This window comes from Triticum aestivum, chromosome 5B (assembly GCF_018294505.1).
Source record: "Triticum aestivum cultivar Chinese Spring chromosome 5B, IWGSC CS RefSeq v2.1, whole genome shotgun sequence".
Lineage (NCBI taxonomy): Eukaryota > Viridiplantae > Streptophyta > Magnoliopsida > Poales > Poaceae > Triticum > Triticum aestivum.
Genome location: NC_057807.1, coordinates 176,887,365 through 177,031,543, shown reverse-complemented (window position 1 = coordinate 177,031,543; position 144,179 = coordinate 176,887,365). Strand labels below are relative to the sequence as shown.

The following is a 144,179-nucleotide window of genomic DNA, read 5'->3' as shown; positions in this document are numbered from 1 at the left end:
CCTTCCAAGTTAGAGGTGCCCTTGTGATATATTGGCAAGAAGACAACCAACACCAATGTATTGATCGAGTTCGTGGAACCAGCCAATTGAACACTTCTATGATGTTTATGAGATAAGCAACAACCCTGATGTAGTTAATATATGAACATGTGTAAGAATGTGTAGGAAACAGAATGACCAACAGTCCAACACCAACATATTTGGGATCAAGTATTGACACTTTAGGCCAGTCACACCTATAAATCTTCTTGTCCGAATTATAAAGTACATGGACATAAAAGAAAAAAAATTCAAATAACAGTAATGAATTCGTCACTTTAACTATAAGCTCCACATTTTCAGATCAGTGACTTTCTTTGTCCATCAAACCTGCTTACAGGAGCAATAGAGTTGTAAGTTTCATGTCCAAAATGACATAAGTGGCAGCAGTGATACTAAGAATGTAAATAACAGAATCACACTGGAAGCTGACCTTTATTGAGCTATTGTGTCATAGCTCAAAAGCATTACATTCCACATCAAATGGTCACAGACATCATCCCTTGATAGTACTAAATTGTGAACACAAACTTCACATGGACATCGGATCATTCATTGTATCTGCTCGTATATTTATATGCAAACTCTAGGAATTCATCTACACCAGCTGAGTACTGGGTACTTTCTCTAGGAAATTGCAATAGAAATTTGGTGGATTCTAAATCCATTGCACACTGCATAAAAATAACAAATATTAATGCATATAAGTTTCATGTAATTTCGTCCAAAGCATGGAGGTTCAGACTTCAGAGATCAGGTGACCCGCGATGAGGTACCTTTCCGAGCTGAGCAGGGGATGGGGATGTAAAGGACCGGAGGATCAGCGACTAAGGCGAGCGCTGAGCGGACTGGGAGTGGGCTGCTCCGGCAGTCCGGTCAGCAGGGCGCGCTCTTGCGCGGTGGTGCGCCGTGCGCGCCTGCGCGGACAGCAACCGGTCGGGCGCCAAGCCGGGTAGGCAGAGGCAGGTCGCGGCCGTCAGCCGTCAGGCTGGTCAGGGTCTCGGGCGGTCTGCCAGTCACTCCGGGCGACCGGGCAGGGACGGCGAGGCAGGCGGCTCAGCTGGCTCCTGGCGGCGGGTCGAGTATTCGCGAGGCTAGAGAAAACGAACAAACTGGGTTGACTGAACGTGCGGGGCTGCGTTCGCTTTGGGACGACGATACTGGGCTTATTTTTTCTCTAAGCCCATCTCTTATTACCTACGTGTCTAAAAAAACCTATGTGGTAAACAGGCCGGGCCAAAATTCCAGGGTGGAGGGTGGCCCACTGTGCCTCCGTCACTGATCTGGATCGGAGAATGATCTGGATCGGAGAATAAAGGGAAGGGACTACGCGTGACTTGGTTTTTGCTCGAAGGAAAACGTTTGGAGACGGCCGGCGCACCGCGTTGCTCGCCTAGTTTTTCTCTCCACATGACTACGTGAGCATTTGGATCCACCCACCGCCTACCTCTTCATCTTATCTCTTCAGAACACACTACAGCCATTCGTTCCCCTCAAGTCTCTCTCCTCCCAATTCCAATCTCGTCAGCCATGGCACGACCATCCCTCCGGCGAGCAACTCCTTCCATGGTGCTCGTGCGGCTCCTACCTCTCCATGGCTGTGACGCTCGTCGCCTTGTCCGCCTCCACCGTTAGCTGGACACGCGCCCTCTCCATGGCCGTCGTAGCCAGGGTGTTTCGGTCGCCATGGCCAAGCTGCACCCACCCACGGCGACGGCGGCGGCGGCGAGTTTTTGCTGGAACCGAGGGGCTTTGCTGGAACCGGGTATTTTTTTTGCTGGATCCACCATTTTGTTTTGCTACAATCCCTTTGTTTTTTGCTACCATCCCCATTCGTTTTTTATGAACATCTTCGTTTTTTGCTGGAACTGGTGCCCCTGTCTGCTGCAACCAGCTGGTGGATGTGCTACAAGGTCGGTGCCTCGCCGGGGAAGCTACATCGAGCAGCAAGGAGTGTTGTATCCAACGCAGTTCGAACGTCGGGAGCTGCAATCGTGCACGCCGGAGCTGCAACCGGCTACTGGGGGAGCTGCAAGAGAGGGTGGCCATTTTTTGCTGAACCAATTTTTTGTTTTTGCTGGAACCGGTGTATTTTTTTGCTGGAACCAAGATAATTTTTTGCTTCATCGGATGCAGAGCTCTCAAATGCTCATGTCGTTTTTGTTGTCACCTAAGTTTGTTTTTGCTAGAAGCATTTTCTGATTTTGCTTCAACCGATCACCGAACTTCCATCCCGGGGTGAAGTTTTTTGCTGGAAGATTTTTGTTGCTTCCTGATTTTTTGCTGCTTGGCACTCGAACCCGGCGAGCTGGAGACGCAGAGATGATGCAGCCAGCCACCCTGACTGCTAGCACATGCATCATCAGAAGTTTGGATCCAGCAAATTATTTTGCTACCGCCATAATTTTTTACTGGAAACAACTTCAAATTTTGCTTCCACCATGTTCTGTTTTAGCTGGATCCAGCTTTTGTTTTTGCTTCCACCATGGCGGCGGCCGGCGGCAACGACTGCGGCCGGCAGCGACGACGACGACCAGCAGGGAGGGCGGCTACAGGCGAGCGCATCGGGGCGGTACTTTCTGGCTGGGCACATCGCTCATCCATGGCAGCATGCTGGAAGTTTTTTTTAAAGGAAGAAGACGCTTGGTGAAAGAAAAGGAAAGAATCGTACGGCTATGAGTTGTTCAATCGGACGCTGCTAGGACGCTGCTGGTACGACCGGCCCAAAGTTGGGCCGGCGCACTGGCGCCTAGTACTCACCTTGCTCGAACGGTCAGCACAGATTTTGGCGCCACGTTCCTTATGTGTACCAGCGTCTCTAGTTAATTTTAGTTTTTAATTATGTATATTTGCAGTCTTATAACAGATATAATTTACAACACCTACATGGCAACATATAAGATCTGTTGCAATCTATGTACGACACTATGGCCGTGAGCTGCAAGTGTACAACGGATATGCTGCAACGCTTATATGCGTATCTCTTGTGGATTTTGCAACTTATAGTCAAAACGTTGTAGAATATGTGTTGCTTTATAGGGGGTATCCTTGTAGTGGGCGGCCTTTTGTTTAAATAGTAACTTCATTGCGAGCCAATATTTTACACGGGTAGTTTGAGTTTTGAAGTCAAACGGACGTGCGGCACCACAATCTGGGTGCACTGGATAGCCTAGCCACGTGAACGGGTTTTCCTTCCCAGCATCCCGTGGCTCGCGTGCTCGTCCTTGTCACACCTCGCTTGCAGCTTCCTCATCAGCTAGTAACATATTTAAATTTAAACTAGCGCCTCCCAATTAAGCCCGAGGAGCCAGAAAAGCCTAGCGGGGCATTGGGAACTGTGCAATATGGCTCTGTATGTAAAGTGCTCTACTACTACTCTGTAGCTTGTGGCGTTGCACGCATGGACTTCACTCCATTATCGGCTCTACTATAAAAGAAATTTCTCTTGACGTTTTTTTGAAACGGAGGCAAAAGCTTTGCTTCATCTCATTCATAAAGAAGGAACTACTAACAAAGTTCGACGAGATCCATTACACCTCCACAAATGGAAGCGAAAAGCCTAGTCTCGCTGTATCAAATAACTCAAATATTCTGCCCCCGCAGTAACTGTCGCTGATAAACAGGCTGCTAGTGTGTGCGTGAGAGGAGCGGCTGAGTAGGCCAGCTACGTGAGAGGAGCGGCTGAATAGAGCACCGAGAGTACCCACTAGGCCACTATGCAGGTGTACTTTCCCTGCATTGATAGTACAGCGATGATTCTAGAGAATAGTAGTACCCTCCACTTCCAACTGTAGCTCCTTGGCCCTGTGATTTAAGAGTTCAAAACTGGTGCACTATACTAGACTAGACTAGAAGTATAGTACATCGCACTACTAGTTGAGAAAAAGTAGTGCTAGTACTGCTACAGTACGAGTACGTACTCCTTCGTCACATAATGTAAGACGTTTTTTGACACTAGTTGGCGTGTACAAAAAATAGCAAAAATAGACCCAAAATTTCTTAATCCACGCCAAAAACTACTACCTAGTGCCAAAAATTTATTACTGGTGCTATTATTTACAGTAAATGCAATCCCATAACATTCCATAATGTTAGTACTAGTAGTAAATAGTAGCCTCACCCCTTCGCTAAGGAACGATCTACAGTTGGAAGGGACGAGGCCCTGTGGTTACTACGCTCTTATCTCCTCCTCGCTAGTTCTCCCCCCGAAGAGAAAGCAGTTCGTCGCTGCTCCCATGGATTCGCCAGGCAGTTCTCCTCCTTGTCGGGGTTGGGAGACCTTGGATGACGATCCTCTGGGATAAGTCGCACGCCGCTCCGACGTCCTCACCACCACAAGACTCGGTGCTTCCTGCACCAACTTTTTCAAGACGGTGCTTAAACAGGCTTGGGAAAAGGCCATGCTTGTTGGTCTTCCATGTGTCCTCGAGGAGAAGGTTCTTCTATGGGACAATCCTTCGAACAGTCCACGGCTCCCTGGCCATGGTTGCACGTTGACTCCGCTAGAGTTGCCGACGTTGAGAGGTAGTCGGATTTTGTCCGATGAGTAGGTCAGCAATGGAGTTTGATCATGTAGTACTTAGTTATTCCATTTCCATCCTATAATTTCTCCGCTGCCCACTGTCTTATATATAGGTCTGGGTCGGTGCCAACGAAGATTGGCTTGCATACGTCCGGCCGGATACCACCATCATTTTGCACAACATCTATGGCAATGCAGCCGTTCCGGTAGACCCCTTCTCCACCATTGGGATCGTCTTTCCGGACTGGCTGGGCTTGAATACGTATGATGATGCCTACATGAGACTGAAGAAGATAGCAATTGCGGACCCGCCGACAAAGTGACGCGGCTACGATGATTACTATCTCATCGCGGTGTTCGACATAAGGATTGCCATCAATGCAAGAGGCAGTAACGGCAGAGGCTGGCACATGTTGGCGGCGGCAGATTTGTACCCCTACACGTTCGAAGACGCCGTGCGCCATCTAGGCCGCATCTTCGCGGTGACAAGCCAGGGGACTTGTTTCATCTGGTTGCCATCCTACGGTACGGGAGATTACTAACGGAATGGACAAACCATCATCTGCATCCCTAATGGTACTCCATTATTTTGCAGGGACCAGACATCCCCCGATCGAAATAAGATCCCCGATTCTGGATGTGCATTTGCATCCGCGATTCAGTCTAACCTGGAACCTTGTAGCTGACTTTGGCATATTGGGATCAACTATCTTAGCAGTCGTTACCCATGGTACCACTGATGTGCAACATGGTCACACAATCTACCACGATCGGACCGTCACCATCTACTCAGGTATTCCATTTTTTAACCCTCTCGCCTTCTCTTTGATTGTTATACTAGTAGTATACTTAGTAGTACTAGTAGGAGTACTTTTTACCTTGGAGGACGCGTATAGCTAGCTAGGCCCTTGAAGACTTGAACCCACTAGCTGCCACCATTTTTGTTTTTCCATGTCTTACTATCTCATCCATGTAGCCAAGAGTGGCTATATATAATAAGCCGGTTATTTTACTTCCTCTATACCGGAGTAGTACTATTTGCTGCATAATATTACTGACCTCCATATTTGAGCACAACATTATTATGCATGGACCTTGACTATGTACGTCACCATGTGTCCAGATCTGAGATGCTGCATGTACCAGATGAACGGCGCTGAGTTCGACCCCCGTGATGCTACGTGGGTGTCGAGGAACACTCTTGGAGAGTACTCGCTTTTCATCGGGGACAGCTACCCCATTGTGAAGCGGATGCCACCTTCCGTGCACGATACGGAAGGCCAACTATTCATGAAGCATGGTTGTGTCTTCAGTGCGCACCGCCAGATGAACGACATGCTGGGACACGCTATCCCTGATTTATGCCGCTTCAGCTTGGATGAGTCTCCATTGTGTGGAACCGGACTAGAAAGTTGCGACAATGATTCCCGTTGCCCACCACTATGGATCGTGCCATCCATGAAGAACACCTGGGACTGGAACCTGGAGGAGGACATGTAGCCCATCTATAACGTGTAAGTGGAGTACGGTAATTGTGAACGGTAGCGCTATGAATATATGTAGACTAGTCATGCACAAATTTATCGCATGAATTGGAGATGAACTTGTGTGGCATACTGGCATTTGTCCTTTAGAATTTATTACTAGTAAATGTGTTATGTGTACGTGCAACTTGTGTGGTTGTTGCACGAGCTCCAACATGCTCTTTGAGAAAAAAAGGTGGCACAGCTTTGGATATACGTGACGCGGCGGCATGATACAGTAGCATCGTTCGCTATAGTTGTAGTACACTCCTACTAGGATGACAACTCCTATAAAACCTTGCTCTTGGCTCTTTGCCTCTTCGGGAGGTTCAACAGTTCATACTCGTGTGAACCTTGCACTTGGCTCTTCGCCTCTTCAGATGGTCCAACAATGATGATACTACAGTACAATATGCTTCTGGCAATCTGACACCGATTGAACTGATGCACGTCCATTGCGAGGGCGAGGGCGGGAGAGAGGGAGAGGGAGAGGGAGAGGGAGAGGGAGAGGGCACTTTAGTCAAAACCCTCTCCTTGTCCTGTGAACCACCGCACGTGTGGGCAAGGGAGAGGCATAGTAAGCAAGCTTCTCGTCGTTCAGCAAGTTGACGGGACACATCAAAGCAGTATTAGTCCATACTGTGTCCTTTCCGATTAATATAGCTTAATTTGAAACGAGAAAAATACACTGGCGGTCAACGTATGTAACAATACGCTCTTTACGGTCACTATATATAGTTTTGCGGTGATTATACAATCACTAGCTCATCGTAGAGCACCATATTGCACCCTACTGACCGGCCACATAATCGACGTGGCACTTTGTTGACTGGTTAAATTCTCACCTAGTTTCTGGGTCCCACCTGTCAATTGGCAGAGCAAAGAAATCAGTTGAACAAAACTTTATGCAGGCGCGACAGGAGTCCAACCCTTGCATGCGAACCACCCTGGCTGTGTATGTGAGTGCATGCACGTGTACTCCCTCGGTCTTCTAACAAAGAGTGTACATAGGGTATAAAACAAAGAGTGTAGTACATGATGTACATCTACACTTCCAATGCATTTAGCCTTTAATCTAAATCGATATTGCTTGACTAATGCACCAACTTGTGCTGTAGGTATAGGCTACATGTCTATCCTTAACTACAACATGCAACGGCCTTCATTTAATCTTCTTCTCTCAATGGTCGCATGCACACATAAGTATGCTACTTTTGGGCATTAATTATGCCCTGGTCAATGTGTAAATCTCTAAATGTACAGTCTTTCACGGACGTAGGAGTTGGTTCAGCACTTGAGCGTGAGCATGTGTGTTGCGTCGTGTGCTGTGTGCCGCATGGGTGCGTGAGTGTTGCGTGCGTCCATGTGTATGTGTGAGTGTTGCCTGTTGCATGCATGCATGGGGCTTACTCCCTCCCATTGACATGTTCATATTTCAAGCTCCCTCTGTTCCCTCCATATGGTGATACTCCCTCTGTTCCCAAATACAGAGTATTTGTCTTTCTACAGATTTCAACAAGTGACTAGGTACGGAGCAAAATGAGTGAAGTGAGCGTAGAGGCATAGGGATACTGTAGAAAGGAAGTCTTCGCGATCCATTATTCCCCATCTCGGTCAGAGAGAACTATTCAACTAGTCTTTGCAGTGAAGTGACAATACACGCTGCAGCAGATGGGACACATAATTAATAAGCTGAACCAGCGTGTTGGTGTTACTAAATCAGCCTTACCTAGTACTGCCATCGTGTTTGCCAGTAGAGCAAGCTTCCGCAAATACGCCTACGCACCTCTGTCCTCCATTAACCGACATATGGGCCCTCTTATGGTAGACCCACATGTCATTAGTGTAACTATTTACACTCCGAAGGATGGAATATCCTGGTAGTAGTACTAGTAGAATTGAGATTTAATGCACTTTCTTCCCCGTCTTCCACTCTTCTTCCTCCTCTCTTCCCCATCGTCGGCCGCACACCATTTACCCCTGCTCACTGCTCGCCTGCCCGCGCCATCTTCCTTGGTAGCTCGCACGTACCATATCCCCCGCTCACTGCTCGGCCACACGAGGAGAAGCTTCTTCGCTCGCCCGCCCGAATCCACTTCCCCGCTGGCTCGCAGGCACCGAACACCCCAATGGCAGAACCGACTGACACACAGAGCCGCGATTGGAATTCCCTCCCCGATGTTCTCTTGGAGCAGATCTGTAATCGTATGGACCTACTCAGCACCGTCTGTCTGGCCGCATGCTCGGTATCTTTGTACAGTCTACTCGTCTGCAACCGGCCGGCTCCTTTCAAGACACCCTGCTTGTTGATGCCCGATCCTTGCAGGTGGCCCAGACACCGACTTGACGATCCTACGGAGGTTGCCGTGGTGCCCCTCGACATGCTACCACTACCTGTCCACCTGTCCTTCATGCGCGGCCACTACCGGGCGGGCATGAAGGCCAACTGGATTGTCCTCATCCACAAATCCGGTAGTCCGTGGCCTCTGGTGGATATCTACACCCAGGAGAGATCACCCTTCTACCGCCGCCATCGAGCCTCGCGGCCCGCCGGACACTCCTGCCTACTACGCACTAGACGCGTCAAGCTTTTGGCTCGACCTCTGTTTGCTGAAAGTTGTAATCTGCGAAGTGCCCACACCATCAGAAGACTACATGGATTACAAGCTCATTGCCTTGTTCGACATGGGATTAGTCTATCTGGAATCCGGTCGCCATACATGGTTATGGCTCATCATCAATCCTGTTGAGGCAACATTTCTGTCTGATGCTATACTGCACAATGGCATCGTTTACGCGGTCGACGCACAGATTGGCTGCCTATACTAGTGGAATCTATCATCGTGTAATTGTTCTATCTCATCTCATCTTTACCTTATGAATACGACTGCCTGTTCATTATTACAAATTTAGAATAGATAGTATGTCTATAACCACACCATTGCTACTCCCTCCGTCCCAAAATAAGTGTCTCAAATTTGTACTAGCTCTAGTACAAAGTTGTACTAAGCTTAAGACAGTTATTTTGGGACGGAGGGAGTATATGTTCCTCTCATTTCCTAGATTTTTATGACCACACATGTTATTGTTAGAGTTGATATGAGAACAAGTGGCATCTAATGATTTTTACAATACATATTATGAGCATAATATCATGATTGCTATATGTTACTCTCGTTTCCAAGATTTTTATAACAACGCATGTTATTGCTTAGAGTTGATAAGAGAACAGTAGTAGTAAGTGCTATGGTAGAATATGAGTAGGCTCTGTCATAGCTATTTTCCTCTTATTGTTACATGATGTTTGAACCATGACATATTGCTAGAATATGAAAGCCATTGGCTTATTTTTTTAACTTGGGGTATGATTATGACCACTGCATTGCAATTCTCTATCTATGATATGTGTCATTGTTATTGTAATCTTAATTCCACACATACTCTGAACATGATTGTTTATTTTTGTCCTTTTGGTCTCCAATTCGAATTGTTGCAGCAGACGCAAATACGCTGGCCTTCATGATTCCAGGAGCTGGAATCATACCAGCCGATGGGTGGTGGTTTATCGCTCGTTTAGCTGACGGCGGACATTTGATGCTCATTCGCACGTACCAAATTGACCAAACCATTACATCAAACCAGATGCAGTACAATGCGTGGGGCATTTGTGACATTGATGGCTATGGCTGCTTCGTGTTCAAGAAAGATCCCAGCTCCGTTGGGCCAGGCGTATTCAACTAGAGGCGGGTTTACAGCCTCGGCAACCAATCCTTGTTCCTTGGGCTCAATTATCCGATCATCCAACCAATCATCGATCATATCAACGGCGATGATTACCGTGCTATGCAACTTCCATTCACCAGGGGGGGCTGTGTTTACACATCATACCATGGGTTTCATGAATCACCATATCCAGAGATTCGTCGACACAGCTTGTTGCCAGATAATCTTCAGTGTGTGAAAGACATCAAGCTTCCATGCGATGGATGGATTTTGCAAACCCGACATTCAGCGATGTGGTTCATGCCAACAACAAATATGCACAACTTGATTCGTGCTGATATCTAGACTGAACCATGTATTTTGCTGCTGTAGCATGTGATAGAGGTGGGGTGTCCCGATCTTTCGATGAGATGATAACTATCAATTTGGTGGAGTCGACTTTGATGATCTGACTACAAACATGCACGACGTTGCGCTTTAGCAATCGCTAAACCAACTCCGAGAGGTTATTGACCACGCCGGAGCACAATCAACCTGACCACGAAGGTCTATTCCTGCAAGCAATCAAACAACAAGCAAGAATATGATAAAGCAATCTAAATATTGCGAATATGGATGAAGTATTGATGAAAGGTGGGGATCCGTAAACGGTCTTGGTCTGGTCGTTGGACACAAACAAAGTACACGAAGTTGCAATCGCTAACCTTTACTAAACAAATCCCAAGGGAAAAGCTACTAGATGGATCTACTTATATAGGAGCAAGCGGTGGCGGCCAAGGAGGTGGGAGGACGTCCCAAGGCAGCCTAAAACTAACCCTAGGTCGTACAAGGCCAATGGGCCCAAGTGGAGGTGACGTAACACCTTTGGACTTGTAGTTTGACTCGGATTTTGCTGCAGCATTAGATTGTTTCGTCCATCAACGCTCCGGACGAATTTGAAGGTGAATCCAATTGGGTTGGAAAGTGCCCGAAATCTATTTTACAACAAAAAAAGAATCAACCAATTTGGAGTCCGGATGAAAAAGTTATTGACGTTTTGGGTCAGGTATGTCTGTGTAGTCCGAATCTGAGTCCAGAACGTGAGAGATTTGGACTCTATCTTCTCTTGGGCCAAAAGTGACTTGAGAGAACTTTTTGAACAGAAAGTAAACATCTCTTTCTCCGTTAGCTTCATATGTGGATTGTACAAATGTCCCATACACCTGCAATTAGAAATGGCACAAAAGTTTGTGAAGTATTTTTGTCCTGGATGACATAAATAAATTAGTGCATAGTTTGCATTAGAAATCACCTCACAAATATACATGTATGCAATATTTTCGGTTGTATCCAAGGTAGTCATGTCCTTATCAGCACTACCCTCTTTTGTTGGATATTATGTACTGTTGTTAGTTTGAAGCACTCCTCTGGTTTGAAGGATAGATACCTTCCTGTGATCAAGTGCATCCTAACTCACCTGCATAGGATGTACTGATAATGATGATGGAGATGTTGTGTAGAAGCCACACACACACACACATACACACACACACACACACACACATATATATATATATATATATATATATATATCAATTAGGCTTCAAGTGCATACTTGTTAGTTAAACCTATGTATAAATTGTGACACGTCATTCAAAAGGGGCATGTGGACGCGTCGCAAGATACAGTCGGAGTGCGTCATGCATGCGATGTGGCACAAGACCGGCAATACCTTGCCGGTGATGGTCAACGGCCGTCAAACGGGCAGCAAAAAGGTTCTGGTGCTGCACACCAACAAGAACTTCGACCAGCAGAGGACCAACTGGGTGATGCACCAGTACCACCTTGGGGACCTGGAGCAAGAGAAGGAGCGGGAGCTGGTCCTCTGCAAGATTTTGTAACAGACGAACACTAGGGCCAGGAGTAAAAAGATTATAAGTTAGTTTGGTACTAGTAGTTGTACTACCTTGTCGTCCGCAAGTTGGTATTGTTGTTAACGATCTTTTGGTATGAACTTATATTTGCTTCCAACCATCATTCCGACGGTCGACGTGGATATAAAGCTAAATCATTTGTTTCGAAACGAATTTTCAGGCACCTTAGTTTTATTTGATGGGTAGCATAAGCACCTGCCGTTCGAATTTCCAGTTCTCCAATTTTTTCGAAACAAGTGCATGCACTTATTATAACAATGAAAAAACAATATCCCTGCTGCATCCCAGTTATCAGTCTATACTTGCAGAATTCTCTCGTTTATTGAGCATGTATATTGTTTTTTCAGGTCAAACAAGTTTCAACTGGGCTGTAGACTGCCCAGCCTTGGTTTTTTCTTTAACAGGCCCAGCCCATGACGACAATGGGGCACAAAGATCCAGCAAGTATCTACTGGCCTCTGGCCCGCCAGCGTTAGTTATATTTTGTCTTACAACATCCGCAGTCAGTTTTTTTACTGAATCAAACACACAACCCAGTTCTATTTTCCTCTTGAAACGCATGTCCTACATCCGTTTTCTAATCTCTACCTATAGTTTTACTAGTTCATATACACGTATCATTATATTGAAAACACATAAAGTTCCCTTTTCATATTTACATCCTTAATTTTGTTATTGTTTCCCACCCAGCGCTGATTTTTTTACCACTGGTTTTCCCTTAAACCAACTCAATTGTCCCACATCTTATTTGCTTACAAAAACAAAACGATGTTTTTGGCAAATCAATAAGTTTCTAAAAAAATTGTCATTTTGGGATTACAACAGTTCGGACTCCACCAAAATATGCAAAATAAGGTTGAACTTTTTGACTGTGGTCCTGCGCAGAAAATGGGCTGTAATAAATTACTTAAGAATTAGCAAATGGGCTGCAAATTATAAAAAAAATAGCAAATGGGCTTTATGTTGTCTGCCACAGATTTGGAGGCTGACTTGTAGGCCTACTAACTTCATGCGTACACAAGGTTTCTCAAAAAAGAAACTTAGTCAGTAATCGAGTCTACCAGCGTCAGACCGTTAGATGTCAATCTAACGGCAATCGTGCTTCTTCAGTCTCTGATCTTCCTGCCTAGCCGCCCAAACCAACGCCGTCGGAACCGCCTGCTCCCGCCTCCCGTGGCTGGTTGTGCTGCCGGGCAGGCCTCACGGCCCCATCATACTCGCATCCCTGGCCTGTCTATCCCTCTACTCACCCACACCTCCTGTTATTTTCCGGCGACGGCAGCCGAACAAGTCAACCCTCGTACTCTCCACCGTGTGGGCAGCCACTATCGTGTCTTCCCTGCCTCCATGTCATTCCCTTCGTAGGCCTCACCTTCGTCCACCGCCCTAGTGCTCTCGGCGCGGCGTGGTCAACTTGGTCAACGAAGGACATCCATCGGAAGTGGACTGTACATGGAGAGGATGACAGCTGGGTCCACGGCCGCACACAAGGAAATGCCTCCTTATTACGCACAAAATAATGATTCCTACACCTGACATCTGGGACCGCTCGAAGGGCCCCTGTATTTCACGAAAAAAAGTTCCCTCCGCTGACTAGTCGGACCCACCAACTATATCTTCGCATGCAAGGAAGTTCCTTCTTTTTGCGCACAAAATAATGAATACCCCCTGCCAGCTGGGACCCACCATAGTGGGAGGCTGACTTGTGGGCCTACTAAGTTGACGGGGACGGAGGGCTTTGTCAACTTAGTCAATGTATGAACGATTCTAGCTCTAGTGACCGTACAATGTCCATCCAACGGCCGTAGTGCTTCTTCAACCTCTGGTCTTCTTGCTCCAGCCGCCCAAAGCAGCGCCGGTCGTGCCATATGCTCCTGCCTCCTGTGGTCAGTGTGCTTCCGCGGAGGCCTCACCGCCCCCATACTACTCCCACCGCTAGCTAGGCCATCTCTCCACTCACCCACTCCCCCTGTTATTCTGCGGCGACGGCAGTCTCACACCGCAGCCGAACCAGTGAGCCCTCGTACTCCTCTCCGCGTGGGCATCCACTGCCGCGTCTTCCCGGCTCCATGTTGTCTCCTTCCTAGGCCTCACCGTCGTCCACCGTCGTGGTGCTCTCGGTGCGGCGTGGTCAATGTGGTCAATGAGCGACTTCCATTGGAAGAGTACTGTACGTGGAGAGGCTGACAGATGGGTCCACCGCAGCCGCAAGGAAGTGCCTCCTTATTACGTGCAAAATAATGATTCCTCCACCTCACAGCAGGGACCCACCGGACGGGCCACCGTATTTTGCGAAAAAATCATTTCTCCCCTGACTACTGGGACCCACCAGACGGGCCACCGTATTTCACAAAAAAAACGTTCCACCCGCTGTCAGCTCGGACCCACCGGAAGTGCCTCCTTATTATGCACAAAAAAATGAATACCCCCCCTGCTAGCTAGGACCCACCTTGGTGGGAGGCTGACTTGTGGGCCTACTAAGTTGACGGGGACGGAGGGCTTTGTCAACTTAGTCAATATGAACGATTCTAGCTCCAGTGAGCGTACGATGTCCATCCAACGGCCGTAGTGCTTCTTGAACCTCTGGTCTTCTTGCTCCAGCCGCCCAACGCAGCGCCGGTCGTGCCACATGCTCCTACCTCCCGTGGCCGGCTGTGATGCCGTAGAGGCCTCACCGCCCCCTACTACTCCCACCGCTGGCCAGGCCATCCCTCTACTCACCCACACCCCCTGTTATTTTGCGGTGACGGCGGCCTCACACCGCAGTCGAACGAGTGAACCCTCATACTCCTCTACGCGTGGGCATCCACTGCCGCGTCTTCCCCGGCTTCACGTCGTCCCCTTCCTAGGCCTCACCGTCGTCCACCGCCCTGGTGCTCTCAGCGGGGGTGGTCAACATGGTCATGGAATGGCTTCCATCGGACGTGGACTGTACGTGGAGAGGCTGACAGCTAGGTCCACAGCCGCAGCAAGGAAGTGCCTCCTTATTACGTGCAAAATAATTATTCCTCCACCTGACAGCGGGGACCCACCGGACGGGCCATCGTATTTCACGAAAAAAACGTTTCCCCTGACTGCTGGGACCCACGAGCTACATCTTCGCATGCAAGGAAGTGCGTCCGGGCAAAAAAAATGATTCACCCCTCTGACTGCTGGGACCCACCAGCTACATCTTCGCACGCAAGGAAGTGCATGACAGTCGGGATCCACCTGGTCGAAGCGTACGTAGCGTTGGCATTCTGGTCGCGAACATGTACGTACATATATACTGGTCGATGTAGAGGCGCGCACGTGTCGTAGTAGAGGCACGCACGTAGCATGTACAAGTACATACAGCGGCCAGGGTGCAAGAAAGAAAATATGGCCACGTACATACATACGAGCGGGGTCTCGACTGCCTACTCGCGCATACGTACGGCCAGGGCTCATGTACATGGCTGGGTCAAAACGGAGAAACAACGTCATCGTCATGTTCATGGGGAGCCAACCGGCTGGGTAGGAACGGAATGCATCGTCGTGTTCATTGGGTGGGCTTGGATGGAACAGGCGATGGAAACAAGGCCTGGTGTACCGCAGAATAGAGGAAACGGCCTTGTGTTCGACTGGCCATGTTCGAAACGGGATCCTGTTCATCAGAAGGGGTCTGCCGTACCTCAAAACGGAGGAAACGGACCTCCTACGGTCGAAACGGGGGTCCTGTTGATCGGGAGGGGTGTGGCGTATGGCAAAACGGACGAAACGGACTTGTGTTGGAGCGCTACGGTCGAAACAGGGGTCCTGTTCATCGGGAGGGGTGTGGCATACCGCAAAACGGGACTCCGCGGGATACTATTCATCTCCACCGTCGACCTCCTCCAGCCTCCACGGGCTACGTCGATCTCCTCCAGCCTCCACGGGCTCCTATTCATCCAGCCTCCACCACGCGCTACTCCACCGGCTATTGTTCAACCACCCCTCCACGGGCACTCTTCCACCATCTACTATTAATCCAGCCCTCCACGGGGTCGTCCTGTTCATCCAGCCCTCCACGGGGTCCTGTTCATCCAGCCCCAACCGGCTCGATCGATCGGGGTCCTGTTCATCCATAGGCAACGCCACGGGGTCCTGTTCATCCACCCCCCACCACTCACTGTCCATCCAAACCCCCCTGCAACGCTCACTGTTCATCCAGAGGAAGCATCGACCGGCTTCAGTTAGCAGCAGTAGCGAAGGAATTGCTTGATCGGGTTCAATTAACAGCCATCGATCCATTGCTCGGGTTCAGTAACGCGTACCTTGTAGTGCAATCGCTCGGTTTCAGTTAGAGCCCAACGCCTCGCTCGGGTTCAGTTAGAGCCAACGCCTCGCACACACGCGCGTCCGTGTACGAGAGAAACGTGCATCGCTAGGCCCCCGACCTCCCACCGTAACCGGGAACTCGCCGAAATTTCCTCGCCCTTGCTTCTACCATGGTTTTTTCCGTCATGGATGGCCCAAAGAATGTCATGCAGCTGTGTCTCGGCCTGCCCAGGATGAAAAGCCCATTTTCTGTCATGATTTTTTGTCATAGAAGTAGGAGCCCACCACATCTATGATGATAACGGGTTTTTCCACAGCTATCATCATAGAAGTGTCATATGTATGACAGGAAAAAAAATTCGTTCGGCCCAAAATGTCACGGATGTGTCTTTTTTTGTAGTGAGTATAGTGCACCAGTTTTGAACTCTTGAATCTCACGGCCAAGGAGCTACAGTTGGAAGTGGAGGATACTGTTGTTCCCTAGAACGATCGTTGTACTATCAATGCAGGGAATGTACACCTGCGTAGTGGCCTAGTGGGTACTCTCGGTGCTCTATTCAGCCGCTCCTCTCACGTAGTTGGCCTACTCAACCGCTCCTCTCACACACAAACTAGCAACCTGTTTATCAGCAACGGTTACTGCGGGGGCAGAACACTTGAGTTATTTGATATAGCGAGACTAGGCTTTTCGCTTCCATTTGTGGAGGTGTAATGGATCTCGTCGAACTTTGTTAGTAGTTCCTTCTTTATGAATGAGATGAAGCAAAGCTTTTGCCTTCATTTCAAAAAAACACGTCAAGAGGAATTTCTATTATAGTAGAGCCGGTAATGGAGTGAAGTCCATGCGTGCAACGCCACAAGCTACAGAGTAGTAGTAGAGCACTTTACGTACAGAGCCATATTGCACAGTTCCCAATGCCCCGCCAGGCTTTTCCGGATCCTCGGGCTTAATTGGGAGGCGCTAGTTTAAATATGCTACTAGCTGATGAGGAAGCTGCAAGCGAGGTGCGGCTAGGGCGAGCATGCGAGCCATGGGATGCTAGGAAGGAAAACCCGTTCACATGGCTAGGCTATCCAGTGCACCCAGATTGTGGTGCCGCACGTTCGTTTGACTTCAAAACTCAAACTACTCGTGTAAAATATTGGCTCGCAGCGAAGTTAGTATTTTAAAAAAAGGCCATCGTGCGTTCGGCCGGGGTCGAACCCACAAAACGAGGTATACACTCCTGCGACCACTAGTAGTACTCGTTGGAGTACAAAGCAACCTAGAATCGCCTTTTGTCGCTAGTAGTACATTGTTCCTTACAAGAAACCCCTAATAATGCAAGAAACCACTAATAATGCCAAGAAACTACTACCACTTGCATACGTGGTAGATTTAAGATAAGACTACCTTATCAACCATTGTACATGCTCTTACCAACAAGCCCTACCAAGAAACGACTACTCTACAAAGTGTCGTTATAGGCACGTTTCAACCCATGGCCCTGTTTGGATACATTTGTTGTCAATCTAACCCTGCCATCCAAACACCACTTTGGTTAGAGTTAGTTCAGGGTTATAATATAACTCTAACGTCTGACAGGGCCCATGTCGCCCATTAAGTCAACGCCTTCTATTCGACCGAGCGTTATGACTTGTGGGACCTACATGTCAGTCTGCAAAAAAATCCCCGAGTGACCTCCTACCTCCGGCCCGTCCACCTAGCCATCCTCGGCCATGGGGCGCAGCTACTGCTGCCAGCAGAAGGCGAGGTCAAAACCGCCGGCGGTGTGGAGCCCATCTTGCGGCGACCCGGATGCCAGCTCCGTCCGGCGCTCGCGACCGCTAGCTCGCCAAGATAGCTCTGTCCAGCTGCTTGTCCGCAAGGTTTTCTAGCTAGATTGGCATGGTGGCGCGGCGGCTTGCTCGCGCGCGCCGCGCTAAGGCCAGCCATCTGGCTCGAGCGAAGGCCAGCGCGGCGGCTTGCTCGCTCGTGAGTCACGCTCAGGCCAGCCTGCCAACCCGTGCGGAGGCCAACACGGTGTCCGGCCCGTCCGGCGAAGCGGCGACCAACTCGCTCATCACCGGCGCCACCGACGAACACGCATCAGTACTACTTGAAGTAATGTTCAGGAAAAATAATGATTTGAGGGGGAATAATAGGATAGAAGGTCAGATGTGGGTCCCTCGTGTCAACGGTCAAACAAAATGTGTTGGTTTAAGCTACCTCGTCAGCACGGACATGTGGGCCAACCCTGTCATAAATGGGTTTAAACGGACCTAATCGGTAGGAGTACTAGGTAGTAGTTTTTGGCGTGGATTAAGAAATTTTGGGTATGTTTTTGCTATTTTTTGTACAATAGATTCTTCCTAGGGCTGGTTGAAAGTGGTAGTTTTTTGTTAAATACTCTACATATTGTAAGTAGGAGTGAAAGTTAAGCTTTGGAAGCTAATAAGCAAGGCTAGTTACATAGTGCATATGTGTACATGATTGAAAGTAAATATCAACCATGAGTGACTAATATCTTGATGAAAACTCGAAACTATGGAATACTAGTAAAAAAATGCATGGTTGGAAATACTAGCAATGTTCATGTGCATTGCAACGAATCATAATTAGAATAATACTTATTCACAAACTTGATACAAAACACTCTAATTTTGATATACATATATCACTATAGATATATTATGTTTCAATTAGAATATATTCCTTGGGTTGTTTTGGTGAGGTCACGGAGGGATGTGGATGGTTTTAAAATACTAATTATGGGTTTTTCTGCAAATTGGTAGACAAGTGGGATGTTGGAGAGCAAAGGCAACAACTTACCTCATAGTTGTTTGATGTAGATCTAATGGTCAGAAACGACGTATGGCATACACACCATCATCACCAACTTAGTCTTCTGTAGGAGCACTAGCAAGATTCGTGCATTGCACGGAACATCAAGATGCATTTTTTTTATAAAACACTTGTTGTGATTGACCCATGCGCGAGTTATCCCATGTGTAAAAACTAATGATATCTCGAGAAATATGAGATAAGGTGAAGAGGAGTGGGGCGTGGTGGTGATTGGTGGTCGGACTGAGTGGAGGCATTGGGATTGACGACGCCGGTAGCGGCCACCAGGCCAGTTTGTTCCAAAGGCTTCCTTTCTTAATTGCTCAACAATGAGGTTGTTGGAGATAAGGATGAACGAGGGAAGGCCTTGTCTTCAATTGTGGAGAGGGTGCGGGTATCTTTTAGTTTAATTTCCATCCGCCAGATATAGATCAGACAGTCTATATTGCAAGATGGCACGTTTACCATCATCACCAACTCAGTTTTTTATAAGAGAAGAAATATAAGTATGGAGATACAAACGTATTATCGATACTTGTTTCCGTAAACTAGCATCTACATTCTATTCAACGCCTTAGCATGTGGGGCCTTAGCACAATGACTTCTCGACTGCGTAAAACAAAGGTTTTCCCGTCGCCGATAAGGAGGGGGTGACGGCGGCACGCTTTTTGGCTTGCTCTAGTCCTAGTAGTCATACTAGGTGGTCTAAGCACGTGTAGATTTATTCTTTTTCGTGTCTCGTGTTTGCGTTACTGCCATGACTGTTGATGAATATACGGTAAGTTATTCACGGGGAAACCCTTGTTGAGCGTGTTTGCGAGAGAGAGAGAGAGACAGTGTGTGTGTGATATGTCTAGAGACTGAGGCGATGATAACAGATTCTTTGTGTCTATGTATGTGGAGGATAGAGAGAGACATGTACATGGGGCTTTGTGTTGTGTAACGTGGAGACACATATACATAATTAGAGAGTGAGTGTGTGAGATACACATGCGGACACGGGGAGATATGAGGGTGTTTGCGTGTCTGTGTGTTTATGCACGCGTTTGTGTGTGAGAGGGAGTGTGTATGTGGAGTAGAGAGACCACTATTGATGTAAAGCTAGTATAAGGGAAGGGGGAATGGTGTGACATGTGTAGTAGCGGGATAGCATGGGTGCGGGCGGGGGGGGGGGGGCAGACTATTTGGAAGAGACATCGAATGTGTGTGGGGGAGAGGGGTCTGAGAGCGAGAGAGAGAGAGAGAGAGAGAGAGAGAGAGAGAGAGAGAGGAAGAGAGTGGGCGAGAGGGGTCGTATGTGTTGATGTTGTTCGAAATTGGCCTATGTACGGAGACGCAAGGGAAGCGAGCCATCGTGTGTGTGATAGGGACTTCATGATAGATCTAGAATAGATGGTGTAGAGAACAATGTGCAAGATCGAGAATGATGATATATTAGGGAGCTATGGAAAGAGTCACGACATATATGTATACAGGGAAGGAGCTGGGGCGGTTCCGCATGTGGGAGAGATAGAAAGAGGAGAGTGGTGCACAAGGAGACAAAGTGTGCTTGTTTGCAGTGGGGGTGGTGTGTGAGGTGAGTGTGCGAGAACCACATAACTAGGGAGATAGACGTTTGGGGGCGACCTTTTGTGTGTATGGGAAAGATACACTCTACATAGTGCATGTGCTTGTGAAAGACAGATGCCGGGAGACCTAGAGAGTGGGGAAAGAGATGTGTGCATGCCCGAGAGACAAAGTGATAGAGACTATATTGGGGTCAGGACTTTAGAAGTGAGAGGGGTGTTAATGTGCTCGTGTGTTGGTGTTTGGGGGAGAGAACGACTTCTCTGTGTGTGGGGGCGACAAGGGGGGGTGGCTTCAGATAAAGAGTGAGGTGTCTATATTTCAGGGACTTTAGCGTAATTGAGATATACATGGTCAATAGTGTGTGCACTCATGGTTGATCAATTTGTTTCACAGTTTGGACTATGAGATAACGATACTTTTGAACATGCATGATATACCTTGATGTACCAGAATAACAAAACTAAGATTGGAAATTTGGAATTCTACTCCATCATTAGCTTTTGTAATTCATTTAAATGGAGGTACATTTTTTAACCTGGGATTTCGTGATTTCAAATTCATATATCAAACCTAGAGATATACACATACGGGCATGTTCAAACTTTATAATCATCCACTTTATTCATACACATACACATTTTTGCTTTTGTCATCATATTTAGGATAAACACATTTGGAATTTCATTTGAATTGGACCATATGATGGTATTTGCTTATAGTAGCTCAATGATCCATATTTGAATTGAATGGACAATCTAAGTTTCGAGTTGGAGACATTGATTTTCAAAACATGCATTTTATTTTTGCGTGCAAAACAAACAAATTCTCGGCCATGATATCATAGTCGGCTGTACAAGAGCATAATGTAATTTCAGGCGCCAAAATCTTTCAAACTTCCCGCTCACATCAAAATATCTCGCGCCCGAAAGTTTAGTCCTGCGATATTCCTGTTTTACCCCTGCCACATGAACAGAAAAGGGCTGCTTTGGTTACTCCATTGTTTTCCCCTCTTTGTCCCCAACATTCTTCCCCATAGCCCCTCCCTTCCCCTCCCCGACCCCCCCACCCAACCACGGAAAGCCGTCGAGTCTAGTCCTCCACTGCAACGGTGGACCTCACACCCCGCCGGATCTACCTTCCGCACCTTGGAACCCCCAACTGCCAACTCACCACTTCACTGGAGCCGCTTCAGCGACTGGCTTGTCCACCGCTCCAGATCTCCTTGACCGCCATCATGGTCCACTGCACCGGATCTGCTTAACCGGCGCCCTTGTCCACCACAGTGTAGGCCCTTCACTGACTCCGTCGTCCGCCCCTTCGCCGGCCCTTCATACAATCAATCGTCCGCTGCAACAGATCCGCCTCACCGAAAGCACTGTACAATGCGCCCGCCGAAGCCTTCGTCCAATGCACCGGACCCGCTCCACGAATGCCATATTCAACTCCACCGGCCCTGCTTTACTGACGTCGTAGCCTCATCAGGTTATTTCGATTTGTACTCCTTCGGTTTTTATCTTTATCGTGCAACTGTTCACTTACCACAGATGAGCTTTCTTGTATGTCGACAAGCGCCGCAACTGTAGCACTACAGCCGCTTCAGTGATAGCGACAGCCGGCCCAAACTCAACCGCAACACGAGCACCATCGACGATCCTTTGCTATCAAGTATGACAACGATACCCATACGCCGCCGAGAGTCAGGTACTATTATCTAACGGTCGGCACCTACGTTCACTTTCTTAGCATAAGCACTGCACCTTTGAATTTGTTCAGGGCATCATTCAGTTTTTCATGAGACGCGTTATTCTGCTTGCATCTGTAGGGCCATACTTCTGGCAGTGAACATGTTACATGTGCTAAATTACATACCAGTGCACATATAGTTAATATGCTTTAGTTTTGTCCTAAGTATTACTGTACTTCCTAGATATCACTCCTACTATTTTACTTCTTGAATGCTATATTTATGATAAAGGTGTTGTTCTGATGCCACCTGTTGGTTCCATCAGACTACTTAATGTTTGCTATGCTTAATTACACATCAGCAAACTAGCATGTGGTTCTGCTGCTTTTTGTTAGTTTTACCCTACATTTTCTGATGCTAGCTATTACATCACTGCTCCGAGCCTCTGTTCATTACTTGTTTGTGTGTTCTTGATCTTCCCAAGTTGCATGACTAATTTAATGCTTCTATTAATTATGGAGCTGCCAACCCCATCAAGCAAAATATTTGTTCTTTTGGGGTTGGCACCTCGAACAAGCATAGGAATAGAGGGAAGCAGATATTGTCGTGTATGCACACACCCTTCTTTCATTAGTTTAGATGAACCATTGATGATCAATTCGGACCAGTGCACGCGCTTAAAATTAATTTTACCTAAATAGAGGGTGCAAAATAAACTACAACAACTAGATTTGCAACCACGGGATGCTGACGATATCTTCAAAAGAACATTGCGACAGCAGCGAGGCTTCGCAGCAACATATGGTAAGCCAGTGTGTTTTAGTACATGTGAAATGTAATGCGAGTGGGCTGCTTTCTTGGCTTGTGCCCTCTAGTTCAGTTTTCTGCTTTGCTGTATTGCTTGATTCGAATGCTTGTTTGTTGTTATGCTATACCTGAGTTGGCCAATATGTCAGTAGTGCCTTCTATACTATCGTAAAGAAATGCATGCCTAGTTCGTTTGAGTCCTTAACTTTTCCTCGCAACTTCATCACAAGACTGTCTTTGTAGTTTATATGAGGCCACACTGTTAAGTGCTTTCTCATATTATTTCAACTACTTAGATGCCTTGGCAACTTAAATATAGCGGTGCTACACTCCCTTTCAACTAGGGATGTCAACTGGGTCCCATTTAATCCCGATTAGAGTCCACTGGTGGTATGATAGTTAAAAAGATTTTTTGTTTTTTTGAGGAAAATGAACTAGGGAGCTAGCAAAAACTAACTAGATGGGACTGGCAGATGTCGTTTATTTGCCACTTACATCCCTAGTTTCATCTTACCATTTTAATTTCTTTTCGGCTAATGCTGCTTCGAACCATTTAAATATAGCTTGCCATGCTCGGTAATAATTCGTATGTCGTTTACCATGTAAGCTTACTGCCTGGATCATACGATAACTATCTCTTACTTATGTCCAGCGGAAACCTTTCAGGATGTCGTTCACACTATGACACAATGTACAACCCCAGAATATATTTGTGGAAGCAGTGCACCATCCATGTTACCAGATGGTATCAATTCAGAGGCAACACCGCCAGAGAGCAGTCTGAGCACAGATATTATAGTGCTTGAGGCTCTACTAGAGGGAAAAAGAGATGGTGTGGCTGCTAGAGTGAGGTAATCTTTATCTTGAGGTTGGAAATTATGGAATTAGCGGCACGCATTATGCAAGCAACCCAAGAATTGGAGGAAGTAAGAATGTTGCATTCAAAGACGGAGGAGGTCCTGCTGTTTCTGCCATCTGAAGCCCAGGGTAATCCCAGTTCTTCTTTAGATATCAGTTGAAATTGTCATTAGATTATTGTACCTGCATGTTGTGTCATGTCTCTGAATGGTTTATGTTGCAAGACCCCCTATGTTGTCCATGTGTTGTAAGGATCCGAATTTTTTAGGCGAGGTAATCCTCCGTACTTGTATGATTGATATAAGGTGAATTGTTTTTCGTGTGAGCATATTGTAATGGATGAAATAACGGTTTGACTCAAAGTGTATCGAACCTACTGAATTTGAAGATCATGACATTTCTAAATCATAATCATATATAAAGTGGAATAAATCTTTGTTGTGGTTTTGAAGAAATAAATAACAAAAGGTAGAATTATCTATGGATATTCGTAATTGATTACAAATTGGATTTGAATTTAGTTTGCTAGGGCCCAGGGCAAACCTGAATGCTAATTCTCCCAAGTTTTGAACAAAGCGGCTAAACACCCACTATAATTTGTGGGTTGCCCAAAGCAAGAGTTTGCGAGATGGAAATTATTGTCTACCCCTGACACTTGACATCCTTATCGACCGGGTTTACACTGCTGTCGATAGGGGTAGACTAGTAACTTCAATCAGACGTGACACGACGGCCTTTGAGCCCATTCAGACACGATGGGCACCAAACGTGGTCGGAAAAACACATTTGATTCAAGATCGTCCGAAAGACATGTGTCTCTTCTTCCATTTCCCCATTTGTCGGTGGGAAATGACACCTATGGGATCACTGGAATCCCTTCTATGGTTGCAGGGCGCGGGGATCATGAGGAGTGCAGGACTAGCAGACGACACAGAGGGATTTACCCAGGTTCGGGCCGCAAAGATGCATAAAACCCTACGATCCTGCTTTGGTGGATGTATTAGTGTTCTTGAACTCTCGAACTAGCTCTATGTGCTACGAGGTTCCAAAGAGCCGAATCCCCTATCTGTGTGCCATGGGCCTCCTTTTATAGGCGAAAGGGGCTGCCACAGTGGCACACAGAAGGTGGAAAGTGCTACAGTACTGCAAGTTTATCGCCAGTATTACAAGACGAGACGCATTTAATGCGAGGCTTAGGTGTCCCTTTGCTTTATCGGGAACGGGGGCGAGGCCCGTCCCGTCCGTCGCCGCTCCTCCTCGCTCCGACACGCGCCCCTGGCCAGCGGTGCATGTGGTGCCATGTAGGCAGGCAGGCAGCTGAGGTGGCGCGGTGGTGGAGCCTCCACGAAGGTTTGCATGTTGCCACGCAGGTGCCTGCCCAGCTGGTTGGGTCGGTAGCTACATGCGAATGGCGGCAGTGACTTGGTTTGTGCGGGCCTGGTGGTTGGCCTGCCGGTGTGCTTGGCGAGGGTCTTGTCGGGTGGCCCGGCAAGGGTCTTGGCGTGGCGCGCTGGCTCCCCGGCAAGGATCTTGCCAGGGGTCTTATGGGTTCCTTCGGTGAGGATAGTTTCCTTCCTATCCTCTTTTGATCTTGAGCATTTTATGTCTTCACAAAGATCTGCATGCCACCAAGGAGGTGCCTCCCAAGCCCTGTCCCAACGCTTTTGTCGAGCGCTGGTAGGCTCAAGGGTGGCTCACTTCTGTTGGCGTGGGCGAGCTGCCCTGGCAGGGGTCTTGTTGGGGCTGCTGAGGGTGCCCCGTCAAGAGTCCTTGCCGGGGGAACCTGCTACGCCTATCTGATCTTTGTGGCCTTGGTCCTTGTTGTTGCTTCGGTCGTCCATGTGGCTTCCGCTTCTCTCCGGCTCCCCTTTCCTGCCATGTTATGCGTGGCCGTGGCGGGAGGCTCTGACTTCCCGTGCACAAGTAAAGGGGTCAAAAGCAGAGCCCCTACTTTTATACACCGACAGGAGCCCCCGGGCCTGGGCCACACATAAGCGCAGCACGTTGTGGGGCCAGGCCCAGAACGGTGCGCGGGCAGTTGGGGCGGATTTCTACCGCGGCCACTGTTCCGTCCGCTGTGCTTCCCCACGACCCGCGTTGAACGCGCGACGTGGGGGTCATGCGCGCGCATGACGTGGGCGCGCTGGCGTCACCTTGCGGTGGACAGTAAAGAGGCAGCTTGCGTGTCTCTTCGAGACCGCAAGGCTGCCTCCCATTTACTGCCCTCGCTCGGGAACCGACGTTCCACGCATCCCACTGCGCCTGCCCCTTGCGCCACGTTCGCTGCATGCGTAATGCAGAGCGAATGGCAGGCGCGCGGGACGTTGCTAGTCGTGCGCGTGCGGGTCGATTCCCACAAGCCTTTAATGGAGCGGGGAGGGCGGGTCAATGGCCCCACTTGCTGTCACTTCAAGAAGCCGGGTTGGCCGAGAGGGGGCGGCCGGGCCTCGCCCCCGCCCCTTTATAAAGAGGGGAGCGGGAGGAACGGTGCCCCTCAGCCTCTCGCCATCTGCCTCTCCCCAATATTGCTTTCTTTCTTCTTCTGCCATGGCGAGGGGGCGTGGCGACGCATCATCGGTGGCGGCGAGGGTCTCGGCCAGACAGCGCATCGCCCCTCCCCAAGAGCTCGTAGCGGCTAAGCCGGACGCTAGAGGAAGGAGAAGGGGGCAAGGTCGAGGCCGTCGCGGTACCCGAGGGAGAGGAGGACGGGGCGGCAGATCCGCCTCGCCTCCTCCAGCAGCCCCTCCTCCGATGGAGGGCCTTGCAGGGGACAACCCCTACGAATTCTTTGTCAGGCTGCGTCATCCGCCGCGCCGTCGTCTTCTCCTTCCGAACCCATTTGCGCGGGAGATGGAGCTGGATCCGCCGCAGGCGCTGCGGCTGCACATGAGGGGTTGTGGGAACAGTGGCACATGGGTCAACGTCGAGTTCCCCGCCCCTCACGTCATGTATCTTCACCGAGGGTGGAAGACCTTCGCCCGCGTCTAGAGCTTGACGGACGGGCTCGCTCTCCATTTCAAACTAATGGAGGGTGGACTCCTCTCCGTCAAGATCTTCGGGCACTTCAGGACCCGCGTGAGGTGCTGCGTGGAGAGCTCCTCCGACAATGAAGATTCCTCCTCAAGCGAGAGTGCGAGGAAGACAACGGCAGCGACGGCAGCGACGACGAGGGCAGCGGGCGGCAGGATGACGGGTCCGACTAGGTGTCGGGTGCCGCTCCGAGCGGCACCGGCGACCCCATCATCCGTGTTGCCGGCTCCTTGAACTTCTTGGGGTCGTCTCCTTGGGCGGATGGCGTAGGGAGGCTGCGGAAGAGGAACAGGACGGGCGACAAGGCCGTCGAGTGTTGACGTCCTGCCGCCTCGTCTTCGAGCTCTGCCTCCGGCGCCGCCATCATCATCCAGCCCTTGTGTGACGCCCGGATAGTTAAGCTATAGTAATTCTCTGTTAATGGCCCCACGTCACTTCGATTACTGTTGCTAATCTCACGTTAGTTCGAAACTGATTCAACTTCAAACTCAAAATCAAGCAAACAATAATTTTTTTTCAAATATTAAAACGAAAATGTTCGGAATGAACCAAATATTGCATAGGTAATTATGTTGGAGAAACCACACCTTTATAAAATGTTTAAATACTACCAGTTGAATAAAACAGCAGTAAAAACAATTATTTGAATACCTTTTGTAATTAATAAATTGTCAAGCTAATTATTTGAGGACTAGACTTTTTGTGACTATGGACTAAGATGAAATACTAATTTAGATGCTACATGTATATTTTACTAAAACTAAGATTAGTAGGAAACAAAACTAAAACAGAAAGGTAATATAGATAATAATAATAATAATAATAATAAAACCAAAACAGAAAATAAAACAAAAGAAAAGAAAACAAAGGAACCCCCCGCCCCCTCACTGGCCTTTGGCCCACTAGGCCACCAGGCCGGCCCACCTTGCCCCTGCTTCCCCGCCCTTGTTCACGAGAGGGCGTGGCCGCGCCGATGCCCACCATGGCACTGGCCGTCACCGTGGCGGCCATCCGGCGGCCCTCCCCGGCGACCACCTCGCCTATAAAGCCGGTGCCACCTTCCCCCGGCGCCCGAAACCCTAAATCCCCTTCCCTCACTCCCTCTCCTCTTCCCACGCCAAACCTGCGCGCACCCGAGCGCTACCGCCGCCGCGCCATAATCGTCTTCCCGGTCAAGAGCCACCCCGAGCGACGGACGGATATGGAGGAGCTTATGCTTCCTTGTCTTCGTCCGAGTTGGAGCATCACAGAGCCGTCGATTCGCTCGTCTTCCTCGGCCACGGTCGCCGCACCTCACCGCTTCGATCCGCCGTCGTCGTTGCGTCCCCGGCCTTGTCAACCCCTCCTCTGCGACCGGGGTGAGCCCCTCCTCCGATTCCCCCTATATCCCCCTCGAACCCCCCGCTGTAGGCCGCTGTCACCGCCCGTGCTCGCCCTTGGCCGCGCCGGAGCTCTCTGCTCCTGCCTGTTGAGATATAGATATAGCATGTATATTTCTTGTACAACAAGTCCTCCTCCTTCCATGTATAGTAGAGGACGTGGATTCCTATGTATCTATATATATGTGCATATTGCACCCCATCAATATATCGTGAGTTGCATAATATTCTACATGGTATCAGAGCCTCTCCGATCCCCTGCCCTAGCTGCGTCGCCGTCGCTTCCTAAGCCGCCGCCGCTAGTTTTTCTGTCGCACGCCCGCGTCGCTGATTCATCGCCGCCGCCGTGCTGCTCTCGCGAGAGTCCCGCCCCATCGCTAGGCCTCCCACTGCTTCCTCTCCCTTCCCCATCGCTAGCCCTCGCGATCGCCGCCGCCGTGCTGCTCTCGCAAGAGTCCCGCCCCATCGCTAGCCCTCCCACTACTTCCGCTCCCTCCCCCATCGCTAGCCCTCGCGATCGCCCCTGCCCACTCGTGCCCACCCGCCGCTCGCTACTTTTCTTCTCTTCAGCCATCCGCTGCCCACCCCAACCCTAAACCCTACCCGCTGCCATGTCTGCTTCAGATCTCTCCCACCGATCTGCCGCCTCCCCTCCTCCGGCCGTGCATCCACCAAACCCCTTCGACTTCTCCGGCGGCTCCTCCACTGCCACTCTACCAGATCCTGCCTACATCCACGATGTTCCCATCGAACGCTGCATCCCGGTCATCCGCTCCCACAAAGAGGCGAACTTTTATGCCTGGAAGACGTACTTCAACCTCCTCTTTCGTGAGTATAACCTGCAGGATCACATTGACGGCACCGCCAACCTCTTCTTCCTCAATCGCGATGCCGACTGGCTGGCGATCGACGCCACCATCATCAGGTGGTTCTTCCTCACCGTGTCCAAGGACATCTTCCACACCATCGTTCGCGACAAGGATGATGCATGCACGGTGTGGAACAAGATCGTCGGCCTCTTCACCGATTACAGGCTCCAACGGATCGTCTTTTTGCAGCAGGACTTTTCGGATATCACCAAAACGACTCCTCCGTCGATGACTACTGCATGCGCCTCAAGACTCTCTCCGACGAGCTCAACGATATCGGCTTCAAAGTGGGCGACGAATTGCTCCTCTCCACCCTCGCCGCCGGCCTCAATGAGGACCTCGGCATTGGACCTCGGCAATGCCGCCTCCAACCTCACCCTCATGGCGAACCCCACCTACGAGCACGCGGTGGCGTATCTCCGTCTCGAGGAACGCCGGTTGAAGCATCTTCGCTCCCATGCCGTTCACACTGCCCTCGCCGCCGGCTATGCTCGCTGTGGGCCCGCACCTGCGGGCGCGCCTCCAGGCTTTCCGCCGCCGTTCCCGGCGCCTCGGCCTGCGGCTCCTCTTACGCCGCCCGCCGTCTACGGCGCTCCATATCAACAGCGGCCTCCGGCTCTTCCCCAACACCTGCCGACGCCGCAGCAGCAACAGCAGCAGCCGCGCCAGCGGCGCCGCAGCCGCGGCAAAGGCCAGCAGCAGCAGCCATAGCCGCGCGCTGGGCCTCCTCAGCAGCAGCCGACGCCACCTTGGGGGGGGGGGTGGCCACAACCCCTGGACAAGAGTCATGCACGCCTACACCATGCCCGTGCCACGACCCCCTGCTCCGAGCCTCCTAGGGCCCGGACCCTCCGGCCATCAGGCCTTCTTCGCCGGCCAACATCCGGGCCCAGGTGTTCCGCCGACCTACTACTCCCCCGCTCCGGTTGGCTATGGTGGGCCGAACCCTAGTGCTGGGATGACCGGCTACTCGGGCTACTCTGCGTCGGTCTCCTATGACCCGGCTCTCCTCGCTGCACTCCATCAACAGCCTCCGGTCGGTGCTTATTCCGGAGGTGGCGACTGGTTTATGGACACCGGTGCATCATCACATATGGCCGCTTATCCGGGTAATTGTTGGGGAATGTAGTAATTTTAAAAAAATTCCTACGCACACGCAAGATCATGGTGATGGCATAGCAACGAGAGGGGAGAGTGTTGTCTACGTACCCTCGTAGACCGTCAAGCGGAAGCGTTATGACAACGCGGTTGATGTAGTCGTACGTATTCACGATTCGACCGATCCAAGCACCGAACATACGGCACCTCCGTGTTCAGCACACATCCAGCTCGATGACGTTCCCCGGGCTCCAATCCAGCGAAGCGTAGGGGATGAGTTCCGTCAGCACGACGGCGTGGTGACGATGATGATGTTCTACCGGCGCAGGGCTTCGCCTAAACTCCGCGACGATATGACCGAGGTGGAATATGGTGGAGGGGGGCACCGCACACGGCTAAGGAACGATCCGTAGATCAACTTGTGTGCCTATGGGGTGCCCCCCGCCCCCGTATATAAAGTAGCAAGGGGGGAGGCCGGCCGGCCCCTTGGGGCGCGCCAAGGAGGAGGAATCCTCCTCCTAGTAGGAGTAGGATTCCTCCTTTCCTACTCCTATTAGGAGGGGGAAGGAAGGGGGAGAGGGGGGAAGGAAAGGGGGGCGCCGCCCCCCTCCTAGTCCAATTCGGACCAGAGGGAGATGGGGCGCGCGGCCCACCCTGGCCGCCCCTCTCTCTTCCCACCAAGGCCCATGTGGCCCATTAACTCTCCCGGGGGGTTCCGGTAACCCCCCGGCACTCCGGTTTTCTCCGAAATCACCCAGAACAATTCCGGTGTCCGAATATAATCGTCCAATATATCAATCTTTATGTCTCGACCATTTCGAGATTCCTCGTCATGTCCGTGATCACATCCGGGACTCTTAACAAACTTCGGTACATCAAAACTTATAAACTCATAATAAAACTGTCATCGTAACGTTAAGCGTGCGGACCCTACGGGTTCGAGAACTATGTAGACATGACCTAGAACTATTCTCGGTCAATAACCAATAGTGGAACCTGGATGTTCATATTGGTTCCTACATATTCTACGAAGTTGTTTATCGGTCAAACCGCATAACAACATACGTTGTTCCCTTTGTCATCGGTATGTTACTTGCCCGAGATTCGATCGTCGGTATCCAATACCTAGTTCAATCTCGTTACCAGCAAGTCTCTTTAGTCGTTCCGTAATACATCATTCATAACTAACTCATTAGTTACAATGCTTGCAAGGCTTAGGTGATGAGTATTACCGAGAAGGCCCAGAGATACCTCTCCGACAATCGGAGTGACAAAACCTAATCTCGAATTATGCCAACTCAACATGTACCTTTGGAGACACCTGTAGAGCACCTTTATAATCACCCAGTTACGTTGTGACGTTTGGTAGCACACAAAGTGTTCCTCCGGTAAACGGGAGTTGCACAATCTCATAGTTGCAGGAACTTTGTATAAGTCATGAAGAAAGCAAATAGCAACATACTAAACGATCAAGTGCTAAGCTAACGGAATGGGTCAAGTCAATCACATCATTCTCCTAATGATGTGATCCCATTAATCAAATGACAGCACATGCCTATGGTTAGGAAACATAACCATCTTTGATCAATGAGCTAGTCAAGTAGAGGCATACTAGTGACACTATGTTTGTCTATGTATTCACACATGTATCATGTTTCCGGTTAATACAATTCTAGCATGAATAATAAACATTTATCATGATATGAGGAAATAAATAATAACTTTGTTATTGCCTCTAGGGCATGTTTCCTTCAGTCTCCCACTTGCACTAGAGTCAATAATCTAGATTACATAGTAATGTTTCTAACACCCATGGAGTCTTGGTGCTGATCATGTTTTGCTCGTGAGAGAGGCTTAGTCAACGGGTCTGCAACATTCAGATCCGTATGTATCTTGCAAATCTCTATGTCTCCCACTTGGACTTGGTCCCGAATGGAATTGAAGCGTCTCTTGATGTGCTTGGTCCTCTTGTGAAATCTGGATTCCTTTGCCAAGGCAATTGCACCAGTATTGTCACAGAAGATCTTCATTGGTCCCGATGCACTAGGTACAGCACCTAGATCGGAAATGAACTCCTTCATCCAGACTCCTTCATTTGCTGCTTCCGAAGCAGCTATGTACTCCGCTTCACATGTAGATCCCGCCACGACGCTTTGTTTAGAACTACACCAACTTACAGCTCCACCGTTTAATAAAAATACGTATCCGGTTTGCGATTTAGAATCGTCCGGATCAGTGTCAAAGCTTGCATCGACGTAACCATTTATGACTAGCTCTTTGTCACCTCCATATACGAGAAACATATCCTTAGTCCTTTTCAGGTATTTTAGGATGTTCTTGACCGCTGTCCAGTGACCCACTCCTAGATTACTTTGGTACCTCCCTGCCAAACTTATAGCAAGGCACACATCAGGTCTGGTACAATGCATTGCATACATGATAGAGCCTATGGCTGAAGCATAGGGAACTCCTTTCATTTTCTCTCTATCTTCTGCAGTGGTCGGGCATTGAGTCTGACTCAACTTTATACCTTGTAATACAGGCAAGAACCCTTTCTTCGCCTGTTCCATATTGAACCTTTTCAATAGTTTATCAAGGTACGTGCTTTGTGAAAGTCCAATCAAGCGTATTGATCTATCTCTATAGATCTTAATGCCCAATATGTAAGCAGCTTCACCGAGGTCTTTCATTGAAAAACTTTTATTCAAGTATCCTTTTATGCTATCCAGAAATTCTATATCATTTCCAGTCAACAATATGTCATCCACATATAATATTAGATATGCTACAGAGCTCCCACTCACTTTCTTGTAAATACAGGCTTCTCCAAAAGTCTGTATAAAACCATATGCTTTGATCACACTATCAAAGCGTTTATTCCAACTCCGAGAGGTTTGCACCAGACCATAGATTGATCGCTGGAGCTTGCACACTTTGTTAGCTCCCTTAGGATCGACAAAACCTTCCGGTTGCATCATATACAACTCTTCTTCCAGAAATCCATTCAGGAATGCAGTTTTGACATCCATCTGCCAAATTTCATAATCATAAAATGCGGCAATCGCTAACATGATTCAGACAGACTTAAGCATCGCTATGGGTGAGAAAGTATCATCGTAGTCAACCCCTTGAACTTGTCGAAAACCTTTCGCAACAAGTCGAGCTTTATAGACAGTTACATTGCCGTCAGCGTCAGTCTTCTTCTTGAAGATCCATTTATTCTCAATGGCTTGCCGATCATCGGGCAAGTCAACCAAAGTCCATACTTTGTTCTCATACATGGATCCCATCTCAGATTTCATGGCCTCTAGCCATTTTGCGGAATCTGGGCTCATCATCGCTTCCTCATAGTTTGTAGGTTCATCATGGTCAAGTAACATGACTTCCAGAATAGGATTACCGTACCACTCTGGTGCGGATCTTACTCTGGTAGACCTACGAGGTACAGTAGATACTTGATCTGAAGTTTCATGATCAATATCATTAGCTTCCTCACTAATTGGTGTATTTGTCACAGGAGTTGATTTCTGTGATGAACTACTTTCCAATAAGGGAGCAGGTACCGTTACCTCATCAAGTTCTACTTTCCTCCCACTCACTTCTTTTGAGAGAAACTCCTTCTCTAGAAAGGATCCATTCTTAGCAACGAATGTCTTGCCTTCGGATCTGTGATAGAAGGTGTACCCAACAGTCTCTTTTGGGTATCCTATGAAGACACATTTCTCAAATTTGGGTTCGAGCTTATCTGGTTGAAGTTTCTTCACATAAGCATCGCAGCCCCAAACTTTAAGAAACGGCAACTTTGGTTTCTTGCCAAACCACAGTTCATAAGGCATCGTCTCAACGGATTTAGATGGTGCCCTATTTAATGTGAATGCAACCGTCTCTAAAGCATAACCCCAAAACGATACCGGTAAATCAGTTGGAGACATCATAGATCGCACCATATCTAGTAAAGTACGATTACGACATTCGAACACACCATTTCTTTGTGGTGTTCCAGGTGGCGTGAGTTGCGAAACTATTCCGCATTGTTTCAAATGTAAACCAAACTCGTAACTCAAATATTCTCCTCCACGATCAGATCGTAGAAACTTTATTTTCTTGTTACGATGATTTTCCACTTCACTCTGAAATTCTTTGAACTTTTCAAATGTTTCAGACTTGTGTTTCATTAAGTAGATATACCCATATCTGCTCAAATCATCTGTGAAGGTGAGAAAATAACGATATCCGCCACGAGCTTCAACATTCATCGGACCACATACATCTGTATGTATGATTTCCAACAAATCTGTTGCTCTCTCCAAAGTACCGGAGAACAGTGTTTTAGTCATCTTGCCCATGAGGCACGGTTCGCAAGTACCAAGTGATTCATAATCAAGTGATTCCAAAAGTCCATCAGTATGGAGTTTCTTCATGCGCTTTACACCGATATGACCTAAACGGCAGTGCCACAAATAAGTTGCATTATCATTATAAACTCTACATCTTTTGGCTTCAACATTATGAATATGTGTATCACTACTATCAAGATTCAATAAAAATAGACCACTCTTCAAGGGTGCATGACCATAAAAGATATTACTCATATAAATAGAACAACCATTATTCTCTGATTTAAATGAATAACCGTCTCGCATCAAACAAGATCCAGATATAATGTTCATGCTCAACGCTGGCACCAAATAACAATTATTTAGGTCTAAAACTAATCCCGAAGGTAGATGTAGAGGTAGCGTGCCGACCGCGATCACATCGACTTTGGAACCGTTTCCCACGCGCATCGTCACCTCGTCCTTGGCCAGTGCTCCCTTATTCCGTAGTCCCAGTTTCGAGTTGCAAATATTAGCAACAGAACCAGTATCAAATACCCAGGTGCTACTACGAGCTCTAGTTAGGTACACATCAATAACATGTATATCACATATACCTTTGTTCACTTTGCCATCCTTCTTATCCGCCAAATACTTGGGGCAGTTCCGCTTCCAGTGTCTAGTCTGCTTGCAGTCGAAGCACTCAGTTTCAGGCTTAGGTCCCGACTTGGGTTTCTTCTCTTGAGCAGCAACTTGTTTGCTGTTCTTCTTGAAGTTCCCCTTCTTCTTCCCTTTGCCCTTTTTCTTGAAGCTGGTGGTCTTGTTAACCATCAACACTTGATGCTCCTTCTTGATTTCTACCTCCGCGGCTTTTAGCATTGCGAAGAGCTCGGGAATAGTCTTGTCCATCCCTTGCATATTATAGTTCACCATGAAGCTCTTGTAGCTTGGTGGCAGTGATTGGAGAATTCTGTCAATGACACTATCATCAGGAAGATTAACTCCCAGTTGAATCAAGTGATTATTATACCCAGACATTTTGAGTATGTGTTCACTAACAGAACTATTCTCCTCCATCTTGCAGCTGTAGAACTTATTAGAGACTTCATATCTCTCAATCCGGGCATTTGCTTGAAATATTAACTTCAACTCCTGGAACATCTCATATGCTCCATGACGTTCAAAACGTTGTTGAAGACCCGGTTCTAAGCCGTAAAGCATGGCACACTGAACTATCGAGTAGTCATCAGCTTTGCTCTGGCAGACATTCTTAACGTCGTCAGTTGCATCAGCAACAGGCCTGGCACCCAGCGGTGCTTCCAGGACGTAACTTTTCTGTGCAGCAATGAGGATAATCCTCAGGTTACGGACCCAGTCCGTGTAATTGCTACCATCATCTTTCAACTTTGCTTTCTCAAGGAACGCATTAAAATTCAACGGAACAACAGCACGAGCCATCTATCTACAAACAAACATAGACAAGCAAAATACTATCAGGTACTAAGTTCATAATAAATTTAAGTTCAATTAATCATATTACTTAAGAACTCCCACTTAGACAGACATCTCTCTAGTCATCTAAGTGATCACGTGATCCAAATCAACTAAACCATGTCCGATCATCACGTGAGATGGAGTAGTTTTCAATGGTGAACATCTCTATGTTGATCATATCTACTATATGATTCACGTTCGACCTTTCGGTCTCCGTGTTCCGAGGCCATATCTGCATATGCTAGGCTCGTCAAGTTTAACCTGAGTATTCTGCGTGTGCAAAACTGGCTTGCACCCGTTGTAGATGGACGTAGAGCTTATCACACCCGATCATCACGTGGTGTCTAGGCACGACGAACTTTGGCAATGGTGCATACTCAGGGAGAACACTTCTTGATAATTTTAGTGAGAGATCATCTTAAAATGCCACCGTCAATCAAAGCAAGATAAGATGCATAAAGGATAAACATCACATGCAATCAATATAAGTGATATGATATGGCCATCATCATCTTGTGCTTGTGATCTCCATCTCCGAAGCATCGTCGTGATCACCATCGTCATCGGCGCGACACCTTGATCTCCATCGTAGCATCGTTGTCGTTACGCCATCTATTGCTTCTACGACTATCGCTACCTCTTAGTGAAGAAGTAAAGCAATTATAGGGCGTTTGCATTTCATACAATAAAGCGACAACCATATGGCTCCTGCCAGTTGCCGATAACTTCGGTTACAAAACATGATCATCTCATACAATAAAATATAGCATCACGTTTTGACCATATCACATCACAACATGCCCTGCAAAAACAAGTTAGACGTCCTCTACTTTGTTGTTGCAAGTTTTACGTGGCTGCTACGGGCTGAGCAAGAACCGTTCTTACCTACGCATCAAAACCACAACGATAGTTCGTCAAGTTAGTGCTGTTTTAACCTTCGCAAGGACCGGGCGTAGCCACACTCGGTTCAACTAAAGTTGGAGAAACTGACACCCGCTAGTCACCTGTGTGCAAAGCACGGCGGTAAAACCAGTCTCGCGTAAGCGTACGCGTAATGTCGGTCCGGGCCGCTTCATCCAACAATACCGCCGAACCAAAGTATGACATGCTGGTAAGCAGTATGACTTGTATCGCCCACAACTCACTTGTGTTCTACTCATGCATATAACATCAACGCATAAAACCTAGGCTCGGATGCCACTGTTGGGGAACGTAGTAATTTCAAGAAAATTCCTACGCACACGCAAGATCATGGTGATGGCATAGCAACGAGAGGGGAGAGTGTTGTCTACGTACCCTCGTAGACCGTCAAGCGGAAGCGTTATGACAACGCGGTTGATGTAGTCGTACGTCTTCACGATTCGACCGATCCATGCACCGAACGTACGGCACCTCTGTGTTCAGCACACGTCCAGCTCGATGACGTTCCCCGGGCTCCAATCCAGCGAAGCGTAGGGGATGAGTTCCGTCAGCACGACGGCGTGGTGATGATGATGATGTTCTACCGGCGCAGGGCTTCGCCTAAACTCCGCGACGATATGACCGAGGTGGAATATGGTGGAGGGGGGCACCGCACACGGCTAAGGAATGATCCGTAGATCAACTTGTGTGCCTATGGGGTGCCCCTCTGTAAGTGTCAAAACCGGCGGATCTTGGGTAGGGGGTCCCGAACTGTGCGTCTAGGCGGATGGTAACAGGAGACAAGGGACACGATGTTTTTACCCAGGTTTAGGCCGTCTCGATGGAGGTAAAACCCTACTCCTGCTTGATTGATATTGATGATATTGGTAGTAAAAGAGTGGATCTACCACGAGATCAAGGAGGCTAAACCCTAGAAGCTAGCCTATGGTATGATTGTTGTAATAGTTGTTGTCCTACGGACTAAAACCCTCCGGTTTATATAGACACCGGGGAGGGCTAGGGTTACACAGAGTCGGTTACAATGGTAGGAGATCTACATATCCGTATCGCCAAGCTTGCCTTCCACGCCAAGGAAAGTCCCATCCGGACACGGGACGAAGTCTTCAATCTTGTATCTTCATAGTCTTGGAGTCTGGCTGACGATGATAGTCCGGCTGTCCGGACACCCCCTAGTCCAGGACTCCCTCAGTAGCCCCTGAACCAGGCTTCAATGACGATGAGTCCGGCGCGCATATTATTCGGCATTGCAAGGCGGGTTCCTTCTCCGAGTAATTCATAGAAGATTGTGAACACCAGGATAGTGTCCGGCTCTGCAAAATAAATTCCACATTCCACCGTACAGAGAATAATATGTACACAAGTTCAATCTGCTGACGTATTTTGTGGCATGACGTCACACCACTACCAAGCCTTTACTTGAATCGTTTTTTACTATACCACCTTAGCGCGTTTAGCGAAGCGGTCTCCTTGTCATGTCTTGTCGAAGCAGAGATCGTGTTCCCCTTATTCCGGGATTCTCATCAATACGGACGTGGGTAACCCAACCGCGCCATTGATGGTGGCGCTTGGGAGATAAGCGAGTTTTACCAGGCCGGTGGGGATGCATAGTCTTCGTCCGCCCATATATAAGGGGATAAGGATCCACCCTTTTTTTACCTACGCCTTCTTCCTCCTTTGCTTATCCATCTCCGCGCACTCGAGCTCCAGCGCCCAAGTCCGCACATCTCGTCTCAACCCTCTCCAGTCATGTCCGAAGCGGGAGGCAAGTGGATGGCCTCCTCCGTTATGGAGGGGCACATCGAAAGACTGTGCGGCGCCGGATATCTGTCCAGCGACATCGCGCACCGGCTGCCCGACAAGGGGCAGCTCATCCCCACCCCCAGGCCCCATGAGAGGGTCGTATTCCTTCCCCACTTCCTCCGTGGACTGGGCTTTCCACTTCACCCCTTTGTTCGGGGGCTCATGTTCTACTACGGCCTGGATTTCCACGATCTGGCGCCGAACTTCATCCTCAACATCTCGGCGTTTATCGTCGTGTGCGAGGCCTTCCTCTGCATCCAGCCCCACTTCGGCTTGGGGCTCAAGACCTTCAATGTCAAGCCGAAGGTAGTGAAGGGGAATCAGGCAGAGTGCAGAGGCGCCATGTTGGGTAAGATACCCAACATCGTCTGGCTCGAGGGTGCCTTCGTGGAAACCATCAAGGGATGGCAATCGGGGTGGTTCTACATCACCGAGCCGCGTGACCCTAAATGGGTAGTAGCCCCCGAATTTAGATCTGGGATCCCCACGCGGCTCACCTCTTGGAAGGAGAGTGGCCTGACCTGGGGTGATTCGGAGGAGCTGACCGGACTCCAAGCCTGTATCCAGAAGCTGGTGAACAAGAAGCTCAGGCTTGTCAACGTGGTCCAAGTCATGCTCATCCGCCGGATTCTCCCGTGCCAAGAATGGGCATTTAAATTGTGGGAGTTCAATCCGGTGCAGCACCAGACCTTGAGCAGGCTCTTCGACACTAGGTACGAAGATGCCTGGAAAGTGCTCTTCAAGGGCGCCGAAGCTCCCGCATCCGCCACTAAAGATCGCGGATTTTGCTCGCAGCGTCCAGCTGACGAGGTAAGTGATTCTACCCCTTTACGGGACACTTGTTTTTAATAGTTTTGACCCTACGCGGGTTTCAATCTCCCTTTTCCCTTAACAGGACTGCATGAAGAAGGCCGAGCAGATCATCTGTCCGGCTCCCATGCCAGAAAACCCAGTAGACGCCCGTCTAGCGGGGCTGCAGGCTCCGGCACCGCATGTGGTGCCGGAGAAGAAGGCCAAGAAGGAGGCCACGTGTACTCGAAAGAGTTCCTGTTTTTAGGTGTCTGACGACTCTGAGGCTGACTCCTCCCCCGAAGACGAGGAGGAGAAAGAGGACTCTCTCCCAGAGGAAGGAGAGAGGAAGAGGAAGGCTTCCCCAACAGGGGGGCCGAAGGGTCCAAGAGGGGAAGGACTATTCCCCCGGACAGTTCCGCCAACGCCAACGTTGGCGACGAAGAGTGGCCCTCAAGGGCCAGGCCTCCGGCAAGATCGTAAGTATCCGGATTCCTGAATGATTTATAATTTCTCTTTTGTGTCACATAGTGTCCTTCTAATGCCGCACACTGCCTGCAGTCCGGCCGATGATGATCTCCCCGCTTCATCGAGCGGGTCGTTGGCTCCGTCGGATGTAGATTCCATCCCGACTGCCTCCACCCCTCGCGACGCTGAGGACGCCGAGGTGGGATCCCAGGAAGGGACCCATCAGGAGGAGGCTCCGGAGGCACCGCAAGGCAGCCTCCCGGACTTTGCGCCGGACTCCACGCCGGAACCCGCAGTGGTTCCGGAGTCCGGCAGGCGGCCCCTTCGCAAGAAGGGCAAGACCGTGACGCCGGCGGCCTCCGTCCAACCGGAGGCGTCGGACAACTTGTTGGAGGCGCTCAAAGGCGCTTCCATCAAGGAAGAACACCGCACTATCATGAGTGCGGTGATTCAGAAGGTTCAGCTCGCCAAGAGCGGGCTGACTGAAGCCTGCAGTAGCCTTCTAACAGGCTTTGAGGTAAGAAGTTAAAAATATGCAATGTAATACCGCATAGACAGTAGCCCCTGATGCTCGGTTCGGTGTTCGGAAAGAAAAAACGAATTGAGGATCTAAAAAAGATATACGCAGGAGTGCTAAAATTATGTCAATATGGGTTTACAGGCTGAGCTGCTGACCTCTGCTGCACTGACTGCGGAGGTTGGTGCTTTGAAGCAGGACCTCGAGCGGTCCGAGCAAGAGCTCGGCCGTGCCAAGAAGCAGCTTGAGGACAAAGAAGGTGAGTAACACCACTTTGAAATTTGTACCTTACAGAAAAGGATTTAGGTTGCAATAAAAATAACAAGGATAACATGGGTACTGCAGGGGCCACGAACGAGGTGGCGACCCTGAAGGAGGCCGTGTCCGCGGGCGAACGCAATGAGCCCGCGGAACGACTGGAGCGAGAGAGGCAGGAGGCGCGGGTGGCGGAGGTGCGGCAAGAGCTCCAGGCTCTCATGGAAAAGCATGAGAGTTTGGAGCGCGACTCGAAGACTCGAGAGTCCGAGCTTGCCTCGGCTCTTGAAAGTGCCAAAGCCGCTAAGGCCGAGGCCCATAAGGCCCTCCAGGAGATTGAGGCGACGAAGAAGATAGCGGCGGGTAAGGCATTTTTCATGCAAAGCAAGCATGTGAATGTAAATTACCTGTTACTTACCTGAATTCGGAGCTCTCCAGGGGCGTTTGCAGATCTGCCTCGCAGCGCGTCCGATGCCGCCGCATTCTACCGGGCTGAGGAGGGGAGCTCAATGGAGAAGGTCTTCTGGTCTCAGTACGCTGAGGCCGGACATCCGGTGCCCCCTAGCGACCAGCTGAAGCAGCTGGTCAAGCTCCACAAGGTAGCCGAGCAGGCCATGAAGGGCCTCATAGTCCGGCTGTGGCCTGGAGAGGCCATGCCTGGGAGCTACTTCGGCCTCGTGCGGCGGCTGGTGGATGCGTGCCCCTGGGTGGAGGTCATCAAGCTCTCCGCCTGTATTGAAGGTGCCCGTCGGGCCCTTGCCCGCGCAAAGGTGCACTGGGGTAGGCTGGATGCAGAGAGGCTCCTAACGGACGTGCCACCGCCGGGCAAAGACTATCGTACGCCCGAGATGTACTATAAGATTGTCCTGAAGGGTGCCCGCAAGATTGCGGATGAGTGCCCCAGAGATGTAATTATTGAGTAGACTCGCCATGTGTTATCCTGTGCGCTGAAAACATTGTTCATATGCGCTAAGCAACGCTTATTGATTTAAAATATTACCTTCTGTGCGGCCGTTTATTAAATCTGAGAGATGGCAAGTCGTCGGCTTCAGCCCCCATGCCACGAGTGCTGGGGTGTTCGGGATAAACTTGAGCACTCTTGTTCCCATTTTTGGGTCCATCTAGGGAGGCGTTCAACACAACGAACAAGGCAACTGGACTTATAATGCTTGAACACTCTCACTTAGCCATAGAATTCTATAATTTTAAATTTCGGTGAAGCCCCTAGTATTCGGAAGACCGAGTTCGGGGCGCTATCCACGCCTTGGCCGGACATTATCCGGTTCTTCGCTCGAAGCGGCATAAGTCTTTAGGGACTCGAAAAGACCTCTCGAACAGCGACCAGTCTCTCGCCTTATCATGACAGTCAGTTTTAGCTTTCTCCACTGAGGCGCTCGCCCAGCTCAACTGGGGCGCAATCGCAGTGGTTCTCCCAGTGCCCGACAGAACAGAACGTAAGGTACCAAAACATGGGAGCCGGGCAAACCCAACTATTGATCCAAGACATGATTCGGAGTCGATTCATATAATGCTATAAGTTCGGGGTGCCGCACTTGTGAAAGTGTTCGAACTTATCACACCATAATGCGGGGAACGTAAGCCCCTGGTGTATTCGGCCGTACCAAATTGTACGGATGCAAGATGTCGTAAATGAACATATATATAAAAAAGGAATGCAATTAGAAGCGAAAAAATGATGCATTGTTTATTCAGGGAATTCTGCCATGAGTGCAGAACGATACAAATAGTGCGGTAAGCAAGGGAGTGGACTGTTTTAAACATGTCCCCCTCTAGGGGTGGGCTGCGGAATGTTGTAATAAACAGATTTAATGCTCATAATGGAGGCCACCTGAGTGTTCGTCGTAGCCCTTGTTCCTCCCTGGCTGTTGCATCGTGAGTTCGGCCGATCTACTGCCGGACGGGACCTCTTGTAAACGGAGTCCTGTAGATGAGATAAAATAAAAAAAGGAAAAAAAGGTGACACACTTAGGAGCCCCTGGTGTGGTTAAGCCGCACTTTGGGCCTGTCGTGGTCGTGCCCCTCCCCCTATGCCCAAGGTATCTCCCGAGCGTAATGATGTACGCGGGGAGCTTGTCTTGCAATCATGCAAGGGCTGGGGGTGGGGCCGCATTGCTACGCGTGCTCGAAACGTGCCAGGTGGTCTTGATGTATGTTGCTCCGGGCGCGTTTAATCATGTCCAGTCTTTTAACGGCCGGACTCAAAAATTGTCTTAAGAGGCTGCTCTGTACTTCTGCCGCGAGAGCCGCTGTGTGTTCCTCTGTTCGGAGGGAGCGTTCAGTATTTCCGTTGACCGTGATGACTCCACGAGGGCCTGGCATCTTGAGCTTGAGGTATGCATAATGCGGCACCGCGTTGAACTTTGCAAACGCAGTTCGTCCGAGCAGGGCGTGATAGCCACTGCGGAACGGGACTATGTCGAAGATTAACTCCTCGCTTCGGAAATTATCCGGGGATCCGAAGACCACTTCCAGCGTAACCGAGCCTGTACAATTGGCCTCGACACCTGGTATGATGCCTTTAAAGGTCGTCTTTGTAGGTTTAATCCTTGAGGGGTCTATGCCCATTTTGCGCACTGTATCCTGATAAAGCAGGTTCAGGCTGCTGCCGCCGTCCATGAGGACTCTCGTGAGGTGAAATCGTTCGACGATTGGGTCTAAAACCAATGCGGCGAATCCGCCATGGCGGATACTGGTCGGATGGTCTCTTCGATCGAAAGTGATCGGGCAAGAGGACCATGGATTGAACTTCGGGGCGACTGGCTCCATCGCATATACGTCCCTTAGTGCACGCTTCCGCTCCCTCTTGGGTATATGGGTTGCATATATCATATTTACCGTCCGCACTTGTGGGGGGAAACCCTTCTGTCCTCTACTGTTCGGCGGCCGGGTCTCTTCCTCGTCGTCGCTGTGTAGCCCCTTGTCATTGTTTTCGGCAATTAACTTGCCTGCCTGCTTAAATACCCAACAATCTCTGTTGGTGTGGTTAGCTGGCTTTTCGGGGGTGGCATGTATCTGGCATGAGCGGTCGAGTATTCGGTCCAAATTGGACGGACCCGGAGTAGTTCTTTTGAATGGCTTCTTCCGTTGACCGGGTTTAGAGCCTCTGAATCCGACGTTGACTGCCGTATCCTCATTGTTATCGCCGTTAACGCGGCGTTTGTTTTTGTTTCGACGCGACCTGCCATTGTGGTCCTTGGTATCCGGACTGCCAGCATTTTTGCTGAGGTTGTTGCTTCGAGCTAGCCAGCTGTCCTTTCCCGCACAGAAGCGGGTCATGAGTGATATGAGGGCTGCCATGGATTTAGGCTTTTCCTGTCCTAGGTGCTGGGCTAGCCACTCGTCGCGGATGTTATGTTTGAGGCTGCAAGGGCCTCTGCATCCGGACAGTCGACGATTTGATTTTTCTTGGTTAAGAACCGTGTCCAGAACTGTCTGGCCGATTCATCTGGCTGCTAAATTATGTGGCTTAGGTCATCGGCGTCTGGTGGTCGCACATATGTGCCCTGGAAGTTGTCGAGGAATGCGGCTTCCATGTCCTCCCAACACCCAATTGACTCTGCGGGCAGGCTGTTGAGCCAATGCCGAGCTGGTCCTTTAAGCTTGAGCGGGAGATATTTGATGGCGTGGAGATCGTCGCCGCGGGCCATATGGATATGAAGGAGATAATCCTCGATCCAAACCGCGGAGTCTGTTGTGCCATCATAGGATTCAATGTTGACGGGTTTAAACCCTTCAGGGATTTGATGATCCATTACTTCGTCTGTGAAGCATAGTGGGTGTGCGGCGCCTCTGTATTGAGCAATGTCACGACGTAGCTCAAGAGAGCGTTGTCTGCTGTGTTCGGCCCAGCCGGAGTTGCTGTATCCGGTGCGACGGTATTCGTCGTGGGTCGTGGGGCACCCATGTGATCCATAGATAGATCTGGATTGTCTTGCCTTGTCCTCCAATATATCGTGCAAGTCCGGCGCGTTCCCCCGTGGCTTCGTACTTTTTGAGCGGTGCTGGGGTACGGTTCTGGTGGAGGGCCTAGATGCCTCTCTGTCGCGGCCACGAGGTGGTCGGTTTGCCGTATTGTGTGCTGGTGATGAAGGTTTGTATGCTTCCTCCTCTAGTCGGGGGAGCAACTTGCGTTTTGGGTAGCTTTTGGAGGGGCGTTCGAGTTCATACTCTTCGGCCGCGAGGACCTCGGTCCATCTGTCAGCCAGCAGGTCTTGATCAGCTTGAAGCTGCTGCTGCTTTCTCTTTAGGCTATTTGTTGTGGCCATTAGCCTGCGTTTGAAACGCTCTTGTTCGACGGGATCCTCAGGCCCGACGAATTCGTCGCCGTCGAGGCTTGCCTCGTCTCCGGTGGGAGGTATGTAATTATCATCCTCGACCTCTTCGTCTGCCGCTCTCTCGTGAGGGCTTGCTTCTGCATCCTCCTGCGCTGAATCTTGCTGGAGGGGGTTGTCTTCGGCACTCTCTGGGGTGTTACTATCTCCTGTGCCGGAATCTCCATTCTTGCTGTGGCGGGATTTAGAGCGGCGCCGCTGACGTCGGCGCTTGGGTTGTTTCTTTAAGGAATCTGCCTCCGCTGCTTCTTCGCCGTCCCCATCTTTTGGGGTGTCCACCATGTATATTTCGTATGACGAGGTGGTCTTCCAGTGTCCTGTAGGCGCTGGTTCTTGATCGTCTCCGGCATTGTCGTCCATACCGTCGATGTCTTCGGAGTCGTAGTCTAGCATGTCGGTTAGATCATCGACAGTGGCTACAAAATGGGTGGTGGGTGGGCTTTGATTTTCTTCGTCGTCCGCATCCCAACCATCCTGGCCGTAGTCCGGCCAGGGCTCTCCAGATAGCGAGAGATGCTTTAGCGAATTTAGGATGTCGCCAAAGGGTGAGTGCTGAAAGATGTCCGTAGCGGTGAACTCCATGATCGGCGCCCAATCAGATTCGATTGGCAGGGGCGTAGGAGGTTCGGAGTCCGGCAGGGAGTCCGGCACCTCGGAGTCACAAGCTTTATAAGGGACGAGGTCAGTGTTCGGCTCCATCACCGTGGAAGTTGCAGCTCCCGCGATCTGCGCAATCGGCTCCGGACTATGGGTCGGAGCGGATTCATGTGCGGCCTCCAAGATACTGTCCGGCGGCAGAGTTAGATCATGCCCATCGTGACAGTGCGGCACGCTCGGCTGCGGCTCGGATCCATCAAAGATCAAGTCTCCGCGGATATCCGCCGTGAAGTTTAGGCTCCCAAATCTGACCTGATGGCCAGGGGCGTAGCTTTCGATCTGCTCCAGATGGCCAAGTGAATTGGCCCGCAGTGCGAAGCCGCCGAATACGAAGATCTGTCCGGGGAGAAAAGTCTCACCCAGGACAGCGTTGTTGTTGATTGAAGAAGCCATCAAGCCTATCGGTGACGACACAGAGGAACTCTCAATGAAAGCACCAATGTCGGTGTCAAAACCGGCGGATCTCGGGTAGGGGGTCCCGAACTGTGTGTCTAGGCGGATGGCAACATGAGACAAGGGACACGATGTTTTTACCCAGGTTCAGGCCCTCTCGATGGAGGTAAAACCCTACTCCTGCTTGGTTGATATTGATGATATGGGTAGTACAAGAGTGGATCTACCACGAGATCAAGGAGGCTAAACCCTAGAAGCTAGCCTATGGTATGATTGTTGTAATGGTTGTTGTCCTACGGACTAAAACCCTCCGGTTTATATAGACACCGGGGAGGGCTAGGGTTACACAGAGTCGGTTACAATGGTAGGAGATCTACATATCCGTATCGCCAAGCTTGCCTTCCACGTCAAGGAAAGTCCCATCCGGACATGGGACGAAGTCTTCAATCTTGTATCTTCATAGTCTTGGAGTCCGGCTGACGATGATAGTCCGGCTGTCCGGACACCCCCTAGTCCAGGACTCCCTCACCCCCCGCCCCCGTATATAAAGGAGCAAGGGGGGGAGGCCGGCCGGCCCCTTGGGGCGCGCCAAGGAGGAGGAATCCTCCTCCTAGTAGGAGTAGGATTCCTCCTTTCCTACTCCTACTAGGAGGGGGAAGGAAGGGGGAGAGGGGGGAAGGAAAGGGGGGCGCCGCCCCCTCCTAGTCCAATTCGGACCAGAGGGAGATGGGGCGCGCGGCCCACCCTGGCCGCCCCTCTCTCTTCCCACCAAGGCCCATGTGGCACATTAACTCTCCCGGGGGGTTCCGGTAACCCCCCCGGCACTCCGGTTTTCTCCGAAATGACCCGGAACAATTCCGGTGTCCGAATATAGTCGTCCAATATATCAATCTTTATGTCTCGACCATTTCGAGACTCCTCGTCATGTCCGTGATCACATCCGGGACTTCGAACAAACTTCGGTACATCAAAACTTATAAACTCATAATAAAACTGTCATCGTAACGTTAAGCGTGCGGACCCTACGGGTTCGAGAACTATGTAGACATGACCTAGAACTATTCTCGGTCAATAACCAATAGTGGAACCTGGATGTTCATATTGGTTCCTACATATTCTACGAAGATCATTATCGGTCAAACTGCATAACAACATACGTTGTTCCCTTTGTCATCGGTATGTTAGTTGCCCGAGATTCGATCGTCGGTATCCAATACCTAGTTCAATCTCGTTACCAGCAAGTCTCTTTACTCGTTCCGTAATACATCATTTCATAACTAACTCATTAGTTACAATGCTTGCAAGGCTTAGGTGATGAGTATCACCGAGAAGGCCCAGAGATACCTCTCCGACAATCGGAGTGACAAAACCTAATCTCGAATTATGCCAACTCAACATGTACCTTTGGAGACACCTATAGAGCACCTTTATAATCACCCAGTTATGTTGTGATGTTTGGTAGCACACAAAGTGTTCCTCCGGTAAACGGGAGTTGCACAATCTCATAGTTATAGGAACTTTGTATAAGTCATGAAGAAAGCAAATAGCAACATACTAAACGATCAAGTGCTAAGCTAACGGAATGGGTCAAGTCAATCACATCATTCTCCTAATGATGTGATCCCATTAATCAAATGACAGCACATGCCTATGGTTAGGAAACATAACCATCTTTGATCAATGAGCTAGTCAAGTAGAGGCATACTAGTGACACTATGTTTGTCTATGTATTCACACATGTATCATGTTTCCGGTTAATACAATTCTAGCATGAATAATAAACATTTATCATGATATGAGGAAATAAATAATAACTTTATTATTGCCTCTAGGGCATATTTCCTTCAGTAATCTCTCTTCTGCGTCTCCCATCAACACCTCTTCTCGTATCATTGTCGGTAATGGTGCCGGTCTTCCTATTACTCATGTCGGTTCCACTAGTCTTCCTTCCACCTCTAGGCCACTCTTTCTCAATAATGTTCTTGTATCTCCTGAACTTATTCAAAACTTAGTCTGTGTTCGAAAACTTTCTCGTGATAACTCTGTAACTGTGGAATTTGACGAAGTTGGTTTCTCTGTTAAGGATGCCCTCACCCGGATGGTTCTTCACTGCTGTGACAGCCCTGGCGATATGTACTCCATCCAGCCTTCATCATCTACATCTGCTGGACCAGTTGCTCTTTCTGCCGGTGTCGATCTTTGGCACGCCCGTCTTGGTCATCCTAGCTCCAACGCACTTCGTCAAATAATTAGAGATTTTTCTTTTACATGTAATAAAACGGATGCGCACTCTTGTCACGCATGCCGTCTGGGCAAACATGTTCGTCTTCCTTTTAGTTCTTCATCCACAGTTGCATCGTTACCTTTTGAGTTAACCATAGTTATGTCTGGACCTCTCCCGTTGCTAGTAATACTGGTTTTTCATATTATCTTGTTATCTTAGATGATTATTCTCACTTTGTGTGGACCTTTCCCTTACGTAAGATGTCCGAAGTTGCTGCCACTCTTACTGCCTTCTACTCTTACGTGTCTACGCAATTTGGTCGTCCCATTCTTGCTTTGCAAACTGACAACGGGAAAGAATTTGACAACACCACCATCCGCAACCTTCTTTCCACCCATGGCACCGTTTTCCGACTCACATGTCCTTACACTTCCCAGCAAAATGGTCGGGCTGAACGCATCCTCCGCACTCTTAATGATTGCGTCCGTACCCTCTTATTCCATGCTTACATGCCACCCCGTTTCTGGCCCGATGCTCTTGCTACTGCCACCCTCCTCATTAACCTATGTCCGTGTCGCACCCGTTGGAATTTTACACCACATCATCTTCTTTTTGGGTCTCCACCCTCGTGTGACGGTCTTCATATTTTTGGTTGTCTCTATTATCCCAGTACTATCGCCACTTCTCCTCATAAACTTGCTCCTCGTTCCCTCCCGTGTGTCTTTCTCGGTTACCCGGCTAACACTAAGGGCTATAGGTGCTATGATCCGGTCTCTCACCGTGTCATCACCTCCCAGCATGTTTATTTTGACGAGTGTTCTTTTCCATTTAAACAGGAACAACAGGTGACTACTCCTTCGGTGCTCGGCCCCTCCTTGGCCGACTCTGTCCGCCCTGGCTCTCTGCCGCGGCGTGGTGCTCCTCCTGGCCGTTCGGTGTTACGGCTGCCGCCTGCTACCTCGCCGGCGTCTACACCGACATCGCCGGCGTCTACACCAACCTCGCCGGCCTCGCCGGCCTCGCCGGACTCGCCGGCCTCATCGCCGGCCTCGCCGGCCTCGCCCGCTCCTTCACCGGCCTCTGCAGTGGCGGGCTCGCCGGTCCCCTCGCCCGGTTCCACGGCCACACGACTGGTTGTGTCGGCTTCTGCCGGGGCCTCTTCACCCGGCCCACCTTCGGCTTCTCCGGCTCCTGGAGACGGGTCCACCGGGGCCTCCGTGGTCCAACCACTCGCCGGCCCTGTCACCCGGTCCCGCATGGGTGTCTACCGACCGAGCAAACGGTACTCCAAGGAGGAGTATACCTGTGTGGCCTCGACGTCCATGTCACCACCGTCGCCTCTGCCGACCTCCGCCCGTACCGCGCTTCGCGACCCTTTGTGGTTTGCCGCGATGAAGGAGGAATTCGACGCTTTGCAGCGCAATCATACTTGGCAGCTTGTCCCACGTCCCCCTCATGCCAACATCATTACCGAAAAGTGGGTCTTCAAGCACAAGTTTCATCCTAATGGCACCCTCGACCACCACAAGGTGCGTTGGGTCGTTCGTGGTTTTCGTTAGCGCGCCGGTGTCGACTTCACAGATACCTTTGCCCCGGTAGTCAAACCCGGGACAATTCGGACTGTTCTTCAGCTTGCGGTCTCTCGCTCTTGGCCAGTGCATCAGATGGACGTCTCTAATGCTTTTCTTCATGGTCATCTTGAGGAGCAAGTGTTCTGTCAGCAGCCTACGGGATTCGTCGACGAGTCTTTTCCAGATCATGTGTGCTTGCTCTCCCGGTCGTTATATGGGCTTAAGCAGGCTCCTCGCGCGTGGTACCAGCGCATTCTGTGTTTCTTCATCAGTTTGGATTCCGCTCCACTCGCTCCGATGCTTCACTGTTTGTCTACCACCAGGGTGATGCCATTGCTTTTCTGCTGCTCTATGTCGACGATATCATCTTGACAGCATGCTCGACTGCTCTTCTTCGACAGCTCACTGACCGTCTTCGTGCTGAGTTCGCCATCAAGGACTTAGGTCCTCTCCACTATTTCCTCGGGATCGAGGTTCTTCGTCGAGCCGATGGCTTCTTTCTTCACCAGCGGAAGTATGCTCATGAGCTTCTAGACCGTGCCGGGATGCTTAACTGCAAACCGGCTGCCACGTCTGTTGACACGAAGGCCAAGCTCTCTGCCACAGATGGTTCTCCCACTTCCGATGCTCCGTTCTACCGGTCGATTGTTGGTGCACTTCAGTACCTTACTCTTACCCGCCCGGAGCTTCAGTATGCCGTGCAGCAGGTGTGCCTTCATATGTATGCTCCTCGTGATGCCCACTGGACCGCGGTCAAGCATATTCTTTGCTATATACGTGGCACTTTGGATCTCGGGTTGTCACTTCAGGCGTCGACCTCCTTGGACTTGATTGCTTACTCTGATGCTGGCTGGACTGGCTGCCCCGGCACGTGCCGCTCGACATCTGGCTATTGTGTCTATCTTGGGCCATCACTCATCTCCTGGTCGTCCAAGCGGCGGCCCGTTGTCTCCCGCTCCAGTGCTGAAGCGGAATATCGCGCTGTCGCCAACGTCATTGCTGAGTGTTCCTGGCTTCGTCAACTTCTCCATGAGCTCTTGTCTCCAGTTGATAAGTCCACGATTGTCTATTGTGACAACGTCTCCGCGGTCTACCTCTCCGCCAACCCAGTTCATCATCGACGCACCAAGCACATTGAGATTGATATCCACTTTGTTCGGGAGCAGGTTTCTCTTGGTCATGTACGTATGCTCCATGTCCCTACCTCCCAACAGTTTGCTGACATCATGACCAAGGGCTTGTCTACTGCATCATTTGAGGAGTTTCGTTCCAGTCTTTGCGTCAACCATGGTGCCGCTTCGACTGCGGGGGGTGTTGAGATATAGATATAGCATGTATATTTCTTGTATAACAAGTCCTCCTCCTTCCATGTATAGTAGAGGACGTGGCTTCCTATGTATCTATATATATGTGCATATTGCACCCGATCAATATATCGTGAGTTGCATAATAATCTACACTGCCGCGCGCGCCTCCTATCTTGGCCGGTCGCGCCCGCAGCCGTTCGGTGCTGCCCCCCTGATGCTCCCGCTACGATCTGCTGCTACTCTCTACTGTTGCTTGTTGAAATAAACCACGATTTCTTGTTCTGCTCCGTCGAGTTGACCAAAATGAACTAGAGCTAGTTCCGGCGAGACGCGTATTGTACGTTGTGGCTACTGTTCATCAATTAACATGCTAGCTAGCTTCTACGTGTGGGTTGCCCCGGTGTACTTGTTCTAAGATCAAAAAACCAACACTGCTTGCCACTGCCCCTAGCTGTACTGTCGATGTTGATCTGCCCTGCTAACTGCTGCCTATGCCGCTCCTTCTGCTACTGTAACTGCTCCCCGTAGCTGCCTCCCGCTTCGCCCATGCTCCACCACTGCCTGCGCTCCTCCGCCCGCGCCCGCGCAGGCCCGCGCTAGCTGCTGCCTCGGCCCGGCCCCTGCATAGATCAGACACTAACCTCCTGTTTAGACTAATTTGGTTTTAGTTAGTAGTGCTTACCCAATGACATGTGGGACACAATGCTAAATAAATCAATTTTGTTAAATTAAAAAATTACCAGTCAATGACATCATGGACCCACAACCCAGTATGACCAGTCAACTTTGACCCAGTCAACCTTGACTATACTGTTGACTTTGACCCGACCCCACATGTCATTTGACTGTGGCTGGCACTACCCTAGGTGACATAAGTATTTCACTATTTTTAATTCGAATTAATATATTCTAGAAAATCAATTAAAAGTTTGGAAATTAATATAAAATAATCTGTAACTCGGATGAAAATACTTTGTATATGAAAGTTGCTCAGAACGATGAGACGAATCCGAATACGCAGCCCGTTCGTCCGCCACGCGTCCCTAGCATAGCGAACCCGCAAATTTTCCCCTCCGGTTCATCTGTCCGAACACACGAAACACCGGGGATACTTTCCCGGATGTTTCCCCCTTTCGCCGGTATCACCTACTGCCGCGCTAGGGCACACCTAGCATCGCTCATTGTCTTGTCTTGCATCGTCATGCTTATGTTTGCAGTGTATTTATTGTTTCTTCCCCCTCTTCTCTCCGGTAGACTACGAGACTGAAGCCGCCGCTGGTGCCCCGATCGACTATGTTGTTGATGACCCCTCCTTGCCAGAGCAACCAGGCAAGCCCCCCTTGATCACCAGGTATCGCCCATTCTTCCCTCTACTGCTTGCATTAGAGTAGTGTAGCATGTTACTGTTTCGATTAATCATATTCTGTTGCATAGCCTGTCATTGTTGCTACATCTATTGATACCTTACCTGCAATCCTAAATGCTTAGTATAGGATGCTAGTTTACCATTAGTGGCCCTACATTCTTGTCAGTCTGCCATGCTATACTATCGGGCCGTGATCACTCGGGAGGTGATCACGGGTATATACTATACATACATATACTATATAGATGGTGACTAAAGTCGGGTCAGCTCGTTGAGTACCCGCAAGTGATTCCGATGTGGGGGCTGAAAGGACAGGTGGCTCCATCCCAGTAGAGGTGGGCTTGGGTTCCTGACGGCCCCCGACTGTTACTTTGTGGCGGAGCGACAGGGCAGGTTGAGACCACCTAGGAGAGAGGTGGGCCCGGCCCTGGTCGGCGTCCGCGGTTACTTCAAAATAACACGCTTAACAAGATCTTGGTATTTGATCTGAGTCTGGCCACTGGCCTATACGCACTAACCAACTACGCGGGAAAGATATGGGCACTCGACGTCGTGGTATCAGCCGAAGCCTTCGTGACGTCAGCGACTGAGCGGCGCACGCCGGATTAGAACGTAAGCTTGCTCTTGTATTAAGGGGGCTAGTTCTGCTTCCGGCCGCCCTCGCAACGTGCAGGTGTGCAATGGGCGATGGGCCCAGACCCCTGCGTGCATAGGATTTAGACCGGCATGCTGACCTCTCTGTTGTGCCTAGGTGGGGCTGCGACGTGTTGATCTTCCGAGGCCGGGCATGACCTAGGAAAGTGTGTCCGGCCAAATGGGATCGAGCGTGTTGGGTTATGTGGTGCACCCCTGCAGGGAAGTTTATCTATTCGAATAGTCGTGTCCTTGGTAGAAGGACGACCCGAAGTTGTACCTTGACCTTATGACAACTAGAACTGGATACTTAATAAAACATACCTAGACAAGTTCCAGAGACAACCCGGTGATCGCTTTCCCACATGGCGACGAGGGGAGGATCACCGGGTAGGATTATGCTATGTGATGCTACTTGGAGGACTTCGATCTACTCTCTTCTACATGCTGCAAGACGGAGGCTGCCAGAAGCTTAGTCTTCGATTGGACTAGCTATCCCCTCTTATTCTGGCATTCTGCAGTTCAGTCCACCGATATTGCCTCTTTACACATATACCCATGCATATGTAGTGTAGATCCTTGCTTGCGAGTACTTTGGATGAGTACTCACGGTTGCTTTTCTCCCCCTTTTTCCCCCTTTCCCTTCTACCTGGTTGTCGCAACCAGATGCTGGAGCCCGGGAGCCAGACGCCACCGTCGATGACGACTCCTAGTACATCGGGGGTGCCTACTACTACTTGTAGGCCGCTGACGACGATCAGGAGTAGTTTAGGAGGATCCCAGGCAGGAGGCCTGTGCCTCTTTCAATCTGTATCCCAGTTTGTGCTAGCCTTCTTAGGGCAAACTTGTTTAACTTATGTCTGTACTCAGATATTGTTGCTTCAGCTGACTCATCTATGATCGAGCACTTGTATTCGAGCCCTCGAGGCCCCTGGCTTGTATTATGATGCTTGTATGACATTTTTTATTTGTAGAGTTGTGTTGTGATATTTTCCTGTGAGTCCCTGATCTTGATCGTACACGTTTGCGTGTATGACTAGTGTACGATTGAATCGGGGGCGTCACACCTTGGACGGCCACCGAGATGTTCTCTTGGTGTCTTCTGCCACTCGTAGCTCTCCTAGGCGCCCCTTTTGCCCTTCTGCTTTCTTGTTCCATTTCCTGAGGAGAGGGACAAGAAAGGGATTACGGGCACCTTATATCTTTTTAGTCCTGTAAGCCTTCGGGCCTTTGTTAGCTTTAGAACTTGTAATTCCCTTGTTCATGTTTTTCATTTCGTATGATCTGTACCTGTACGGGATATTTTTTAATGAAAAAGGGATGTTTGCCGGGATTTTCGTTCATGGGAGGAATCCACGACAAGGAGTGAATCCTTGTTATCTTTAAGACAAACGCTTTTCCACCCGGCAACAGGCCTTGCCGTCTCCCCACCTTGCTCAACCTTTCTCACGCTCTTGGCAGAGGCGGGGATGAGGTGGGCTTAGGCTCCCTGTTCCCCTTCCTTGCCGCCGCGGCTACGACCAAATTCGGACCTAGGGGATAATCCTTGGGTACCAAAAAGGGGGAGCACGGCAGTTTAGAGATAGAACGGGGTTTCACGTATCCTAGTCCATAACGAAATGCATGATAGTGGATAAAAGACTTATCTGGATCCGCAGCCCCCGGCGACCTTGGCTTGCCGCGAAGGGACCCTTGTTCTTGCAGCCCCCGGCAACTCTAGCTTGCCGGGGTCCGGGCGCCAGTCCGTTCCCTTCCTTCCGAAAAAGCTCCGCAGGAATACTTATGTGCCCTGCAAACCAAAGAAGACAGATAGGAACAGAGAGACGCACACTCGACCTCTAAGCTAGGGGTTAGCCGTTGCTAAGAACTATCAACCCTAACCAAGGAAAAGACTCAATCTAGCATGCATGCTATAACTTAGGGTGCCAGCGCTTCGTTTATTTATGCTCAGGGTCTGCGCCCGGCTTTGTACAAAGGGTTACATGCCTTGCCGACAAGGCTTGTACAAAAGGGTGGCTTGCCGGGAGGCTCGGCAGCTGTGCCTTATGGGTAAAACTTGCGAAGATGCTCGATGTTCCAGGAATTGCTCACTGGAACGGCATCTTCGGTCTCCAACCGGACTGCGCTGGGCCTGGTGACTCGCGTTACCCGATAAGGGCCTTCCCACTTTGGCGTCAACTTGTTGGAATTCTTGGCCGACTGAACGTGCCGAAGAACAAGGTCGCCTTCCTCAAAGCTCTGGGCATGAACCTTGCGGCTATGGTAGCGGCGCAAGGCTTGCTGGTAGCGTTCTGCTCTCATAGCCGCCCGGAGACGATCTTCCTCAAGGAGTGTTGCGTCATCTTGCCGCAATTGCTCTTGCTCAAGCTCATCATAAGCGAGCACTCAAGGTGACCCGTATATGAGTTCCATGGGGAGAACTGTTTCTGCCCCGTAAACTAGGGCAAAGGGTGTCTAGCCGGTGGCTAGATTTGGTGTCGTTCTGATCGACCAAAGAACCGCCAACAGCTCATCAATCCAGCACCTTCCACTCTTGCGCAGCCTATCAAAAGTCTTCGTCCTTAAGCCTTGCAGGACCTCAGCATTTGCTCTCTCCGCTTGGCCATTGCTCCGTGGATGTGCCATAGAAGCAAAACAGACCCTGCTGCCGAGGTCCTCAATGTATTGCATGAAGGCGTGGCTCGTGAACTGTGTGCTGTTGTCGGTGATGATCCTGTTGGGCACCCCGAAACGGCACATTAGCCCCTTGAAGAACTTGATGGCTGACTGCGTTGTCACCTTCCTCACTGCTTCCACCTCTGGCCACTTTGTGAACTTGTCGATTGCGACGTACAAGTATTCAAAGCCCCCGACGGCACGGGGGAAAGGGCCCAGTATGTCGAGCCCCCAGACCGAGAAGGGCCAGGAGAGAGGGATAGTCTGAAGGGCTTGAGCTGGTTGATGAAGCTTCTTTGAATGGAACTGGCACGCTTCACACTTGGTTACTAGTCCCGTCGCATCCTGGAGGGTGGTGGGCCAGAAAAAACCTTGTCAGAAAGCCTTGCCGGCAAGGGCCCTCGACCCTATGTGGGATCCACATATGCCTCCATGTATCTCTGCCAACAGCTTTAGTCCTTCCTCCCGGGAGATGCACATCAATTTCACCCCGTTCGGTCTTATTCTGTACAACACGTTATCAACGAATTGGTACAGAGCGGACCGGCGGGCTACTTTTTCTGCCTCTTCCTGCTCCTCAGGAAGCTCCCCATTTTGAAGGAAACGGACGGTGTGCTGCGCCCATGCCGGAGCCTGTGGTTCGACGGCAACGACCAAAGGCACCTCTTCTGCCGCAGGAGCGGCCGCCTCCACGGCCATGACCTGAGGTCCTGCCGGAGTCAGTTGCTCTGCGGCAGGAGCGGCATCCACGACAACATCTTCGCCGGCGGCTCCTGGGAGCTCGGTGGGGAAGTACTTGCCGGGGCCTAGCTTCCTCCGCTTGCTTTGCCCAGTCGATGGCTCAACGGATGGTTGGGTTAACTGAAGCACAAAAGTACCTAGTTCCACAGGTATCTTGAAGGCGGCGCGCTTTGACAGGTAATCGGCAACGTCGTTCTCCGCCCGAGGGACATGCTCCGCTTGTATACCATCAAAGCGTTCCTCCAGTTTCCTCACATCATCTACGTAAGCTTCCATCAATGGGATTTGATAATCTTTGTTGATCTGCCTGACGACGAGCTGTGAGTCGCCCCTGACGATGAGCTTCTTAACTCTGAGGTCTGCCGCGATCCTGAGACCGGCAAGCAAACCCTCGTACTTGGCGGTATTGTTGGTTGACATCTCCCGGGGTAAGTGCATCTGGATAACATACTTGAGGTGCTCTCTGGTGGGTGCGATAAGCAGCACACCAGCGCCGACGCCTTGCAAGGAGAAGGCACCATCGAAGTACATGATCCAGTTGCGGCTCATTTCCTTGCCGGGGAGAGTGGACTCCTGTACCTCTTCGTCAGGCGTCAAGGTCCATTCCGCAACGGACTCCACCAAGACTCTGATATGAATCGTCGAGGTACTTTCAAATTTTAAACCAAAACTTGACAGCTCCAGGGCCCATTCCACTCCACTGGCCCTGCTTTCTTCAAGATATTGAAGAAAGGAAGGGCACGCTCCGCGGACTTGGAGATGAACCGGCTCATGGCAGTAACGCAGCCAGTGAGCCGACGCACGTCCTTGATCCGCTTGGGTGCCTCATTCTGCTCGATGGCCTCGATCTTATCATGGTTTGCTTCAATCCCGCGCTGGGACACAAAGAACTCGAGAAGCTTGCCGAACGGGACGCCGAAGAAACACTTCTTAGGGTTCAACTTGAGGTTGATCTTGCGCAGGTTCCTGAATGTTTCCTCTAGATCTTGCACAAGCGTTGCTTTGTCCTTGGTTTTGACCACTATGTCATCCATATAAGCTTCCATATTTCTATGTAGCTGGGGCTCAAAACCAATTTGGACTGCTCTTGCAAAGGTTGAGCCAGCACTCTTCAACCCGAAAGGCATCCGTAAAAAGCAATACATACCACATGGGGTGATGAATGTTGTCTTTTGCTCATCTTCCTTTGTCATGAAGATCTGGTGGTATCCTGAATAGGTGTCGAGGAACGATAAGAGGTCACACCCAGCCATGGAGTCAATGATCTGGTCGATGCGCGGCAACGGGAAAGGGTCCTTTGGACAGACATTATTGATGTCTGTGTAGTCAATACACAGCCTCCATTTCCCATTTGCCTTGCGCACCACTACCGGATTGGCCAACCACGTCGGATGGAGTACTCCCCTCACCAAGCCTACCGCCTCCAGCTTTCTGATTTCCTCCATGATGTACTCTTGCCTCTCCAGAGCTTGCTTCCTAACCTTCTGCTTGATGGGCCGCGCATGAGGACAGACAACAAGGTGGTGCTCAATCACCTCCCTGGGAACGCCGGGGATGTCGGAGGCTTGCCATGCAAACACATCGACATTCGCCCGCAGGAAGGTGACGAGCTCGCTTTCCTATTTGCCGTCGAGGGTGGAGCTTGTGGTAAAAGCTCCTCCCGTGCCATCCTCCTTGATGGGCACCTTCTTGGTCTCTGGTGGTGTAGCCCTGGACTTCTTGCTCTTGCCGGTGGAGCTCTCTGGCACGTTCTTAATGGAAGCACAACACCCCGAAGGGGTGCGCTTTCCGGAGTGGGTGCGAGGGGTCTCGCCGGTCTTCTTCTCTCCCGGGGCTCCGTTGGCATGAGCAGGCGCCTTAGCGGCAGCTACTGCAACTGGTTCCCGATAGAGCTGGTCGGTGCAGATTAGCGCATCTTTCTTGTCGGAGGGGACGGTGATGATGCTCATCGGCCCGGGCATCTTCAACATGTTGTAGGCGTAGTGCAAAGTTGCCACGAACTTGGCTAGCGCCGGGCGGCCGAGGATCCCGTTGTAAGGCAGGGGGATCTCGGCTACATCGAAAACAATCCTCTCCGTCCTGTGGTTTAGCTCGCCTCCGAATGTCAGGGGCAGCATGATCTTTCCCTTTGGCTGGCTCCTCCCCGGGTTAACCCCTTGGAAAGCACCCGTCTCCTCGAGGTCTCCATCAGGGATCTGTAGCCTTCTGACCACAACAGGCGAGATCAGGTTCAGGCCGGCCCCGCTGTCAACCAACATCTTTGTCACTTTGAGGTTGCGGATTGTTGGCGAAAGCAACAACGGCAAGAACCCGACCGCGGTGGTGTGGTCAGGGTGGTCCTCGGTGTCGAAGATGATGAGTGTGCTGGACCATTTCAGCGGCTTCCGTGCGTCAAACGATGGCTCCACCGCCGTGATCTCGCGCGCCCACTGCTTGAGTTGGTGGTGGGATGTATGCAGCAAGGCGCCGCCATCGACGCACATGGCTTCTGTGGCTTTCTGAAACTCGTGGTCGCCGGACTCGTTGTCCTCGTCATGATCATCGTCTTCCTGCTTCTTGTCGCGGCCCCGGGCGGGCCTCTCTTGCTGATTATCCTTGCCGCGGCGGCCTCCTTGGCCGCCACGTTTCTTGCCGGATCCCTCGGCACCATCCAGGCCTTTCTCCTTGTCCCGCTGCTCATACTCGGCTTTCTGCTTCTCGACGAGCAGCTCTACCTGCCGGCAGTTTTGGAGATCATGGCCCTTGGTGGGGTGGATCTTGCAATACTGCTTGTCGGAGCCTCCTGGCTTATCGGCAGCTGCCAAGGCCCAGCAAGCGGCACACCGGACAACCTCCTTGCCGTGGTCACTTGCTTTGGGTTTCTTGGTGGCACCGGTATCATCGGATCCCTCGAAGGCAAGCACGGTCTTGCTTCTGCGTTTCCTATTACGGCGCCGACCCTTCTTTGCACGGGTGGCGGTGTTATCTGTGGAGTCGGTTTCTGCGCCGGTGTGTTCGCCGGGGTACTTCCTTCCCTCCTCAGCACGTGCGCATCGATCAGCCAGAACGTAGAGCTCGGCCACATCCTTAACCTTGTTCATCGCCAGCTCTTCTAGCATCTTGCGATTGCGCATGTTCTGATGGAACGCACTTATCACAGTGGCAGGATGAACGTCGGGGATGTTGTACTGCACTCGGCTGAACCTCTGGATGTACTTGCGCAGGTTTTCTCCTTCCTTCTGGGGGATGATGTGTAAATCACTCGCCTGGCCATGAGCTTGGTGACCTCCGGTAAAGGCGCCAACAAACTCGTGGCACAGGTCCGCCCAAGAAGAGATGGAATCCACCGGCAAGTGCATTAGCCATGACATAACATTAGGCTTGAGTGCCAATGGGAAGTAGTTGGCGAGCACCTTATCGTCACGGGCCCCAGCAGCTTGCATCGCGATGGTGTAGATGCTGAGGAACTCAGACGGGTGAGTTTTGCCATTGTACTTCTCACCGACGTCGGGTTTGAAGGTGCGGTGGGAGGGCCACTGGTACTGCCGCAGCTCACGGGTGAAAGCCGGACAACCCACCTCGTAAGGTAGGCCACCGTAGCCTCCCGGCGCTGGGTGGTCCGCAGCGGGCCCTGCCCGCCTGTCCGACTGGTGGTGCGCGTCATGTTGGCGCTCGACCGTAGTTCGAGCGTCCTCATGAGCCCACTCCCGAAGGACTTGGCGCTGATCGCGGTTGGTTCGCGGGTCGGATGACGCGATGGAAATATCATCACGAGCGTTGTCGCGACGAACCGACGCCCGGGGCGGTCGGGACGGGGGAGGGGAGTGCACCGTGGCTGCATCGCCTCTAGCACAGTCTCCGCTGGCATGCGGTGGCCCGGTGGAGCGACGGCCTACGTGTCCGTCGGCCGCAACTCATCATTATTGGCGATGCCAACGAGGCTCCGGACGGTGGCCCTCCATTCGTCAAGCTTCTCCACGGCGGGAGGGAAATCGAGGAGCAGTTGCGCGCTAGGGCTTCCACTGGTGTGGTCGGCGGCGAAAGCTGGGTGGACCGCGATGCGCCTCGACTCCTAACCACGTTAGAAGGAGCTGCGTCACGGCTCCGCAGCCGTTCGCCACCTCCGCCAGCACCTCGGCACGCATGCTGGCCCTCTTCTTCATGTGATGGACGCACGGGACTCTTGCCAGGGCGGCGCGCAGGGTCACCGGCAGGGTGACACTGCTCATCACGCACAACCTGAGAGGAGCGCGCTGTGGGCGCCGGTGTTGGCGTTTTGGAGGTCGCCGTGCCGCCGCCTGGCGGGACGGCGGCACCCCTGAGGGGCCCGGTGCCGCCTGCGGGGGGCCCGACTCCACCTCTGGAGCCTGCGACTGGTGGCTCGTCGCCTGGCGTGCGAACGGTGCCACTTGCCAGGCCGGGACCAGCGGGGTGATGTAGATGTTCGCGGGCCGCACCGCGGGTTCTCTCCGCGACTGGCCCGCTGCGGGTCCGCGCCGGTACCAATCCAGTCCCGGACGAACCGATCGCCGTGGTCGTCTTCTTCTTTGGAGCCATGGCGATGAAGAATAGCTAGGTCGACCGCTAGGCTAGATCCTCACAATTGCGCGCCCCCCTACCTGGCGCGCCAAAGATGTCGGTGGGAAACGACACCTATGGGATCACTGGAATCCCTTCTACGGTTGCGGGGCGCGGGGATCATGAGGAGGGCAGGACTAGCAGATGACACAGAGGGATTTACCCAGGTTCGGGCCACAAAGATGCGTAAAACCCTACGATCCTGCTTTGGTGGATGTATTATTGTTCTTGAACTCTTGAACTAGCTCTATGTGCTGCGAGGTTCCAAAGAGCCGAATCCCCTCTGTGTGTGCCATGGGCCTCCTTTTATAGGTGAAAGGGGCTGCCACAGTGGCACACAGGAGGTGGAAAGTGCTACAGTACTACGAGTTTATCGCTAGTATTACAGGACAAGACGCATTTAATGTGAGGCTTAGGTGTCCCTTTGCTTTATCGGGGACGGGGGCAAGGCCCGTCCTGTCCGTCGCCGCTCCTCCTCGCTCCGACACGTGCCCCTGGCCAGCGGTGTATGTGGTGCCATGTAGGCAGGTAGGCAGCTGAGGTGGCACGGTGGTGGAGCCTCCACGAAGGTTTGCATGTTGCCACGCAGGTGCCTGCCCAACTGGTTGGGTCGGCAGCTGCATGCCACCACGGAGGTGCCTCCCGAGCCCTATCCCAACGCTTTTGTCGAGCACTGGTGGGCTCAAGGGTGGCTCACTTCAGTTGGCGTGGGCGAGCTACCCTGCCAGGGGTCTTGCCGGGGCTACTGAGGCTGCCCCGTCAAGAGTCCTTGCCGGGGAACCTGCTACGCCTATCTGATCTTTGTGGCCTTGGTCCTTGTTGTTGCTTCGGTCGTCCTCATGGCTTCGGCTTCTCTCCGGCTCCCCTTTCCTGCCATGTTATGCGTGGCCGTGGCGGGAGGCTCTGACTGCCCGTGCACAAGTAAAGGGGTCAAAAGCAGAGCCCCTACTTTTGGACACCGACACCATTCATACACGGTGGGCGGCAAAACAAACTCTCCTCTTCCGAAATCGATGTAGGCTAATATTTTAAATAGGGGCAGATTCGTAACTTCCCTCAGACGTGAAACAACCGCCCTACCTATCAGTCCTTTCATACACCTTGGGCGCCAACCGTGCGCAGCAAAACACCCTCTCCTCGCCCGAAATAGTTACCGGCAAATATTTGGGAGATGCGAGATTACTGTCCTAACCCCAACCCTCCATTTCAGAGAAGTGAGTCCAAAGTTTGAGATCCCCCTTCCCCTCCATTTCCCCACTGCGGCCAGCCTCCTCCGTCTGCCACCCCATCCTCCACCTTGCCGGAGCCGCTACCCCTACCCCGTCGTCCACTGCAAGAGATGGACGTCTCTCTTCCACGGCGCTGGACCAGGGTCCTTTCATCGCGTCCTCTCGCTTCATCGGCGCCGTCATCCACCTTGCCGTTGCCGCTCCTATGGCCGCCTCGTCCACGGCAACAAGATTTATCCCCCGACCCGGCTGTCTACCGTCTAAAGTCTTCTTCCCTGCCGCCGACAGCCATCGCACCCACAGCACCCTCACGTATTAGTAGAGGCCTACACGGCGTCGCCAGAGAGGTGGTACTCTCCCATATGTGCTTAAGTTATTGATCTCACTCAGAAAATAGATCGTAATTTCTTTACTGTACTTTTCTTGTCCGTACCAAATCGTAGTGGCTAGTTGAAAGCAAACATTGGTTGCGAAGTCGCTTTGTCTGGTTTGCACCTTCAGATCCGCCATGGCACGGACACTATACTCGTAAAGCTTATGGTTTCCCCCCTTTATATTCTCTACCATCATCGTAGGTGCTTCGTGTCGTGCTAGCACTGCTCCTCAAGACCTCAACCCAAAGCTTACGTGTTGAAATACGAATCTGATATGATGCTCATCTCACTAAAATAGAGAACGTTTAATTGGTCACCTAATGTTCCTATATTCGTTTCGAAAAGCATGTGCGCCACCCAGTGGTCCAGCTAGTTCCATTTTCCTGATTTTTCTCTTGATGCTTAGGGTTTTCCCCTTTTATCTACTCTACTATGATCTGCGTAGGTGCTTTCTGTCGTACTAGCATTACTCCATCCTTCAAGCCAAACAACGCAACACTCAAAATTCAAAAGCTTGGTTGTTCAAATATGATTGTGATATGATACTGATATTAGTTAACAGACATATTTAATTGGTTAGCTAAAGGTCCCACTTGAGTTTCCAAATGCATGTCGCAACATATAGAGAGACAGCAGAATTGCATTTCTTTGTCACTTTCTTGTCCATACCAAATCTTAGTTGTTATTTCAAAGCAAACATCGGTTGCTAACTACCCTTTGCGCGGATTGCAGCTTCAGATCTGCCATCCCACTGCCATGGTCAACACTATACTCATCATGCTTATGGTTTCCCCATTTTATGATGACCACGATCAGCCTACGTGGTTCGTGTCGTAATAGCACTGCTCCACCCATCGAGCTAAACAAGCTTAGTTGTACAAATTCATATATGATATTATGCTAATATTAGTAAAACTGAGAGATGTGTAATTGGTCAGCTAAATGTTCCTACTTTAGTTCCGAAATGCATGTGAGCCACATATGGAGAGACATGAAAGAATAGCATTTATCTGTGCGCTCTGGTTCATCATGGGTGGCCAACCGACATTGTATTGAAAGACTTGTAATATCTTCAATCTGCTTGCTCTTCTGCTCTTCTTTAAGATGATCCTCTTCTCTTGCGGTCGACTGGTCAGGTCGAGTTGTTCTCCCTTAGTATATTTTGAATCTGTCAGGTCAGGTTGACTTGTTCTTCTTTACTATATGTTGAAGCTGTCATCTGTGAAGTGTCATCACTTCTGGAGCTCTCATATTTTGAGTAGTAGGCCACATTATATTAATGCACACACCAAATTACAGCATGCATGACATCTCTTAAAAGAATTGCAGAGATAGCACAAAGGGGTTTATAGGGAGGCAATATTGGATTAGAATCACTTCTGCATTACAAACATAATCTCACTTGTTTTTATGTTTTCATGCATGTCAGATATTGAACATTGTCAAAATGAATATGAGAATGGGTGCACGAGAGGAATATTGCGGAACAATCCACTGGCTAACGAACTTGGCATGGTGGAGAATGGCCTATCTTATTCACCCATCAAGGTGCTTGCTCTAACTTGGCAAGGTTGTATTGGTCGCACATATTTTGCATCTGACCTCTTGCATTACTTCTACTTTGTTACACCATCTGCTTAGTTTAAGCATCATATATGAGTATATGCCATACCTATCCATTTTCTGTACCTATTCCATGTGTCGTCACACTATGTTTTTCCAATCAAATGTTGTTCTTTCGTAATAGATGTCCAAAAGGAAGAGGGTGAGTGCAGATCCTCAAGGAGTACAAACTAGGTATTTGTAAAAGGTAGTGATACATGTTAAATCGGATAGATCAGTAGCCACAGAAAACACAGGTCCAACTGTACCACACTTTACCCCTACTCTAGTGGCCAAACCCCTATTAGAACTGCTGAGAGCCCAGCGTCAGGTACTGTCTATGATATCAATTCAAAATTTAAACTCCTAAATTTCTGCATTTGCCTTACCTTCTCTCTTGTATGAAAACTAATTTCAGATGAATTTCCTTGCTCAAAGGATCATACGATCTCACAACAATACTGGGCTCTGCATTACTCTTGTCAGTACCTCTCTCCCTTTTGCCTTGTAACGTTGTACTTCATTAATTGCTATTTGATTATGTATCATCAGTCTGCACCTAAGGTTCTTTATCCTCTGTTTCTTCCAATATTATTTGATCTATATTTACTCTTTGCAAAATGTAGAATAATGGCAACGCTTATAAAGAATTTTCTTTGGGGAATTTTTTGAATATCCTTCCATCGACATGGAGAAGGGCTTTGTCCATCCCGTGTTAACATGTAATGTAAGTTCATCCTTCCCAAGCCTTCAAACTTTGTTCTAGTATATATTTAGATAGGCATCATTTCCTCCACTGCTGTTTGCTTTGCTGTTTACATCTGATTGGATGTTTGCAACAACTACCAGTTTCAAATTGTAGTTGTAAAAACATGTTCCTTATGTAGAACAGATCCATTTATTTGCTTATATAATTGTGAAACCTGTTACGTGTCTCCTTGTTTCTCTTTCAGAGTCGTATCTCTTATCCCAGGCAGAACTTTAGGGAAGATAGTGAGCCAAACCATCTTGAGGACAGCGAGATGACCCCAAGGTCATGTCTTGATGAAGACAGTGAGTTGAAGCTACTCGCCAGCAGGTGTGAGACAACCTCTGTGCAGTCGCTGCCTCAATCACTTCAATTTCTTCAGTCTCAACTTAAAGCGAAAAGGCTTGCTTTAGCTCGGCTCCGACTTGAAGTCAAAGATGTAATAAAGATGTCAGAGGACTGCCTTGCGCACCATCATGCCATACAACTACGGGTGATGCATCTATCGTTGACACAACTGAGGTCTAATCAGCTTGTTCGGCTGTTTGGGGGGCCCGTCCTGGCCAGGCCTAGTGCCTTCTAAAGTGCTCTCAATTTTGTATATTATTTTGTTGGCGCGTTTATTTGCGCTGGTGGCGAACTTTGATGCCCAGTGGATGTAATATGTGTAATAGCCATGATAGCCTAGTGATGACCCACAAGTATAGGGGATCTATCGTAGTCCTTTTGATAAGTAAGAGTGTCGAACCCAACGAGGAGCAGAAGGAAATGATAAGCAGTTTTCAGTAAGGTTTTCTCTGCAAGCATTGGAACAGTAGGTGATAGATAGTTTTGTGATAAGATAAAGAGTAATGAGCAAAAAGTAAATAAAGTAAATAAAGTGCAGCAAGGTGGCCCAATCCTTTATGTAGCAAAGGATAAGCCTGGACAAATTCTAATAATGAAGAATGAGCTCCCGAGGACACATTGGGAATTATCGTCAAGCTAGTTTTCATCACGTTCATAAGATTCACGTTCAGTACTTTGATAATTTGATATGTGGGTGGACCGGCACTTGGGTACTTCCCTAACATGGACAAGCATCCCACTTATGATTAACCCCTATTGCAAGCATCCACAACTACAAAAAGGAGTATTAAGGTAAACCTAACCACAACATTAAACATATGGGTCCATATCAACCCCAAACGAAGCAACACATAAACTAGGGTTTAAGCTTCTGTCACTCTAGCAACCCATCATCTACTTATTACTTTCCAATGCCTTCCTCTAGGCCCAAGTAATGGTGAAGTGTCATGTAGTCGACGTTCACATAACACCACTAGAGGAGAGACAAGATACATCTCATCAAAATATCGAACGAATACCAAATTCACATGACTACTAATAGCAAGACTTCACCCATGTCCTCAGGAACAAACGTAACTACTCACAAAGCATATTCATGTTCATAATCAGAGGGGTAATAATATGCATAAAGGATCTGAACAGATGATCTTCCACCAAGTAAACCAAATAGCATCAACTACAAGGAGTAATCAACACTACTAGCAACCCATAGGTACCAATATGTGGTTTTGATACAAGATTGGATACAAGAGATGAACTAGGGATTTGAGATGAGATGGTTCTAGTGAAGATGTTGATGGAGATTGACCCCCTCCCGATGAGAGGATCGTTGGTGATGACGTTGGTGATGATTTCCCCCTCCCGGAGGGAAGTGTCCCCGGCAGAACAGCTCCGCCAGAGCACTAGATTGATTCCGCCAAGGTTTCGCCTTGTGGCGGCGGAGTTTCGTCCCGTAAGCTTGCCCACGATTTTTTCCAGGGGAAAACCCTTTATATAGCGGAAGATGGACATAGGAGGCCCAGCAGGGAGCCCAGGAGATAGGGGGCGCGCCCTAGGGAGGGAGGGCGCCCCCCTGTCTCCTGGACAGGGTGTGGGCCCCCAGGCCTATTTCTTTTGCCCAAAAATTCTTGTTAAATCTAAAAAGTTGTTTCGTGGAGTCTCAGGTCTTTTGGAGTTGTGCAGAATAGTTTCCAACTTTTGCTCCTTTTCCAGCCAGAATTCCAGCTGCCGGCATCCCCCTCTTCATGGTAAACCTTGTAAAATAAGGGAGAATAGCCGTAAGTATTGAGATATAATGTGTAATAACAGCCCATAATGCAATAAATATTAACATAAAAGCATGATGCAAAATGGACGTATCAACTCCCCCAAGCTTAGACCTCGCTTGTCCTCAAGCGGAAGCCGAGATCGAAAAATATGTCCACATGTTTAGAGATAGAGGTGTCAATAAAAATAAAATACGGACATGAGGGCATCATGATCATTCTAATAACAGCAACATATATGGATTTTGTCATATGATTTCCTATGTTCAAGTAATAAGCAATTCACAATGTCAAGTATGGTTCAAAAACTTCATTGGGAACTAACAAACTATAATCTCAGTCATTGAAGCAATTGCAATTTATCGTAACATCAGAAAGAGTCAATAATAGAGCTTTTCAGCAAGCTCACATACTCAACTATCTCCTAGTCCCCTATAATTGTTAACACTCACGCAATATTGGTGGTTATAGAGTTTCAGCCGGACACTGAGAAAGTTAGGGGCTTATTGTGTTGCCTCCCAACATATTCACCTTTAGGTGATGTCAACAATAATAGCCTATGCCAACTTACATCCAATTGAATATATGCATCATGATCTTTCAAACACGAGGAGCTTGCCAAAGGATAAAATGAAAAGGGGAAAGGTGAGGATCACCTTGACTCAAGCATAAAGTAAAAATATAAAGTAAAAGATAGGCCCTTCGCAGAGGGAAGCAAAGGTTGTCATGTGCGTTTAGGGTTGATGCACGAAATCTTAATGCAAAAGAACGTCACTTTATATTGCCCCTTGTATGTGGACCTTTATTATGCAATCCGTCGCTTTTATTACTTCCACAACAAGTTCGTACAAAGCTTATTTTCTCTGCACTAATAAGTCATACATATTTAGAGAGCAATTTTTATTACTTGCACCGATGACAACTTACTTGAAGGATCTTACTCAATCCATGGGTAGGTATGGTGGACTCTCATGGCAAAACTGGGTTTGAGGATAATTGGAAGCACAAGTAGTATCTCTACTTGGTGCAAGGAATTTGGCTAGCATGAGGGGGAAAGGCAAGCTCAACATGTTTGGAAGGTCAATGACAATATACTTTAACTGAGATGTCGGAAAACATAAACCATTATATTGTCTTCCTTGTCCAACGTCAACTTCTTTTAGCATGTCATACGTAATGAGTGCTTCACAATCATAAAAGATGTCCAAGATAATATATTTATATGTGAACCCCTCTTTCCTTATCACTTCCTATTAATTGCAACGATGACCAAGGCTACGTTCATCAACTCTCAACAATTTTTATGCCTCATACTTTCTATGTGTGAAGTTATCACTATCCATAAGATCAATATGAACTCTTTTGTTCTTTCTACTTTCTCAAGATCATAGCAACATAGCAAAGCCCTTGACTCAACACTAATCTTTATTATAGATAGCACACGGACTCGATTATATAAAGGGATCACAAAGCAAAACTCAAAACTACTTGATATCAAAACTTCAACTACTAATAGATCAAGATACTACTAAAAGGATCGAACTGAATAAAGCGGTAAAGATAGGAGTGTGATGGTGATACGATACCGGGGCACCTCCCCCAAGCTTGGCAGTTGCCAAGGGGAGTGCCCATACTCATGTGATTATTTCTTCGGAGGTGGTGAAGTAGGAGTTGTTGCACTTTTCTTCTCTAGCTTGCGTCCGAGACTAAAATTTTCCTCCCTCAGATCGTCATTCTCGAGCTCAAGTTTCATTATCTTTTTGCATAGTGCTGCCTTGCTGTCCTGCAAAAACCATGGTGGGATAGATTGGAACTTAGGGAGGCTTGACTTCTTGAACTCCACATGCATATCACCGGGTTGAGGCAGTGGATCGTCCTCTTCCTCGGAGCTTGTCTCCTCCTTCCTATTTGGATCATAGTCTTCTTCTTCCTCTGTGGTCCAGCCATAATGTTCCACATCCCCATATACTTTTGGGTTCGCAATATAATCAGCCATGTAGCTCTCTCCCTCCGAATCCTGGGAAGACATCTTGTTCCAAATCTGCAACAGGAACAGCTCGAAACGAAAACAGAGGATATTTGTGTGATACAGTGGTCAAAACCTTCGGGAGTATATATAATGAATTTTTACCGACCAAAATACGTAACATACAAGAAAACGGAGTCCGGGAGGCACACGAGGTGCACACGAGGTGCCCACGAGACAGGGGGGCGCGCCCTACAGGGGGGGGGCCTCCTCTCTCGTGGGAGCTTCATGTCCCTTTTGGACTACTTCTTTCTTCCTAAAATCCTTAAATAATCCAAAACTGATAAAAATTGCCATTAGAGTTGTTTTGGAGTTGGTTTACTTACCGTACCACATACCTATGCCTTTTCGGAGTCTAGAACGTTCTGGAAAGTGTCTCTTATGTATTCCTCAGGGGTTATGGTTTCAATAATATTAGTTCCAACATTGATAGGATTACCTGAAATATAATGTTTAATTCTTTGACCATTTACCGCCCTCCGGTTTGTGCCTTCGAAGTTGTTGATTTTTATAGCACCAGAACGATAGACCTCCTCGATAACGTAGGGACCTTCCCATTTTGAGAGAAGTTTTCCGGCAAAAAATCTTAAACGAGAGTTGAACAATAACACATAATCTCCTACGTTAAACTCACGCTTCTGTATCCTCTTATCATGCCAGCGTTTGACTTTTTATTTGAAAAGCTTGGCATTCTCATATGCTTGGGTTCTCCATTCATCAAGTGAGCTAATATAAAATAACCTTTTCTCACCGGCAAGTTTGAAGTCATAATTGAGCTCTTTAACAGCCCAATATGCTTTATGTTCAAGTTCAAGAGGTAAATGACATGCTTTTCCATAAACCATCTTATATGGAGACATACCCATAGGATTTTTGTATGCAGTTCTATAGGACCATAATTCATCATCAAGTTTTTTGGACCAATTCTTTCTAGATCTATTCACAGTCTTTTGCAAAATTAATTTGAGCTCTCTATTGCTCAACTCTACTTGACCACTAGGCTGCGGGTGATAAGGAGATGCAATTCTATGATTGACATCATACTTAGCAAGCATCTTACGGAAAGCACCACGAATAAAGTGTGAACCACCATCAGTCATAAGATATCTAGGGACTCCAAACCTCAGAAAAATAACTTCTTCAAGCATTTTAATAGAAGTGTTATGATCAGCACTACTAGTTGGAATAGCTTCTACCCACTTAGTAACATAATCAACAACAACTAAAATATGTGTATAACCATTGGAGGCAGGAAAAGGTCCCATATAATCAAAGCCCCGTACATCAAACGGTTCAATAACAAGAGAACAATTCATAGGCATTTCTTGACGTCTACTAATGTTACCTATTCTTTGACATTCATCACAAGATACGACAAAATTACGAGCATCTTTGAAAAGAGTAGGCCAATAAAAACTAGATTGTAGTACCTTGTGTGTAGTTCTATCTCCAGCGTGGTGTCCTCCATAGGATTCGGAGTGACACTTGCGTAGGATTTGTTCCTGTTCATGCTCATGCACCACAACGTCTAATAATACCATCTACTCCTTTATAAAGGTGTGGATCATCCCAGAAGTAATGTCTTAAATCATAAAAGAACTTTTTCTTTTGCTGGTATGTGAAACTAGGAGGTATATATTTAGGAAAAATGTAATTAGCATAATCAGCATACCAAGGAGCAGTACGAGAAACATTGACAACCGCTAATTGTTCATCAGGAAAACTATCATTAATAGGTAGTGGGTCATCAAGAACATTCTCTAGCTTAGACAAGTTGTCTGCAACAGGGTTCTCAGCTCCCTTTCTATCAATAATATGCAAGTCAAATTCTTGGAGCAAGAGAACCCATCTAATGAGTCTAGGCTTAACATCTTTCTTTTCCATAAGGTATTTAATAGCAGCATGATCAATGTGAATAGTAACTTTGGAATCAACAATATAAGGTCTAAACTTATCACATGCAAACACAACTGCTAATAATTCTTTTTCAGTGGTAGCATAATTTCTCTGGGCAGTATCAAGAGTCTTACTAGCATACTGGATAACATTCAATTTCTTATCGACTCTTTGCCCTAAAACAGCCCCTACAGCATAATCACTACCATCGCACATAATTTCAAAAGGTAAATTCCAATCAGGTGGCTGAACAACAGGTGCAGTGATCAAAGCCTTCTTAAGTGTTTCAAATGCTTCTACACAATCATCATCAAAGACAAAAGGAATATCTTTTTGCAATAAATTAGTCAGAGGCCTAGAGATTTTAGAAAAGTCCTTAATGAACCTCCTATAAAAACCGGCATGACCAAGGAAACTTCTTATACCTTTTATGTCCTTGGGACATGGTATCTTTTCAATAGCATCAACTTTGGCTTTATCAACTTCAATACCTCTCTCGGAGATCTTGTGCCCCAAGACAATGCCTTCATTAACCATAAAGTGACACTTTTCCCAATTCAGGACGAGACTAGTGTCTTCGCATCTCTGCAAAACTCGATCAAGGTTGCTCAAACAATCATCAAAAGAGGATCCACAGACGGAGAAGTCATCCATGAATACCTCACAAATCTTTTCACAAAAATCAGAAAATATAGCCATCATGCATATTTGAAAGGTAGAAGGTGCATTACATAAACCAAAAGGCATACGTCTATAAGCAAAGGTACCAAAAGGGCAAGTAAAAGTAGTTTTAGATTGATCCCCCGCTGAAACAGGTATCTGAGAGAAACCATAATGATCATCTAGAAAGCAAAAATGTGTGTGTTTGGATAGCCTTTCTAGCATTTGATCAATAAAAGGTAAAGGGTAATGATCTTTCTTAGTGGATTTATTTAACTTATGGAAATCAATTACCATCCTATAACCTGTAATAATTCTTTGCGGAATCAATTCATCTTTATCATTAGGAACAACGGTAATACCTCCCTTTTTGCGGACACAATGGACAGGGCTTACCCATTCACTATCACCAACGGGATAAATATTACCTGCCTCAAGAAGTTTTAGTATCTCCTTTCTTACCACTTCCTTCATTTTGGGATTTAATCGTCTTTGAGGATCTCTAACTGGTTTGGCATCTTTCTCCACTGAGATTTTGTGTTGACATAATGTGGGACTAATGCCCTTAAGATCATCTAGAGTATATCCAATAGCAGCTCGGTGCTTCTTCAGAGTTTTCAATAATCTTTCTTGTTCTTTCTCTGAAAGGTTAGCACTAATAATAACATGATATATTTCTTTTTCATCAAAATAAGCGTACTTAAGATTACCAGGTAATGGTTTGAGTTCAAACACGGGATCACCCTTGGGTGGAGGGGGATCCCCAAGAATTTCAATGGGAAGGTTATGTTTCAGCATAGGTTCTTGTTTAAGGAACACTTCATCTATTTCTTCCCTTTCCATCATAAACATATCATTTTCATGGTCTAGCAAATATTGTTCTAATGGATCAGTTGGAGGAACAGCAATGGAAGCAAGACCAATAATTTCATCCTTACTAGATGGTTCCTCTTCACGGTGTTGTCTACGAAATTTAGAAAAGTTGAACTCATGATACATATCACCTAGACCAATAGTAACTACATCCTTTTTGCAATCTATCCTAGCATTAACGGCGTTCAAGAAGGGTCTACCAAATATAATAGGACAAAAGCTATCTTGTGGGGAGCCAAGAACAAGAAAATCAGCAGGATATTTAGTTTTCCCACACAAGACTTCAACATCTCTAACAATTCCCATTGGTGAAATAGTATCTCTATTGTCAAGTTTAATTGTTACATCAATATCTTCTAACTCAGCAGGTGTAATATCGTGCTTAATTTCTTTGTATAAGTCAATAGGTATTGCACTAGCACTAGCACCCATATCACATAAGCCATGATAACAATGATCTCCTATTTTAACAGAAATAACAGGCATACCTACCACAGGTCTATGTTTACCTTTAGCACAAAGTTTGGCAATTCTAGCAGTTTCATCACAGAAATAAATAACATGCCCATCAATATTATCAGACAAGATATCTTTAACAATAACAACATTAGGTTCAACTTTCATTTGCTCAGGAGGTGTATAATTTCTAACATTGCTCTTATGAACAACAGTCGAAGCTTTAGCATGATCTTTTATCCTAACAGGAAAAGGAGGTTTTTCAACATAAGTAGTAGGAATAATAGGATCACTATATGTAATAGTCTTCTCTTCGACTGTAATAGGTGCAACTACTTTCACTTCAACAGGATGATTATATTTAAACCACTTCTCTTTAGGGAGATCAACGTGAGTAGCAAAAGTTTCACAAAAAGTAGCTACTATCTCAGAGTCAAGTCCATACTTAGAGCTAAATCTACGGAAAGCATCGGTATCCATAAAAGATTTAACACAATCAAACTTAGGTGTCATACCTGACTCCTTACCATCGCCGGAACCCCAATCTTCAGAGTTGCGTTTAATTTTTTCCAATAAGTCCCATTTGAAATCAATAGTCTTCAGCATATAGGAACCAGCACAGGAAGTATCAAGCAGGTTGCGATTATCAAGAGAAAGCCGAGCATAAAAATTCTGAATAATCATTTCCCGAGAGAGCTCATGATTGGGGCATGAATACAACATTGACTTAAGCCTCCCCCAAGCTTGAGCGATGCTTTCTCCTTCGTGAGGCCAGAAATTATATATGTAATTACGATCACGATGAACAAGATGCATAGGATAGAACTTCTGGTGAAATTCCAGCTTCAATCGCTTATAATTCCAATATCTTGTATCATCACACAGCCTATACCCTGTTATTGCATCTTCCTTCAAAGATAAAGGGAAGACCTTCCTTTTGACAACATCATCGGGAATACCTGCAAGCTTAAATAATCCACAAACTTCATTCACAAGGATAAGGTGTAAGTCGGGATGCAATGTTCCGTCTCCTGCAAAAGGATTAGCTAGCAGTTTTTCTATCATACCCGAAGGAATCTCAAAGTGAATATTTTCATAAGGTTCAGTAGGTTGAGGAGAATCTCTTTGCTCTTCTGGTTGGGGTGAAGATACCCCAAACAAGCCCCTCAAAGGATTAGTTTCCATAGTGACAAGTAACAGAAAATGTCAGCACACTATATAAATGTTTCCTTAACAAGTTCCACTCACCAAGAGCGCTACACTCCCCGGCAATGGTGCCAGAAAATAGTCTTGATGACCCACAAGTATAGGGGATCTATCGTAGTCCTTTTGATAAGCAAGAGTGTCGAACCCAACGAGGAGCAGAAGGAAATGATAAGCGGTTTTCAGTAAGGTTTTCTCTGCAAGCACTAAAATAGTAGGTGATAGATAGTTTTGTGATAAGATAAATAGTAACGAGAAAAAAGTAAATAAAGTAAATAAAGTGCAGCAAGGTGGCCCAATCCTTTATGTAGCAAAGGATAAGCCTGGACAAATACTAATAATGAAGAAGGAGCTCCCGAGGACACATTGGGAATTATCGTCAAGCTAGTTTTCATCACGTTCATAAGATTCACATTCGGTACTTTGATAATTTGATATGTAGGTGGACCGGCACTTGGGTACTGCCCTAACATGGAAAAGCATCCCACTTATGATTAACCCCTATTGCAAGCATCTGCAACTACAAAAAGGAGTATTAAGGTAAACCTAACCACAGCATTAAACATGTGGGTCCATATCAACCCCTAACGAAGCAACGCATAAAGTAGAGTTTAAGCTTCTGTCACTCTAGCAACCCATCATCTACTTATTACTTCCCTATGCCTTCCTCTAGGCTCAAGTAATGGTGAAGTGTCATGTAGTCGACGTTCACATAACACCACTAGAGGAGAGACAACATACATCTCATCAAAATATCGACCGAATAACAAATTCACATGACTACTAATAGCAAGACTTCACCCATGTCCTCAGGAACAAATGTAACTACTCACAAAGCATATTCATGTTCATAATCAGAGGGGTAATAATATGCGTAAAGGATCTGAACATATGATCTTCCACCAAGTAAACCAAATAGCATCAACTACAAGGAGTAATCAACACTACTAGCAATCCACAAGTACCAATTTGTGGTTTTGATACAAGATTGGATACAAGAGATGAACTAGGGTTTTGAGATGAGATGGTGCTGGTGAAGATGTTGATGGAGATTGACCCCCTCCCGATGAGAGGATCGTTGGTGATGACGTTGGTGATGATTTCCCCCTCCCGGAGGGAAGTGTCCCCGGCAGAACAGCTCCGCCAGAGCCCTAGATTGATTCCCCCAAGGTTCCGCCTCGTGGCGGCGGAGTTTTGTCCCGTAAGCTTGCCCATGATTTTTTTCCAGGGAAAACCCTTTATATAGTAGAAGATGGACGTCGGAGGCCCACCAGGGAGCCCAGGTGATAGGGGGGGTGCCCCTGTCTCCTGGACTGGGTGTGGGCCCCCTGGCCTATTTCTTTTGCCCAAAAATTCTTATTAAATCTAAAAAGTTGTTTCGTGGAGTCTCAGGTCTTTTGGACTTGTGCAGAATAGGTTTCCAACGTTTGCTCCTTTTCCAGCCAGAATTCCAGCTGCCGGCATCCCCCCTCTTCATGGTAAACCTTGTAAAATAAGGGAGAATAGCCATAAGTATTGAGATATAATGTGTAATAACAGCCCATAATGCAATAAATATTGACATAAAAGCATGATGCAAAATGGACGTATCACCTAGCATAAGTTTGCTGCTTATTTATTTCCTTGTTGTCTTGTTTATTTGTTTGCTTGTAGTCAGTGCAGTTCTTTTTTCCGCATTTTGCTAGTGGCCACAATAACCTATTTTTAAACTAGGCCACAATAACCATGGGCTACATATTTACTGTAGTGACACTGGGCCTCCTACGGGCCGTAGAAACAATGGGCCTTCTACGGGCCGTAGAAACAATGGGCCTTCTACGGGCCGTATCATCAATGGGCTTTGTACGGTCGTATGATCGATTGACCAAACATGGGCCAATAACAGACTGCATTATGGTCGTAAACGGGCTAGAGTTAGAGTCGTCCATTCATGGGCCAACCATAACAGGCCGTCATTAATAGGCCGTATTTGATGACGCTATGAAAACGACCCAACGTATTAACGGGCCACAAACGGGCCGACTGTAACCACGGGCTGAATTTGGCCCACCAGTAGAAAATGGCAGTAACGGCCGTAAGTAACAGAATGCTAGAAATGAGCCCAAGAATAAATGGGCCCTGAGAAGGCCGAAAGATAACATGGGCTCCAAACAGCCCAATGGATTAACGGGCCGTTAATGGGTATAAAGTGATACACTGTTCATTATGGGCCAGTTTCACCACGCGCCGTTAATGGGCCAAGAATTACAAAGGGCCTCATATGGGCCGAAAGATGTCATGGGCCATACATGGGCCGAAGCTTAAAATGGGCTCGACTCATATTGGATGGCCCAGATGACGCTACTAGGCCTAATTTGGATAGGTCATAATGGGCCCTGGGTTAGCGGGCTGTAAATGGGCTATATGCGAACAGGCCGTTAACAGGCTTTCCTTGGGCCGGCCCGCCATCTTTTGACCAAGTCAAATGGGCCGGCCTTTTCACAGGAATGGGCCTCTGTTTGGCCGTGCCATGTGTCGACGTATCATAGGCGCCTTTGGTCCAATGAGTGGATGACATCTGTCCCAACGGTGAGCCGACACGTGTTTCCTCCAGCCAATGCTGATTTTACACGTGGAAAAGCCCCATTGGTCGGGGCTGTTAGCGGATTATTGGATCCAAAACCGGACCTGATAGCTTAACGGCGTTCCGTTATGGTGGATGCCACATGTCGGTCACCCTTGACGAAAGCACTTCTATGATGCGCGATTTATCATCATGGAAGTGGACACTTCTGTGATGATAATTTTGGTAATGTCATGGAACACTTCTACGACAGCACAGGTATGATTATCTTGATTCTGTCATAAAATCGTCATGGATGTACATGCATGACAAAAAACGCGACCTACTGTGACAAACATGTATCATCACGCAAGTGTATTTTTTTTGTAGTGTCTCAACAATAATAACATAATTGGATCATATAACTATCCCTCAACATGCAACAAAGAGTCACTGCAAAGTCACTAATAGCGGAGAACAAACGAAGAGATTACTGTAGGGTACGAAACCACCTCAAAGTTATCCTTTCTGATGGATCTATTCAAGAGTCCGTAGTAAAATTACATGAAGCTATTCTTTCCATTCGATCTATCATAGAGTTCGTACTAGAATAACACCTTAAGACACAAATCAACCAAAACCCTAATGTCACCTAGATACTCCAATGTCACCTCAAGTATCCGTGGGTATGATTATATGATATGCATCACACAATCTCAGATTCATCTATTCAACCAACACAAAGAACTTCAAAGAGTGCGCCAAAGTTTCTACCGGAGAGTCAAGACAAAAATGTGTGCCAACCCCTATACATAGATTCCCAAGGTCACAGAACCCGCAAGTTGATCACCAAAACACACGTCAAGTGAATCAATAGAATACCCCATTGTCACAAAGGTATCCCATGCAAGACATACATCAAGTGTTCTCACATCCTTAAAGACTCAATCCGATAAGGTTACTTCAAGGGAAAACTCAATCCATTACAAGAGAGTAGAGGGGGAGAAACATCATAAGATCCAACTATAATAGCAAAGCTCGCGATACATCAAGATCGTGCCAAATCAAGAACATGAGAGAGAGAGAGAGAGAGAGATCACATAGCTACTGGTACATACCCTCAGCCCCGAGGGTGCACTACTCCCTCCTCGTCATGGAGAGCGCTGGCATGATGAAGATGGACACCGATGAGGGATCCCCCCTCTGACAGGGTGCCGGAACAGGGCCCTGATTGGTTTTTGGTGGCTACAGAGGCTTGCGGCGGTGGAACTCCCGATCTATGGTGCTCCTCGATGTTTTTAGGGTATATATATATATATGCGAAAGAAGTCGGCCAGGGGAGCCACGAGGGGCCCACGAGGGTGGGGGCGCGCCCTGGACCCTCGTGGCCACCTCGTTGCTCCACTGACGCCTACTCTGAGTCTCTTGGATTGCGTTTGTTCAAAAAATGATTCTCCCGAATGTTTCATTCCGTTTGGACTCTGTTTGATATTCCTTTTCTGTGAAACACTGAAATAGGAAAAAAACAACAATTTGGGTTGGGCCTTCGGTTAATAGGTTAGTCCCAAAAATAATATAAAATTGTATAACAAAGCCCGTTAAATATCCAAAACAGATAATATAATAGCATGGAACAATCAAAAATTATAGATACGTTGGAGACGTATCAAGCATCCCCAAGCTTAATTCTTGCTCGTCCTCGAGTAGGTAAATGATAAAAACAGAATTTTTGATGTGGAATGCTACCTAACATATTTATCAATGTAATCTTCATTATTGTGGCAAGAATATTCACATCCATTAGATTCAAGATGAAAGTTTAATATTGACATAAAAATAGTAATACTTCAAGCATACTAACAAAGTAATCATGTCTTCTCAAAATAACATAGCCAAAGAAAGCTTATCCCTACAAAATCATATAGTTAGGCCATGCTTCATTTTTGTCACACAAAATGCTCCCATCATGCACAACCCCAGTTTCAGCCAAGCAATTGGTTCATACTTTTTAACGCGCTTCATCTTTTTTAACCCTCACGCAATACATGAGTGTAAGCCATGGACATAGCACTATGGATGGAATAGAGTATGATGATAGGGATTATGTGAGAAGACAAAAAAGGAGAAAGTCTCATATTGACGCGGCTAATCAACAGGCTATGGAGATGCCCATCAATTGATGTCAATACGAGGAGTAGGGATTGCCATGCAACAGATGCACTAGAGCTATAAATGTATGAAAGCTCATCAAAAGAAACTAAGTGGGTGTGCATCTAACTTGCTTGCTCACGAAGACCTAGGGCATTTTGAGGAAGCCCATCACTGGAATATACAAGCCAAGTTCTATAATGAAAAATTGCCACTAGTATATGAAAGTGATAACATAGGAGACTCTATCATGAAGATCATGGTTCTACTTTGAAGCACAAGTGTGGTAAAAGGATAGTAACATTGTCCCTTCTCTCTTTTTCTCTCATTTTTTTCTTTTTTTTCTTTCTCTTTTTTTATTTGGGCTTCTTTGGCCTCTCTTTTTTTATTTGGGCTTCTTTGGCCTCTTTTATTTTTCGTATAGTTCGGAGTCTCATCCCGACTTGTGGGGGAATCATAGTCTCCATCATCCTTTCCTCACATGGGACAATGCTCTATTAATGGAAATCATGACACTTCTATTTATTTACAACTCAAGAATTACAACTCAATAATTAGGATAAAATATGACTCTATATGAATGCCTCTGGCGGTGTACCGGGATGTGCAATGAATCAAGAGTGACATGTATGAAAGAATTATGAATGGTGGCTTTGCCACAAATACGATGTCAACTACATGATCATGCAAAGCAATATGACAATAATGATGTGTGTCATAATAAACGGAACGGTGGAAAGTTGCATGGCAATATATCACGGAATGGCTATGGAAATGCCATAATAGGTAGGTATGGTGGCTGTTTTGAGGAAGATATAAGGAGGTTTATGTGTGATAGAGCGTATCGTATCACGGGGTTTGGATGCACCGGCGAAATTTGCACCAACTCTCAAGGTGAGAAAGGGCAATGCACGGTACCACAGAGGCTAGCAAATTGCACTACTAGAAAATAGGCTATTGATGGCGCACCTATTTTGGCTATTAATGGCGCACTATAGGTGCCCCATTACTAGCACGCCATTAGTAACTGTTAGTAATGGCGCACATTTGGTGCGCCATTACCATCACAGATAGTAATGGCGCACCTATAGTGCGCCATTACTATGCCTAGAAGTGCACCATTACTATCTGACTTAGTAATGGCGCACCACATTTTTTTTCAAAAAAAAATTCAGAATTTTTTTTCAAATATTTTTTCTAATTTTATTTTCAGATTTTTTTTTGTTTTTTTCTTAATCTCGGGTCAATATGCTTAATCTCAAGTCAAATCGCACTTCGTGGGCAAACTTCCCGGAAGGTCAGCCATCCTCACACTACTCCAACCCCAGCACGCTTAACTTCTCAGTTATATCCAACCCTAGCACCAGCTCACTTAACAGGCACTTGTTGATATATCTATCATATCAATCCTATTAAACCTCGTTGATGTCTAGGACTCTGTTCATGTTCATGAGTGTGATGAAATTTTGAAAAAATATTTCACACTTCCCGGTCATATTACGTATCATATTTTGAACATTTTTTCCAAAAAAAATTCGAAATCAAATTTTTTTCCTGTTACTAGTGGCGCACCTCGCAAATGGCGCGCCATTACTAAGTTTGAATTTTTTTTCCATTTTCCCCCCTCTAGATCTCAAAAGCCCCGTATCTTTTATTCTGTTAGGTTTTGGGGGATTCTAAAAATTTGGATGTAACTTTTCGAGTAGATGATTTTTCATATAAAAAACTTTTTAATCCGAGTTCGTATGCAAAAGTTATGCCCATTTTACTAAATTACACAGAGATTTTGCAAATAAAATCGAAATTCATATTTGTAAATTTTCCCAACAACTACACCACATATCACATGGGAAACTTATTTTCTTTTATTTATTTTTTGACATTTCCATCATTTTCTTTTATTTTTTTAAAAATGAAAAGGCAGTCCATGGGGGGTGGGGTGGGGGTGCATTTGGTGAAATTTTCGGCCACCTAGAAAGTTAGTAATGACACACCTTCACAAAGTGCGCCATTACTATGTGTATGACTTGGTCAAACCTTGCTCAAAGTTAGTAATGGCGCACTTTATGAAGGTGCGCCATTACTAAGTTTGACATAGTTATGGCGCACCTATGCAAAGTGCGTCATTACTAAGTTAAACCAAGGTTTGACCTAGTCATACACATAGTTATGGCGCACTTTGTAAAGGTGCGCCATTATTATGTCAACTTAGTAATGGCGCACCTATACAAAGTGCACCATTACTATGTGTATGACTGGGTCAAACCTTGGTCAAACTTAGTAATTGCGCACTTATCACCTGGTGCACCATTACTGTTTGGTTACTAATGGTGTACCTACACTTGGTGTGCCATTACTATTTAGTAATGGCGCACCACATGTATAGTGGGCCATTAGTGTCCATATTGGCTATAGCTGTTTTTCTAGTAGTGTTGCGGAAGGGTAAGAGTGCGTATAATCCATGGACTCATCTTAGTCATAAAGAACTCATATACTTACTGCAAAAGTTTATTAGCCCTCGAAGTAAGGTACTCCTATGCATGCTCCTAGGGGAAGGGTTGGTAGGAGTTAACCATCGCGTGATCCGGACCTCCACTCATAAGGAAAGCAATCAAAGAACACCCCATGCTTCAAATTTGTCACACAACGTTCACCATATGTGCATGCTACGGGACTTGCCAACTTTAACACAAGTATTTCTCAGTTTCATAATTACCCAACTAGCATGACTCTAACATTACCACCTTTATATCTCAAAACAATTATCAAGTATCAAATTTATCATAGTATTCAATGCATTTTATATGAAAGTTTTTATTATAGGGATAATTAGATTTATACCCCTAGTTGTGCCCCACTCGTCTGTTTTACCCCTAATTCCCAAAAGTCACCAGTTCTGTCCAAGTCACTTTGCTCCTCTCATGCTTTTGCCCTTTGACCGTTTGACCATCAGTTTGAAAACTTCATAACTAATTCATACTAAATCAGAAAAATGCAAATAAGATACGAAAATGTTCAGAAAAACATCACCTATATGTCAGTGTCATTTGCATTGATGAAAAAAGTGTTGGAAAGTGCCCATCCGAGTTTTAGCTCTTATGCTACCACCATGAATAGTAAAATATAAAAAAGTAAAAAAAAATTCAAAAACATTTGGTGGCAAAGAATTACAATTGTTTTAAGTGCCTGCCAAGTTTCATCAGGGAATAACATTTGTGGGTGCCGCCGCAAAAAAAAACAATCAGCACTCCAAAATAGATTATTTATTTGCCACGACTTCCATGAATGTCGTTCCCTTATGAAACTTGGCAAGCACTTAGAACATTTGTTGTTCTTTTCCACCATTTTTTTTGAATTTTTTTGAATTTTTTTAGAGTTCACTATTCATAGTTGTATCAAAAGAGCTAAAACTCAGATGTGCACTTTCCAACACTTTTTTCATGAATGCAAATGACACTGACATATAGGTGATGTTTTTCTGAACATTCTGGTATCTTATTTGCATTTTTCTGATTTAGTATGAATTAGTTATGAAGTTTTCAAACCGGCGGTCAAACGGTCAAATGGCAAAAACATAAGAAGAGCAAAGTGACTTGGACAGAACTGGTGACTTTTGGAAATTAGGGGTAAAACAGACGAGTGGGACACAACTAGGGGCATAAATCTAATTATCCCATTATTATATCCCTCTTGGATGCCTATCATATTAGGACTGAATTCATAACCAAAGCAAATTACCATCCTGTTCTAAAGACTCAAAATAATATAAGTGAAGCATGAGAGTTCATCTATTTTTTCAAAATAAAACCACCATCGTGCTCTAAAAGATATAAGTGAAGCACTAAAGCAAACAACAAACTACACCGAAAGATATAAGTGAAGATCAATGAGTAGTCGAATAATTATGCAACTATGTGAAGACTCTCTAACATTTAAGAATTTCATATCTTGGGATATTATTCAAACAGCAAGCAAAACAAAATAAAACAAAATGACGCTCCAAGCAAAACACATATCATGTGGTGAATAAAAATATAGCTCCAAGTAAAGTTACCAGAAGACGAAAGAGGGGATGCCATCCGGGGCATACCCAAGCTTAGGCTCTTGGTTGTCCTTGGATATTACCTTGGGGTGCCTCGGTGCCGGGGATGGCTGATCCACGAACACCTATGGGACCGGCGGGCCGAGTCCCTTTCGATTCGGTGAGGGCGGAGGTCGCACGAAGAGCGGATCGAGGCGAAAACACGCGAGCGGCTTACCCAGCTTCGGGCCGCACGGATGCGTAAAATCCTACTGCTGCTTGTCCGATTGTATTGAGTTCTTGCTCGGGAGCGACGGACGCTACCAGACCGAGCATGGGAGTGTTCTTGGTGCTTCGAATGAGCCGACTCTGGGCTGAACCCCCTCTACGTTGCGCCTGGGCCTCCTTTTATACTCTCAAGGGGTCACCGACAGGTGGCAACGTAGACTAGGAGGGTAAAAATGGAAAAGGATGCGGTAGGTGCAGCTACTGCTACTGTAGACACAGTGCACCCTACCTAACTCCGGCGGCAGGGGACAAAGTCATTGAATGCACATCTGAGTCGCCTAAACAGTGCAAAAAGTGACCGTTAGGAGCGCCACCGTTTGCCACGATGGCCTTCTGTTCATCTTCGCTTGCCACCGCGTACCCCTAGCTGCACAAGCTCCCGCCACGCGTCCCTGAGAAAGCCTCATGGCGACACGCAGGCGGGTGCGCTGGAGCGCGGGTATAGAGTGGCAGCAGGCCCCCGACAAGTACCTTGTCGGGGCCGTCGTCTTGTCGCGTCCGAAAGCTTGTCGCTCGTCGGACCTTGCCGGGACGCGCGGTGCATCACGGCAAGTTTCTTGAAGTGCCGTGGTTGGCCTTCCCGGCAAGCTCCTCTTGCCGGGGCCTTGTCTCTTCCCGGCAAGCTCCTCTTACCGGGGTCTTGGTTTGAGTACTTTGTTCTTGAATGGCTCCAAAGGAAACACGGAGGATCTTGGCGGTCACCCGGCAAGCCTTGCCGCGGGATGCTGCGACTGCCCGTGCAGAAGTTCGGGGTACTAGGGTACCCCTACTCTAGTACACCGACAGGAGCCCCCGGGCCTGGGCCACACACGGTGCCGAGCGCTGTTGGGCCAGGCCCAAAACAGTGCACGGGCACGCGCGGCCTAGGTCACGCCGCATATCTCTCCGCTTCCACTGCGCACGCCCAGAACGGCACGCATCAAACGCGGCGTCGTGGGTGATGTGGGCGGCGTGCGTGGGGCTAAGCCCCGCGAGCATGCGTTAGGCCATGATGAAGGGGACGGTTCACGCCCTCCTCCGGTTGGTGCATTTACTGGACGGGGCCGGTGCGCGGTTTTCAAGGCGCCCATCCCGTGATCACGGGATGGGGCGAGGCCGCCTCATCCGTCGCCTCGGTTCTGCATCTTCGCCACGCGGCTCCCATGCGCTTGGGGGCGCGGACAGTGGAAGCGGGAAACGGGGCCCTCGCGAGCAGAGGCAGTGGGTCGGCCCCGACTCCCTGCTCTTCCCGTGCCTTGATTCGCTGAGCGGGGCGGCTGAGCCCCCACCCCGCTCCTTTATAAAGAGCGGGAGGGGAGCACAGAAGCCCGCACTCCCTCATCTCCTCCTTTCTTTGGCTTCTGCTCCCCTTTCTCTCATTCGCCATGGAGAAAGGGAACCCTGGCCCTTCATCGGTGGCGGCGAGGGTCGCCGCCAGACAACGCACCTCTCCCTCTCCCGTGGTGACAGAGCCAGCCATAAGGGGAAGAGGGAGGGGGCGAGGTCGTGGACGAGGTCGAGGACGAGGTCGAGGCGCTCGGGGAAGAGGCGGACGGGGCAGCGCGCCAGCTTCGCCTCCGCCGGCGGTTCCTCTCCCCACGGCGGTCCACATAGGGGACGACCCTTGCGAGTTCTTCGTCAGGCTGCGTCGGGCGCCTCGTCGTCGCCTCCGGCTTCCAGCTCCGTTTGCGAGCGTGATGGAGTTGGACCCGCCCGAGACATTGAGATTGCACATGAGGGGCTGTGGGATCAGCGGCACGCGAGTCCGCATTGTATTCCCAGCCCCTAATGTGATGTATCTTGATCGAGGGTAGAAGACGTTCGCCCGTATCCACAGCCTGATGGAGGGGTTTATCCTCCATTTTAGGTTGATGGAGGGCGATCTCCTCTCCGTCAAGGTCTTCGGGTGCTTCGGCACTTGGGCGAAGTGCTGCGTGGACAGCTCCTACGACAGTGAAGGCTCCCCCTCGAGCGAGAGTGACGAGGAGGAGAGCGACAGCGACGATGAGGGTAGCGGGCGGCGGGATGGCAGGTCCGACTAGGTGTCGGGCGCCGCTATGCGCGGCACCGGTGACCCCATCATCCGTGTCGCCGGCTCCTTGAACTCCCCGGGGTCATCTCCTTGGGCGGCTGGCGTAGGGAGGCTGCGGAAGGGGAAGAGGGCTAGCGACAAGGCCGTCAGGTCGGAGTAGGAGGGCGTGGTGCCCTCGACAGCGTGCTGACGTCCTGCCGCCCCGTCTTCGAGCCCCGCTTCCGGCGCCGCCATCACCGTCCAGCCTTCGGACGACCCCCGGGATGTTCTCTTGGTGTCTTCTGGCACCCGTAGCTCGCCTAGGCGCCCCTTTTGCCCTTTTCGCCTCCTTGACCTACCTCCTGAAGAGAGGGACAGGAAAAGGGATTACGGGCATCTTATCTTTTTAGTTTGTAACCCTTCGGGCCTTAGCTGCATCTAAAACTTGTAATCCTCTCTTTCATGTTTTTCATCCTCTATGGACTGTACCTGAGTGGGATGTTTTTTAATGAAAGGGGATGTTCGCCAGGTTATTTGAAACCTGGCGCGCCAAAGATGCCGGGGATGGCCGATCCACGAACACCTATGGGACCGGCGGGCCGAGTCCCTTTCGATTCGGTGAGGGCGGAGGTCGCACGAAGAGCGGATCGAGGCGAAAACATGCGAGCGGCTTACCCAGCTTCGGGCCGCACGGATGCGTAAAACCCTACTGCTGCTTGTCTGATTGTATTGAGTTCTTGCTCGGGAGCGACGGACGCTACCAGACCGAGCGTGGGAGTGTTCTTGGTGCTTCGAATGATCCGACTCTGGGCCGAACCCCCTCTACGTTGCGCCTGGGCCTCCTTTTATACTCTCAAGGGGTCACCGACAGGTGGCAACGTAGACTAGGAGGGTAAAAATGGAAAAGGATGCGGCAGGTGCAGCTACCGCTACTGTAGACACAGTGCACCCTACCTAACTCTGACGGCAAGGGACAAAGTCATTGAATGCACGTCTGAGTCGCCTAAACAGTGCAAAAAGTGACCGTTAGGAGCGCCACCGTTTGCCACGATGGCCTTCTCTTCATCTTCGCTTGCCACCGCGTACCCCTAGCTACACAGGCTCCCGCCACGCGTCCCTGAGAAAGCCTCATGGCGACACGCGGGCGGGTGCGCTGAAGCGCGGGTACAGAGTGGCAGCGGGCCCCCGGCAAGTACCTTGTCGGGGCTGTCGTCTTGTCGCGTCCGAAAGCTTGTCGCTCGTCGGACCTTGCCGGGACGCGCGGTGCATCGCGGCAAGTTTCTTGAAGTGCCGTGGTTGGCCTTCCCGGCAAGCTCCTCTTGCCGGGGCCTTGTCTCTTCCCGGCAAGCTCCTCTTACCGGGGTCTTGGTTTGAGTACTTTGTTCTTGAATGGCTCCAAAGGAAACACGGAGGATCTTGGCGGTCACCCGACAAGCCTTGCCGCGGGATGCTGCGACTGCCCGTGCACAAGTTCGGGGTACTAGGGTACCCCTACTCTAGTACACCGACACTCGGGCATCCCCAAGCTTAGGCTCTTGCCACTCCTTATTCCATAGTCCGTTGAATCTTTACCCAAAACTTGAAAACTTCACAACACAAAACTTAACAGAAAACTCGTAAGCTCCGTTAGTATAAGAAAATAAATCACCACTTAGGTACTGTTACGAACTCATTCTAAATTCATATTGGTGTAATATCTACTGTATTCAAACTTCTCTATGGTTCATACCCTCCGATATTACTCATAGATTCATCAAAATAAGCAAACAACACATAGAAAACAGAATCTATCAAAAACAGAACAGTCTGTAGTAATATGTGTAATTCGAATACTTTTGTAACTCCAAAAATTCTGCAATAAATTGGTGGACCTGAGGAATTAGTCTATTAATCATATGAAAAAGGAATCAACCTAAAATCTCTCTCCAGTAAAAACTGGTAGCTAATCTGGTGAGTGCAAAAGTTTCTGTTTTTTTACAGCAAGATTGCATAGACTTCACTTCCCAAGTCTTCCCAAAGGTTCTACTTGGCACAAACACTAACTAAAACATAAAACCTCATCTAAACAGAGGCTAGATGAATTATTTATTACTAAAGAGTAGCAAAAAGCAAAGAACAAAAATAAAATTGGGTTGCCTCCCAACAAGCGCCCGCCCCTAGCTAGGCATGACGATTTAAATGATGCTCACATAAAAGATAAGAATTGAAACATAAAGAGAGCATCATGAAGAATATGACTAGCACATTTAAGTCTGACCCACTTCCTATGCATAGGGATTTTGTGAGCAAACAATTTGTGGGAACAATAATCAACTAGCATAGGAAGGCTAAACAAGCATAACTTCAAGATTTTCAACACGTAGAGAGGAAACTTGATATTATTGCAATTCCTACAAGCATATGTTCCTCCCTCATAATAATTTTTAGTAGCATCATGAATGAATTAAACAATATAACCATAACATAAAGCATTATTTTCATGACGCAAGCATATAAATTTTACTACTCTCCACATAAGCAAACTTCTCATGAATAGTAGTTTGTCAGGCTATCTCTCAATTACTCCATGATTACGAATTCGAGCTACAAATCCATGGGGAGAGGGGGATTGAGAGGGGAGGAGAGGAACACACACGCTACTCTTTCAGTCTAGCCGTCCGGTCGCCTGCTCTCTACCAGAAGAGACGCTCCCTTATATCGTTACAAGGCCAAGGGCCCATTCTGGGCCTGCAAGCCGATGCGGGAGTTGCGGCTTGCACTTGGGCCTTGGACTGGGCTTGAGATTGGAATGGTTCTCTGCTTCACGCTCGTCCAGTGCCTTGTCACTGACAATCCCCCCTGGTTGAGATACGGCTTGCCCCCAAGCCGCTGCACGAGGGGATCTTTGTTTGAGTTCGTCCAGGTCTTCCCATACAGCACCATCTACAGAATCACCAGACCACTATATCAATGCTTGCAACACCTTCTTGCCTCCTCGGTTAATCACACGTTGCTGGAGAACTTCCTCAGGAACTTTCAAGGTGTCATCAGGAGAAGGGAGTCACACCAGAACTTGATTCTCAAGCTTGAGAAATCGACGAAGGAGAGAAACATGGAAAACAGGATGTACCTTCCTTGAGTCAGGGAGATCCAATTTATAAGCTACCTTGCCCACCTTCTCCAGTATGGAATATGGTCCAAAGAACTTATAAGCCAACTTGTGATTGGCACGGGGTGCAACTGACGACTGAAGGTAGGGTTGAAGCTTGAGGAAGACTCGATCACCGACCTCAAACGACCTCTCTGTTCTGTGCTTGTCAGCCAACACATTCATCCTCTATTGAGCCCGCAACAGTTGTTGTTTAACTGATTCAAGAACCACCTGTCGCTGGTCAAGCCAAAGGGCCAGGTCAGGAGAAGCCACTGTATAATCAGGTGGAAAACCAAAGTGGCGTGGTTGATGCCCATATATGATCTCAAATGGAGTTTTTGATGTTGCTAAGTGCCAGTTCATGTTATACCAGTATTCACACAATGGCAACCATTTAGCCCATCTGGAAGGGTGGCCGCTGACAAAAAAGCAAATAGCACTCCACCTGCTGATTCACTCGCTTGGTTTGTATCAGACTGGGGGGTGGCGAGCTGTGCTCATGCGTAATTGTGTTCCTTGTGTGCGCTGAAATAATTCCTTCCAGAACAGACTAGTGAAGATACAATCACGGTCAGAAACGATTGACAGGGGCATACCGTGCAATTTGTAGACAGAATTCAGAAAGGCTTCTGCCACAATGGGTGCTGTAAATGGATGTTGTAGTGGAATGAAGTGGCCATATTTTGACAGCTTGTCGATGACCACCAAGATACAATTGAAACGACCAGAAGATGGAAGCCCTTCTATGAAGTCCATGGTGACCATTTCCCATGGCAGATCTGGAATTGGTAATGGTTGCAGAAGACCAGGATAAGGAACCCTTTCCAGTTTAACTTGCTGACAGACGGTGCAATGTTGCACGTAATTTTTGACGACCAATTTCATGCAAGCCCAACGAAAGAGTTGGCGAATGCGCCGATATGTAACCGGAAACCCTGAATGTCCACCTAAGGGAGAGTCATGGAAAGCTTGAATGATCTTAGTGTGCAACGCAGCATCTGCACCCACCTAGAGGCAACCATCAGTACTTAATAATCCGTTTTTCAGAGAGAATTTACTGTTAGGCGAAGGAGCGGCAGCCAGTTTCTGCAAGAGCTTCTTGGAGAACTGATCGCCACTATAGCTGGCAGCAATATCAGTAAACCAAGTTGGTTGAATAGTAGATATCTCTTGTAGTTCCATTGAATCATGAGGACGGCGGGAAAGAGCATCGGCTGCGCTGTTTTCAGTCCCCTTCTTGTACTGAATGTGGTAACGAAGCCCCATTAATTATGTGAGAGCTTTCTGCTGCCAGCCGGTGTGCAGACGTTGATCTGACAGGCTAGTCAAACTTCATTGATCAGTTTGGATGATGAACTCATTAATCAATAAGTACTAACACCAATGTTCCACCGCAAGCAGTATTGCCAAGAATTCTTTGTCGTACACGGATAATGATCTGTTGTGTGGACCCAAAGCTTTATTGACATAGGCTATCAGGTGACCGTCCTGCACTAGAACAACACCTACTCCCACGTCACAGGCGTCAGTTGCAATAACAAAAGTTTTGTTGAAGTTTGGAAGAGCCAACACCGGGGCAGATACAAGAGATTGTTTTAGAGATTGAAATGCCTATTCCTCAATATTAGACCAGCGAAAGATCACTCCCTTCTTAAGCAGAGCAGTCAGAGAGCGACAGGTAATGCCATAGTTACGAATGAACTTCCTGTAATAACCTGCCAAACCTAGGAATCCATGGACCTCCTTGACATTGGAAGGAGTAGGCCAAGTTTGTATGGCGGAAATCTTTTTTGGGTCAGTGGAAACCCCTTCCTCACTTGTGATATGACCCAAGTAACCCACCCGACGTTGCGTGAAAGCACACTTTGACATCTTAACACGCCACTTATGTTCAGAGAGCATTTTGAGCACCAGACGAAGATGACGCAAAGGATGTTCGAACGAGAAGCTGAACACAAGTATATCATCGAAGAAGACCACTACGTATTTGCGATTGCCAGGCTCCAGAGTGTGGTTCATCCCAAACTAAAAGGTGTTGGGCCCGCCAGTCAAACCATATGAGAGAACTGTGAACTCACAGTGCCCCAGATGAGTTTGGAACGCTGTTTTGTACTCCTCACCAGGAGCTAGGCGAATCTGATGGTACCCAGAATGGAGATCAAGTTTAGTAAACCAACTGGCACCCGCAAGTTCATCTAAAAGTTCATCAATAACAGGTATTGGAAATTTTCCCTTCTGTGTCATTGCATTTAGGTGGTGATAATCAATCACAGGGAGCCAGGAAGCATCTTTCTTCTTGACCATAAGAAGTGGAGATGAAAAGGGACTATTACTCAGACGGATAACACCACTAGCAAGCATCTCCTTGATTTGTTTCTCGAGCTCTGTTTTTAGTAATGGTGGCAACCTATAGGGTCTCATTGATACTGGAGTAGCACCCGACAATAGAGGAATTGTGTGATCGTATGGACGTCTGGGAGGCAGGCCAGTAGGTGGCTCAAACACATGCTTGTACTCATCAAGGATCAGTTGCACTTCAGCAGGTATGGGCAAATTAGGAGTTGACAATAGGGAGCGGATTTCCACCACTGTGATTTCAGGCAACGCTGAAGCAGCACCCAACAGTGTTATTTCTGACCCCTGGTGAATAAATGATAGCCAGTGTTGTTCCCAGTCCACCAACATAGGGCTATTAGCAGAGAGCCAGTCCATACCCACAATGCCATCATAACTTCCCAGAGGAAAATCTTAAAGGAACTTGTAAATTTGTGGCCAGCACAAGACCACACACCTTCATAAAGTTGAGAATCACAGGGCACAATGTCTCCATTAGCAATCTTCACTAGTACCTTAGGTATTGGAGTTAGCCCTTGTAACTTTTCAGCTAAGGAAGCATGCACGAAGGAGTGTGAACTGCCAGAATCCACCAGAAAAACTAGATTTAAACCTTGTAATTGCACCTTCAACTGCATTGGTTTGGTGGACTGAATAGTGGACTCCCCCATGGCCGCTGCAGAGATAGACATCATGTGAACTTCAGCTTGTTCATCGCTGGAATCAGGTTCTGACAACTCTGAATTCTGCAAGAATTCAACCATTTCTTGCACCACATGGAGCTGCACTTCTTGTTTGCAGACATGATCCTTGCCCCAACGCTCACCACAAACGAAACAAAGCCCTTTTGCTCTACGAAACGCACGTAGAGTACCCCATTTATCTTCAGTAACTATACGTCTGGAGTTGTCTACAGGTCTTTTTCCTCTGAAGCTTGTTGTACAAAACTGTGCCTTACTGGACCACTGGGGGGCGGAGGAAGTGGCAAGGCAGTGGCTTGACGAGAAGATACATTGTGTACCACAGTAATATGACTGCTAGCTCCCAGCTCTTCATGCAACAAGGCTAATTGGTAGGCTGTATCTAAATCAGGAGGTTGCTGAATGCCTACAACAATGCAAACAGTTGGCTTCAATCCTTCCATAAAACGTGTGACATAATGAACTGTGTTTGGTGAGTTCTCATATGCTGACAACTGATCAAACAAATCTGAAAATCTATCCACATACTCCTCAACTGTACAAGTTTGTTGTATGCAGAAGAATTTTCTCAGAATTGATTGTTGCAGGTTGCGGCCAAACCTGGACTATAGAAGGCGACAGAATTCTTCCCATGAAGCATTGGGCACTCTTCAGCGCACTGATTCCAGCCATCTCGCTGCTGTACCTTCAAACAGAGAAGTTGCTAGAGAAATCCACTGCACAGATGGTGTGCCCCAAAACTTGAAATAATCCTCGCAATGTGTATGCCACAATTTGGGATTCTCTCCATCAAAACGAGGTAGTTCCATTCGAGGACCAGGGCCAAACACATCAGAAACAGGCTGTCGAAAATTTTCTATTGAATTCAGTGGTTGTGTCTGAATAAGTTGGTCATGCTGCATACCTCTGACCGGAGGCGGGACATAGATCCTATGTCCAAATCCCCGGTTTTCGATGTCAACGCGGTGCCCATAAGGGTCGGTCAGGCTACTGCCTGGAGCCCTTGTAGGCGTGGCCGGCGTGCCTTGGGAAGGATCCGCCGGATTCGCCGCAGATCGGTCAAGCCCTTGACAGAGCTCGTCTATGTCGACCCCGATCGACAACTTGACCTCGTCGATGCGGCCCGAGAGGCGGTCGAGCTTGGCATCGATTTGGGCGATCGCTTGCGCCGTGGAGTCGGCGCAGTCGCTGTTGGCCTTGTTAAAGTCCGCTCGGAGTAGCTCATAGATGGCCTTGGTTTCCGGCGAAATTCGACCCATGGCCTCCGCGTGCAGCTTATCGGCTAGTCGGGTGTGGCGGTGGTGGACCGGAACGGCCGCCGGATCGAATGGCTCTGATGCCAGATTGTCAGGGCTATCTCTCAATTACTCCATAATTACGAATTCGAGCTACAAATCCATGGGGAGAGGGGGATCGAGAGGGGAGGAGAGGAGCACACACGCTACTCTTTCAGTCTAGCCGTCCGACCGCCTGCTCTCTACCAGAAGAGACGCTCCCTTATACCGTTACAAGACCAAGGGCCCATTCTGGGCCTGCAAGCCGATGCGGGAGTTGCGGCTTGCGCTTGGGCCTTGGACTGAGCTTGAGATTGGAACGGTTCTCTGCTTCGCGCTCGTCCAGTGCCTTGTCGCTGACATAGTGGGAGAAAACTCAACAAAATAACTATCATGCGAAGCATAATCCAATTGAAAATTTGAATCAAGATGACAAGTTTCATGGTTATGTTTATTCTTTATAGCATACGTGTCATCACAATAATCATCATAAATACGAGGGATGCTTTCATCATAATAAATTTGCTCACCAAAACTTGGGGGACAAAAAATATCATCTTTATCAAACATAGCTTCCCCAAGCTTGTAGCTTTGCATATCATTAGCATCATGGGTATTCAAATAATTCATACTAATGACATTGCAATCATGCTCATCATTCAAAGATTTAGTGCCAAACATTTTAATGCATTCTTCCTCTAGCAATTGAGCACAATTATCGGAATCCTTATTTTCACGGAAGACATTAAAAAGATGAAGTATATGAGGCACCCTCGGTTCCATATTTTTTTGTAATTTTCTTTTATAGACTAAACTAGTGATAAACAAGAAACAAAAAGATTCGATTGCAAGATCTAAAGATATACATTCAAGCACTCACCTCCCCGACAATGACACCAGAAAATAGCCTGATGTCTACTACGCAACCTTCTCCTTGTAGACGTTGTTGGGCCTCCAAGTGCAGAGGTTTGTAGGACAGTAGCAAATTTCCCTCACGTGGATGACCTAAGGTTTATCAATCCATGGGAGGCATAGGATGAAGATGATCTCTCTCAAAGAACCCTGCAACCAAATAACAAAGAGTCTCTTGTGTCCCCAACACACCCAATACAATGGCAAATTGTATAGGTGCACTAGTTCGGCGAAGAGATGGTGATACAAGTGCAATATGGATGGTAGATATAGGTTTTTGTAATATGAAAATATAGAAACAGCAATGTAACTAATGATAAAAGTGAGAAAAAATGGTATTGCAATGCTTTGAAACAAGGCCTAAGGTTCATACTTTCAGTAGTGCAAGTTCTATCAACAATAATAACATAATTGGATCATATATCTATCCCTCAACATGCAACAAAGAGTCACTCCAAAGTCACTAATAGCGGAGAATAAACGAAGAGATTATTGTAGGGTACGGCACCACCTCAAAGTTATCCTTTCTGATCGATCTATTCAAGAGTCCGTAGTAAAATAACACGAAGCTATTCTTTCCGTTCGATCAATCATAGAGTTGGTACTAGAATAACACCTTAAGACACAAATCAACCAAAACCCTAATGTCACCTAGATACTCCAATGTCGCCTCAAGTATCCATGGGTATGATTATACGATATGCATCACACAATCTCAGATTCATCTATTCAACCAACACAAAGAACTTCGAAGAGTGCCCCAAATTTTCTACCAGAGAGTCAAGACGAAAATGTGTGCCAACCCCTATGCATAGATTCCCAAGGTCACGGAACCCGCAAGTTGATCACCAAAACATACGTCAAGTGAATCAATAGAATACCCCATTGTCACCACGGGTATCCCACGCAAGACATACATCAAGTGTTCTCAAATCCTTAAAGACTCAATCTGATAAGATAACTTCAAGGGAAAACTCAATCCATTAGAAGAGAGTAGAGGGGGAGAAACATCATAAGATCCAACTATAATAGCAAAGCTCGTGATATATCAAGAACATGCCAATTCAAGAACACGAGAGGTAGAGATCAAACACATAGCTACTGGTACATACCCTCAGCCCCGAGGGTGAACTACTCCCTCCTCGTCATGGAGAGCGTCGTGATGATGAAGATGGCCACCGGTGACGGATCCCCCCTCCGACAGGGTGCCGGAACAGGGTCCTGATTGGTTTTTGGTGGCTACAGAGGCTTGCGGCGGCGGAACTCCCGATCTATGGTGCTCCTCGATGTTTTCAGGGTATATGGATATATATAGGTGAAAGAAGTCGGTCAGGGGAGCCACAAGGGGCCCATGAGGGTGGGGGTGTGCCCAGGGGGTAGGGCGCGCCCTGGACCCTTGTGGCCACCTCGTTGCTTCCCTGATGTCTACTCCAAGTCTCCTGGATTGCGTTTGTTCCAAAAATGCTTCTCCCGAAGGTTTCATTCCGTTTGGACTCCGTTTGATATTCCTTTTCTGCGAAACACTGAAATAGGCAAAAAAGCAGCAATTTGGCCTGGGCCTCCGGTTAATAGGTTAGTCCCAAAATAATATAAAAGTGTATAACAAAGCCCATTGAACATTCAAAACATATAATATAATAGCATGGAACAATAAAAAGTTATAGATACATTGGAGATGTATCAGCACAGAGCTCGAATAATAAGTACTGAGGGAAACATAGTAGAGTAGATATAACCAGTGGTGCTCGATGGCGACAGAGAGATTCCGTAGACCATTTCACCCTTCTGCCAAAGGGCTAAGTCTGGTTGGAGGGGTTGTGACTTAACATGGTTGGAGGGGTTGTGACCATTTCACCCTTCTACCAAAGGACTAATTATGGTTGGAGAGCCTAAGTCTTCACCCTATTCTCCATCAACGCAGAGCTGATCAGACTCATGTTGATTTCACTCGTGGTAGATCCTTGTCGGTGATCTCCATACCTTTGATCAACCTTCGCAAACCACAATCACTCTTGGTTGTTGAAGATCTGGCTCGGTGGACAACAACTCTTCAACACTCAAAGCCAAAACATATTCGTCTAGAGAGTGCGTAGCTCTCAAGAGTGATAGGTACAAGAACTCTTACTCAGAACAGTTGTGATGCTAAACCACTGTCTAAGTTTGGGCTCTTGGTTTTCTCTCGGTGGATCTTAAAATCAAATCACTCAAAGAGAGGTTGCTCAAATCAATCTTCTCAGAAATCTCAAGCGGAGCAGCCAACGGATAAAGTTGAAGTAGGGTGGCTGTTTATAGCACAGCCTTCCCAGATGGGAAATGACCAAATTAAACATCCGGCTCAGCCAATGGCCGAACGACATTATTCCAACGGTCGGATTTGAGCACAATGGTAATATTTCTTGTGGAGCAAGAAATGCTAACTCCTCGGTCCGAGGCAAATCTCTTGCAGCGAAGAAGATCACAATGTCCTGCTGGCAAGTAGTTGCTCTAAGAACAAAGAGATTTCTCTCGCATCTTTCATAGGTTATGGCTAAGCATCACAACAGATCTAAGCATCGAGAACCTATACCCCTCTTTATAGTACGGAGGTCCTATGACTCGAAAGAATGAAAGAAGAAGAACAAAATGAACAATACGTCTTCACTTTGTCTTGACTTCCATCGCTGCAGTCAATTTATTCGGACGACAGTACCAAAACAAAAGCTTTGCTTCAGCAGAACTTTCGAGGGGTCTATTTCTTCACATTAATCTTCTCGACTCTATCACTTGAACAAATATAGCTCGTTCTTCTCTGCAACGCAGATGTACTTTGGTGAAGTTCCTCGAACTCAGCACCGGAGACGGCATTCTCTTCGGTTGTGTATGGACCTTTTCTCTTTGTATGAAGTAGCAAACAAATCATTCCATACTTGTTTTTGTCAACAATCTCCAAAACACAGGGTAGGCGGATATTGCACCAACAATCTCCCCATTTTTGGACGATTGTTGACAAAACAGATCACATCCAATGATAGATAATGAATGGCATGTAATGCGAAGAATAATGAAAATCGAGAGATAAATACGAAGATAGAATATTCTCCCCCTTAAGATATGCTTTGGATAGGGGGAAAATGATATTGCTCTTCGTATGTGTCATTGTCAACAGATTGTATACTTGAGTTCTTTCAATGCACTCGACGGTGTCTAAGGTGGTTCCTATCACTAAATCTTCGAAGAAGGTTATGTAAAATAAGAGTGGATTGATCTGTGACAAGAATATATCATGAAAGTTTTCTCAGAACACAAATTGAATCCACACGAGATGTAATTCTCCTACATGTTAGGCATTCGATAAGATCAGAGCAAGATAGAATAATAATACGTTGCTCGGAGCGGATATGCTTTGGAGACGGTTTTCCTAGTGTAGATGATGCAAAGGTTATTTGTGAGGAAATACACTTTGTCAGTCATATAGATAGACTTCACAAGGCATTTGTGCATAGACTGATTTTATCTTCCTGCAAGGTTAGATAATGAGAGATAGCAATCAGAGCATATCCAACCACAATAGTTATAGTTCATCTAGTACTTGAAGTACTTCTCCAATATGGTATCATCACTTGATGATTCTATCTTCTTCTTCGAGGATCAGATAGATGTTCGTGCAAGATAGATAATCATCGATGACAAACATTCACAGGAAAAATACATTGGAAGGTACCTGCAGACAAATAGTACGAAGCAGATGATATTGCAGGCGGGGGTTATTAACATTACATGATGTCCGAGTGTTTCAGCACCACATGCGGTGTGATACGTTCATGAAGAAAATTGTTCGAGGGAAAACCAAAGAGTGAATGAAAAACAAAAATCATGCAAATTCCGATAAACTATCACTCGATGTAATTCTCGCCCTTTTTGTCAACAAGTGTCAAAAAGGAAAGAGAGGACACATGAGGAATTACTCCGTGGGAGAATCATCTGAATCCAAAGTAAAGCCTCTTGAAGAATCAGAGTGAGAAGAATGCGGAATGGTCGAGGCAGAAGCAGGAGTTGCAGCTTTGGCCTTGGAAAACTTGGAGCGATGGACATCTGGCTTGTATACAAGAGTACCGGCTGTATCTGCAACTTCATCATCATGACTGACAAACAACAGATCTTTTGAGGCAGAACGATGTGGGAGCACTGGGGTTTGTCTTCAGATGCGCGGTGCAGTAAGCAAGTCTAGGTAGTCATATTCCTTGAAGTGGCCCTTCTTAGATAAATCCTTGCAGGAGTAATGCTCTCTCAACAAGGTCCATGATCACTTCCTTGCATCTTTCCTATGCATCAGAATGTGACGAGTGTGATTATGAATTAGATTCAGCCCAGTCATCAATTCCATCTTCTCCTTTCTATCCATCCTAATGTGTCTTTCTAGAGTTTGCTGCGTGCGAATACAAATATCATAGAGTGATGGATTTTCTTCGCGAGGGATTTCAACCCTGGCTTCCATAACCTTCGGAGCATTGTCAGACACAGAGGCAGTTACAGTAGAATCAACAGGTTCCTTCCCTTTGCTATTATCTTTCACAATGCACAGAGTGTCACAAACTGGTGGTAGGAATACCTTCGGTGCTTAAGCCCAGAACAATTTCTCATTTGTAAGTTGCTAGATAGCGAACATGATCCATGGAGCATAGGGCTTTAGTGACTGAAGGCTATCTGCAGCACATGCCAGGTTCAGAATGAAAAGATCAGGAATGTCAAACTTGATTCCCTGTGATATTGCCACAAGTGCATTCCCCATGATGCCTTTGATGGAGTTTGGCCTATTTGTTGGCGTGATGGTATTGCACAGAATGTGAAATAGCACTTTGTTATCACAGGCCAACTTCTTCGGATCAACATCAATGCATTCGTGGCCTACCATGGTGGGATCCATCAGGGCGTGGAGTTGTGCTTTGGACACGTCCTAGGAATGCAGCCTATGATCTCTATCCTTTTCAAACTCATGTTGTGGAATATTTATCAGGGCGAGAAAATGATCTGCCGAACATTTGATTCTCTCTCTGCTAGTCATGCACTCAAGCGTCCAGGTAGATGTGTTTCCAATCTCTCCTTAGATGTACAACATGGCATAGAACTGAAGAATAACTTCCTTGTTCTAGCCATGATTGAAGCGCATGAATCCCGTCAGAAGAGTATGTTCAATGTGCTCAACTGCATTGTGGAAACAGGGCATTTCTTCGAGCTTGGTGAAGTTTAACATCTTATGATTGAAAATTGTATGCTTGCCAAACAAGATTCGAGCATAATAGACTACTTGTTCTTCAGTCCAAAACCTCGGTGACAATGACGTCCTTTCTCCATCATACAGACTGACCCCAAAGAAAGCAAGCTTCAATGAATGAAGTTGTTCATTGAATGCGGGGCCATTGGGGCCATACTCAGGCAAAATAGCGGAAATGATTCCTGAGGATTTTTTCGATGTTCTTCCTCGCTAATTTCCATCGGCTGAACATCTTCATAGGCCGAAAAAAATTCAGCGATTGGCTTCAATGGCGCAAGTGGCCTTTTAACTATCTCTAGAACAGATGGCATGGGATCACTAGACTGAACGGCATTTTCCTTCACTGGAACTCCTTCAGCGGCTTTCTCTTTCTTAGGCATTAGGGCCTTTTCTTTCGGAGAGTTCTCAGTTGTGGGTGGTATGACAACTTCTTCAGACCCTTGGGTCACAACATGTTGTTCTTCGGTCTGCTGTAGCAACACGGGTGGTACAACTATTTTATGTATCTCTTCGAGAGCCATGGATTCTTTAGATTCCTTCTCTTCCTGCTCTGGTTGTGAATCCAAAGAACTAGGAGCATGGCCAACCTCCATCTGGGTAGGGGCACCAGATGAGGAGACTGGAGGGGTATTTCCTTGGGAAGCAACTTGCTCCCCCTCAACCTTCTCACCCTCCTTGGTGGATCCGGGGGGTTCAGCTTGAATTTGCTTCAAAGGCGATGAGACTGCCTTTTCCATCTCGATCTCTTTGTCAATTCTTTCTTCGGGAGCATTTTGCTCGGGCACGACATTCTCTTCTTCAGGGTTGACCAAATACATGTCCACAACATCAGATTCTTGTTCGACTGAGGTAGGAATAACAACTACCGCAGGCTCAGTTGTTACTCGGTTACTTTCTCAGGATGAGGGGATGGCAGAATCTGTTGCAGTGGGACACTTTTGTCAATAGGTGCATCAGTTGATACAGATCGGATATGACGAACCTTTATTTCTTTCGTCTTGTTGGCTCTAGCTTGAGCTCTGTGATGTTTCTCTTCTCTTTTTCTTCGTCGAGCAAGATCTGCTTGACGCTTAATCTCATCATTCCTTCGATCGCAGAGCTGAGAGATATCCATCTTCAGCTTAGAATGTCAGTCAATCTTATTGTTTCTCATGACAGTGAGCGCTTTGATGATCTCAAGGATTCCCTTGTTCACATCTTTCCTTTTAGACTTAGAGCGAGCTTCATTTCTCATCTTCGCAAGCAACTTCTTGTCCTCTATGGCCTGATTCAGTTGCTTGGTAGTTCCCTTCAGCTCTGAGAAATGCTTCATTACCATCTTGGTAACATCATTAGGCGGACCCAGACTACTCAACTCAGATGGATTTGCATCATAAGATACACCTTCAATGATGCCAAACATAAGGTCAAAATCATATTCCTCTGTGGAAGCAGGAATAATTTTCTTCGCCTTCTTAGCAGGAGCAGGAGCTTTTTCATCAGTCATTAGCTTTCTCTTTGCCACTAGTGCAGAAAAACCCAAAGATTTATCTGAAGGGACGGGAGCAAGCCTTGTTGAAGATCTCATTGGCGGAGAAATCTTTGCTGGAGAAGGAGTTTGATACGGCTTATCAAGCAGAGCTCTTTAATCATACATGGGAATTTCTTCGCTAGCATTTTCACCAGAGGAATCACTGGATGAAGCCGATGCAACCTTCCTTGATTTCCTGGAAATAGACTTCTTCTTCGAAGCTCGAGGAGAAACAGACTTCCTCTTCTTCTTTTCTTTTTGGGAAGACGCCCTTTCCTTCTTATCTTGCACATCTTGTTGAGTCAACTCAACATTTCACTGTTCCACTTGATTTTTCTTCGTGATCTATCTAGAAGGGTTTTTTGAGGGATTTGACCAATATTTTGAACACGACCATGTGTTGAAACTCATATATATGGAAAATATATGTCCATTGAGTTTCCCTAAACTTTCTCAAATATTTTTGAAACTTTAAGATAATTTTTACCCATTAAAGACCATTTCTGGCCTAAAGAAAAAGCCTTTAAATAAAATAGTAGAATAACTTTTAAAATAATATTTTGTGGTTTTAGGGAGTCCTATATCTAATAGGATTCAAATATAATTTTTGAAAGATTTTTCACATCCCATATTAAGTACTTGTAGTTCAAGCCTTAACTCATGGGTTTTAGGAAAACCTAGTTTTGAAAATACTTTTTGGCCAAATTATTTTTACAAGAAAATAATATTCTAACCTATACACATGGCATGATCATCGGGCAAAGTTTTGGATCAAGGAGAAGGAGTATAAGAGTTGGATGATTTATTTGATTTTTAGAGCACTTGCAAACAGCAAACAAAAATCCAATTAAGCAAAGTTCAAAACACTCAAAAGTTTTTGTCAAACCACATTTTGTCATGATTTATTAGCTTAAGTGTTTCTTGAAAATCAGGGTGTGACAGACCTACCCCCCCCCCCACCCTACAAGAATCTCGTCCGCGAGATTCCCAGACTAGGCGCAGAAAGGGATACAAAAACTTGGATCTGGGGTAGTCCTCATGCTGCTTCTGCTTCCGTGTGGTGCTCAATTGAACTTGAAGTACTTGATGATGTGGCTTCATGTATGACTTTCTTCTTGATCCAGGTTGCTAATGGGTAGCTCGCGGTAGGTCAGATTGGGCTGGGGGTCGATGGCTCGGTGGTCGATGCCCTTGTAGAGATCGGGCTAGTTAGGAAGTTGGAAACACTTTTGGGGTTGTGACGTGTCAAAAATGTTGTGTACAGTGGGCAACTCATGTGGCAACTCCAGTTGGTAGCCGTCTACTTTCCGTCTTGAAGTGATCTTGGAGGGGGTCGATAAGGCTTGGTGTGAGACTTCCTTTGACATGGAAATGTTTGGTTCCTTTGAGAGGACTGGTTTGCAAATACCCATGGTCTTCAACGTGGAAGTTCACTTCTTGATGATGGTGGTTGGTATAGTTCTTCCTTCTTGACATGGCGGTCTTTAGATGTCCTCTAACCAACTGAACAACTCTTCTTCTATCTTCGGGTAGGCAAGCATGTCACTAAATAAAGATGACAACCAACTTGTCTGAGTACTCCATGAAGACTTTGTTCATGGGGTACATAAAGTAGGCTGGGGTATTGATGGTGGTCATGGTTGAGTGTTGGCCAAGATCTTCTTGACCTAGAGCCAAGGCCCATGGTCATGATCCAACCATGTTGTGGCTTGGTAGGTCTTAAGGGTTTCAAGGATTCTAGAGTGCATGTGAAAGTTTGTCATCTTATCTTAAGCACAGTTTCTAAGATACCAATAGTTCTACCTAGTCTCCCAAACAAATAACCTTATACCACCTATAGCATCATCTTGTATAGGCCAACTCCAACCATCACTCATGCTATTCATATCCTCATGATTCCCAAGAGGAGTTCTAACAAAACCATACATGTCAACTATCCCCAAACTCTTATCTACGCAAAAAATCCATGGGTAGAACATACAAGCTGCTAAGCTTGAATTAAACATCACAATCCAAGTGCTAAGCCTATTCTCCCAAGGTCCAATATATATAGTGCATCTCTACCCTAAGGAAACACATTGTATACCACTCAAAGATCTTGTTTCCTTCCATGAATCAACTCCAATAGCCCATTAACTTCACTAATCACCACATGATCCATTTATTCCATAAATCCAATATCCATTGCATTCCTCATGACCTCCTAAAGTCCGTATAATCCCCAAATACTTGAAAGGCTATCCTTACTATAGTCAATCCACCCATTCCCATTATCGCGATCAAGTAAACTCCAAGATCAAGCTCATATAGATCCCTGAATAAACTCCAACAATTAATCCAATCTCCTAGTTTATTGTCTATCGAGAAACATGGTATCATGATCGAGATCATCAGTCTAAATCCAATTTACTCCGAACCATGTAGACTTACTCAGCATCTATACTCCACTAGGATCACCTATTTAATCTGAATCTCATGTACTACGAAAATTCCTACATGTTTCCCCCAAGTCATTATCGTAATGTCAACTATCTTCTATCAATATCCCGTGGCTAAGTCAAATCCTACACCTCCAAGAATTACAGCTTGCAATCATAATTTGTCCCACTAAATCCAATTTACCCAAGGTAATGAAAGTTATGCTACTCCATTAACTGATCCCACCAAGTTCATCATGAAAGCCTCATAATCCACCAAAGAGTCTCAGATATCTCCTCAAGGTATCTATCATAGCCTCTTCAAAACATTAGCTTACTAATCATGTGCCCTCAAAATGATTATTCCTATGGCATCGTCAGTTCTGGTACTATCTTAGGATGAAATTATGCTAGTTCACTATGTCCACTAGTTCCATAATGAACCTAGGGATGAGAAAAGGTTACTGAAGCTTAACTGGTTCTCTTGCAATTCCGTAGGTTAAGCTCATGGTTAAGGATTCGAGTTGGGTTCTCTCGTGAAGTCTCGAAGGGTCTAGGGATAGTTTTCCAGTCTTGAGGGGTAAACATAACTCTATGGGGTTGCACTTGGTCGAGGAGGCTGTAGCAAAAAGTCTTTAGTGCTAGTTGGTTGCCGAGGTGGAATCCTTGGTGCATCTTTTCTTGCTGGTCTTCAGTTGATGAGAGATAGATTAGAGGGGAAATCATCATAAGGGGAGTGCCTATAGGGGGTGGTATATTGCAAGTGTAATCAAACAAGTGTCGTAAAGGCCACACACGTTCATTAAAATAAGATAGGTGATATAGTCACGTACATGTTTCCTAGGGCAAAAGTGCGATTTATATCGGAACACAAACAGATGAAAACAAGCAACACACAACATGGTTTCATTTTAACCATCATATGGACTTGACTTCGCATAGGGGGTACACGACTCATCCTACCCTAGGGGTTCTCGGACTCAGTAGTCGTGCTTTCTTCATTACTCGGAGAGAAGGGCGCTCAGTCTTCAGTTTTTGGGTTCTCCTGGGGTGCCAACGGTCATGCAACGGTCGGCTGCTTATTGGGACACATCCTATTAATATGCCCAAGTTCACCACACCCATGACATGTGACAGAAGCAAAAATGTTGTTATTCAGTCTTGGGTTATGTCGTCGAGGGCCTAGGATGATCCTTTGTGAGGTGGATATGGAAATCCATTCCTATGCCTCCTACGTCGGGCTCGGTTGTGGGCTCCCTGTAGATCCTCAATTTGCTGCTTCTGATTGGTGATGTAGACTTGTAGGGCAACGATTTGTTGTTCTCGCTTGACCACCTTCTTCTTCTTGAGGCAGTGGAGGTGTAGATGCGATGGGAGGTCTTGGCGAGCCTTAAGGAATGCTTCGGTAAGGTGACGTAGAAGGTAGTCTCCTACATTGATGAAATGAATCTGGTACTTGAGAGTTGGATCCTCATCTTCTGGGGAAATCATCACTTGAGTTGGGGCTCCAAATCTGCCCTTCCATGTAGGTAGCGGGTGGCGTATTCTTCCTTCATTTCTAGAAGGAGGTCTCAAAAACGGAGGAGCGCTTCATATGCCACTTACTGAATGGCCAGGTCTCTTGTTGGCATGGGCAGTCCAACGAAGAACCATTCCTGGGGTGAGGTCTTGGCAGGCAAAAAAATCTTGGCATAGAACTCTTTCTCTAACACATCATTTTTCCAATTCATACAGGGTGTACATGGGCAGCAAGGGATAGTGGCATTGTTGGAGACAGTCTCTTAGGAGTGATGGGAATCTTGTCATAAGAAGTCTCAAGGGGGCGACGGACATCTACAAAAGTTGAACATGATATGTCACTAAGGAAAATATCCCTTAGGTTTGGGAAATCTCAGAAAAGAAGAGAGGTATAGGTAGTTTTGGAAAATCGTTTCACCCTAACTAACGACCATGCTAACTAAGGCTTCCTACAGTCAGGATGGCTCTGATACCAGCTCTGTGGGGATCCCAACTCATAAGTCATGATCACAAAATGCACGTGTACAGTGATCCCAGAGATCAATGCTCACTGAACACATAGAAGCTGAATAACAAGAGTCTTACATCCATACATACCGTCTTACATGAATTATGACCATTATGGTCAAGTCTTACATAGATAAAGCCTTAAGGGTTGGAAATCAAATAAAACACAAGAAGTGGAAATCTTCGTTGGTAAGTAGAACCCTTGCCATATTCCTTAACCCTACAGGCATTCTGACTGGGAAAGCATCCAAGTTTGCATGTTTGTCACCAATGAATTCTTCTTCGAACTCCTACTCTTCCATGTCTAGCCAATTAAATAACCAGTGGCAAGCCAATGAGTAGTTTGAATGTACTCGCAAGCAACCCATGTTTTGGTTCAAGGTACAATGCATGATATAGGTAATTTTTTTGCAGAAAGCTAGTTTTGAGTGCTATTCAACAACTTGTAAGACATGCATCATGAGAATTCAAGTACCATGAGAACAGGTTACAGATATCAACATAAATAGAGTTGGAAACAATCCAACTTAATCATCATGTCAAGCCTTTTGACGTGACCTAGGTAGTTCTTACCACTTATCCATACAAACTCACCAGATTTTGTAAACATGTGGACGTAGCCCAAGAGCAGTTACCCAATTGTCCTTGACCTTGGACATGGCTGGAATAGTTTGACCCTCTGCAGAGGTTTCACACTTTACCCACAGGACTCGGGGAACTTCCGTGTCAAGCCACGACTCAGGATATATCACATACCCGAGGTAAGCACCCAAACATTATATTTCCCTTGACAACACTAACAAAGAGTCCACTCGTTGGCCCTTGTCCTCATGATGTACATCATACGAGACTCACTTGAGATCGTACCACCAAAGAGGGGACACAACGGTGTGCCCGGTGTCTGTAAAAACAACCATAGTCGCCCTACCTGGCACGACCCCGTATCGAGAGAGTAACTCATACTCTCCCGCCACTAGCAGGCTCCCTGCTAGTATTGACCAAGGTAATCAACAAAGCCCCGTCCCATAAGGGGTATTGTGGTTGTACATGTAAGGTTGTCACAACTTAAACCAATTTGTTTTCGAAATCACACTCACACAACTTGTTCTAGTACACCATTTCTTTATCAAGTGGTTACCTAGCTCATCATCTCCCTCGGGCATTAGTTGTACCCGATGGGTTTTTCGAAAAGTCTTTGAAAACGTACTTGCCTCCATCACCATGCATATACCCATCCCATTTTTGCTTAGCACTACTTAGCATCCTAGCTACTCCCACCTGCATAACCCTCATAGGTAGGTAGGGTCATGCACAATGCAAGTATCAACAAGGAAGTAACAGAGGCAACCCACCAAGTGATTACCATCTCATCATGATTCCGATGCAACAATAATAAAGTGCCATGTGACATGCATAAAAAGAGTTTCATAGGCATGGTCAAAGGGTTGCTTGCCTGTCTCGACAAAGTCCTCGGGGTCATCAAATCTCTCTCGTCCTACTCCTTCACCAACGTCGTACTCTAACATCGCAAAAATAACGGCACACAATAAGGCAATAGCACAAAATAGAAAAATAAAAGTGCTCCCAAAAATGTCATCTTACTTTTGTTAAATATTACGATGAAAACTAAGAATGCAAAAATTCTTAGTTTTGGAATTGGAGCTATAGAAACAGAGAAATGGATTTTCAAATATGGATTTAATTGCTCAAATATGAATTTAAATTTGAATAGTACAGAAAAGTGTGATGGATGTGTATGGAAGTTACATCATTAAATAGGTGGGATTTTTATAAGAATATAGGAGTTGGAATTATTTCATTTTGATCTTTGGAATTTTTGCAAGTTTCTGGAAAAAAGAAAAGAAGAAATGGCATCATGCAACTGGGCCGATTCGGCCACAGTGCAGCAGGCCCATACGGGATCCAGCCCATGTGGCTGACCATGTCTAATGCGTATTTAGAAAATACACCTTCAGCCGACGCAGCGAACCGGTATGCGCACGCGTGCGTTTTAAACCTAACGGGTGGACCCTGCCGTCAGGGTGTGTGGCTGACAGACGGGCCCCACGGTCGTTGTCGTCTACCTCTGGCCAGAGGGTGCGGCGAGCTCACCGGCGTCACTATGGTCGACGGCGAGGCGATCTGAGGGCACCGACGTGCTCAGGACGGAGTCGCCATTCGGGTGTAGGTGGAGTTGGCCGCTGAGGTGCAGGGGTTCACCGGCGATGAGGAAGCCAACGGAAGGGCTTCGGGAGGTGCTTTCTCTGGTCGATTTCGGGTGCAATAGAGAGGGGAAACAGAGGGGAAATGGTAAGCGAGGTGAGGCGGTTCCATATCAAGAGAGAGTGGGAGCAGAGGAGGCATGTACCACGAGATAGACAACGACCCGAGGCGGCGGAGCTCAAGCTCGATCTCGAGCTCGGGCACTTCTGGAGAGGAGTGGGTGCAACAAGGGGATGATTAGGTGTCGTAGAGGGCGAGTGGTGAGGAGAGGAGGGCTCAAAGGGGCTTTATATAGCCGGCCCGTGGCTCACCGTGCATCAGTGCACCGGTGAGGTTGTTGTCGTTGCTGTGGGTCACGGGGGCTCATGTGGGCATGTCTAGGGAGCTCGTAGATGAGGTCCACGATCAGGGGAAGGAAGAGAGACCGGGGGAGCGTCAGGGCATTGCGCATCTGAGAGTGCCCATTGGGGCTCTCTAGCGGCCATGGCGCACGTCTGAGGGAGCCAGCAGGAGGGAGAAGGAAGAGGGGGACCGGGGCATGGCGTGTCATAGAGGTCGAGGCGCATTGTCGGGCATGCAGGGGGAGGGCCGAGGTGGTTAGAGGCGTTGGGTAGAGGGAGGCTATAGTGCATGAGCGCACTGTAGTGCACTCCAGAGCCTGCAAATGGCCGGCATGGCCATTTTTAAAAGGCTTGGGCATGTCTTCTTGTGTCTTGGGGCTGCCTTCGATGCCCTGGGGTGGATAGAAGCTAGGTGGGGTCCTGCATATTGAAATGGGGGGAGAGTTGGGGTGTTTCCATGTGTGAATAGAGAGAGAAAGAGGTGGGTTTTACCCCCCAATAACTGAGTTGTTGAAGGGGGAAGTTACTGGAGGTAGTAGGTGACCAGGGGCAGCTGTGTAAAAATTTGGGCTCATGGGGATTAGTGGAAGAGGTCAAAATGATGTTTTCGGAAATATGGCAGAAGGTGTTTGATGCAAGTTTGAGCCACTTTCACTTATCTCCTCCTTGTGCCACTTGATGGGGGTGTTCTATGGTAGAAATTTGAGCTCATTTGGATAAAGTTGCCAATGCAACTTTTGTAAACCCTAGAAATCAACAGAAATGGATTTGCTTAGATCTAGCTAAGCTAATCTCTTCTCCATGATGCATTGCTTGGTGTAGTCTCATTATTTGGGTATTTGAGCATGTCCACAAAGTTTGAGATCAAATGGAGAAAGTTGGTAATGCAAAGTTGCTCAAACTTCGATCTGGACAGAGAGGGTTTTGCGGAACTTTTGTGAACCAAAACTATTTTGATTTGGATAACAGTTTGCAATATCATCACATTAGGCATTTGTGACTTGTCAGAAGTTTCTTGGAATTTTAGAGAATACTCCCTTTGTAAATATTTCAAAAGCTTCAAATATCCAGAAGGGTTTTTTGAGGGATTTGACCTATATTTTGAACATGGCCATCTGTTGGAACTCATATATATGGAAAATATATGTCCACTGAGTTTCCCTAAATTTTCGCAAATATTTTTGAAACTTTAAAATAAATTTTAACTATTAAAGACCATTTCTGGCCTAATGAAAAAGCCTCTAAATAAAATAGCAAAATAACTTTTAAAATAATAATTTAAATATAATTTTTGAAAGATTTTTCACATCCCTTATTAAGTACTTGTAGTTCAAGCCTTAACTCAGGGGGTTTTGGAAAACCTAATTTAGAAAATACTTTTTGGCCAAATTATTTTTTACAAGAAAATACTATTGACATATACACATGGCATGATCATTAGGCAAAGTTTTGGATCAAGGAGAAGGAATATAAGAGTTGGAGGATTTCTTTGATTTTTAGAGCACTTGCAAACAGCAAACAAAAATCCAATCAAGCAAAGTTCGAAACACTCAAAAGTTTTTGTCAAACCACATTTTGTCATGATTTATTAGCTTAAGTGTCATGGCATGAAAATCAGGGTGTAACAGAGGGAGAATGCCGATAGCTGGAATTCTGGACTGGAAAAGAGCAAATCTGAGAGACCTATTCTGCACAACTCCAAAAGTCCTCAAAATTTACGAAGAATTATTTGGGAATATATAAAAAATATTGGTGAATAAAATACCAGAGGGGACCCTCCGTACGTGCAACAGACCCTGGGCTTGTCGCCCTGACTATGCACAGGCACAAGATCAAGATTGCCACTGACCAAAGATGAACAAGAGACCAAGAGATTCGAAGCATCAACATGCAGATCGGAAAGGACCAAGGCCAAGTCCGAGAAGCTAGATATCATCAAGGAAGAATCCTCCCTTGCCGGGCAGGCGAGCCCGGGAAGGGGCGAGGCCACCCCGAGAAGAAGATGACCAAGGCGTCCCAGCAGGGCCTGCCGGGACTCGCGGAGGACGAATCACCTCACCAACTACTCCACCACGACCCATGTCAAGCCACAGAGTGATTAAGTTGCAACCATTCACCACATGGCGGCCACCTCCTACCAAGAAAACCCACAGATGACCCTCGTCCTATGACGTATCAGACGAGAAGCCGTGGAACTGGCAAGATAGCCCAGCAAGCCTTACCAGGCAACCAACAACATGATGCTAAGCGGTGCATTAAATGCGCACTGTCAGCCCACAGAGTCAGGTATGATAGCACTATTTGCCAACATATCAGTGTCTAATGGCTAGTTTGCCACTGTGGTGACCCCTTAACCTATAAAAGGAGGCCCATGGCAACAGTTCGACAGGTTGGAAAGTTAGATCACTCGCACCCTCGTACGCGTGTAGCCGCTACTGCCCTGAGGCAACCATTGCGGGGCAAGTGTACTACACAGCACCACCACTTTTCCACCATCAATCCACCAAAGCAGGAGTAGGGTTCTATGCCTCACGGTGGCCCGAACCTTGGTAAAACTGCCCGTGTGATCTCTGTCGTGCTGACCCGCGTTGGTCTGCTCTTTGTGCAACGCGACTCCCCCTGCCAAACTAGCAAGGGGCCGCCCTGGCCCCATAGGTGGTTGTGGTTTCCTACGACATATTTGGCGCGCCATGTAGGCCGGTCGCTTGTGCGAACCTGAAGATGTAAGCAGTGCGTCATCTTCATCACCATCTACATCTTCAACGGCGCCGTCGACCATGGCGCCCAAGAAGAAACCTGCTTCTTTGGCTCTTCGTCCACCTCGAAGGCCATGCCTCCCATGGCCTCCAACGCTACGGGGGGCATGGAGACGCACGAGGACACGAACGCTGCTAGGGATGTGGTCGGAGGAGGCGGCACCGCCACCCCTTCCGCCGCGGCCGACGCAGGAGCAGGAGACGCCGGAGGAGAGCAACCTCAGCAACACCTCGATGGCCGCACTCCGCTCACCGACGGGCACACCCACAGCGATGGCGCTCGGTCTGGGGCAAACGCCGCCCTCCGGCCACCCCTGCCGTAGGCGTGACCACTGCACGTGCGCTTTCCCCCGGGCGGGTTGACCGAGCTGATGCACCCAACGAAGCTGATGGCCCTCGAGCGCCTCCGCTTCACCATCCCGCCACCCAGGTGGTTGCACCGCAATAGCAGGGGTGCAGTACTGCCGCTGCTGGCTCTGTCAGGAGTCGAGGGATGGCGCGATCAACTTCATCATCATCTATGCCAAGCACAGCCTCGGAGGCCATGGCACGGGCTCAGCTACTGCTGAGGTTTCCGCCAGTGGCCGAGCAAATAGACGAATGGCGTGCCACCATCCAAAGTCTGCTCGGTTTCGCCGAAGCCGAGGGCTCATGACGAGCTGCCCCACCGTGACCTCCCCAAGCAATGGCAATGGCCCATGTTGCTTCCCGTACGGAGGGGGCCATCCCTACTACCCACCGCGGCAGGCAGCACGGGCGCGACCGAATCAAGACCCCAATGACATCTCGATGGCCTCCTATTATCCTCAAGCACGTCCAGGCCAACGACGAACCCCGAAAGATAGGCGAAGAGGAGACGTGTGCGTCATCGAGCAGCGCCACAACGACCTCCTCCGAGTCGACGGGCGCGATGGCCCCGACGTCGACGAGCCCACACTCGGTGTTGGTGGGCCCCTGCCCTTCAAAGTTGGTTGCCCTGCCTTCACCCGTGAGCTGCGGCAAGTCTGTTGGCCGTTCGTTCGCATGTTCAAGCCAGAGATACCTGAGAAGTACGACGGGAGGCTGAACCCGGCAGAGTTCCTGAGCATCTACACCATCGTTGTTCAGGCTGCCGGGGGAAGATATGAGAAGGTGTTCCCCAACTACTTCCCATTGGCCCTCAAGTCCAATGTGAGGTCTTAGCTGATGCACCTGCCAGAGAACGCTATTTCGTCATGGGAAGACCTGTGCCACGAGTTCATCGGCGCTTTCATCGGTGGCCACCAGGAGCTGGGTCGTCCCAGCGATCTGCAGCTTCTCCAATAGAAGGAAGGAGAAACTATCCATAAGTATTTACAGAGATTCAGCAAAGTTCATAGAAATATTCCAAATATCCATTCGGCAGCCGTAATAGCTGTCATCCAGTCCAATGTGCGCAACCACCGGATCCGTTCTAAGATGGATGTGCGGTGGCCCAAGACTGTGAAGGAGCTGTACACCCTAGTGGATAAGTGTGCTCGGATGGAGGAAGGAAGGAAGTTTCCCAGAGAGGAAGATTGCATCAATGTTGATTCAGAGGATGATGATGAGCCCACTAGTCAAAAGAAGGTCAAGAAGCGTAGTAAGAAAAAAAGAGATAAGGCAGTATTGACTATTGAAGGGTTAGGCACCCCAAGTACCAGCAAGATCACCAAGACTGAGGCCCTCGGCAAAGAAGTTGTCGTGTGTGTTGATTGTCGGGAAGTTGCGGCTGCCGAGAAGGCCGGGAAGGGCAATGGGCTATACTGTAAGATTCATCAACCAAAAACCACGACCTTCAGGAGTGCTATCATGTTGAGCAGTTGGTCAAGAGATAGAGAGCAGAATATGAGAAGCGTGATCAGGAAAAGGGCCAGAATGTCGCTGGCGGTAAGGGCCAAGGTGATGGAGAAAATCGCCCCGGCAAACCCTTTTGGAATAAAGGAAACTCCGCCTAAGGCCAGGAGAAGGAAGCCTGTGATGATGAGAGTTATAAAGGGGATGAAGAGGAAACCAGTGAGCAAGAGTTTCAGAAGGCCACTGACGCGCTGTGTGTTGACGGGGGTGCATCTTTGCACACCTCCCATCACCAACTCAAGCGGTGGGCATGAGAAGTCAATGTCGTGGAACCAGCGCCAGAGGCCCGGAAATCGCTCAAATGGTCCCGTACACCCATCATCTTTGACAAAGAGGATCATCCTAGCCGTACCACTACGGTAGGATGCCTGCCTTTGTTGGTTTCTCCAACAATTCACAACCTCAAGGTCACGGAGATGCTGGTGGACGGTGGGACCGGACTGAATCTGATTTCCCTAGCAGTTATCAGCAAACTTCAGAGAGCGGAGGAAGAGCTAGAGGTTACCGGCACATTTCAAGGAGTCAATCCCTGCAGGAGTCATCCTAAGGGAAAGATCACGTTGTCGGTAACATCTGGGGGAGAACTAAACTACCGGACTAAGAAGATTGTGTTTGACGTAGTTGATCTTCCCCTGTCGTACAATGGGATCGTCGGACGCCCGGCCTTGGCTAAATTCATGGCGGCATCCCACTATGCCTACAACACCCTGAAGATGCCCAGGCCACTAGGAGTCCTCACCATCTCGTCAGATGAGAAAGATGCCATCATTTGTGTGGAAAAGATATACCGGGACGCGGTCGCGGCAAAGGCAGCGATGGCGGCAGTTACCGCCAAGGAAAGCAAAGGAAAGAAGAAGGATTGTAGGACCTCCGGCAAAGAGTCTGGGAAGCGTGCCCCCACCGAGTGCACAACACCCATTGACGATGTGTCGGAGTGTTCCAACAGTAAGAGATCCAAGGTTGCTGCTCTACAAGTGAAAAAGGTCCTGGCAGGGCTGGTTGGCATTGATGGTACTTTCACTATCAGCGCCACCCTCGATGACAAATAGGAAAGCGCGCTCGTTTTTTTGAGAACTTATGACAGTGGGAGAGGATCCCACTGACCTTTATATTAAATGGTTCGTTTGTCAGTACAGTTCGGTCAGTCCCATATACACAGAATTACATGGTGAGCGGGGAAGGGTTATGAAGTTACAACTTTACAAATCAGCAACTAAAGACAAGATATACGGGGTAAGCTCCTGTTTAGCCCTGTGGACTAGCATAGCAAAGTCCTTATCGAACTTGGCCCTCCAAGACTCAAACATCGGCTGGATTCCTCTAAAGTGTTTGTCATTCCTTTCCTTCCAAATCCCCCACGCATCCACTATGAATACCTCCATGAACATGGGCCTGTTCCATGAGTCGTTTCCAGCATGTAGGAGCGTCAGCCTACAATCACCAATGCGCTAGTGGATTCCCACAGCATCCCAACACCTCTGACTAAACGGGCAGTTGAAGAAAAGATGGGCAACATCTTCTTCCGGGGGATTCTGACATAACCGACAGGTGTAGTCATCATTTTGGATTTTATAGTGCCTCCTCCTCAATATGTTTCTGGTATTTAGTCGATCAACAAGGAGAAGCCAGACAATCACTTTCCACTGCATTATGCACTTAGTTTTCCAGATCCATCCAAAGGCCTCATCCACCTGAAATAGTGATCATAAAAAATGGTTGTTTGAAAACCAATCACACCCCAGACACATTTCCAGACATCTACTCCTTCAGCCAGTGTAACATCCGAGGTCATTTGCTGCAAATCACGCACCTCCTACCGAGCTTCAACCGAGAGGGGTAGATGGAATACCTCTCCCAGTCTCTCTGAGGACATCAAACACTTAAGGGATACATCCGGGTCCTTGGCAATAGAGAAAGCTCACGGGAAAGTATCTTGGAATAGAGAATAATTCCAAACATCTTTCCAGAACAGGACTGTGTCACCCGCCACCACCGAGGCGTGAGTAACTCCCCTGTACACATAAGATAGTTGCATGAGGTCTCTCCACCAGAACGAGCCACAAAGGTCATAGGCATGTGGGATTCGATCGTCGTAGTACGATCCCAAACTAAGTTAACCCAAGGAACATCCTCTCTATTATTAAATTTGTGGAGTTGTTTCAAGAGGAGGCCGTGGTTCTGGGTTTTGCAGTTTATAATCCCTAATCCTCCTCGGTGCTTTGGTCTGCACACAAGCTCCCATTCTGCCAGCGAGTTACCTTTGACGCCATCATCAGTTTTCTTTACTCAAAGATAAGATCTACGGAGTTTATCAAGGTTTTCAATGATCCTGGGGTTTAGCTTGATTGAGCACATTGCGTAGATTGCTAGTGAGGTCACAACTGAGTTCACCAGCGTAAGCTTGGAGCCATAGTCAAGCAAGGAAGCTGTTGCTGGTATCTTTCTCTGTATGGTCGTGACCATGGGCATCAGATCAGTCATCATGGGATGTGTGGTCCCCACGGGTAGCCCTAGATACGTGAATGACATCTGTCCAACAGCACAGCAAAAAATTCTAGCCAACTCCGATGCAGTCACCGGGTCCAAGTTGATTGGAACAAGGGTTGATTTATGGAAGTTAATCTTCAACCCCACGAACGTGGCATAGTCAACCAAGATATCTTTCAGAACCTGGGCTTGTCCAGGGCAGGCAGGAAACATCACAATCGTATCATCTGCGTACTGGATAACTTGGTAGTCAGCATCATGCGAGGGGACTGGGAGTTGCAGCAAACCAGCTCTACATGCCTCATTAATCGCAGCTTGCAATAGATTGGCTGCGAGGACGAAGATGAGGGGAGACAGAGGGTCTCCCTGCCTCACTCCACACAGGCAGGAGAATTGCTTCCCAGGAGTGCTGTTGAGAAGAATAGATGAGGAGCCTGAGGAGAAGATACAGTTAATCCACCCAATCCACTTCTCATCAAATCCCATGTGACACATGATCCCAATAATAGGTTCATGTTGTATCGTATCAAAAGCCTTGGCGAACTCCAGTTTGAGCAAACAGCAGGCACACCCAGAAGCCTGACATTGGTGGATGTATTCAAATGCCCAGGCCAAGCAGTCTTGGATCGATCTCCCTTTAAGGAATCCATACTGGTTTTTGTGTATGACTTTGAGGATAATTCTCTGCAAACGATTAGCAAGCAGTTTGGTCAACAGTTTCAGACAACAGTTAAGCAAAGTGATGGGCATGTAATCATTTGCAGTCTCAGGAGAGTAGGTTTTTGGGATCAAGGTGATAAACCCTGAGTTGAGACTCTGCAGGTCTAACTTTCCATCCTAAAAATCAGCACACAGATTGTAAAAGTCTTGCTTTATGATATGCCAGCAGGATTTTAGAAAACATGCATTGAAGCCATCCTGGCCTGGTGCACGGTTAGAGGGCATTTCTTGGACAACCTTATCGATTTCCTCATTTCTGAAGGGTTTTGTCAGCTCATCAAGCCCTTCAATTTTTTTGATGATCCGTGCAAGATCAAACTTCATCACATGTGGTTCAGCCATGCCCAACCTGTTTTTATATGTCTGAAAGAGCTCCTGTGCTTTCCCTGCATGATCAAAGACAACAGAACCATCTTGGAGTTTTAATGAGGCAATAGAATTTCTCCAAAAGTGTTCGCTTGCCGCTGAGTGGAAGAATTTAGTATTATCTCCTCCACACTGAAACCAACGGACGGTGTACCTTTTCTTCCAGTATTCTTGTTTATATCCAAGGAGAGTGACCAAGTGCTCTTTAAGAATTGTATGGAAGTTTTTCTCTGGAATCATGAGAGACCTCAAATTCTCAATTCCATCCAGTTCAAGCAGCGCCCAATTAGAATTGTCAATGCACAGATTCAGTCTGGAAATATTCTTGCTCCACTTCTTTAGAGCATATCTCAAGTTCTTAAGCTTTTTGCAAAGCATGGCAACCGAATTGTGTGCAAGATCTCTTATACCATGTGGACTGAACAGTCTCAAAGAAACCAGTGTGTGAAATCTAGAAATTCTCAAAGTGGAAGATTTTGGATTTAGGGACTGTGGTTTCAATCGAGATTACACAAGGGATATGATCAGAAACTGGTTTTGGGAGGGGGGCCACCATTGTGTTTTGATAACTCGAGGTCCAATTGGCCGAAGTGAAGAACCAATCTATTTGTTCCAGCAAAGAATTTGATTGCATATTGCTCCACGTATACTTCCTCCCCTTTATTGGCAGTTCAACCAGGGCTTGTGATTGAATAAAGTCATTAAAAGTAAGCATATCATTCACATTCCCTCCCGGTTTATTACGGTTTTCTGGTGCCCTGATGTAATTGAAGTCTCCACACAGTACCAATCTTCATCATCAGGTATATCAAGATCGAACATCCAGGAGGTGAAACCGGTTCTAGCAGGGCCATCGCATGGGCCATACACATTATACAATTTCCAAGCTTTAGCAGTTTGTAAGGAGGTAAACTGAACGCCCAGAGCAAAAGATTCCGAGCAAATAACATTGCCCAAAAAGACTGAACTGTCCCAAATGACAATCAAACCACTAGAGGCACCTTGAGATGGAACCACCTCGAATTTATCAAACTTTTTAGGACAGAAAGTTTTCACAAAAGACATATCAAAGCTAACACGCTTAGTTTCTTGTAAACAAATAACAGCACCCATTACTATCAATTACATTACTAAGCGCCAAAAGTTTTTGTTCTGAATTGATCCCACAGACATTCCTGCAGACCACCTTCGAGGCCTTAAGCTGCATCGGACTTCTGTTCATTAGGCTCCTATTTTCCCGCGGAAGAGAGCAACTTCTGCTTGCTTAGCTGGCTTGGGCGCAGGCCACACATATTAGTACCAATAGATTGTATGGTAGAAATAGGTGTGGAAGGAGGGATATCACTATGTACCTTGCAATTACTGTGAGAAGTAGATGGCATCGTGGTAGTAGAAGAGCACTGCACAACAGGGTCCTTTCTTGGCTTCACTTTAGAAATTGATAGTTTCTTGTCCGACAAAGGTGGCACTTTAAACCCATCATATTTGTTAGAGCGAGAACTTCGGCGTAGCATCACTGTGTCCACATGGGCAGGCTCATTGGATATCAAGTTACGAAGGTGATCTGCCACAGAGATAGAGGGCACCAAAGATACTGACATGGTCTGCTCATCGACAGGTGGAGCAGAGTCAAGATGCACTACTTGCTCAGTCAGCATTTCATCAGTCATTAAGTAAGCACTGTCCATGAAGATGACACTGAAGGAGGTTTTGAAGATGTCCCCAAATACATCAGGCTCAGGTGAAATAGTGCTCATCAGAGCCAAACATACCTTGTTGAGTTGTTCTTTCATAAGTGTGAAGGGGCTAAGGGGCAGAACAGCTCCCTCATGGTATCTAGCAAGTAAGAGAGATTTAGTATAAATCCTCTTCGGCATGCCACCAATCTAGCGCAACAAATCAACATCTGTAGTTATCAGTAAGGAGACTGAAGCACCACCAGCCCTGACAAAAGCAAATTGAGCAGAGGGGACACCATTAATAAAATTATCAGCAAGTTCCTCAACCTGAGAATATTCAGACCACACATCAGACAGGTTATCAACAATGTTGTGCTCCTGGTGCACACCATCCATAAGAGAGGGACCATCATACTCGAAAAAAGTTCTGAAACTGAACCTAGTGTAAGGCGGTGGAATAATCAGCCAAGCTCTCCAGCCATTTTCCTAAACTTCATCCTGAACCTGATCAGCACCATTCCGCAACAACTCATTAGCCGCCTGCTGGGCTTCCATTTCATTGATTCTGGCTTGCTGCATCAGAGTATAATAAGGCAGTTCATACGGATGAGTGGAAGCATTGAGGAGGGGTGGATCATCCTCATTATCCACCAGACCAGGAGCCAAGTCTCTACCATTAAGCACATAAACAGGGACACACCAAGAGCGACCAACTCCAGGGAGCATGCCAACCCTATAGAAAACCATACTATGAGGAACCTGCACCACATCCTTAATATGACACTTAACCAGAACCCTAGCCTTGTTCTCATTTGGTCTGGGCCAAGCTAGGAGTTTTCCAAAGTTGGAGATCGCCTTATGCACATAATGCTCAGTCATGTACTCCATCGGAAAAGCTAGCAGCATGATCCAAACTTCATACTGAAAAGCAGGCATCCACATATTAATCCCTTCATCATCAGGTGTGAGGGAGAAGTAAGAGTCATCAGTTAAGGCTTGTGGCCCTTCTCTGATGGACTCATCGCGGCTTTGCACATCCTCAAATGCAACACAACCAATACCAAGCGGATAAACAAACTCATCTGAAATCTGATACTCAAGATCTCCCCTAATGATGTGGCAAATCTCTTCAAGCCAATATCTCTTCTGATGATTCGGAACTGGGGGCTATATCAAGATGATGGCATACCTGTCATGGTTCAATGGCGGGTCGTCCACCACCATGACACTCCTCTGAAGCCGATGGTCCGACCCACGCTCAATGGTGGTGCCAAGCGGAGCGAACGTGAACGAACGGACCGGGAAATTCGCCATCTTGCTGCCGCTGATGATCTCCGGTGGTGCAGAGCTCTTGGTGGGCGATGGCAGAGCAAGGTGGGAGGATGCGTAGGTGGTGTTGGAAACTGGGGAGACTGGACGGGATTGGGGCCCTTGGGCGGTGGGGTTGATAGTAAGGGCAGGAGGGAGGCGTATCGACATGCAATGGGAGGATGCCACGTCCTCTTGAGGGGGTTTTTTCTGTTTGGCTTGCCAAACCGGTCGCTGACTTTTTCCTTGTGTGTTTCAATATTCTCGATTTTGTTTTTGATAACGAATCGGAGAAATCCCAACAGCCAGGGCGGAAGACTACGAGTGCGGAAGACTCCGAGGACCCACGTGAAGTTATGGGCTGCCATTCATATTTGGGCTAGCGCCAAAGATCATCATGGTGTGTGTGGCCCGGGAAACCACAAGAGACACACCTTTTCAAGCCCGGGCAGTGGGTCACTTGGTGGTCATTCGGAAGGCAGGCTCAACACGATAACTGAGGGCGGCCCAAGCTGCATGCCTCATCCGACATGTGTTGAACATGGCATGTACAGATGTGAATTAGCCTAACACAATGTTGACAGAATTGTCCTGGGCAATCAGCAATCAGATGACCGTGGTGAGAGCATTTCAGACATTTCAAAATCCTAGCATCGGTATAAGCTTGGGTAGGCACATCTTTGATTTGAACCATACACTTAACATCATGATCAGAATATCCAGCCTCCCAACCATCCATAATGTGGTATAACTTATCATCCGAGATAGAGTTCCAATAAGATTCCGTGAATCGGGGGCCCTGAAAAAAGGATCTAGCAGAAGGCAACCTATCCTTTTGATTGACAACAAAATCTCCCAACCTAAAATTCAAATCAGGATCTGAAATAATCGGGAAGTTGAACTTTCCAATGGAAATGCCCTCGGTGGCCGGAGCAATACTCGAGCTCGTCGCTGGCAGGGTGAATTTTAACCCATAAGTACCAACAGCTTTGAAGAAATAGATTGATCTATCCTCTTTTGTTGATCCTGAAGCCATTTAGATTTAATAACAATAGGTTGGAAAACCTCAGGAAGATGAGTATCCGCATGCCATACCTTAACAGAATGATCAATGCACGAAATAAGATCACCACGGTATAGATGAAAGTGGCAAATGAAATCTAGCCAAATTCGATCCTTTAGCCCAAAGATGAAATGAACAACTCTATTGGAAGCCAAAGAAAACCGGAAGCAATGATCACTTAGCTGCAAAACCCTAAAACCCGAACTGAGTCCACCAATAAAGGATTGCAAGGCTAGGGCCACAGATTCCTCTGTCAACGGAAAGGAGGCTGAGGAGAACGAGACCACCAGGAAGAATTCCTTGGTGGATCTGGGATTGGCCGGTGAAAAGTGCACCGTAGATTGGAACTTGTCACATACGTGAGATTCAATCGCCATCCCCGGGGAGAAATCCCAATGGAGTAGACTCTCCATGGTGTCGTGGTGGATGTCACCGCTGGAGTGGCCAGTGACAGGATGGTAGTCGCCGGGGCCGGAGTGGCCACCGGCGGTAGGAGAGGGAGTCGCCTAGGAGAGGGAGTATCCTAGGAAAGCACGCTCGTTGCCTTCGGGCAAATATCAATGTGTTTGCATGGCAACCATCTAATACCCTCGGTGTTCCTAGGGAGGTAATCGAGAACCACCTTGTTGTCTGCCCACATGCCAGACCTGTTAAGCAGAAAGTCCGAAAGCAGACCTTGGAGAGGCTGCAGTTTATTGCAGAAGAGATCAAGAAGCTTGAGGCAGCTGGTTTGGACAGAGGAGTGCTACATCCCACTTGGCTAGCAAACCCAGTGGTGGTCCGGAAGGCAAACCGGAAGTGGAGGTTATGCATTGATTTCACAGATCTCAACAAGGCTTGCCCAAAGGACCTGTTTCCTTGCTGCGTATTGATCAGATTGTGGATTCCACTTTAGGTTGTGATTTGCTCTCATTTCTGGATGCCTATTCTGGGTACCACCAGATATTCATGTCCAAAGAAGATGAGGAGAAGACATCGTTTATCAGTCCATGTGGCACGTACTGCTTTGTCCGTATGCCATTTAGATTAAAGAGTGTTGGGTCCACCTTTGCAAGGGTAGTCCAGATTGGTTTTGAACCTCAGCTGCACAGAAACATTAAGGATTGTATGGATGACATTATGGTCAAAACCAATGACAGAGCAACTGTCATCTAGGATTTGGAGGAGACGTTTTCAAATCTGCGCAAGATCAACTTGAAGCTAAACCCAGAGATGTGTGTGTATAGCGTCCCCTTCGGCAAGCTGCTTGGATACTTTGTGTCCCACAGGGGAATCGAAGCTAATCCCGAGAAGATCAAGGCCATTAAGCAGATCCAAGTGCCAAGAAAAGTTAAGGATGTGAGGTGCCTGACGGGATGTGTTGTCGCGCTAAGCAGATTCATCTCCAAGTCTGTCGAGCGTGCCCTACCGTTCTTCAAGATTTTGAAGAAGGCAGATCCTATGAAGTGGACCCCTGAAGTAGACACAACTTTGCAAGAGTTGAAGGCCTACCTATCATTTGTGCCTACCCTGGTTGCACCCAAACCCCAGGAGTCGTTGTTGCTATACTTAGCGGCAACCAACCAAGTGGTCAGCGCACCCTTGGTAGCACAACAAGAAGTGAATGAGGAAGAGAGTGAGCAGAGGCCGGCAGAGCCAGATAAGGATCTGAACAGCAGCAAGCACGGCAACGACGACAACCCCAAGGACGCAGCAAGGAAGAAAGTGGTGCAGCGCCCAGTGTACTTCGTCAGCTGCTTGTTATAGGGGGCTATATTGAGGTACTCTGGCATGCAAAAGTTGATTTTTGGTCTTATCATGGCCCCAAGGAAACTACGCCACTACTTCCAAGCCCATGAGATCATGGTTGTTACTCGTTTCCCGTTGCAACGGATACTCCGAAACCCAGAGGCTACCAGCAGAATAGTGGAGTGGGATTTGGAGCTATCCTGCTTTGGTTTGAAGTTTGAGAGCACATCAATTGTCCAGAGCAGGGCATTGGCAGAGTTTATTGCAGAATGGACGCCAACCCCTGATGGGGAAATGACAGAGATAGTTATCCCCGGCAAGGAATCACCCCAAGAATGGATTATGTATTTTTATGGTGCCTTTTCCCTGCAAGGTGCAGGGGCTGGCGTGCTTCTTGTCACCCCCTCCAGGGAGCACTTGAAGTATGTCATCCATATGCATTTTGCCCAGGAAGAAGCAACCAAAAATATAGCAGAGTATGAAGGGCTCCTTGCCGGGCTCAGAATTGCAGCAGAATTAGGAATTAAGAAACTGATCGTTTGAGGAGATTCATAGCTGGTTGTGAGACAAGTTAACAAGGATTATCAAATTCCATTGATGGAGGCATACGTCGAGGAAGTGAGAAGATTGGCGGAGCACTTTGACGGATTGCAAACAGAGCACGTACCCCATGCGGAAAATAGCATAGTTGATCATCTGTCAAAGTGTGCTGCACAGAAGCTTCCTGTGGAATCAGGGACTTTTGTTCTCCACCTTACTCAGCCCTTCGTATCCCCAGCAACAATGGCCCAGAAGAGGGGAAAGTTGGACAACGGAAAGCCTCTCCCGGTAGAGCCGTCCGCTCCGGGAAGGGACCCTGCCGGAAACAACTCCTCGCAGCCTGCCGGATCACCCCCTCCACCCGGGCCCATGGACTCCGCATATGAGGCTGGTGCTCCTGCAGCAGAGGAGGTGCCACTAGTCCTCGTTGCCGAGCCACAGGCTCCAACTTGGGCAAGGCACATTGTCCGCTTCCTCCAAACCGGGGAGCTTCCCAGCGACCAAGATGAAGCTAAAAAAGTAGCCCGGAGGGCCAGTATGTATCAGTTTGTCAACGAGACTCTGTATAGAAGGAGGCCCAACGCTGTGAAATTGAAGTGTGTCTGCCGGGAAGAAGGAAAGGAACTGTTGGCTGAGATACACAAAGCAATGTGCGGCTCCCACATTGGATCAAGGGCGTTAGTTGGGAAAGCATTCTAGCAAGGATTCTATTGGCCCACAACCCTCCAAGATGTGGTCGAGCTAGTCACAAAGTGTGAAGCCTGCCAATTCCATTCCAAGAAAATCCACCTGCCTTCCCAAGCGCTTCACACAATCCCTCTATCATGGCCATTTTTGGTATGGCGTCTTGATATCCTTGGCCCCTTCCCCCGAGCAATCGGGGGCTTTGAATTCTTGTTCGTTGCCATCGACAAGTTTACAATGTGGCTGGAAGTGACTGTCGTGAGAATGGTGACTGCTCAGTCAGCCATCAAGTTCTTAAAAGATCTAGTGTGTCATTTTGGAGTTTCGGCAAGGATCATCACCAACAGCGGCACCCAGTTCAGAAGCCGTGCCTTCATGCAATATGTTCATGCCCTTGGATGCAAGATCTCATTCGCCTCTATGGCACACCCCCGGAGTAATGGACAAACTGAGAGGGCGAACGCTGAAGTGCTACATGGACTCAAGACAAGAACCTTCGATACGCTGCAGAAGCACCATAGGTGGTGGGTCAAGGAGCTACCGGTAGTTTTCTGGTCCCTCAGAACGACATCAAACTAGGATACCGGGCAGACTCCCTTCTCCCTGGTCTACTGGGCAGAAGCAGTTATCCCCAGGGAACCCATTTATGGGTCGCCTCGAGTACTTGCTTACAATGAAATTGTGCAAGATCAGCACCGGCGTGATGATGCTGTGCTACTTGAGGAGAACTGTCTCCGGGCTGCTACGCGTGTTGCACACTATCAGCAAGCCCTGCGTCTCTATCATAGTCGTAGGGTTCATACCTGGTATTTTGAGGAAGGTGACCCTGTCCTTAGGCGTGTTCAGTCCACCAAGGGCACACAAGTTGTCACCGAAGTGGGAAGGCCCTTACTGTGTAGTACGAGTCACCAGACCTGACGCAGTCTGTCTGGAGACCGGAGATGGCACTCAGTTGCAAAACTCAAGGAATATTGGGAATCACCGCAAGTTCTACCCATAAGGTGCGACGCTGCCGAGCCCTGCCCGACAGCCACCCATTTGTACAGGCCTTGCCTCCGCTGCATGTAACCCCTTGTACAAAGTCGGGGCCATGACCCCGTGCAAGAGAAAATAAAGAAGCGCTATAGGGGGGACGCTAACCTAGATTGCATGCATGCATGAGTGATACGTCTCCAACGTATCTATAATTTTTTATTGTTCCATGCTATTATATTACCCCTTTTGGATGTTTATGGGCTTTATTTTACACATTTGTATAATTTTTGCGACTAACCTACGAACCGGAGGCCCAGCCTGTATTGCTGTTTTTTTGCCTATTTCAGTATTTTGAAAAAAAGGAATATCAAACGGAGTCCAAACGGAATGAAACCTTCGGGAGCCTGATTTTTGGAACGAACGTGATCCAGAGGACTTGGAGTGCAAGCCAAGAAGCAGCCGAGGCGGCCACGAGGGTGTAGGGCACGCCCACCCCTACAGGGCGCGCCCCCCTGTCTCGTGGGCCCCTCGGACGGCCACCGACCTACTTCTTCCTCCTATATATACCCACGTACCCCAAAAACATCCAGGGAGCCAACAAAAAACAATTTCCACCGCCGTAACCTTCTGTATCTGCGAGATCCCATCTTGGAGCCTTCGCCGGCCCTCCGCCGGAGGGGGAATCGACCATGGAGGGCTTCTACATCAACACCATAGCCCCTCTGATGAGTTGTGAGTAGTTTACCACAGACCTTCATGTCCATAATTATTAGCTAGATGGCTTCTTCTCTCTTTTTGGATCTCAATACCATGTTCTCCCCCTCTCTTGTGGAGATCTATTCAATGTAACTCTTTTTGCGGTGTGTCTGTTGAGATCCGATGAATTGTGGGTTTATGATCAAGTTTATCTATGAGAAATATTTGAATCTCCTTTGGATTCTTTTATGTATGATTGAGTTATCTTTGCAAGTCTCTTCGAATTATCAGTTTCGTTTGGCTTACTAGATTGATATTTCTTGCAATGGGAGAAGTGCTTAGCTTTGGGTTCAATCTTCAGGTGTCCTTACCCAGCGACAATAAGGGTTGCAAGGCACGTATTGTATTGTTGCCATCGAGGATAAAAGGATGGGGTTTATATCATATTGCATGAGTTTATCCCTCGACATCATGTCATCTTTCTTAATGCGTTACTCTGTTCTTATGAACTTAATACTCTAGATGCATGCTGCATAGAGGTCGATGTGTGAAGTAAGAGTAGTAGATGCGGGCAGGAGTCGGTCTACTTCTTGCGGACGTGATGCCTATATACATGATCATGCCTAGATAATCTCATAATTATTCGCTTTTCTATCAATTGCTCGACAGTAATTTGTTCACCCATCGTAATACTTATGCTATCTTGAGAGAAGCCACTAGTGAAACCTATGGCCGCCGGGTCTATCTTTTATCATATAAGCTTTCAATCTACTTTTATTTTGCATCTTTACTTTTCCAATCTATATTATAAAATACCAAAAATATTTTTATCTTATCATACTATCTCTATCAGATCTCACTTTCGCAGGTGGCTATGAAGGGATTGACAACCCCTTTATTGCGTTGGTTGTGAGTTCTTTGTTTGTTTGTGTAGGTGTGTGGGACTTTTGAGGAGCCTCCTACTGGATTGATACCTTGGTTCTCGAAAACTGAGGGAAATACTTACGCTACTATTGTGGCATCACCCTTTCCTCTTCAAGGAAAACCAACGCAAACTCAAGACGTAGCAAGAAGGATTTCTGGCGCCGTTGTTGGGGAGGTCTTCGCTCAAGTAAGACATACCAAGTACCCATCACAAACTCATCTCCCTCGCATTTACATTATTTGCCATTTTCCTCTCGTTTTCCTCTCCCCCACTTCACCCTTGCCATTTTATTTGCCCTCTCTTTCCCAACATCCTCTCTCTTTTTTTCGCTTGCCTTTTTCTGTTTGCTTGTGTGTCAGATTACTTGTTGCCATGGCGCAAGATAATACCAAATTGTGTGATTTCTCCAATACCAATAATAATGATTTCCTTAGTACTCTGATTGCTCCTCTTAATGATGTTGAGTCTTGTGAAATCAATACTGCTTCGCTGAATCTTGTTATGAAAGATCAATTCCCTGGCCTTCCTAGTGAAGATGCCGCTACCCATCTAAACAACTTCGTTGATTTGTGTGAGATGCAAAAGAAGAAAGATACGGATAATGATATTGTTAAATTGAAGTTATTTCCATTTTCACTTAGAGATAGTGCTAAAGTTTGGTTTTCGTCTTTGCCTAAAAATAGTATTGATTCACGGAATAAGTGCAAAGATGCTTTTATCTCTAAGTATTTTCCTCCCGCTAAGATTATCACTCTTAGGAACGATATTTTGAATTTTAAACAACTTGATCATGAGCATGTTGCCCAATCTTTGGAAAGAATGAAATTGATGATTCGCAATTGCCCTACTCATGGTTTGAATTTATGGATGATCATACAAAAGTTTTATGCCGGTTTGAACTTTGCTTCTAGAAATCTTTTAGATTCGGCCGCGGGAGGCACGTTTATGGAAATCACGTTAGGAGATGCTACAAAGCTGCTTGATAATATTATGGCTAATTATTCTCAATGGCACACCGAAAGATCTACTAGTAAAAAAGTGCATGCTATAGAAGAAATTAATGTTTTGAGTGGAAAGATGGATGAACTTATGAAATTGTTTGCTACTAAGAGTGCTCCTCTTGATTCCAATGATATGCCTTTGTCTACTTTGATTGATAATAATAGTTAATCTATGGATGTGAATTTTGTTGGTAGGAATAGTTTCGGAAACAATGCTTATAGAGGAAACTTTAATCCTAGACCGTTCCCTAGTAATTCCACTAATAATTATGGAAATTCCTACAATAATTCTTATGGTAATTTTAATAAGATGCCCTCTGATTTTGAGAATAGTGTGAAAGAATTTATGATTTCTCACAAAAAAATGCCTTGCTTGAAGAAAAATTGCTCAAAGTTGATGATTTGGCTAGGATAGACTTTCGCTTGATGTTGATTCTCTTAAACTTAGATCTACTCCTCCTAAGCATGATATCAATGAGTCTCTCAAAGCAATGAGAATTTCCATTGATGAGTGCAAGGAAAGAACCGCTAGATTGCATGCTAAGAAAGATTGGTTTGTAAAGGCGTGTTCTTCTAGTTTTAATGAAAATAATGATGAAGATCTTAAAGTTATTGATGTGTCCCCTATTAGATATTTGTTTTTCAATATGAATCTTAATAATAATGGTACTGGAGGTGAGTCAACTTTAGTTAGAAGGCGTCCCAATAATTCGGAGTTTTTAGATCTTGATGCTAAATTTGGTAAAAGTGGGATTGGAGAGGTCATGACTTTAAATAGCATTGAACCCACTATCTCGGATTTCAAGGAATTTGATTATGATAATTGTTATTTAGAAGGTTGTATTTCCTTGTTGCAATCCGTTGTTAATTCTCCACATGCTTATAGGCAAAATAAAGCTTTTACCAAACATATCGTTGATGCCTTGATGCAATCTTATGATGAAAAACTTAATTTGGAAGTTTCTATACCTAGAAAACTTAATGATGAGAGGGAACCTACTATAAAGATTAAAATGAAAGATCATGAGTGTTTTGCTTTGTGTGATTTGGGTGCTAGTGTTTCCACGATTCCGAAAACTTTATGTGATATTCTAGGTTTCCATGATCTTGATGATTGCTCTTTAAATTTGCACCTTGCGGATTCCACCATTAAAAAGTCAATGGGGAGGATCAATGATGTTCTCATTGTTGCAAATAGAAATTTGGTGCCCGTTGATTTTATCGTTCTTGATATACATTGCAATCTTTCTTGCCCTATTATTCTTGGTAGACCTTTCCTTAGAACGATTGGCGCGATTATTCATATGAAGGAAGGGAATATTAGATTCCAAATTTCCCTTAAGGAAGGGCATGGAGCACTTTCCAAGAAAGAAAATTAAATTACCTTATGAATCTATCATGTGAGCTACTTATGAATTGAGTCCCAAAGATGGCACTACTTAGATATATCTTCGCTTTTATGCCTACCTAGGGGCGTTAAACGATAGCGCTAGTTGGGAGGCAACCCAATTTTCTTTGTGTTTTTTGTTTTTGTTTCTATTTAGTAATAAATTTTGCATCTACCTTCTGTTTAGATGTGTTTTTATGTTTTAATTAGTGGTTGTGCCAAGTAGAACCAATAGGATAACCTACGGTGATAGTTAATTTGATTCTGCTAAAAAACAGAAATTTTGCACGCACGAAATTAGTTTTGTTAAATCCCAGGAATGTGATTTTGCGTTGATTCTTTTTGATACAGATCAATAGACAAATGTTCCAGGACTTCCTATTTTTGTAGGATTTTTAGAGTTCCAGAAAATTGCGTTAGTTATAGATTTCTACAAACTGTTCTGTTTTTGACAGATTCTGTTTTTTGTGTGTTGTTTGCTTATTTTGATGCATCTATGGCTAGTATTAAGTGGTATGAACCATAGAGAACTTGAAATACAGTAGGTTTAACACCAGTGGTGGTTTTGCTTTCTTTCACTAACGGAGCTTACGAGATTTCATGTTGAGTTTTGTGTTGTGAAGTTTTCAAGTGTTGGGTAAAGATTTGATGGACTATGGAATAAGGAGTGGCAAAAGCTTAATCTTGGGGATGCCCATGGCACCCCAAGATATTCGAGAATATCCAAAAGCCTAAGCTTGGGGATGCCCCCGGAAGGCATCCCCTCTTTCGTCTTTGTTCATTGGTAACTCTACTTGGAGCTATATTTTTATTCACCACATGATATGTGTTTTGCTTGGAGCGTCGTGTATGATATTAGTCTTTGCTTTTTAGTTTACCACAATCATCCTTCCTGTTCACACCTTTTGGGAGAAGCCCACTTGATTGAAATTTATTAGAATACTCTATGTGCTTCACTTATATCTTTTGAGCTAGATAGTTTTTGCTGTAGTGCTTCACTTATATCTTTTAGAGCACGGCGGTGGCTTAATTTTGTAGAAATTGCTAGTCTCTCATGCTTCACTTATATTATTTTGGGAGTCTCTTAGAACAGCATGGTATTTGTTATGGTTATAAAATTGGTCCTAGAATGGTAGGCATCCAAGTTGGGTATAATAAAAACTATCATAGGAAGTGAATTGGATGCTATGATCAATTTGATACTTGATAATTGTTTTGAAATATGAAGGTAGTAATATTAGAGTCATGCTAGTTGGGTGATTATGAATTTAAGGAATGCTTGTGTTGAAGTTTGTGATTCCCGTAGCATGGACGTATGGTGAACCGCTTTGTGATGAACTTGGAGCAAAATTTTATTTGTTAATTGTCTTCCTTATGAGTGGCGGTCGGGGACGAGCGATGGTATTTTCCAACCAATCTATCCCCCTAGGAGCATGCATGTAATACTTTGTTTTTGATGACTTCTAAATTTTTGCAATAAGTATATGAGTTCTTTTGACTAATGATGAGTCCATGGATTATACGCACTCTCACCCTTCCACCATTGCTAGCCTCTCTTGTGCCGCACAACTTTCGCCGGTACCATACACCCACCATATACCTTCCTGAAAACAGCCACCATACCTACCTATTATGGCATTTCCATAGCCATTCTGAGATATATTGCCATGCAACTTTCCACCGTTCCGTTTATATGATATGCATCATCATTATCATATTGCTCTTTGCATGATCATGTAGTTGACATCGTATTTGTGGCAAGCCCACCTTCATAATTTTCATACATGTCACTCTTGATTCATTGCATATCCCGATACACCGCCGGAGGCACATATAGAGTCATATCTTGTTCTAAGTATTGAGTTGTAATCTTGAGTTGTAAGTAAATAAAAGTGTGATGATCTTCATTATTAGAGCATTGTCCCAGTGAGGAAAGGATGATGGAGACTATGATTCCCCACAAGTCAGGATGAGACTTCGGACTAAAGAAAAAAAGAGAAAAAAAAAGAGAAAGGCCAAAAGAAAAGAAAAAATAAGAAAGAAAAAAAAGAGAAAAAAGAAAAAAGAAGAAATGAGAGAAAAAGAGAGAAGGGACAATGCTACTATCCTTTTACCACACTTGTGCTTCAAAGTAGCACCATGATCTTCATGATAGAGAGTCTCCTATGTTGTCACTTTCATATACTAGTGGGAATTTTTCATTATAGAACTTGGCTTGTATATTCCAATGATGGGCTTCCTCAAAATGCCCTAGGTCTTCGTAAGCAAGCGAGTTGGATGCACACCCACTTAGTTTCTTTTTTTGAGCTTTCATACATTTATAGCTCTAGTGCATCCGTTGGATGGCAATCCCTACTCACTCACATTGATATCTATTAATGGGAATCTCCATAGCCCGTTGATACGCCTAGTTGATGTGAGACTATATTCTGCTTTTTTGTCTTCTCCACAACCACCATTCTATTCCACATATAGTGCTATGTCCATGGCTCACGCTCATGTATTGCGTGAAAGTTGAAAAAGTTTGAGATTACTAAAGTATGAAACAATTTCTTTGCTTGTCATCGGGGTTGTGCATGCTTAAATACTCAGTGTGATGAAGATAGAGCAACAGCCAGACTATATGATTTTGTAGGGATAACTTTCTTTAGCCATGTTATTTTGAGAAGACATGATTGCTTTGATTAGTATGCTTGAAGTATTACTATTTCTTATGTCAATATGAACTTTTATTTTGAATCATTTGGATCTGAACATTCATGCCACAATAAAGAAAATTACATTGAGAATTATGCTAGGTAGCATTCCACATCAAAAATTCTGTTTTTCTCATTTACCTACTCGAGGAGGAGCATGAATTAAGCTTGGGGATGCTTGATACGCCTCCAACGTATCTATAATTTTTTATTGTTCCATGCTATTATATTACCCCTTTTGGATGTTTATGGGCTTTATTTTACACATTTATATCATTTTTGGGACTAACCTACTAACCGGAGGCCCAACCCGTATTGCTGTTTTTTTGCCTATTTCAGTATTTCGAAGAAAAGGAATATCAAACGGAGTCCAAACGGAATGAAACCTTCGGGAGCGTGATTTTTGGAACGAACGAGATCCAAAGGACTTGGAGTGAAACCAAAGAAGCAACCGAGGCGGCCACGAGGGTGGAGGGCGCGCCCACTGTCTTGTGGGCCCCTCGGGCGGCCACCGACCTACTTCTTCCTCCTATATGTACCCACGTACCACAAACACATCCAGGGAGCCAACAAAACACAATTTCCACCGCCGTAACCTTCTGTATCCGTGAGATCCCATCTTGGAGCCTTCGCCGACGCTCCGCCGGAGGGGGAATCGACCATGGAGGGCTTCTACATCAACACCATAGCCCCACCGATGAGTTGTGAGTAGTTTACCACAGACCTTCGGGTCCGTAGTTATTAGCTAGATGGCTTCTTCTCTCTTTTTGGATCTCAATACCATGTTCTCCCCCTCTCTTGTGGAGATCTATTTGATGTAACTCTTTTTGCGGTGTGTTTATCGAGATCCGATGAATTGTGGGTTTATGATCAAGTTTATCTATGAGAAATATTTGAATCTCCTCTGAATTCTTTTATGTAGGATTGAGTTATCTTTGCAAGTCTCTTCGAATTATCAGTTTGGTTTGGCTTACTAGATTGATCTTTCTTGCAATGGGAGAAGTGCTTAGCTTAGGGTTCAATCTTGCGGTGTCCTTGCCCAATGACAATAAGGGTTGCAAGGCACGTATTGCATGAGTTTATCCCTCTACATCATGTCATCTTTCTTAATGCGTTACTCTGTTCTTATGAACTTAGTACTCTAGATGCATGCTGAATAGCGGTCGATGTGTGAAGTAATAGTAGTAGATGCAGGCAGGAGTCGGTCTAATTGTTGCGGATGTGATGCCTATATACATGATCATGCCTAGATAATCTCATAATTGTTCACTTTTCTATCAATTGCTTGACTGTAATTTGTTCACCCACCGTAATACTTATGCTATCTTGAGGGAAGCCACTAGTGAAACCTATGGCCCCCGGGTCTATCTTTTATCATATAAGCTTTCAATCTACTTTTATTTTGCATCTTTACTTTTCCAATCTATATTATAAAATACCAAAAATATATTTATCTTATCATACTATCTCTATCAGATCTCACTTTCACAAGTGGCCGTGAAGGGATTAACAACCCCTTTATTGCGTTGGTTGCGAGTTCTTTGTTTGTTTGTGTAGGTGCGTGGGACTTTTGAAGAGCCTCCTACTGGATTGATACCTTAGTTCTTAAAAATTAAGGGAAATACTTACTCTACTATTATTGCATCACCCTCTACTCTTGAAGGAGAACCAACACAAGCTCAAGACGTAGCAATGAGCATTCCAGATCACTGCATAAGAATTTTCATGAGCATCTGCATATGCATATAGATAGGATCGCATCCTGCATTCATTCTCATCTACATGAAGGTGCAGCTTCTTGCCATGGACTTGGCTTTGACAAGGAGTTGAGAAGATTGCCCGGCACTGCGATCCCCGGCAAGCCAAACAGATAAGTTCTACCTCTTGTCCATTCGTGTTCTGTAAGCTATAACTTATGCATTAGAAAACCTCGCTGCTCTTATTTAGACTTAGGTGCTCCCATTCCTGACTCGAACGTTGCTTCAGTCAGAATGGTCGCAGTGGCCTTTGGTAAAAAGAAGTTGGCAGGGGGCTAGCCCCATTGTCTATAACCCGGCAGATATGGCTCTTCGGCAGACAAAAAGGTGTCGGCAAGATAGCCGGCCATGAAAAACTCGTTTATTTACACTAAAGAGGCATCTCACCTCTGCATGGACATATACATGCACGGGTTCCCGGCAAGGTTCATCTTTTTCATTAGCATGCTGATACAACTACAAGCATTATAGAACACAAGCATGGACACGAGAGATTACATTATTTGAATCAAAATTTGGCAAGTGCCTACAGATTTAAGATTGAAAAAAGATAAGTGCCCCATGATCTCCTCTTTTCATTTTCCCTCCCCCAGGCGCTGCGGTGGAAGGAGGAAAATATGAGAAGAACGCCTAGGCAGGAACCCGCCCCAGTCCCGTCGCGGCCCGGCCGGAGGTGGCCGGACAAGACCATGACCAGCAAAGGTGTGGAGGAGAAGCATAGGAGCGGAGACAACGCTCCCTGGCGCCACCACCAGCGAGAAGACTCGACTCGAGCTCTGGCCGGGCGTCCGCACGAGCTTGGTAGGGGGATCACTAGAGGAAAGGAGGAGGCGCCCAGAAGACCTCCCTCCCCGGCTATAGCCAAAAGAGGCCGGTGATGATGGTGCCAGGAAGTGAAGGGAAGGACGAAAGATGAGGCAGCAGGTCACCAGTCGCAGGTGAAGGCATCCACTCCATCATACTCCGAACTGGCCCTCCGCCACTCGCCACCTCCGCCTTCCCTCCTTTCCTCTCCATCACCACCACTCCCGGGAAGTGCCAAGACTCAAGTCCGACACCTTCCCGGGGGATACGGCGAACGGCCAAAACGGCCAAGGGGATTGAGGTGCACCGCTCCCCTCCTTGGCGGGCAGGAAGGCGAGCCCCTCGTCGTCATCAACCCCAGTTCCAAGGAGAAGTGCCGTACTGGGATTCCCAATGATCTCGAGCCCTTCACCTTGGACTTGAACCAAGCTCACTCCCCGAGCGCTAACACCATCGCTCGGCGTCATCAACCCAAAGCTAAAGCCTGGAGACCAGCCCCAGGCTCTCCCTTCCGGCATATTCAAGATGGGGCAAGGCAGAAGAGAAGGAGAATGCGGTTGGGTGCCTCCACTCCTCCCCCGCTCTTCCTTTTATAGGCGAACGGGGGACTGGGGGCTGGATCGGCAACGGGCGACCGCCGCCCTCCTCCACCAGTTCAAGGAAAGCCGGGCCCTCGCCATTTTGCCCTCCCGTGCCACGCACCTCCGTTACCTACCCCGCACGATGCATGCGGCATACGTGGCTAAGGATAAGGGCGTAGTGGGAAGAGTGAATTGGTAGTTTCTACCCCATGCATTAAAGTCATTCATGGGCCATTACTGGAGCGGCCCCACCATTATTGGCTTTGCACGATGTGCAGGGAAACCGGAAACTGACCTGAAAACAAGACTAACAAAGAAGCAAAGAAGATCTCAAGAGATCAGCCTCTTCAGCAGCACTACCTGGGCACTTATTAGGCCCTACCCCGACGATGCTCGGCAGCACATTCGGGGGGCTTCTGTCGGTGCAACAGACCCTGGGCATGTCGCCCTGACTCTGCACAGGCACAAGATCAAGATTGAAGCCTCAGACCAAGATGAACAAGAGACCAAGAGATTCAAAGTATCAACATGCAGATCAGAAAGGACCAAGGCCAAGTCAGAGAAGCTAGATATCATCAAGGAAGAAGGCTCCCATGCCCGGCAGGTGAGCCCGACAAGGCGCGATACCACCCCCAGAAGAAGATGACCAAGGCGTCCCGGCAAGGCCTACCTGGACTCCCAGAGGCCGGATCACCTCACCAACTACTCCACCATGACCCACGTCGTCAATCAGTGTGATGTCAAGCCGCAGAGTGATTAAGTGGCAACCATTCGCCACATGGCGGCCACCTCCAACCAAGAAAACCCACAGATGATACCCGTCCTATGATGTGTCAAACAAGTAGGCGTGGAACTGGCAAGATAGCCCGGCAAGCCTTGTCGGGCAACCAATGACATGACGCTAAGTGGTGCATTAAATATGCACTGTCAGCCCATAGAGTTAGGTATGATAGCACTATTTGCTATCATATCAGTGTCTAATGACTAGTTTGCCACTGTGGTGACCCCTTAACCTATAATAGGAGGCCCATGGCAACAGTTTGGGAGGTTGGAAATTTATATCCGTCGCACCCTCGTATGCACGTAGTTGTTGCTGCCCTGAGGCAACCCTTACCAGGCAAGTACGCACCACCACCACTTTTCCACCATCAATCCACCAAAGCAAGAGTAGAGTTTTACGCCTCGCGGCGGCCCGAACCTAGGTAAAACTGCCCGTGTGATCTCTGCCATGCTGCCCCGCGTTGGTCTGCTCTTTGTGCAACGCGACTCCCCCCAGCCGAACCAGCAAGGGGCCGCCCTGGTCCCATAGTTGGTCGTGGTTTCCCGCGACACACCCAAATATCAAATTATCAAAGTACTAAACCCGAATCATATGAGCATGATGAAGACTAACTTGACGGTTGATACGTCTCCATCGTACCTATTTTTCCAAACTCTTTTGCCCTTATTTTGGACTCTAATTTGCATGATTTCAATGGAACTAACCCGGAGTGACGCCGTTTTCAGCAGAACTGCCATGGTGTTATTTTGTGCAGAAATAAATGTCCTCGGAATGACCTAAAACTTAACGGAGATAAATTTTGGAATAAATAAAAAATATTGGCAAAAGAATCAACCGAAGGGGACCCACACCCTATCCACAAGGGTGGGGCACGCACCCTACCCCTTGGGCGCGCCCCCTGTCTTGTGGGCCCCTGCTACGTCTTGAGCTTGCGTTGGTTTTCCTTGAAGAGGAAAGGGTGATGAAGGAATAGTAGCGTAAGTATTTCCCTCAGTTTTTGAGAACCAAGGTATCAATCCAGTAGGAGGCTCCTCAAAAGTCCCGTGCACCTACACAAACAAACAAAGAACTCGCAACCAACGCAATAAAGGGGTTGTCAATCCCTTCACGGCCACTTGCGAAAGTGAGATCTGATAGAGATAGTATGATAAGATAAATATATTTTTGGTATTTTATAATATAGATTGGAAAAGTAAAGATGCAAATAAAAGTAGATAGAAAGCTTATATGATAAAGATAGACCCGGGGGCCATAGGTTTCACTAGTGGCTTCTCTCAAGATAGCATAAGTATTACGGTGGGTGAACAAATTACTGTCGAGCAATTGATAGAAAAGCGAATAATTATGAGATTATCTAGGCATGATCATGTATATAGGCATCACGTCCGTGACAAGTAGACCGACTCCTGCCTGCATCTACTACTATTAGTCCACACATCGACCGCTATCCAGCATGCATCTAGAGTATTAAGTTCATAAGAACAGAATAACGCATTAAGAAAGATGACATGATGTAGAGGGATAAACTCATGCAATATGATATAAACCCCATCTTTTTATCCTCGATGGCAACAATACAATACGTGCCTTGCTACCCCTATTGTCACTGGGTAAGGACACCGCAAGATCGAACCCAAAGCTAAGCACTTCTCCCATTACAAGAAAGATCAATCTAGTAGGCCAAACCAAACTGATAATTGGAAGAGACTTGTAAACATAACTCAATCATACATAAAATAATTCAGAGGAGAATCAAATATTTCTCATAGATAAACTTTATCATAAACCCACAATTCATTGGATCTCGACAAACACACCGCAAAAAGAGTTACATCAAATAGATCTCCACAAGAGAGGGGGAGAACATGGTATTGAGATCCAAAAAGAGAGAAGAAGCCATCTAGCGAATAACTATGGACCCGAAGGTCTATGGTAAACTACTCACAACTCATCGGAGGGGCTATGGTGTTGATGTAGAAGCCCTCCATGGTCGATTCCCCCTCCGGCGGAGCGCTGACGAAGGCTCCAAGATGGGATCTCGCGGATACAGAAGGTTATGGCGGTGGAAATTGTTTTTCGTTGGCTCCCTAGATGTTTTTGGGGTATGTGGGTATATATAGGAGGAAGAAGTAGGTCAGTGGCCGCCCGAGGGGCCCACGTGATAGGGGGCGCGCCCTGTAGGGGTGGGCGCGCCATCCACCCTCGTGGCCGCCTCGGCTGCTTCTTGGCTTGCACTCCAAGTCCTCTGGATCATGTTCGTTCCAAAAATCACGCTTCCGAAGGTTTCATTCCGTTTGGACTCCGTTTGATATTTCTTTTCTTCGAAATACTGAAATAGGCAAAAAAACAGCAATAAGGGCTGGGCCTCCGTTTAGTAGGTTAGTCCCAAAAATGATATAAATGTGTAAAATAAAGCCCATAAACATCCAAAAGTGGTAATATAATAGCATGGAACAATCAAAAATTATAGATACGTTGGAGACGTATCAAGCATCCCCAAGCTTAATTCCTGCTCGTCCTCGAGTAGGTAAATGATAAAAACAGAATTTTTGATGTGGAATGCTACCTAGCATAATTCTCAACGTAATTTTCTTTATTGTGGCATGAATGTTCAGATCCAAATGATTCAAAATAAAAGTTCATATTAACATAAGAAGTAGTAATACTTCAAGCATACTAATCAAAGCAATCATGTCTTCTCAAAATAACATGGCTAAAAAAGTTCTTCCCTACAAAATCATATAGTTAGGCTATGCTTCATTTTCGTCACACAAAAATGCTCCCAAATTCTACACCCCCTATGACAAGCCAAGCAATTGTTTCGTACTTAAATAATCTCAAACTTTTTCAACTTTCACGCAATACATGAGTGTGAGCCATGGAAATATCACTATGGGTGGAATAGAATGTGATGATGGGGATTGTGTGGAGAAGACAAAAAAGGAGAAAGTCTCACATTGACGAGGATAATCAATGGGCTATTGAGATGCCCATCAATTGATGTCAACATGAGGAGTAGGGATTTCCATGCAACGGAGGCACTAGAGCTACAAATGTATGAAAGATCAACAAAAGAAAAGTAGTGGGTGTGCATCCAACTTGCTTGCTCTCGAAGACCTAGGGCATTTTGAGGAAGCCCATCGTAGGAATATACAAGCCAAGTTCTATAATGAAAAATTCCCACTAGTATATGAAAGTAACAACATATGAGACTCTCTACATGAAGAACATGGTGCTACTTTGAAGCACAAGTGTGGAAAAAGAGATAGTAAAATTGCCCCTTTTTCTTTTTTTTCTTTTTTTGACCCTTTCTTTTTTTTGGCCTTTCTTCTTTTTTTCCTTTTTTTTCTTTGGCCTTTCTTTTTTTTTCTTTTTGGCCTTTCTTTTTTTTCCTTTTGGGGAAAATGCTCTAATAATGATGATCATCACACTTTTATTGATTTACAACTTATGAATTACAACTTGAAACTAGAACAAGATATGATTCTATATGAATGCCTCCGGCGGTGTACCGGGATGGTGCAATGAATCAAGAGTGACATTTATGAAAAATTATGCATGGTGGCTTTTCCACAAATACGATGTCAACTACATGATCATGCAATGGCAATATGACAATAGTAATGTGTGTCATGATGATGAACGGAACGGTGGAGAGTTGCATGGCAATATATCTCGGAATGGCTATGGAAATGCCATAATAGGTAGGTATGGTGGCTGTTTTGAGGAAGATATAAGGAGGCTTATGTGTGATAGAGCGTATCATATCACGGGGTTTGGATGCACCGGCGAAGTTTGCACCAACTCTCAAGGTGAGAAAGGGCAATGCACGGTACCGAAGAGGCTAGCAATGATGGAAAGGTAAAAGTGTGTATAATCCATGGACTCAACATTAGTCAAAAGAACTCATATACTTATTGCAAAAATTTAGAAGTCATCAAAAACCAAGCACTACGCGCATGCTCCTAGAGGGATAGATTGGTAGGAAAAGACCATCGCTCGTCCCCGACCGCCACTCATAAGGATGCACAATTCAAGGACACCTCATGTTTCAAAAAATTTACACAACTTTAACCATACGTGCATGCTACGGGACTTGCTAACTTCAACACAAGCATTATTTAAACTCATAATCACCCAACTAGCATGACTTTAATATCACTACCTCCATATCTCAAAACAATTATGAAGTATCAAATTGACCATAGCATCCAATTCACTTCCTATGATAGTTTTTATTATACCCAACTTGGATGCCTACCATTCTAGGACTAATTTTATAACCATAGCAAATACCATGCGGTTCTAAGAGACTCTCAAAATAATATAAGTGAAGCATGAGAGACTAGCAATTTCTACAAAATTAAGCCATCGCCGTGCTCTAAAAGATATAGGTGAAGCACTAGAGCAAAAACTATCTAGCTCAAAAGATATAAGTGAAGCACATAGAGTATTCTAATAAATTTCAATCAAGTGGGCTTTTCCCAAAAGGTGTGTACAGCAAGGATGATTGTGGAAAACTAAAAATAAAATACTAATATCATACACGACACTCCAAGCAAAACACATATCATGTGGCGAATAAAAATATAGCTCCAAGTAAAGTTACCAATGAACGAAGACGAAAGAGGGGATGCCTTCCGGGGGCATCCCCAAGCTTAGGCTTTTGGCTATTCTTGAATATCTTGGGGTGCCATGGGCATCCCCAAGCTTAGGCTTTTGCCACTCCTTATTCCATAGTCCATCAAATCTTTACCCAGAACTTGAAAACTTCACAACACAAAACTCAACAGGAAATCTCATAAGCTCCGTTAGTGAAAGAAAGCAAAACCACCACATAAGGTACTGTAATGAACTAATTATTTATTTATATTGGTGTTAAACCTACTGTATTTCAAGTTCTCTATGGTTCATACCACTTAATACTAGCCATAGATGCATCAAAATAAGCAAACAACACACGAAAAACAGAATCTGTCAAAAACAGAACAGTCTGTGGCAATGTGTAACTAACGCAAACTTATGGAACTCTAAAAATCCTACCAAATAGGAAGTCCTGGACAATTTATCTATTGATCTATAGCAAAAATAATCAATGCAAAAGCACGTTTTTGTGATTTAACAAAACTAATTTCGTGCGTGCAAAGTTTCTGTTTTTCAGCAGAATCAAATTGACTATCACCACAGGTTATCCTATAGATTCTACTTGGCACAAACATTAATTAAAACATAAAAACACATCTAAACAGAAGGTAGATGCAAAATTTATTACTAAATAGAAACAAAAACAAAAAAACACAAATAAAATTGTGTTGCCTCCCAACTAGCGGTATCATTTAACGCCCCTAGCTAGGCATAAAAGCGAAGATAGATCTAAGTAGTGCCATCTTTGGCACTCAATTCATAAGTAGCTCGCATGATAGATTCATAAGGTAATTTAATTTTCTTTCTTGGAAAGTGCTCCATGCCCTTCCTTAATGGAAATAGGAATCTAATATTCCCTTCCTTCATATGAATAATCGCGCCAATCGTTCTAAGGAAAGGTCTACCAAGAATAATAGGGCAAGAAAGATTGCAATCTATATCAAGAACGATAAAATCTACGGGCACCAAATTTCTATTTGCAACAATGAGAACATCATTGATCCTTCCCATTAGCTTTTTAATGGTGGAATCCGCAAGGTGCAAATTTAAAGAGCAATCATTAAGATCATGGAAACCTAGAATATCACATAAAGTTTTTGGAATCGTGGAAACACTAGCACCCAAATCACACAAAGCATAACACTCAAGATCTATGATTTTAATCTTTATAGTAGGTTCCCACTCATCATTAAGTTTTCTAGGTATAGAAACTTCCAAATTAAGTTTTTCATCATAAGATTGCATCAAGGCATCAACGATATGTTTGGTAAAAGATTTATTTGGACTATAAGCATGAGGAGAATTAACAACGGATTGCAACAAGGAAATACAACCTTCTAAAGAACAATTATCATAATCAAATTCCTTGAAATCCGAGATAGTGGGTTCAATGCTATTTAAAGTCATGACCTCTCCAATCCCACTTTTACCAAATTTAGCATCAAGATCTAAAAACTCCGAATTTTTGGGACGCCTTCTAACTAAAGTTGACTCATCTCCAGTCCCATTATTATTAAGATTCATATTGCAAAACAAAGATCTAATAGGGGATAGATCAATAACTTTAAGAACACGCCTTTACAAAGCAATATTTCTTAGCACGCAATCTAGCGATTCTTTCCTTCCCCTAATCAATGGAAATTCTCATTGCTTTGAGAGACTCATTGATATCATGATTAAGAGGAGTAGATCTAAGTTTAAGAGAATCAACATCGAGCGAAAGTTTATCAACGTTCCTAGCCAAATCATCAACTTTGAGCAATTTTTCTTCAAGCAAGGCATTAAAACTCTTTGGAGAGATCATAAATTCTTTCACACTATTCTCTAAATCAGAGAGCATCTTCTTAAAATTACCATAAGAATTATTGTAGGAATTTCCATAATTATTAGAGGAATTACTAGGGAACGGTCTAGGATTAAAGTTTCCTCTATAAGCATTGCTTCCAAACTATTCCTACCAACAAAATTCACATCCATAGATTCATTATTATTCTCAATCAAAGTAGACAAAGGCATATCATTGGGATCAAAAGGAGCACTCTTAGTAGCAAATAATTTCATAAGTTCATCCATCTTTCCACTCAAAACATCAATTTCTTCTATAGCATGCACTTTTTTACTAGAAGATCTTTCGGTGTGCCATTGAGAATAATTAGCCATAATATTATCAAGAAGTTTTGTAGCATCTCCTAAATTGATTTCCATAAACGTGCCTCCCGCGGCCGAATGTAAAAGATTTCTAGAAGCAAAGTTCAAACCGGCATAAAAATTTTGTATGATCACGCATAAATTCAAACCATGAGTAGGGCAATTGCGAATCATCAATTTCATTCTTTCCCAAGATTGGGCAACATGCTCATGATCAAGTTGTTTAAAATTCATAATATCGTTCCTAAGAGTGATGATCTTAGCGGGAGGAAAATATTTAGAGATAAAAGCATCTTTGCACTTATTCCAAGAATCAATACTATTTTTAGGCAAAGATGAAAACCAAACTTTAGCACGATCTCTAAGCGAAAACGGAAATAACTTCCATTTAACAATATCATTATCAGTATCTTTCTTCTTTTTCATATCACACAAATCAACAAAGTTGTTTAGAAGGGTAGCGGCATCTTCACTAGGAAGGCCAGCGAATTGATCTTTCATAACAAGATTCAGCAAAGCAGTATTGATTTCACAAGACTCAACATCATTAAGAGGAGCAATCGGAGTACTAAGGAAATCATTATTATTGGTATTGGAGAAATCACACAATTTGGTATTATCTTGCGCCATGGAAACAAGTAATCCAACACACAAGCAAACAGAAAAAGGCAAGCGCAAAAGAGAGGAGAAGATGGGAAAGAGAGGGCGAATAAAATGGCAAGGCTGAAGTGGGGGAGAGGAAAACAAGAGGCAAATGGAAAATAATGTAAATGCGAGGAGATGAGTTTGTGATGGGTGCTTGGTATGTCTTGACTTGAGCAAAGACCTCCCAGGCAACGGCGCCAGAAATCCTTCTTGCTACGTCTTGAGCTTGCGTTGGTTTTCCTTGAAGTGGAAAGGGTGATGCAGCAATAGTAGCGTAAGTATTTCCCTCAGTTTTTGAGAACCAAGGTATCAATCCAGTAGGAGGCTCCTCAAACGTCCCACGCACCTACACAAACAAACAAAGAACTCGCAACCAATGCAATAAAGGGGTTGTCAATCCCTTCACGGCCACTTGCGAAAGTGAGATCTGATAGAGATAGTATGATAAGATAAATATATTTTTGGTATTTTATAATATAGATTGGAAAAGTAAAGATGCAAATAAAAGTAGATTGAAAGCTTATATGATAAAAGATAGACCCGGGGGCCATAGGTTTCACTAGTGGCTTCTCTCAAGATAGCATAAGTATTACGATGGGTGAACAAATTACTGTCGAGCAATTGATAGAAAAGCGAATAATTATGAGATTATCTAGGCATGATCATGTATATAGGCATCACGTCCGTGACAAGTAGACCGACTCCTGCCTGCATCTACTACTATTACTCCACACATCGACCCCTATCCAGCATGCATCTAGAGTATTAAGTTCATAAGAACAGAGTAACGCATTAAGAAAGATGACATGATGTAGAAGGATAAACTCATGCAGTATGATATAAACCCCATATTTTTATCCTCGATGGCAACAATACAATACATGCCTTGCTACCCCTATTGTCATTGGGTAAGGACACCGCAAGATTGAGCCCAAAGCTAAGCACTTCTCCCATTGCAAGAAAGATGAATCTAGTAGGCCAAACCAAACTGATAATTCGAAGAGACTTGCAAAGATAACTCAATCATACATAAAAGAATTCAGAGGAGATTCAAATATTTCTCATAGATAAACTTGATCATAAACCCAGAATTCATCGGATCTCGACAAACACACCGCAAAAAGAGTTACATCAAATAGATCTCCACAAGAGAGGGGGATAACATGGTATTGAGATCCAAAAAGAGAGAAGAAGCCATCTAGCTAATAACTATGGACCCGAAGGTCTATGGTAAACTACTCACAACTCATCGGAGGGGCTATGGTGTTGATGTAGAAGCCCTCCATGGTCGATTCCCCCTCTGGCGGAGCACTGGCGAAGGCTCCAAGATGTGATCTCGCAGATACAGAAGGTTATGGCGGTGGAAATTATTTTTTGTTGGCTCCCTGGATGTTTTCAGGGTACGTGGGTATATATAGGAGGAAGAAGTAGGTCGGTGGCTGCCCGAGGGGCCCACAAGATAGGGGGCGCGCCATGTAGGGGTGGGCACGCCCTCCACCCTCATTGCCACCTCGGCTGCTTCTTGACTTGCACTCCAAGTCCTCTGGATCACGTTCGTTCCGAAAATCACGCTTCTGAAGGTTTCATTCCGTTTGGACTCCGTTTGATATTCTTTTTCTTCGAAATACTGAAATAGGCAAAAAACAGCAATACGGGCTGGGCCTCCGGTTAGTAGGATACTCCCAAAAATGATATAAAAGTGTAAAATAAAGCGCATAAACATCCAAAAGGGGTAATATAATAGCATGGAACAATCAAAAATTATAGATACATTGGAGATGTATCAGCCCCCTGGACCTCCACCGACCTCAACTCCAACTCCATATATTCACGTTCGAGGAGAAAAAAATCAGAGAGAAGGATTCATCATGTTTTATGACCCGCTGCCAAGCCCTGTTCTTCCTCGGGAGGGCAGATCTGGAGTCCGTTCGGAGTTATGGAGAGGGGAATCCATCGCCATCATCATCATCAACCATCCTCCATCACCAATTACATGATGATCACCATCGTGCGTGAGTAATCCCATTGTAGGCTTGCTGGACGATGATGGGTTGGGTGAGATTTACCATGTAATCGAGTTAGTTTTGTTAGGGTTTGATCCCTTGTATCAATTATGTTCTAAGATTGATGTTTTTATGACTTTGCCATGCTTAATCCTTGTCACTACGGCCCGAGTGCCATGATTTCAGATTTGAACCTATTATGTTTTCATGAATATATGTGAGTTCTTGATCCTATCTTGCAAGTTATTGTCACCTACTATGTGTTATGATCCGGCAACCCTGGAGTGACAATAGCCGGGACACTTCCCAGTGATGACCTTAGTTTGAGGAGTTCATGTATTCACAATGTGCTAATTCTTTGATCCGGTTCTCTATTAAAAAAAGCCCTTGATATCCCTTAGTATCCATTAGGACCCCGCTACCATGGGAGGGTAGGACAAAAGATGTCATGCAAGTTCTTTTCCATAAGCATGTATGACTATATTCGGAATACATGCCTACATTATATTGATGAATTGGAGCTAATTCTGT

The 144,179-nt window shown here is 46.8% G+C and overlaps 2 long non-coding RNA genes across 2 annotated transcripts; one reads left to right on the top strand and one right to left on the bottom strand.

The window, feature by feature from the left end:
• Positions 1-165: 165 nt before the first annotated feature.
• Positions 166-1,195, bottom strand: LOC123115885 (uncharacterized). Its single transcript, XR_006456799.1, has 3 exons — positions 816-1,195; positions 473-713; positions 166-369 (listed from the first exon to the last, which is right to left on the bottom strand). It is a non-coding gene; the product is annotated as an uncharacterized lncRNA (long non-coding RNA).
• Positions 1,196-1,389: 194 nt separating this feature from the next.
• On the top strand, positions 1,390-2,936 carry LOC123110952 (uncharacterized). Its single transcript, XR_006453880.1, has 2 exons — positions 1,390-1,804; positions 1,934-2,936. It is a non-coding gene; the product is annotated as an uncharacterized lncRNA (long non-coding RNA).
• Positions 2,937-144,179: the final 141,243 nt, after the last annotated feature.